Source organism: Dermochelys coriacea, chromosome 13 (assembly GCF_009764565.3).
Source record: "Dermochelys coriacea isolate rDerCor1 chromosome 13, rDerCor1.pri.v4, whole genome shotgun sequence".
Lineage (NCBI taxonomy): Eukaryota > Metazoa > Chordata > Testudines > Dermochelyidae > Dermochelys > Dermochelys coriacea.
Window position 1 is genome coordinate 20,872,895 of NC_050080.1, and position 121,896 is coordinate 20,994,790.

At 48.8% G+C, this 121,896-nt stretch overlaps 6 protein-coding genes across 13 annotated transcripts; 3 read left to right on the top strand and 3 right to left on the bottom strand.

Moving 5' to 3' along the window:
- Positions 1-18,772: 18,772 nt before the first annotated feature.
- SDC4 (syndecan 4) lies at positions 18,773-26,018 on the bottom strand. The gene is given in 7 exon segments (XM_043496133.1): positions 18,773-19,037; positions 19,503-19,692; positions 20,412-20,464; positions 21,072-21,096; positions 21,098-21,163; positions 21,165-21,218; positions 26,007-26,018. Coding segments are annotated over 7 exon segments (552 nt in total). The 3' UTR covers positions 18,773-18,885.
- A 27,250-nt stretch (positions 26,019-53,268) lies between these two features.
- On the top strand, positions 53,269-103,306 carry SYS1 (SYS1 golgi trafficking protein). Of its 4 annotated transcripts, none has more exons than XM_043495484.1 (4): positions 53,269-55,582; positions 56,676-56,919; positions 57,786-57,853; positions 103,178-103,306. In XM_043495484.1, the coding sequence occupies exons 2-4, from the start codon at positions 56,758-56,760 to the stop codon at positions 103,179-103,181; spliced, it is 234 nt and encodes a 77-aa protein (XP_043351419.1). In that variant the 5' UTR covers positions 53,269-55,582; positions 56,676-56,757; the 3' UTR covers positions 103,182-103,306. The 4 variants fall into 4 exon arrangements, with proteins under 4 accessions (XP_043351419.1, XP_043351418.1, XP_038225586.1 ...); XM_043495483.1 differs by lacking the exon at positions 103,178-103,306 and adding an exon at positions 59,697-61,368; XM_038369658.2 differs by lacking the exon at positions 103,178-103,306 and adding an exon at positions 59,697-61,368 and having other exon boundaries at positions 53,269-55,467.
- On the top strand, positions 56,884-108,957 carry DBNDD2 (dysbindin domain containing 2). 3 transcript variants are annotated; one of them, XM_038369654.2, is made up of 5 exons: positions 56,884-56,919; positions 57,786-57,853; positions 103,178-103,330; positions 103,605-103,748; positions 105,241-107,942. In XM_038369654.2, exons 2-5 carry the CDS (start codon positions 57,841-57,843, stop codon positions 105,441-105,443), a joined length of 513 nt encoding a protein of 170 aa, XP_038225582.1. In that variant the 5' UTR covers positions 56,884-56,919; positions 57,786-57,840; the 3' UTR covers positions 105,444-107,942. The 3 variants fall into 3 exon arrangements, with proteins under 3 accessions (XP_038225582.1, XP_038225581.1, XP_038225580.1); XM_038369653.2 differs by lacking the exons at positions 56,884-56,919; positions 57,786-57,853 and adding an exon at positions 77,292-77,418; XM_038369652.2 differs by lacking the exons at positions 56,884-56,919; positions 57,786-57,853 and adding an exon at positions 94,059-94,318 and having other exon boundaries at positions 105,241-108,957.
- LOC119841882 (neuritin-like) lies at positions 65,806-76,932 on the bottom strand. 2 transcript variants are annotated; one of them, XM_038369656.2, is made up of 3 exons: positions 76,556-76,932; positions 74,406-74,553; positions 65,806-67,057 (listed from the first exon to the last, which is right to left on the bottom strand). In XM_038369656.2, exons 1-3 carry the CDS (start codon positions 76,596-76,598, stop codon positions 66,832-66,834), a joined length of 417 nt encoding a protein of 138 aa, XP_038225584.1. In that variant the 5' UTR covers positions 76,599-76,932; the 3' UTR covers positions 65,806-66,831. The 2 variants fall into 2 exon arrangements, 1 of the variants encoding a protein (XP_038225584.1); XR_005288636.2 differs by lacking the exons at positions 74,406-74,553; positions 76,556-76,932 and adding exons at positions 67,269-67,367; positions 69,251-69,594 and having other exon boundaries at positions 66,915-67,057.
- TP53TG5 (TP53 target 5) lies at positions 79,202-86,860 on the bottom strand. The gene is made up of 6 exons (XM_038369655.2): positions 86,585-86,860; positions 85,916-86,125; positions 85,342-85,410; positions 84,749-84,885; positions 81,865-82,183; positions 79,202-80,484 (listed from the first exon to the last, which is right to left on the bottom strand). Exons 2-5 carry the CDS (start codon positions 85,958-85,960, stop codon positions 81,880-81,882), a joined length of 555 nt encoding a protein of 184 aa, XP_038225583.1. The 5' UTR covers positions 85,961-86,125; positions 86,585-86,860; the 3' UTR covers positions 79,202-80,484; positions 81,865-81,879.
- A 2,648-nt stretch (positions 108,958-111,605) lies between the features above and the next one.
- On the top strand, positions 111,606-119,091 carry PIGT (phosphatidylinositol glycan anchor biosynthesis class T). 2 transcript variants are annotated; one of them, XM_038369870.2, is made up of 12 exons: positions 111,606-111,850; positions 112,094-112,298; positions 113,247-113,374; positions 114,244-114,344; positions 114,612-114,698; positions 115,097-115,184; positions 115,283-115,380; positions 115,808-115,973; positions 116,386-116,586; positions 117,381-117,546; positions 117,754-117,837; positions 118,505-119,091. In XM_038369870.2, the coding sequence occupies exons 1-12, from the start codon at positions 111,655-111,657 to the stop codon at positions 118,755-118,757; spliced, it is 1,773 nt and encodes a 590-aa protein (XP_038225798.1). In that variant the 5' UTR covers positions 111,606-111,654; the 3' UTR covers positions 118,758-119,091. The 2 variants fall into 2 exon arrangements, with proteins under 2 accessions (XP_038225798.1, XP_038225799.1); XM_038369871.2 differs by having other exon boundaries at positions 112,121-112,298.
- The last annotated feature ends 2,805 nt before the right edge of the window (positions 119,092-121,896 follow it).

Genomic DNA, 121,896 nt, shown 5'->3' on the forward strand with positions numbered 1-121,896 from the left:
AAATCCCTGGCAAGGAGAAACAGGGCTATGCTGCTCAGACTCTTGAGAGCAAGATTTTCTAAGCAATAAGCAAGAGATCTCCGGTGTTTAGCCTGGTTAGCCCTAGGGACATATAGCGCTTGCTTATTATAGATGCTTCCATTACCTTTGAAATGTGAGACTGTAACTCTTTTGCATGTGCATGTTTACCTGCTTTAACCTTGTAACTACCTCTATTTCATTCATAAATCTTTAGCTAGTTTATATAGGATTGGTTACAAGTGTTGGCTTTGGTGTGAGAGCTAAACTGCAATTGCCCTAGGGTAACTGAGTGCTCCTTTTGGGAATATTGGGACCTTTTAATAGCGTTGTGATATTTGGTGTAAGGGACCTTCTATCACAAAGGCAAGCTTGCGGAGGTGACAAGATAGAAGAGTTCCCTCTGACTCCATGGTCAGGCTGTTATAGTGCCTGAGGAGTTCACACTTGATAGGTAAAATCTAAGCATGGAACTCACCGCCCATTTGGGGTTTGTGCCCTGCCTCTTTACAGTCTGCCCTGAGGCTGGTACTTATGCTCTTGAGCCACTGTAGGGCAGCTGGACTGATATGGCCATGTTTTTCTGGGTCCTTTTGCACCAGCAGCTTCCTGTGCAGAGGGGGCTGGTACTAGGGTGGCCAACACTGTATTTCAAAAATAAGGAACCATTTTCTTAGCACCCCCACCATCCCTCTTCCCAATATTATATTATTATCATCATCAGTAATAATAATAATAATAATATAAATAAGCAGTGCTCTCCTACATTCGCCAGGGATATTTCTTGCTGCTTTTTGCAGCACTTAGGAACTCCCAATCTTGTTGTAGGGAGCTCAAAAAGTAAGGGACGTCCCTTGTAATAAGGAACTGTTGGCAACCTTAGGTGGTATCTGGCTGGAACTGAGGCAGGCTGCATCTCCTGCTGTTAGCTCAGCCAGAAGTAGGTGCTCACACCGACAGCAGGCTGCAATGCAGCACCTGTCCAATAGGGGGCGCACATACACACACAGTGCAGAATGTGAAAGTCAGACCCATATCCAATAAAAGGGGTTGAAAGGTAATAAATACAGCTAATCCCTTAAGTGACCACTCCAGGGACTGACAAAAGGGTGCAGCAGAATTGTAGCCAAGGGCCAAGTGGTGTAAATAAGTGTTATAGTTTCTGACTTTGACACAGCTCCCTACAGTGACTTACACCAGCTGAGGATCTCGTCCCCTCTCTAGGGACTCTCTGGGGCACTCTGAAGATGACAGGCAGCCTTATAAAGGTGAGGAGGGAGAGAGAGAGTGCCCCGGGTGTGGGTTTTCTGCATGCCCTGACATCTCCCTGCAACACAATATTCAGAGTCGAAGAACCTGATTTTTTCCCCCTTGATTAACTATAAAAGTGCTGCAGTTGCCCAAGGGGTTCCATTCACCATTCGCTATAACCTATGGATACAACTAACCCTGCAGCACTAGCCCATACAGCAGCCATCCACTCGCCCCACACTCAGCCATCCATCCTGCACTCCATCACATCCCCGATCCCTGGCAGGAATTCCTTGGCCCCCCCATTCCAGCTCTGCCAGAAGGAAGCCAGCACTTGGCAGTGGGTTTGAAGGGCCCTTTGTTATCCTGTGTAATTTTACCTGAGTGATGGAATAGAATGTGCTGAAAACTCCTCACTGCAGGCTTTCAAAAGGAATAACACAGTTCAAACAAACAGTGAGCCCATTGTTCCCAGCAGCGCCAGGCTGTTGGGGGCTCATGCTCCCCACTCCCCATTTCATATGTTAGCCTGGGATAATCAGCCAGTGATAAAACGGGCCTTTCACTTAGCTAAAGTCAATATTGGGCAGAGAGCACCTTGAAAGTTTCTCCTTCATCCAGCAGCACTTACGCTCCTAGGAGCCAGACCCACTGGGGAATGGCTAGCCCAGGAAGGTGGAATGTAACAGCGGGTTATAACCAGTGGGAAGATGGAGGTTTGAACCAAGTTTGGGAATGAGTAAGAATTTTGGCCCTAAGGCTCGTGATCTGGGCTCTTAGCTCAGCCACTGCCCATAAACAGCCCCTGGGGAATATCCACCACAGTCATTGATTATGCGCAGTGCTCAGATACAAACATCCTGCCCATGATGAGCTCCCCATCCCATGCCTGATGCTCCTGCCACACCACTGAACAGCCTGTGCACCAGATGGAGAGGGAGGAGGGAGATGATTGGTTCATTCCCTGTGGATCTGGGTCTAAACATTCGATCCTAAAAGACTTTTTGGACTCTGGCCTTGATTTTCCGGAGAGAAAAGCTCCCACTTGGGTACCAAGCATGTGGCCAGGTTTTCAGGAGGTGTCTATGGTGGGCGCTGAGCTCTGTTGGAACTCTGGCCCCATGAAGATTTGAATTCGTGTTCATAAGTATCTAGCCTGTCCTCTCAACCCGATTGATCTGTAGGGCGGGAGAGATCCAATAGCATGGAACACACAGCACCAGCCATCCAACGGTGATGGCTACTATAGCATATTTGGCTATATATAATCAAACCAATAGGCCAGCCTAGGGCTATGTCGATCCCAAAGAACCCAGCTCAGGCAATCATAGACATATAGTCTCTCTTCTGCTAGGTCACGTGCAGAGGAATTGGAACCCTGCTATGTTTTCAGAAGGAATGACTTCATCTGTCACTGTGCCATGTGTTTCAGTGACTGTAAATACTGGGCAAATTTCAGAGTAGCAGCCGTGTTAGTCTGTATTCGCAAAAGAAAAGGAGTACTTGTGGCACCTTAGAGACTAACAAATTTATTAGAGCATAAGCTTTCGTGAGCTACAGCTCACTTCATCAGATGCACGAAAGCTTATGCTCTAATAAATTTGTTAGTCTCTAAGGTGCCACAAGTACTCCTTTTCTTACTGGGCAAATGGCTCCCTGAGCCCAGGATCAATGGCAGACCAGGGACTTTCTGCAAACTACACGGCTGGTTGGTTCCTAGGTATGAACTGGTGTTTGCCAGCATGACTATCTGGCCATGCAGCCTTTTGCTCACTGCTGGCCTCTCTCTGGTTCATTTACTGTGCTGACCAAGCCCATCCCTTAACACATACTCTAATGGGGGTGCGGCGGGGGAGGGGGCATTAAAGCAATTCCCTGAGCAAAATGTCTCTGGAGGAGGTCTTCACTTCCAAATGGAGCCAATCACCATTGTGTAAATGCAGCAGAATCTGCTGCATTGTAAAGTAAAATCAGCCCATCCATATAGCATGTCTCTCTACAAAGCATTTTGTAAACACACATCCCAGAGGCAGGAAACCTCCCAGAGATCTAGCCACTGGAGCTCTGTTTTCACACCGTGCTCCCCCTGTGGTGTCCGATACAAGGAGCACCAGTCTGCATTTCTCAGTGAGGAAATGACACGGTACTGGGGGAAGATTTAAGACAGAGCAGGATTAGGCCCTCAGTGCCCTGGGAGCCCAGTTCATGCAAAACATTGCTCTTCCCTGCTGCCGGGCTGATTTCTGGATTTCCCCCGCTTACTGAGAATTGCTGGGCTTTCCCGAAGCCTCAACAAGAGCCCGAATCTCTTTGGTGCAGAGGCAGCACATGTTGAGCCCTACAAATCCACAGATGTCCGTGGACTGATTTGCAGATTGCGGATCGGATGCAGATACAATTCTGTATCCGCGCAGGTTCAAAGCACATGGACAAATCTCGCCTGACCCTCTTCTTTCTTCTTAGCTCTTTGGCACCTTGATCAAAGTATAACCAGGAAGCAGTCATTGCAAGCTAGTATTTATGAGACTGCCACATTTCTGAGCAAGATTCCGTTCCTTCCTCTGTCTAGTTCCCTCCGCTGCTGTCTAGACCCAAAACTTCAGCGAGGTTGCAGGTAAACATTTCAAGCAGCTTTCAAAGAGCACTGACCAGTGACAGGAGAATCAGAAGAGAGGGAGAGGTGCCAGAAGCGATGGTGAAAGCACGAATGAGGGGCACAGAACAATAGGGAGGGCATGGGCAAGATGAAATGGGGAGAGAGGGATGCATGCATGTACACACACATCTTCTCCCACGGCAGGGATCTGGGCAGACTCTTCCAATCTGCCCAAGGACTGTTCAGAGTAGCAGCCGTGTAGTCTGTAGTCACAAAAAGAAAAGGAGTACTTGTGGCACCTTAGAGACTAACAAATTTATTTGAGCATAAGCTTTTTGTGAGCTACAGCTCACTTCATCGGATGCATTTGTGGAGGACTGTGGAGATCTAGGAGCCGCCAGTACGGAATTCCACCTCACTATCAGGCAGGAGGAACTCCCCTTGGAAACTGGAAACATGGGAAGGAGGTGGGACCTGTGTTCTGGGCACCTACAGTCAAAATGTTCCCCACAGTGCTCCAAAATTTTGTTTCATTTCCATGGACTGACCAGCTGTAATGACACCCTATTTCAGAAGAGTACATCCACAGGAAGGCTGAGTTTGGGAAGTATCAGGAACAACCTGCCTATCAGTAGCCAGAAGGCAGCTCTCTGAAGGTGCCCATCAGATTTTGGCCCCAGAGTCACATCAGTTAAGAACAGTGGTCTACTGAGGACTGTGGTGGAATTGCAACCTATCACTTTAAGAGTGGAGGGTATTCTGGCAGGCTAGGAGTCCCAATAGGGAAGTATGTTAGTGGCACCCAGACAGCCTGCAATAAGATGGAGTAAGTTGTGCTTCTCTGTTTTAGGGAGCAGCCTGCTTTTCTCTCTCTGTTTTGGGGTTTCTTGCGTGTTCTAAATTCTAAGTATGTATATTGCAACCTCCCAGCCAGTGTATTTAAGTTTACATCCAGTTTCTTTGTATTATGCCATGAAACATAACTGGAACAAGCTTGTGTCCAGTCAAATCAAGCTAGAACCAAGGGTGATGATGTCACGTCTGCAGGATAGGGGCAGGATAGGGAGAAGGACAGGGGAGCTGCTGCTGCACACTGTGGCTGTGGGTTTTGTTAACATCAGCATCCACATTGACCAGGACTCTGGCTGGCCCATTGCCAGGCATCTTTGCTGCTGAGCACTGGAACAGGCTGCCCGGAGGGCTCAGAGAAGCTGCTACAGAAAGGACCGGAAGAGACTTGGCTCAGGATTCTTCAGTTCAGGCTTCTCTTCTCACAGGGGAAGGCGAGTAGCTGCTGCCAGGGGTTGGATTTGGGGGAGTTTGCCAGGACAAGGGTGGCTCAGGTCACCACCATTATTTAGGCAGCACCAGGGTGGTACAGGGCACTTAATGAAATGGACCAGACTGTGTTGTGTTAATACAGAGTCCTTACCCCAGAGATCCCTCTGTTGACCTTGGGCCCAAAGAGGCAGTCATGATAGAACAGGATGAGGCTTTCTTAGACTGCTTTAAAAATCTGCTCTGCTCCATAAAACACCCTCTCACCCCCACCCCCAGGCTCACACCAGACACAGCCCTGGATCCTGTCACTGTTTAGCGTAGCCCTGACATACCCCTGCTGCTGTGTTTACCTGTGTGGGTGCAGGTCTGTGCTCCTGTCGCGTCCGATTGATTAAGTTGTGTACAAGGCGGCTCTGCAAGAAGGGCTGGCGGCAGGCTGGCTGGCTGCTGCAGGGAGTGTAGAAGGGCCTGAGAGAGAGGGGAGGGGGAAAAGCAGATGCCTGTCCTTGAGTGGACAGAGATGGGCCCTGCTGGCTTAGCAGGACGAAGGGAAGGAGGCAAGAGAGACCAGTCCTATTTGTGTGGGGACAGGTCCCTCCCAATTTGGCAGAAGGTGAAAAGGGGCCAGCTTGAGAGTGCCGTAGGCTAAAGCTCAGTTTAATCAACAGAGCAGGGACAACAGAGAATGGCAGACCAGCCTCTGCCAGATCACTCAGCCCCGCCTGCCAAGGCAAGACCCTTCAATCCTTCCCCCAGCAGAACCCGTCAGCAATGAGTTTCACTTGGTTCCAGTTGTGGTGGCAAGTTGTTTTTGAGACGTGTCCACCTGGAACTGGACTGAGACCCACCAGCTCATCCCACATATGGAGACTAATTGTCACCGGGCCAATCTCCTGAGCGAAGGGGCTTTCTGGGTCCCACTGGACACGAGAGATGCTCTCATTGATTTAAACAGAGGTTCTCATGCCCTCTCCAAAGGCAGGTATTCAGTCCTTCTGGATCAGACAAAGGCCTACAGTGGGGTGGAGGGAGAACATCAGGACCCTCCAGAGCCAATGAACAATGGTGCCAGCAGGGATCTGGAGTCAGATTCGTGACACGTGTGATTCACTGGACTAGCTGCTGAATCCCTGAGCTGGGGACACAAGGTATCTCAACCAGGTGGGCTGGATGAAAGTGAGCAAGGAAATGTCCTCCTTGTTTGAATAGGAGCCCAGGAACTGGCTAGACTTACTAGCCTTAGTATAAGACAAACTGCTCTGGTTTCCTAGGTTACCCTCGGGAGGCTTCCAGAGAGCCGGCTGGTGCTAAAAGAGCCACATCACCACAGGCAGGAAATCCACAGATTGGATGCCCGACGAGGGCCTGGTGGAGGCGGAAAGGCCCAAACTAGTCCCAGGCACCTGTTTTCAGAATCTGGGCTGCCCTTTATACACGACTGGTGCCACCTTTGTAAGTAGTGTAGTTGTAGCCATGTCGGTCCCAGGATATTAGAGAGACAAGGTGGGCGAGGTAACATCTTTTATTTGACCAATTTCTGTTGGTGAGAGAGACAAGCTTTGAGCCAAACAGAACTCTCCTTCAAGGCTGGGAAAGGTGCTTCCAGTATCACAGGGAAATGTAAGGCGGAACAGCCTTCTTTAGCAAACAAACATTTTCTCCAGTTCACACCACTGAGCCCAGGAGTAGCCCTGCAATAAACTGCCTCCAAGAGCGTGGGATCTTCAGGGCAGAGTCAGGCTTTGTTCGTGTCTCCTACTGCACCAAGAACATGCTCAGTGCTTGTCATCAGTAACAAGCCAGAGCATGCACACAGCACAGAGCTCACAAATGGCTCCACGCTTGAGAGCAACCCTATAATAAGAAAGCAGGGTGCAGCCCCAGTACTCAGGATTGATCTTCAGTGACAAACCAGTGTGTGTCGCCCAGGGCTCAGCAGTAACCCTACAATAACATATTAGGGAATATATGCACAGTCTAGGGAAATCTATTGCTGCACAAAGTCACATTGCAGTACCACGCTCTTATAAAGAGTGAATTGTTTTTTGGGAGTTGTTTGAAACTTTTTTTATTGATCATCATTATATCCATGGACTTTCCATACAAGTAGTAACAATCTTCTTCATAACCTGTACATTTATCTGTAAAAGACACATTTGTCTGTGGTCATCCACTTCTCATTATTTGTGCACTGATTTTGGTAACCATATATTATGAAACCGACCTGTTTCTGGTATAAGTCTGTCATCTTTGCCCATTTGAACACTTCCCGTACTCTATTTCTCCATGTCACTAATGTCTAACTCTCCCAGTTAATATTTCAGTGCACAAAGCATCAAATCATAGAAATATAGGGCTGGAATGGACTTTGAGCAGTCCTCCGGTCCATCCCCCTGTGCAGAGGCAGAAGCATGCTAACCTTCAAATGCTCTGTCATTTCAAGAGCTGCTCAGCAGCAGCAGATCCTCACGGAAGGTCTTTTCAAAGTGATTTCTCAATGCACAAAGTGACTTTTATAAAATGTTGATTACTTTTTGTTCAACTAATACCCAGTCGCCCAATCAGATACAGATTAACTTCTTCAGGCATGGGCCTAATTGGCATTAGCCAATTAGATGCTTCCTTTCATAAGACCTCCGTAATGGCTTTTGCAAACACATGGCACCTCACGGTACTATTGTGCCACATTTGGTTCCATAGCAACAATTGGAATGCTCCATTTTGAAAGGGACGTTGTGAGGACAAATCACGTGGTTTTAAAATGTAGTTTCCTCCCCCGAGTTACTGCCACCAGAGGTTACTAGAACCGAGAGATTTTTTGAAAATCAAATGTGGGCTTCTTTCTACTTCTGCTGTTTGTTTTTCTTTTTGCTTTTCACTCCAGCCAAGGAGGAGGAAAAAGACCAGCCATGCCCCTTGTGGTCTCAGATATTAGCACAACATTGGAAGGTGTGGTTGCACTCAGGGCAGGATATGTTTGAATTCAGGAAAAATACTCCTCGATCAAGTAGGCGTCCTACTTAGGTTGATGATTCGTAAACTCCCTGGCATTGACCTTTAAGGTCAAACTGGGAGGGACAGCCCTTTCCATTTCAATTTCTCCATCATCTCATTCACGCGTGAGACTGTAAGCTCTTCAGGGCACGGCCCTTGGAAATGCCCAATGTGTTTTTTGTGTGCTGTAAAAGTCATAAGATCATAATTTGGGAGCGATGTAAGTGGGGAAGGAGCTGTGAGGGGGGTGGGGGCAAGGTGGGATGGCTTGGAGTAGGTGTGGGAGGCGCAGAGGGAGTGGGAAAGGGCCAGAGGCGACATATAGGGCGGTCACATGCCCCACCACCCCCAAACCTTTAATTGCAGCCCCCCACCATCAGCATTGAGAGTTATGGGTCGTCTCTGCACCACCTGTGCTGTTGCATCTAAGTACTGAGGCTCTTTAAAATTCCATTTGCCAGCTGGTCATTGATTATTGGCACTACTTACCTACAAATAGTTAGACTGCCAAGTCTTGGTAACACCACGACTCTACTGCTCTCTGCTGATTCAGTGGAAGCCACATTGAATGAGATGAGATTATCACCAGCTGCTGGTACTCAGGGCTTTACTGAGAATATACACTAGAAGGAATAACGTGCTCTGTGACATATAATGCCGCTAATCCCAAGAATGGCCCTTGGTCCTGCCCTAAGTGCCCACGTCTGGGACAGTCTCCAGCACCCATCCTTGTTCAGGCAAGGTGATGTGGCCTACCATGATCTGTGCAGACAAAAGCTTGCCACGACTGGGCATTTGCTCTGACTCCCACCATCAGAACAGCTGCACCCATGTAAACCCATAGTGTAGCCAGGCAAAGCCCCTCATTTGCATTGGCAGAGCTTACCCTGGTTTCAAAGATGCCACCAATGGCTGCAATGAGGGCAAATCCTTGCCTAGACAAGGCCTCTGGTTCCCTTACAGCACTGCAGATTTTGATAAAGAGGTGGTAGCAGAAGCAATTAGGGGGTGCCCTGGGCTCAGCACATGAATAGCTGGGATCAAGTGAAAACAGTGAGATGGGAGGAGAGGAGAGAGACAGAGTGGCTGGGAGGGATTGAGGTGGGTGTCTGTTCAGCAGCTGATTCTATTGCCATCCAGTGAACTGGTCACTGTCTAGAGGAGTAGCCCCTTTGCCAAGCTGAGCTGGTGGACTGCAGGTGTGTCCATGTGGAAACTATTCTCCTTCCGTCTGCTCTTTTCCATTTCACCCCGGGTGGAAAATCAGCACCATTGACTTGCAAGGCATGCAGAAGAGAGCATCTGAATGTGGCGGCAGGCCATAAGACACCGAGTGCTTATCTCGCCCCATCACGCACGCTCCAGGGTCAAATGAATGTGCCCGGGTCCACAGCTGGAAAAAGCTCCCTGCTGATTTCCCTTATCATGTGACATCATGGCACAGAACAAACTGTTCCCAGAGCAGCTTGGGGCACTTGGTGGCTTGAGGGCCCCGGGACGCAGGGAGAGGGTTAGCCCAGCAGATGGCAGTAGACTACAAAACGAGTGTGAGTTATTTATGTACTGGGGATTTTAAATATTATCCTTGGTTCAGGGGTTTAGCTAGGTGCATGCAGCAATTCATCAGTCCACATTTACTGACATTTCACCGGTGTTAACGTGCTGCAACTGGAGCCATTGCTTGTCCCTCCCTCAGGAGAATGGCCAGTCCCTCTGCCCTCTTTTTCACTCCGGATTTGTAAACTCATTACATTCCCAGCCTTTCCGAGCTCACTCATCTTTTCTTCTGACTGGGTCTCTTCACCTTTCCTCTTAGGTCCCCTCTTATAAGGGAACTTTAGACAGGCCCAAGCTGGAAAACCAGATCCAAATCCCAGACTTTAGGATCCAGGTCCAAACTTCATGGCTCAGGCCCAGCTTTAACAAGAACAGAAACATCACTGCTTTCAAATGTCCATCTGATGTCAGACAGGAACCTGTACAGAGATTTAAACCTCCATAATGCACTTATTTGTGCAACACTCACATAGCATGGGGGAAGGCGTTATTCTTACCAACACCCCGCCCCCACTGCTGATCAACTACTGACCTAAAGCAGGTTTCAGAGTAGCAGCCGTGCTAGTCTGTATTCGCAAAAAGAAAGGAGTACTTGTGGCACTTTAGAGACTAACAAATTTTATTTCTTGAGAGTGTGTTAGTCTCTAAAGTGCCACAAGTACTCCTTTTCTTTTGACCTAAAGCAGGAAACTCTAGAGCCCTTATGCCAGTGAGTCACTGCAGATGTGATTTAGACATAATAAGAGCTGCTCCCTAAATCCTATTCATCTACGTGTTTAAATATATTTTATCATGCAACAGTGAGTTCTGCAGGTTAATTATGGTTCTACTAACAGCATTATCTTTCTCTTGGTGTCTTGGACTCTGTTTTAAATTTGGTGCAATTAATAGCCCTGAATGACAATGTGTCTATAAAGGTCCCAAACCTTCTCTCCTTTTGGTCCCTCTTCTTTGAATGCTCCGGTTTGTCTCTGGCTTTTTATTTTCAATGTGCGGCCCCAAACAGCGCAATGAGTGACACCACCCCTGTGCCAAGTAGAGCAGAATAACTACCTGGTGTGGTATACACATGATGCTCCTATTAATACAGCTCGATAGAGCATTTGCCCTTTTGGCAACAGCCTCCCATTGATTCACATTCAATTCACCATCTGCAAGGAGGCGGCAGGTATCCAGGGAGGTTCAGAGAGGCGCAACTCAAAAAGATGGGTTCCAAATGGTCAGAGGAAAGTTTTTAGACTGGATTCCAGGAAAAAAATGTTCTGATAAGAAGGGCCACGTGCACCCTGGGATGACAGAGAACACCAAGAACAAAGGCGTTTAATTGATGGTTGCCTCGTGCCCAAAGGCAACCTGCCTGATTTCCTCCCTCGGACTCTCCTAATCCCCATCATTACAGATGCCCAAGGCTCAGACTAATCACCAGCTAACAGGGATAATGAAGCCAGCCCTGCTGTGATACTGGGGAGTGGACTGCGTAGCCTAGGGCAGGCTCCCGCTGACCAAAAGCATTCTGTGGTGAATGTTCCAGATATAAACAGGCTGGCCTAATCTCCAGTTCCACTTCCTGTTAGCCAAGCTGCCCACACTCACGACCCTGTGCCTCTCCAAGTGCCCAGACCCTTCTGACGATCTACCCTGAATGTTTTGACATCTCTTATACTGGGAGGGCCCAAAATTGCATGCAGGGTTCCTGGCATGGTCTGAGCAGGACTGCTGCTGCTCATCCCAGAACTCAGCACATCGGTTATCATTTGTATTATGGTAGCACCGAGGGGCCCCAGAAGAGCTCAAGGTCCCATTGTGCTAGGTGTGGTACAAACACCGTGAGAGATGGTCCCTGTCCCAAGGAGCTTACCATCCAAATAGGCAAGACAAAGCAAAGGTGAGAAGAGAAGGGGCACAGAGAGCAGCATGTGACGTGCTCTAGGTTACCCAGCAGGCCAGTGACAGCCAGGTATCCTGAGTCCCAGGCCAGTGCCTTACCATATTGCTGTCTTCCCTTTAGGTGACTGTGGAGGTAGGGAGAGGATGCGTGAGCACCCATGGGGCATGGCCAAGGGCTCTTGATTCCCTTTGCTTGCTGCTTCCCTTAAAACTTCCCAGCCCTGCTTGCAATTGGAAAGCTAGACGCATGAGCCTCCCCTCCTGCCCAGGTCAGGGACGGGGCCCTCTGCTGTTTGTGGGGGAAGTGCTGACAGGAAATACATTGTTTCTCAATTCAGGAAAATACCATTCCCTCCAGCTGACTGTGGGGCTGCAGGACTGATGCAGTGCCCCCACAAGGCCCTATTCTGCTCCTCTCATGTCCCTGTGCCTCTCCCCACTGAGATACTATGGCCAGAGTGTAGCCAAAAGTCCTGAGACTGTGGAGGCCATTCCCCTCACACCCTATCCCCAAAGCTAGGAACTGTTGGTGTTTTTTTTGGGGGGGGGGGACATGACTCTTTTCTGCTATAGAATTACAGGCTTAGAGAGGTTTCAGAGTAGCAGCCGTGTTAGTCTGTATTCGCAAAAAGAAAAGGAGTACTGGTGGCACCTTAGAGACTAACAAATTTATTAGAGCATAAGCTTTCGTGAGCTACAGCTCTTAAGAGGGAAGAGACCAGTAGCTCAGTGCTTTGGCTGGCCGGGGTGGAGGGTTGTTTCTGTGCTGGGGAAGAGAGGAGGATGTGTACTGGTTTGGCTGGTGTGACCTTAGTTTGCAAAGCCCTGGGCTGGCACATGAGGTTAAGCACATGGGAACCATGTTGGCAGCGGTAACAGTCAGAGATCCCCAGCAGGAGCATTCAGCACAGGCCCTTCAGCTGCATAGCCAGTGCCATGGTGATGTCTAAACTAAAGCCCTGGGGGGTTAGAGCCCCTCTGGCCCAGGGGCTGTTCAGAGGTCACATATTTAGCCTCCAGCACCTCCTTCCTCTTTGCCATCTCTGAGTCCATCTACACTTACTGCAGCCTGTACAGACACTGTATGCCCAGCTAACATGGATATAACAGCAGTGTAGATAGTGAGGCGTGGCTTAGGTGTGTATATACCCACAGGGCTCTCTGCATGTTCAACCAGTGCCTCCCACATCTATGCTGTTCTCTTTAGAAGTGCAGAGGCCTGCTCCCTCCCCGCTGAAAGGAGCCTGTACCCCCTACAGTGAAAGGCTCCAGCAGTGGGAAAGATTCTGGCAGCAGGGAAACACCACTCTGCCATCTCCCTGCTGTAGGAGCTTTTCCCCATGGCCGAAGCTTTCTGATGCAATGTATAGCTAGCTACACATCGAAGTGCCAAGTGTAGACACAGCCAACCTGTCCCTGCAGCATTTAGCTATACATGTAGTGCCTAAGCGTAGACATAGCTGTTACCTTCCTTCTCTGGAGGGGAAAGCCCAGCCTTGGTTCTCTTTGGGCCCAGGGCTAACTCATTGCTCCTCTCTTTAGCACTAAGATCTCTGTTCCCAGGCAGCAGGGTCCTGGTAAATCTTCTGCCTGGAGCTGAAGTCCTCTCTGCTGTGATCAGCTGCACATCCCTGGGTCTCTGTCAGGTTTTCCTTTTGACCTAGGGCCTTGTTGTTTTCACTTGAACTTTGTTACAAAAAATCTCCTAGTGACCCTTTGGGTCTGGTCAAGCAATCTGTCCCCTCCCGCTGTGGAATGTCCCTGCAGCTCCCTGAGGGAGCCGCTCCCTCCCAGGGCCAGAGCTCACTCCCTTAAGGTAGAATGGCAGCCAGTTTCATCTGTCTCCAAGGGATGGCATTGGCTTCCCACCCCAACCTTTTCAGATTTCATCCCAGTAACACTGGCTTTTGAAAAACTGCTCAGTCCAAGAGAAGGGACTGGCAGAGTGCAGTGACTGTACTGCAGCTCATTCACTCATGGAAGCAGAAATTGGGAGCAAAAAAAAAAAAACAGTTCTGCTGCAGTCTCTCATAACTCTGCCAATATCTATTCACCTAGTGCTGTCTACACAGGGACTTAGGTCTGGTTAGCTACGCTGCTGAGGAGTGTGGATTTTTCACATTGATGAAGTTAAACTGACCTAATTTTCTGGCATTGATCAGGCCTCAAGTAGGGGCAAGTGTGCATGTGTCCCACCTCCCATTAGCTTACACAGAGCCTACCCAACCCCACATGGTCAAAAAATCATGAGTCAGACCCAACTCCCCCTGCCATCATGATTAGCATAAAAATGAGATTTTAAACAAATTTTTGGTGCCTCCCCTTTTTTTTTTGGCCTTGAAGTGGCCCATGGGCATAGCCAGTCCTGCTGCATGCAATGAGGCCTCGCATACACCAACACCATACCACTGGGAGTTAGGTGCCTACATTTAAAAAAAAAAAAAAAGTGGACCTTACCCTCAGTTTTGCCTGCTTTAGCAGTCAGGCACAATTCACCAGCAGTGTTGCAAGGATGAAAACAGCTACAATACATGTTAATGGAAGCTCAAAATGTACCTAAGACAGTCAAAATAGAATATAGATTTAACTAAATTTACATTAGCACAACTGGTGCATAGACAAGCCCTTGGATGCCAAAAGAAACATTTTTGAAAATGGGACCCCCCCGCCCCCCATGAGATATACATTCATTTCTCTTGTGTATATTTAGGGTCATCTGGGGAAGCACACTAACAGATTTTTCTTTTGATTAAAAGAAGTTACCTTTAGCTCAGAGTACAAGAGAGCTCATTAAGAGGATAAAAATAGTTATGCTGATTCCAATTGGTGGGGCAGATGGGCATGCCTCTGAACTTTGTCCTCCTTGCAGCTTTGTTTTTATGTAAGTCAGAGCTGCCTGAAGCCATGTGACTTGGCTGGACTAGAATCTGGGAGGGTTTGGGGTTAGTAGTAGCAGCTGGGTGAAGTGGGATTTTAGATTTATTTTTAAGTGCACTGTATTTATACCACCTCATGTGCCAGCAGGTGAAATGACAAACTTACATCTCATGGGTCAGAGCTGTAGTATAATCGACCTTTTTTCTAAAGTCTTATGCAGAGTCCCTGTGCTGTAAACTTGGGAGGGCAGTGAATGCTGGAACTGAACAGTTGAGCCCTAAGGAGTTCTGCTACTTTGCTCAACAAGATGTTGCAAATTCAACCCAGTGGCTGAGAAAGCCCTTTCCCCAGAAACTGGGGAAACTGAGCAGGGCTCAGGTTCCTGATGTGGGCAAAAGCCAATCATCTCCCTTAAATGAGAATGGGAAAGTTTGTTGTTTTGCAGTTTCATCTGTGGGAATATTGTGGTAGAAACTTTGGACAGCTCAGGCAATTTCCTCAGCTCAGAAGAGGAAGTCTAGGCAGAAGAGCTTATTCAGAAAAGTAAATCCACCCACCCCTCATGACTGTAGCAAGAGGCAAATGAACACTGAGAACCTAGGAATAAATCAGCCTCAGTTCCCTCTGCAAACAGCAAGTCCCAGAGGAGTAAAGGTCAGACATGATTCAGAGAAGTTGGCTGATGTATTGGTCTTAAAGAAGCAAATTGCTCAAGAGCCCAGTAGACAGGACATGAAACATTAGCAAACAATGAGGAATGAAGTAAACATTTCTACTACAACCATGTAGGAGTCTGAATGTTTGAGCCCCATCCCATTTCCCTAGACATCTGCTAATTCTGCCCACTAAGCACCTGGGGCAGGTGTTCTGCTTCTAACACCAGCTAGAAGGGAATAAGACTCTCAGAGGGGCTCTAATCCAGAGAAATACAGCACCTCATAGAAGGCTCAGCACTTTTCATAGCGAGCAGTTGTGCTGTACCCCCTTTGCCAGGCAGTTTTACAGCTTTCCCTTACCATATGGTCATGGAGTAGCTGTGTTTAAGCAGCCTCACACTACTGGAGAACAGGCAATGAGTTCTGAGAGGCTGACTTGGTGCACTGGATCCTGAAGGCAACAGTAGCTCTGAGTTCTGGTGTATCTCTGGAGTTGCACCAGTTTAATTTCTATGTGTAGACAAGCACTTAGTGCAAATTTAAAGTGAACTCATTTGGATTAAGCTAATTTGGACTAAAGTGCTCATTCTGGAATAAGAGCATCCACACATGGAGTTATTCCAGAATAACTGCTCCTGATTAACTCCTCATGTAGACAAGCTCTAGAAGTGTGGTTTTAAGCCTATTCAGTTAGCTTGTCAGATTTGCATGCATTAAACCCACATAACCAGTTTTAAACCAGTGTGCATCTCCACACAACACTTTGCATGGATTTAAACTAGTTTACTCACAAATTTGAATCAGGTAAGGCCTAAGTGCCATGTGTCGTTTATGTAAAACAAACCCAAAAAGAACATTTTTAGAAAGTACCAGTTTATTTGATAAAGTATCAGTGGGAAAAAACCCAAACAAAAAAACAAATTAACAAAAAAAGCACAATTACATGAGAGAATCTCTTCCAAACATCAAAAACAGACAACTCATGCTTCACAGGTGGCACAGTCTGTAGACAACAGTTGCAAATGGGTTATTTCCATAACAGCAGAATTTAAAAAAGAATATTAAGTTTCCACATATTAATTCATTCCAGAGCTAGGCCCTGGGACGGGCTGGTCTTTGAATTGAAAGGTACCCATTAAAAAAAAAAAAAAAAAGGGAGGTGGGGAGAGCAGGGAAGACAGGACTCCTGCTAGAGACTTTGTTGCAGGGGTTCCTAAGCTACAGGATCAAGCCTTAGCATGGAGTCCACAGAGAGGAGACCCCTTGCCCATAGCTATTGAACACAGAAGAGATCCACTTGTCCTCTTCCTTACACCAGTCTAGGATCAGGTGTAACTGCACTGTTTTCAGTTAAGTTATAACAGGTGCATAACTACAAATGGAAGAGAATCAGGTCTAAAGTCTATGAAAAGACATTCTCCAGGGCCTTCAGAACCAGTATGATTTTTATGAGCTATACTATATGCAGTTGCCCCCACTCTCCACATACACAAAAAGCCACCCCACAGTCAGCTATTCTGTAATCTGGAAAGGTAGAGACTCAGATCTAGCAAGTAAAACTGATGCAACAGGACCAGGATAAGTAGATGTTTTATATACCCATTCTGGAACTAGCCAAAGACTGCCAGAAAACCCTGTAGGACAGGAATGCATCTTCTGTTCACTCTGAGAATGTTTTGTGGAACTGGACCAACTCTGACAAAGGTAGGATCTGCTTAAATGATGCATAGAACCCCTTAAAAAAAAGTTAACAGCAAATGGCTTGAGGAAGTCAGTGTTCCCATACAGCCACCCTTAGCAAGAGACACGATCAAACAATATTCTAAATACTGAAAGCCATCCTTCTGAAGGGAAAAGGGAATAAAGGAGACTAGTTCAAAATCTCTCAAATAGCTTAGCCTATAAAACTGAACAGCAATTTTGCAAGAGAAAAGGTAAAGGTTACTTCCTTTGAACAGCGAGCTTCCAACTTTTGTTTGAAGCTCTACTGCAAATTATGTGTCACATTGAAATGAGGGGAAGGGATCTCAGCTCCACCACCTGACTGTGAAAGAGCAAGGCTGGCATTTTCAGCTGTAGCTCACGAAAGCTTATGCTCAAATAAATTTGTTAGTCTCTAAGGTGCCACAAGTACTCCTTTTCATTTTTTGCGAATACAGACTAACACGGCTGCTACTCTGAAACTTATTTTCAACACAGCAACTGTTTCTAATTCATGGAAGTTAATCTGATGGCCACTGCATTCAGGGCACACACATAGCCTAGTGACCTGGCTAGTTCAGCAACCATTAGCCTGACCCCCAGCTGTGATGAACAAAACAAGGAAAATATTACTGCACTCAACATAAACAAGACATTGCACAAAGAGCAGCATATAAACAGACCAGTACGCCCTTCCCTTACACAGCAAGGCTGCACAAGCCCAAAAACGTCTAGCCTTTTATTCTTAACATTTGTACACTTTTCTGGAAAAATATATATTATATATATATAAAATATATAGCTCTATAGGACCGATTACAATATATTACAGGCTAAAAATTCCCATCTTTCCCTATAATATACTTTAATCATGTTTTAAAAATCCAATTTTGCATACAGAGTAATTCTAGCAGAAGTTATTGCCTTCAGTTTATAATTAAAAATTCACAGAATAAAGCTTAAATAGTTTTCACAATCATAAGAGGTTCATTATATTAGTGTTTTATATAATAAAAAAGAAAATAACCAAAAAACCAAAACATGAGAAGGAACCATAAATAATCCTATAAAAATCAAATCCAAAAATTATGGAAAATCCCCATAAATATCGATTGCATACAGTAGCTGCTATATAGAAAGGGAAACCTGTAACATACTGTAGCCAATGCTGCTTCAATTCAGAATATGAATTGTATAAAACACAATATATACAACTAGAGAAATGCCCAGCCAAAGGAAACAAAAAGGATTTAAAAATTAAAAAAAACAAAAAAAAAAAAAACACTTAGGAATTTTTAAAAAGTAGATTTTTTTATTTCAGTACTATTTCTACAAACATAACATGTTAGGCTATTTTTCCTACTTAAAAAAATTATAAAATCCTACATTAAAAGGTAATTCTCCAACCTGTAAGAGGCTAGGTGCAGGGAAAGGTTAGTCTCAGAGTCAAGCAAGCCAAGAGGCTTTCCTGATTTTGCAGATTGTGACCCTACCAAGGGCCAAAAAGGAAGAGGAAACTTCTCCCTAAGAGCCATTTAGGCCACATAGTTATTTCTCCCATAGGCCCTTTATGGCATATGAGCATCCTGAGCCAAGGGCACAGCTACTCCCTGATAAGGCAATGGTACATTGTAGTGTAAGAGATTCATAGATAATTCTCTATAAAATGCTTTATATGATTGGCCTGCTGCAGGACAGGCACAATATTACAGGGGAAATAGAATAAAAACTTCTACAAAACAAGGCAGATTGGAGAGTTGCACACCAGATGCAAACATATATATACGCCCTCCCCTAAACCAAAAATAAGGAATTTGACTATTTTCACTCCCCCTTCCCACAATATAGCCATGACAATGTTCCCCCCGACAGACGCTCTGCATTTTGTTGTGCCCTTGTTAGTTTAGCAGGATGGAAGGGTTGCACAGAAAGTTTTTTTTTTTTTTTTTTTAAAAATCGCTTTGAAATTAGATCCAAGAGAACATTTGTTCGGAGCATCTTAGCTTAGGTCCAAATGCTTTAACAAATCAGTTTTTGTCCCTAGAGGGGCACAAGGTGCTGGTGGCTTTAAGCGTAGAATTCATTTGTAGGCGCTTTCTTGTAGATTGGTTTTTTGCCAAGATCATAACTGCCCTCATCCTTTTTCTTCATGCGATAGACCAACAGGAGGATCAGGAAGACAGCAAACAGCAGCCCAACTGCCCCACCTGCAATAAGAGCTGAAAGAGAATATGGAATGAATATAGCATTTAGGAGGAAACTGCTACCCTCACCAGTCATTAATCTATGAAATCTATGCCAGAGTTCCAGCATTTCAGGGCTTTCTACTGGCAGCTTCCATGTTGCTGAAAGTGACATTTTCAGTCCAAACAGCATCTAGAGGCCAGAACTCACTCACCACCCAGTTTATCCATAATTAAAAAACACCCAGAGTTTAATAAAAAATTTCTTTTGATCAACGCAGGAAAGAAGCTTCCCTAATACTCTGTGCCTCCCAGCTTACCTGAACAAAGCCAGTTGGCTCAGTTTCAAGTGACCTGTGGGTTGTGTTTTTGGTCACCATTCTTGCCCTCTAAAGTATGGGAACAATCATACGACCCCATTTTTGGCATCCCCATTTCCCCTTCCTCCCACATTTACAGCGTGGCTGATGAGTCACTAGACTTTGGGGACAGTGAAGTTACCTGCAAGGACTTCTGTTCTTTCAAAGAGGCTGCTGTTGGCTGTGCTGGCCATGGAAATCTTGTTGGATGGATCCATTTTCTCAGCGGGCAAGACTTTACGTGGAGTTATTTCATTGTCTACCATCAGGTTTTCATCCTCATCCTTTGTCCCCTTACCGGTATCTTCAGGGATATAGTTGTCACTCGAGAGCTGAATAAAGCAGAGACAAACCACACCCTGTCATGAGCAGCTACAAAATGCTTCAAAACAGGAGACAAAGGAGGGGCAGGGCAGACACCATTTAATGGCAGGAGAGTTGAGGTCATTTAAGGGTTCGGTGCATTGTGAGCACCTTATTCCAGTGGACTGGATATGGAAGCCAGCTGCTGGGGGGGTGGGGGGGAGAAGGAGGAGTGGGTTAAGGCAACAAGAGCCTTCACAGGCAGACCAGCCAGATACTACACAGAGAAGAGCTGTTGGGCTAGGTTTTTCCTGAGAGAGTGCTCAAACACCACCTCCCATAGGACTCGCTTCAGTGGTTAAGCAATGTCATCTTCAGCATCTAGAAAACATGCAAACAATACAGAATTAGTTTCCCTTTGCTTTCACGAGCGTTTCCCAAAGCTCAGGCACACGTAATAGCAGCACTAGCTGCTATTGTCTAACTAGGGCTCTGCTTTGATTAAAGTGCCCTCTTATCTTTAAGTACTTTCACCAGCTAAATATAATTTTGATTACACCTTGGCCACATGATGCAAGCTCAAGATACCTCATTCAGAGAAGAAATCTCCAGCTCCATCAAGTGGCTCTTGCTGCAGTGTACCAGGATTTGCTCAGAAAGCTAACATGATCCTTGTGCGCTATGCTGGCTTCAGGAGGGCACTCGTTTGAACACCCATCCCTAGAGGATAATTTGCTAAGGTACTAACCCACCAGATCTGCCTGAACATGCCATGTACTAATTTCAGAGCTTGTTCTTTACCTTTGAGAATACAATGTGAACGTAAAAAGGGAACAAAGAGCTGTTTAAATTAGTTTATGCTGGGAGTTTTGAAAGCCAAAAAGAGTACTCTGAAAACACTGACTTAACTAGCTTTTCACTACTACACTGGTTTTTAGGGGCAAAGCCGGGCAGATTCAGAAATATTGGGGCTGGAGGAAGATGAGATTTAACAAAACTAGTTAACTTTACAGCCCCATAGTACTGGGGGGAAGGGTTTGAGTAATGCATTGTCTACCCATTGAAGACAGCATATCATCTCATTACAGGGGTGATCTACTTGGATGCCCCTATAGAGAGGGAAGACAGAATGAGTCCCACATCATGGCATGGTGCCCTATTGCTGTTCCTATCGGTGTACTGCATCCAAGCAAGCATCCACATAGGAGGTATTTGATTAGGCTGCTCTACTGATCCTTCTGAATGACTTGCTGAGCTTAGCTTTATGGACTGTGTAGCCCATTGCAAGTTCCATTAGAGAGCCTGTGAGACTCAGGGGATTATGTAGCTTTTCCAGGTCACAGCTATGAAGATGCAATAGTTGGAGGAAGACTCCAATTTAAAGGTTATTTCTTTCTTGCCTACATACCATCATCTCCAGAACCTGAAAAACCAGTCACTCTCCTTGCTCAAGTCAGGCCTGGAGTCACTGATATCTTCATCATCTGGCAAGGCTCCAGAAGAGGAAATAGTCCTCTCCATACCTCTCTGGGTCCATGATCTCAGTTTCTCTCACCTGAGAAGGGAAAACCAGCATTAGACATTAGTGGAACCAGCACAGTAATATTTCACCATCTAACTGGTGAAGTTCAATTCAGCCCAGCTAAAAGCATCATCTTTACCTTCTTGAAAACAGCTGAATTCCCCTAATATTTGAAAGCCAGGAACACAGATCAGCCTGAGTGGGGATTTCCAGAAGGACTGTGGGTTCAGAAGGTTCCCATGAAGTGACCAGGGTCTGAATTTACTGCAAATAGCTTTCTGGGCAAGAGCTCATGGCAGAACTCCTTGAGGTAGAAGGGAGGAATAAAGTTCAGTTGTGATAGGCAGGAGAGGAGAGTAGTAGTGGGACTTATGCCTAGAGAATCTTTTCCAAGCCTGTGTCAAGAGCTAGATTGAGGTTTCAATGCTACAGTGAGAACTCAAACCCAGTATGTTTAATAGCATCATATTTCATTTACAATTCAGATACTTTCAGACAAAAGGTAAAAACAGAGATTTGTTTGCTCTCCCCCCAAATCTGTATATTCTGGGGAACAATACAGGGAGATCAAAAGCATTATAAACAGTAACTCATTTGTATCAAGTGTCCCCTCAACACACACAATTCAGAAAGCAATAGGCTCAGCATTTCCCTTCTCAAAATAAAACCAGGATACTGGGATCTGACAAACAGTCCAGAGACATGTGCATTAGCATGGCAGCAGTAGGCCCAGATAAGCCAGTCTGCAGGGGCATACAAAGGAGCCAAGCCAAAGAATTGGATGTTAAACTACCTGACAATGGTTTAAATCAGACCCATTTTTGCTTGGGCCTCTGAAGAGTAGGGGGTGAAGGGCATAAGATTTAGACCAAGTTCCCATACTATTCTGTATAACTCTAGTGATCCTTTAGGGCCAGTCCAGGATTCCATAACTCTGAGATCATGGACTGTCCACACTTCCAAACTGGCAGAATCCAGTGTTTGCTGTTCAGAGTAGCAGCCATGTTAGTCTGTATTCTGTTATTCTGTGTTTGCTGTGGAATTCCAGCAGCAATTCACAATTCCACAGCCATTAAGTCATTTGCTTTGTAAGGAATTAACCCTTTCTCTTACAGTTGGAAGTACAATGCAAACCGAATGGACAGCTGCTGCCACCACCAGTTTCACTAGCCTTGTTTGCTAATGATTCCCATTGCTATCACCCGTTCTGCTCCACTAATGATAGAAATGCTGGGAGCACTACTGTGGCTCCTGTTACAAGCATGGAGGTGCAGGGTTAAATGGAGAGGGGGAAAGTGGAGACTTAGGGGGTGAGGAGGGGAACACAAAATGTTGGTTCTCCACCAAAGCAGCTCACCCTCCCTTCCCCCAGATGGAAAGCCACCTTATCTGGTAGCTACTGGAACCATTTAACCAGTGTTAAGTGCTCTCAGTGTTTCAGGGGGTGGGGGTATTCAGAAAGCAGCCCGATTGCTGCCTTGCCCCAGGCATGGTCCCACTGCAATAGAAGACCTGTGGCATTGCCACAGCTAGCCCTGCTCAACTTGTGGGGCACAGGCTGCAGAGCTAAAAACTGCAGTACAGGTATATCCATAAAAATATTACAGTGGCAAGATACAAGTGGTCTTTTCCCCCCCTCACACCAACAATCCACTTCCATATCTGTAGATACTGCAGTTGCCCCAGCCACCAGGCTCTGCAGTCAGGATATAAGCAGCTTCTCCTCATCCTGAATTTGAGGGGCTAGAACAGTGATGCAATAGCTTTTCTGGCAGCTCTGGTTCATTCTACCCCTTCAGAGTCAAAAGGGACCAGAAAACACTCAACTGAGCATCCTGAAAAACCATGAAGAGCCTGATTTCTGCCAGACTCCTCATCTCCCATTATGCCCCAACTAAGACAGCTAGAAATACAGCCTGGAACAAATATTCCCAGCATCACTGGTCATTTATGGACAACTTTTATACACTTATAGCACCAACCTTAATTAGAAAGGAGGCATCTGAAGCTAGCCAAGACCACCAGGGCTCCCTAAAATGGTACTGCAGCATAGGCACAGCTGGAATGATGAGGCTGCTGCTCCCATCCCAGACTGCGGATGTTTATTAAGATACAAAAGGGTTTGATTTCCATTTGCTACCAGGCCACTATTCAGCAAGTCAGGGTGTGTCCCCCAGACAGTAGCTTTCATGTAGTACAAATGACAACAGGTTGAGGAGGGTTTTCCCTTGAAAGCAGACAAATATTTACAGGTGTCAGTACTACATTACATCTTTGTGCCAGCTCACCCAGACTGTACACTCATGATTGGTGAATCACAACCATCAGGCAGATACAAAGAAAACTAGGCTGGATCAGGGAGTCTGAAAGGACTGAGTAACCTGCCCTGTTCGATCAAACCAAGGATGAATAAGAATGGTAGACATTTGCTATTACTGGGTCACTTTGGATACACCAGGTTCAGATGTCACAGGGGCTTATTCATCAAAATACACACTGTCTGTGTGTATGAGTGAGGGAGGTCCAATACTAACGAAGTACTGACTCACAGCAGTAGATACGATTATATGGAGTTTTCCATGCTGTTGCTCATTTGGCCCTGGGCCAGGAGAAAGTAAGTGGGAAGTTCACTCTCATCTACAGTAACTTCCTGGAAAACATCCAGACAGCTACTGGGGGAGGTGAGCAGCAGCAGAGGGACCTACACTTCTACACATTTACCCTCAGAAGATTAATTGGGTATCCTTAGGGGCTGGGAGTTGAGACTATTTGAGGTACTGGGGTGCTGTTGGGCATCTCACTTCCTTCCTGTATGGGTAAATGTGGTGACATTCATTCCACGTTTCTCCCTACACAAACTCTAAACACACCCACGTAACAAGCAGGCACCTCCCTGGAGCTAGGTGCAAATCCCACCTTGCAGAGCACTCTGAATGGGAAGAGTTAACAATGAAGCATCTGTGCTCTGTGCAGGGTGGATCTGGAACAGTGACATTCCTCACATACACACCTGCAAAAGGCACACAGGAGTAGTTCAGAGACTCCAATGGGGTTGGTGGGCTCAGGAGAGGTTTAGTGCAATATTAGTTTCTTTAATATTGTCTAATAGGGACATTGCATTTCTAAAGCTGGAGGAAAGTCTCCCCGCTTCCCCATATATATTCTACAGACTTCCCTAGGAGGCAGTTTCCAGGTATGCAGACTCCCTCCCAAATGGGAATTTGCAGTCCATGGGGTGCAGACTCAATAACGCAGTGGTTTTCAACCTGTGGCTCACGTGACATCCTCAGGGCCATATAGGTAGTACTGGATGCAGCACACAACACATTGGTAGATAGGTTGAGAATCACTTCCCCTTTTCAAAATATCTGGCACTTGCCGACTGCCTTCTACAACCACATTCAGCCTAACGCTTTTTGCAGTCACCAGCTGGAGGCTGGCATCTGATCAAGACTGCTTGTGGCCAGTTGTTCTGCCACCTGCTATTATTGTGCTGGAACTGCCTCAGGGCTGAGTCCAGACACTCTTATGATGGGAGAAAGACTAAATGACTGTGCAGCCTCACCTACTTCTGGCAGCTGAAGTCAAGCCTTACTGCTAATATGCTTTAGCAAATAGAATCCTTTAACTACAGAAGGACGTCACTTCTGCTAAAGTCCAGTTCCAGGATTTCTTCTGGATGTTAAGCAGCTTTTACCCACAGTGACGTGAATGCCAAGTAAGATTAACAAACATCACTGGGGGAGGGGAATAGAAGGGGGGAGAAAAGCAGGGAAAGCTCCTGTCCTAGCAGGAGCAAAAAGAGAGGCTTACTTCTGAGCTGCCAGCCAGAGCGTGTGCAGGTATGTGTACTCTGCCTTTATCATCACATGCTGCTTCAGTAGGATCCATGCAGGGGAAGTGAATGTTTAGGCCTACAGGGATTCGCACACTAGACATGCCAAGATGCAGAGGTAGCAGTCTCCTGTGTATGGATCATTCACGTAGAAGCCTATGGCTCCAGGCAGAGGAGCTCGCAGGGCTGCGATACCTGATCCCCTCTCCAGCTGAGGAATCTGATTTCAGAGTGGCTTTGGCTTTATTTCAGAAACCCAGATCAGCACTAGCTGCTTCTCACAGTGAAGTCTGCTCACAATGCAGCACACAAAATTCCCATCCAACATGTGACTTTCCACAGCCACCGACTAGTTCTGAGAAGAAAAAACAGTAAACTCTAACCAAGCCTACCGCCTCCAGACCACACACCACCGTAGCTTATGTGCCCTTTCACAGCAACCGAAAACAAGTAACATTCTCTAGGGCAAGGGCATGAAATGCACACAATCAACTTTTAGTGCTGGCCATTGTCTCTGATCAAACACACCAATGTTTGAATTCACTCCATGCTTCTTTGAAGGCTGGTAGAAAGCGAGTTGGACAGGGGTTGCACATGCTGGGTCCCAGGCATCTGAAGTGCAGGGAGCTCTTTACAGGGTTTCCAACAAGCCAGATAATGGAGCCCTATAATTTGCTTCAGAGTCTCTGCTTCCCCGCACTGTGTACACAAGCCCAGGAGTAAACAGGGGTGAGGTGAAAGTCAAAAGAACAAGAACAAAAGAACATGGACCTGAGCCAAATTTGAGAGGGCGGGAAATGACAAGAGAGGCAAATCAGCACTTAGTTAACTATTTGCACCCTGCAAAGACAGAGGTATGGGGAGTTGGTCAGACAGCTCCTTTGCAGATAATCATGTTTACTGATAGTAAAAATTCTACTCTTAATTTTAAGACCTAGAAGATCAAGAACTGATTTTCATCAGAGATTCAACAGAATGCGTCTCACCTGCATATCCATTCATATGACCACTGGAAAGTGACTCAAACCCAGACAAGTCCTGCTGCAAGTTTCCCCCTCTGCACAGTGAATTTGAGAATGGTCACAGAGGATCAGACTAGGGATCCATCTAGTCCAGTATCCTGTCTGACAGAGGAAGATGTGAGAAGTTCCATACTGGAACAGTCATGGACTAGCCTGCCCAAATGGGAAGCTTCTTCCAAATCTTGTCAGCAGTTGATTTGTGCTCTGAAGTAGTCATCCTGCTCAGTACAGTTAGTTGTTCACAATATAGATATCTAATTCTTTTGAATTCTACTTTGATCTTTGGGTCTCTCTTCTAGCAAGAAGTTCCACATGGTAATGGTGCATTGTGTGAAAATATTTCCTAGTTTTGAATTTGCTACCTTTCAGTTTCATTGAATGTCCTTTTGTTCTTGTGTTATGAGACATGGGGAAGTTAGAAATTTCTGATCTACCTTCTCTATATACCATTCTATATGGACAACCATCTTGTCCCCTCACTAAACTCAGTAGTCCTGATCTTTTCAGTCTCTTAATACAGCACTGTTCCTGTAGTCATTTCCATTGCTATCCCAGAACACACACTGGTGTTCTGAGGTTTGAACACTGTACTCAAAGTGAGGGTATACCATTGATTTAAAATAATGGTATTGAATCTTTTCATTATTCTTCTTCAGCCAATTCCTTCCTGCGGGATCGGTCGATGGTACACACGGCTCATGTGGCGGCTCATGGTCTCTGACACAATCCGATGGTCCGAGGACATCTACATCGAACACATCACCGGCCACCGACAATACCAGGAGGTGTGAGCCGGTACGACATCGTGCATCAACTACGGGAAAGGGACTGAGAGGCTTTTTCCATTGGACCATATGAACTGGAACCATAAACTCACTGAAAATTAAATCCCACCAAATTAGGTTAGATCCATCCTCATCATCGTATCCGCTCATTACACTCCACAATGAACATAGCCATTATATGGACAACATACTCCCATATCTCAATGTCTGTACTTTGACCCATTAAACTTTTACTCCCAATTGGGGAGATTGCAGATTATGTATTCCTTACACCACCCGCTCCTAAACTGAATTTCGCACCCCTTGATAATCTGTACTTTATTCCCTGATAACCAGAAACTTCTATGCGTAAACTCTGTACAGTTTTCTTTGTACTTCAACATTATCTTAATAAAATTAAATTAGTTCTGCTGCATACTGAGCAGAAATTTTCCATTGAGCAGTCCACAGCAAGGCCTAGGGCTTTTAAACTGTAACCACTCAAGAAAAACTACTCTCCCTACAACTAAGTTGTGGGTGGATCGTTGGATCCCAAATTACCCACACAGGCTGGAATGGTTTCGAGAATATGCTAAAACTCATTGGCTGGACGAGTATTTGGGACTTCCTTCAAGATGCAGCTCATAGCCTAGAGACCTTCAGCAGTTTGTGCACTTGTGGATTTAGGGACTAGCACAGAATCATTATGGGCTATTGTATTAGTGGAGTATTCATGATAGAGACAAGTGCCCTTACAACATAGCCAACCTAAAACTCAATCATTTAGTGTTTGTTGTTGGTGTCACTTCAGAGGCTTCAATGGGGCACTTGGAAAGGAGTGGCATGTGTTTATCTTGATGCCAGAGCATACTCCCATCCTCACCAGGAATACACAGTTTCACATGCAGCAGAAGTCATATTACTAAAATGCACACCTAGATTTCAAGTTAAAGGATTCTCAGAATGGGGCTTACACAATACTGAAGTCAGCCCTAGGGTCTGTACTCTAAGAATGTGTTTAAAAGAAGCATGCCTATATGAAAGCCATCACAACTGACACTGATTAGCCCTCTTGCTGGATGTCTCAGCAGAGAGGCCAAGAACCAACTACTAGACCATGGTAAGTGAACTGTGTCAGCACCAGATGTAACCCCTTCAGGGCAGGGACATGAGGCATACTGGTATTAGTACATACATGTTGCTTCACTGCTGATGCTTGTGATGTGACTGACTGAAAGCTCCATGGCTGTCCTGACATTAGCACTGAATTCACTTAAATACTTCATTTCTGCCCCTTTGCCCTTAGTTCCAGGCCATCAAAGAGTTGGCATTCTTGTATCAGGAGATCCCAGAAACTAAGCTATTGCTGAAATAATCTTGGCCAAAATAGATTTGTCCTACCATGGCACATGGCTGGGATCCAGCTTGTCAAACTAAGTGTAAACCACTGGAAATCTGACGCTATAATGGAAGTGCTGAGGCCAGCAAGCTGCAGACCATGTGCTAGGAGAACTGTGAAAATAAGGTAGGCAAGAGAGCAAAAACTGATCTTAGAAACAAAGGAGCTAAGCCTGGGGCAGGAGGGAATTTCCACCCACTGCCCTTTGTTCTATCTGATTTATTTACATGGGACTCCTGTCTACTCCTAGCTGTTGGAAGGGAGTTTTAAATAAATCTGTTCTTAAAAAAAAAGCTAACAACAAGGAGTCCTTGTGGCACCTTAGAGACTAACAAATTTATTTGGGCATAAGCTTTGTTAGTCTCTAAAGTGCCACAAGGACTCCTCATTGTTTTTGCTGATACAGGCTAACATGGCTACCACTCTAACTTTGTCGTAGACAGTTACTTTAACAAGCACTCAAGAAGAGTCTTCCAGAGAACTCAGTGATCTTCAGATATGGAACCTCAGACCATTTTAGCATATTTTACAATATCCACCGGACAGCTCTCTACTGTAGATGCTTTGGAGTCACATCAGATTCAAAACACCTCCAAAACAAGAGCCACTTGTTCCCTTCCAGCTTCTCTAACACGGACGCACTGTAGCACCTTGGGGTATGCCACCATCCATCTGCCTCTTTAAAGCAGAGACAACAACATCCTCCTCTCCCATTAAGAGCTTTATTAGAAGGAAATCACTGCTTCAGAAGCAAGAGCTTCCAGAGACTTCTGTCTTATGTGACTGCTTACTACTGTGGAAAAAAGTTGGATAGTACCAAGCCAGTCACATATAAGTGAACTCTACCTCTGAGGGGTCCTGCATGCTGAGGTAGTAGAATTATCCCCCTGTTAACAAGCATTTCTGTACGTGGTGAACACAAAGGCCTGGTCTACACCCAAAATGTAGATTGACATAGTTATATCGTTCAGGGGTATGAAAAATTCATACCTCTAAGTGCTGTAGCTATGCCAATGTAGCACCTGGTGTAGATGTGGCTAGGTCAATGGAAGAATGCTTCTGTTGATGTAGCTACTGTTGCTCAGCGAAGTGGGTTATCTACAATGATGGAAAAACCACTTCTATCACTGTAGAAAGGATCTGCACTACAGCATTGTTGCTGTGCTACTGTAGTGCCCAGACAAGCCCAAATCTCACCAGCAGAAAGTGGGTTGCTTCTTTTCCTAACTCAAAAACTCCTCCTCTTTAGATGCATAAACTCCTTAGCAGAGACACTGAAGAAATTTCTATGCTTGGGAGCAGAGCAAATAACCTTCTTTCAATCCAGGTCACACCTTTTATCAGCATTCCTCTGCATAGCAAGTACTGTAACAAATCCACATTAGCTGGCTCACTGTGCCCTCTGATCATCTTTGGTGACTGCTTGCTAGTCAGCTTGCTCCAAATTATTCACAGGATAGATGGCCCCTTCTGGCTTTAGTGCCAAGGAAGAGAGTTTAATCAAGGCTTCCCTGCACGTGCATGCACTTAAATAGGCTGGAGCCTACTGAGCCAATTGTGCTAGGAGCTTTCAGAGACAAAGTGCTACTGTGCATTTCCTCCAATATACTTTAAAGTATCAAGTGATTGGTCATATTGATGAGCAGCAGCAGCTCTCACTAGGCAAAACTACCTTTACACCCGAACTATCACATAACTAACTGGCTCGGGTGTCCTCAGGTCAACACAAATTGCCAAAATAAACCCAAAACTTTAGGTTAGATCCTGAAGCCTGTGCTGAGTAGGAAGTGGCAAGAGAGAACAGCAGGCCAGGATTTCTGCAGACAGTTACTTCCAGATGTCTGGGTGGCAGTGAGACTGGAGCAAAAAGAACAAGTCTGCAGGCAGACATATTCTAGTTGTTTGAGATTGTGAGAGTCACTTTCAAATTACAGTGCAGTCCTTCTGCATTTCCACCTCAGGTTCCCTACCAAGAACCTTAGCAGGTAGATAGCGGTAAGAGTAGAATCACTTGTCATTCCTCCTATACATTCCTATTGTGATGTTTTAAATACTGTGGCAATGAGGGGCTTCCACCCACCCCTGCCATCAGACAACCCTACAGTGAAGGATAATCATAGCAATAGATTATAATGTACTAAGCAGAGAAGTCAATTTTGCCATCACCAATTCAGCAAGAAGGCTTTACTGTAGCCAGAACCCAAGGAGAGCGAGTTCCAGTATGTAACCCAGAGCAAGCTCTAGGTAACATTGTATTCAGAGTTTCATGCTCTCTGGGATCAGTTAGCTTTTGACCCATGTGCATTTGCCTAACAGAGCCCACACTTATTTAAGACTAGGTGTGTGTTTCACTTAAAAACAAAAAAAACAAAAACAAAAAACCCCTGAAGCAGATGCAAAGAGGAAGAGAAAGAATTGACTGGGAGGAATTTGTTTAAATAATCTGATAATTAGCAAACGGAGCCATAAAAGAGGTTGTACAGTTCCCATGACAGACGGGAACATGCAGGGATCTATTTACAGCAAGTGGACTCATTAACTAGTATCAAGAAAAGGAGTACTTGTGGCACCTTAGAGACCAACAGAGTACTCCTTTTCTTTTTGCGAATACAGACTAACACGCCTGCTACTCTGAAACCTACCATTAACTAGCATCATAACCTTTTCTGATGAACCAGCTATTGGTGTTTGGAATCTTAAGTATCTATTGGTTACAAAGTCTAATTTCAGCATCTTCACCACAGGGATCTACTCATGTTTTAAAGAGAGATTCAGTTAAGCAGCTCAAGGCAGGATAAATAAAGCCAGCCACTGACAGCCATAGTGTCCAAATTCAGAGTATGGGTGGGAAGAGTCCATTATACCTGTTCTCCCAGGGAGGTGAAGGCACAATGGGTTCTCAACAGGAGATGATCCTTTTATCATGGGATTTTCATTCAACATCAAAGTTTGGTATCCAAAAGACAAGAGAGTCAAAGAATACAACAATGTAATTTACCTGTTTTCCAAAATTTAATCTTTTCCTTCCCTCACCTGAGGGAGGCATATGGAGATCCTTCTTAGAGCATAACTCAATCCTACAAAATTTTGCAGAATTGCCATTTTTTTTTTGTTGTGGTGGTTTGTTTTTTAAACTTTTTACATGTGTATTACCTTACTAGCTCATGTGTCTTGCTCCTTTAAATTCCTTTGTAACAGTGTTAGCAAGATCAGACTTCAAAGAGAATAAGGCACACAGCAGAAGTTTTGGTGCCTTTCCTAGCTGGCCCAATACAGAATGGCCTGTAAAATGGCCTGACAAGCAACTAATCTAGGCTTGCTTGTACAGTTGAGATCCTGATACTGCATCTTGAAAATGTTTCAATTCCCCACAATCTATGCAAGTTTAATCATATCAAGAGACTAGAGATTTAGGTTTGATTTACACTTAGCTATGTTAGTTTAGGAAGGTTTTGCTGGCATAGATGCGATTTAAAAAATAAATGTGTAGTTAAACCAGAAAAGCCTTTAAGAGTAAATCAGAAAGGCTCCACTAACGTCTTGTCCATGCTCAGGAAGCTAATGCCCACGTCTTAACTATTTCCAGATACTCATACCTTCCCAGAATCATGCAAGTCACTTACTAAAGTTAAAAGAAAAAGAACTACTTGTGGCACCTTAGAAACTAACAAATTTATTTGAGCATAAGCTTTCGTGAGCGACAGCTCACTTCATCGGATGCATTCAGTGGTTTCCAACTGAATGCATCTGATGAAATGAGCTATAGCTGATGAAAGCTTATGCTCAAATAAATTTATTAGTTTCTAAGGTGCCACAAGTACTCCTTTTCTTTTTGCGAATACAGACTAACACGGCTGCTACTCTGAAACCTACTAAAGTTAAACATGCTTACAGCATCCCAGCATTCTAGGGCTTGGTTTTTCTTCCCTTCCTCTGACAAAGGAATATTTCAGCTTCACACACACATGCACCTTGACACCCCCCCCCCATCTGGGTGCCAGGGTGTCTTTCTAAATGCATGCTAGTAATCTAAAAGACCAGAACATTCTGTTGTTCACCCCTTCTTTGGCTTCTGGAATCCATAGACCCCACAGCACTATCAAGGCTTTTAGTTACCAGCATGCAATGACAAGGCCCATTAACAGTAGTAATGTTTATACAACAGTATTTCTGATGCTAGACCTTTGTTTAGTTAGAATTAGTGCCAAGACAGAATGTATAAACAGCCTCCTGTATAAGAGGCTTCAGAGCATGAGAGTGAATATTCTGGATCCAGTGTGCATTTCTATTTGCAATAAATATTTCTTTTCTTGGAAAAAAATCCTCTCAAATGAATTCTAGTAAATTAAGTCTCCATCTACCACCACAAATAGAAAGTCTTTTTAAATGGACTCAGAAATAAAATTGGAATCCTTACCACCTTAAGAAAAGATACCTGCTCTAATGAGACTGGGGACTCTAATCACAGTGCTAGGAGGGCTTGCTGTACTGACCAAATTCCTAATTCTATAATGTCAGACAGGGAGAAGAAATCCCATTTAAGAGTTGCAGTTTAGCCTTATCAAATTTGAACAATGGTCCATCATGCGAGATATGATTTGAGCATTGGCCTGCTAAGCCCAGGGTTGTGAGTTCAATCCTTGAAGGGGCCATTTAGGGATCGGGGCAAAAATTGGGGATTGGTCCTGCTTTGAGCAGGGGGTTGGACTAGATGACCTCCTGAGGTCCTATCCAACCCTGATATTCTATGATTCCTCCCACCACAGTACATAGGTCACTGGTCCAATAATTCAGTCTCTGGTCATCAGAAGTAGCTAGACCCTGATATTATAGACTGAAAAAAAGAACTCATAATACATCTGTCCAGCTGCGATTGTCTCAGATACAGGGTGTCTTCACTGTGCCCCCCCCCCCCAAAAAAAAGTGGGGTGGGGGGTGTTTTATTAATTAAAGAATTGCTACCCCTCCAGAAAATTGCAGAACTGCAACATCAAGGAAAGTTTGAGTCACTGATTCTCAGAAGAGAAACAAAACTATTACACAAGTCTTGACAAGAGGTTTACAGAACCACAGCAAACTTCTATCTTAGAAAAAGTAATTTTCAGACTCCAACAAGCTTCTGTTTTAGAAATGTGACTTCCACAAGTCCAAATCAGAATGTAATCTCTATATTACTATTAGTAAGAAGTTCTTGGAGAAGTTCTGAGCAGAGGCAGCTATGGCTTTAGTGATTCAACAACTCATCTGTATAACGAAAAGGCACTGGATTCTAAATATGCAACTTAAGCCATGTATCTAACATGAAGTGAAAATTCTCACCCACTCTGTCCTAACTGGAAATGGGAGTCTGAAGTATTTAATCCAATAAAAAGCCAAGGCAGCTGCATTCAAGTAGAATCTTTTATGGCCCAGCAATGCAATAACTTACCACATATTGTGTTAAATATTTAACACGCTGCCCCCATCCCATTCACTATCAAGGAACTCAGCCCTGCCTTACCACAACAGCTCCATTCTAGTGCAAATCATTTCACGTCTTAATCTAAAGGGCCTGCCTTCCACCAGGTTTCAGCAAGCAGCCACCTGCTCACTGATAGAAACAGTTTAGAGGTCAGATATACTCACAGCTGGTCTACACAATTTTTGACTGCTTTAACTATATTGCAGTTAGGGAAGAGTACAACCCCTTATTGTTTGACACAGTTCTTGCAGTAGAAGGGTGATGACAGGAATAAGGTGTACCATATAGTTTATTTCTGTCGGCACCTGTACACTGGTATAACTGTCAACCTAGGGGATTCTACTTCCCTAACTACAATCCATTGCTAAACCAAAATGGTTAAAGTGGTACCCAAAAGGAATAAAAATCTTTTTCAGATAAGCCAGGAGAGCAAGCCTCCTGTAGGGACAGGATAAAGCTAACATGAAGTCACATACATCTCTGCACTGCTGTGGTGAAGATATTTTCCAGTTTGGGGGAGTCCATTCTATGCAGAGTTATGCACCAGAGAATTGCCCAGCAGTCAGTTACTACACAAAAATTTAATTCTACTCATCTCAGTGTGAAAACAGGGGCTACCCTGACAATAGGGGTCACTTATTTTACAGATACTAGCACCCACTATACCACACTATTCCCAGAGATGCAGTTCCAGCCCAATAACACCAGGCATTTAGTGAGCACCATGTATAGAGCAAAACAAAGATTCTCCCATTTGAGGACAAACTTTTTTTTTTTTTAAAGCAATAGAGAGAATCAAACCAAGTGAGGATTCAGAGTCAGCCAAGTGATTCTAGCAGCAAGCAAGATTTCAGTAGTGTATTCAGCAGTAACAAGAGTTTGAAGTGTGGTAAAAACAGGCTGTGGGAATTCTGCAAAAGTTTTGCACTGTGAAGGCAGACAGACTCTCCTCCCCCTTGTTAGGCTAGAAGTCAAGTTAACAGATCTCAGCCTTACAGTTGAGAAATAGGGCAAAACAAGATACTAGACACTATGCAGGAACAGCAGGATAAGAGAGCAGAGTCATATCCTGAAATGGATTCAAGTCGTGCCCTTGGAAGGGCCTTGTCCCCTCTCCCCACCCAAAAAACACACAAAGAAGTCCATGGTATCCTAGCCATAAACAGTTTTCACAGCTGCTGGACTGGAGGTGGATTTCAGCAGACAGCATCTTTGCCAAGCCATTGCCAGCCACCTCAAGGGCCTGGTGCACTAGCAGTAATGTGGCAAGGGTAGAACGAGATAGAGCATTAGGATAACAAACATGTTTAACTTCTTGTCTTCTTGTATATCATGGGTTTGGGAGTCTCTAATATTAGCATTCTCTGGAAAAAGTGAAGAGTTCAGCCCTAGGCTGCCTCCACCTGTTCAGAATGCAAGAATTCTCTTGACCTCTTCTCAAATAGGGGACTCAGAAAGGTGACTTATGCAAGGGATTTGTTCCCCAGCTTCCATTGTGGAGACTATTTCATGAAACAAGTTCCTCTCAGGGACCCATCTTGCCAATCCTTAGTTTCCAAAGGATTTCATTCTCTGGGACACAAGGAAGGGCTCTGGGGATTCCTGTTTAAAAGCTACCTATGAAGATCTTGTTCTTAGTATTCAGAGTACTGAACTGAGGGGACTATACAAATATCCCTCCCACCCTATTGGGTGTAACCAATTTGCATATTAGAAACATTTCCGTGAAGTGCTAAAAACTAAAAGCAACTAACCTTTTTTCATTTGCAGACCCCCTAACAAATTTCAAATGGAGGTGCAGACCTCTTTGGAAATTCAACCTGTGGTCCAAGGACCCCCACCATAGAAGTCTTTGACTAAAAACTGACTGAACAGAATTCAACTGTAAATGCTGCACATGCTCTGCACGGCATTTGATGCCCTGTGAAAAGGGCACTAATCTGTGGGCATCTATGGTAATAACACTTCTGATGGACCACAGGTTGAAAATCACTAATTTATTCCCTCCAATACAGCTGCTAGTTTGAGAAGATGCATTAAAAAGCATTTGATTTAGTGACAAGAGCCATCATCTCCTCTTTTTCCTTCAAAACTCTGTTCCAGGTACATTAGTCTTTGTAATACATTCTGCTGCTCTATGTTGGACAGGTATTGCTCTGGCCAAGTTAAAAATCACACCCTGGCTGAACACGTCCACCCACTCCATGAGCCTGCCCAAGTCAGAAGGTGAAGCAGATGGAAAATAAAGTTATACATACAGATAACAATATCTTGATTTGATTGAGAGGGACAGATGAGAAACTGGGCAAAGAGCGGAAAGAACAGGCCTCGGGGAATGATGATAGCAGGACAAGCCAAACCGGTTTAAACATTAATAATGCAGCGTTACTTTCCAAATACCACCATGAACAATAAAACATCAGCTCAGCCGGTCAGATGCCCAGTGAGTTCTAGGAAGTGTTGACACTTTTTTGAAGCGTTAATAATAAAACAGGTAGGTGTTGCAGCAGAAAAACAGGGCCTACCTACCTGCTTCACTCAGACCCCTTCTCTCCCCTCACATCTCCCATTTAAAAGAGCTTGATTAAATATACTCTGGATGTCATAAGTGCAGGATTAGTATATGAAATGGTGCTATGATCTGGCATGCCAACCTCTAAAAGGCAGAAGCACAACACCTCAAAGATTGATTCTACATACCTAAAACCAATGGAGCTCATAGGAACGGTCTCACATTTAAATATTACATCGTGTTAACATGATCCAGGCTGTTACCTAACAAACAGAGCATAGGAATTATGCCATGGAGCTTTCAGGAATATTTTCAGCCCTTTTACATGTGGTAAGGCTGCCTCAGTCAGAGAAAACCTGGCTGCAGTGAGAGCCACATGGGGCATCACATGCCACTTGAAAGACGTAGAGCTTGCTCCAAAGAATTTCTGGCTCTTGCATTGTACAGGCTCTGTGGGAACATCACCATACAGGATCATGTAGCCCTCAAGGCCCTGCCCTTACACAAACACAAAATAGACTCCATGTCCTGTGGAGTTCCAACAATATGTCTGCACCCTCTCCATATCTTGGGTGTACAAAAATTACAAGCCACATGCTGTGTAATCCAGCATGTTGTACCAACACTACAAAAAGCGACCCACTCCTCCCACACTAACCTAGATGCTGCATCACAAGAGACCACTCCTCAGTGGGGGTTAGGCCCATTACCAGCACTTCTACTAAAGTAAACTTGGTGGTGTAAATCAATTCAATATTGCAACACTAGAATACAGCCACACTAATTAAGCACAGGGCAATATGTTGTATTGAGTGTTCTGTAAACTCAGCATGTGGGGTTATAGATACAGCTACGCAGAAATGTTGTTTTTGGAGTCATCTGAATTCTTTAGGACACAGCCTACCAAATCCACAGCCCATTATATTCCCCAAGCACACTAGGTTGCAATGTTAATTTCATACCAGATGTGGTCAGAGAGCATCCAAAAACTGTACTGACCCAAGACATCTTTGCCCAGACACTTCATGCATTCTGGCCTGAGAGATTTCTTGCTAAACCACCAGCATCTTGGATTGGAGCTTCAGGACAGAAATTGAACAAAAAGTAATAAGTTTGGTGATCTACCTACAGAGCCTCAGGCTGCAAGTGAAACAATGTGGACGATTAAACCTAGTTTGGGGATACTCTAATCTCTTGCAATTGTCCCAGTCCCAATGCAATCCCTACTAACCAGTACCAAAGCAGGAGTCAGAGCTGGATGCCTTCTGATTTGAGCATAGACACTTGCTAAAATTAAAAGTTAAAAGCCAGAAACCCCTCTGAGTGACATACATGCCTGGTGTTTGTACAGGGTCCAAGATCATTTTGAAAGGTAGAGAGGGTCTAATGCCCATAAAAATGAGAGATCCCAGTAGAACTTCATTTAGAGATGTTTGTAAAACTTCAGGATTACATTTTACAGCACTCACTGTATCTGAGCACCTTACAAGTTTAAAAAATCCCTCAGCATCATCATATTTTGAATTCCTTTCCATCCTCCTCAAACTTTTGATCTCCATACACCTTTGCTCCCCCATCCCAATCTAGATCCTTGTTATGCAAATTCTACTTCCCCTCTTTCTTAAACTCTACAATTGCACCTCAAGCCTAACCTGCAGCATCCCTGTTGCCCACTCCTGAGCCTCTTTGAGAGCTACTGGGGTACAGACAAGCAAGAAGAGCAGGGCCCATCCAAGGGCACAGTAGTCACAGAGGCAGAATCAGAAGGGGAGAGCACTGGCGTAAAGAAGCACAAAAGAAAGAGCATGTATTGTGGTAGATTAGTTGTAGAGTGAGAGGAAGGCTGTAAGGCATGGGACAAATGCTGATAAAACAGAGCCCGCAGGGCAGGCGGGTGGGTGGGTAGGTTGGTTGGTAAGAAAGTCAGGCCAACATCAGAAGAGGTATGACCCGATGGGAGGAGAAAAGAGGAATATTTGTGAATAATCAGAAGGAGGTGGAGAAGAGAAAGAGGAGATGGAGGATGGGGAACCCATGGTGGCACAGAGAAGGGAGAGGAAAGGAGTCTCTGACCCAGAAGAGGAAAAGAATGTGATAAGGATTGAGAAGAGAACAAGGATTGGTGTAGAGACAGGCAAGTGGGGAGCAAGATAGGAGTTGAGCGGGGGGGGGGGGGGGAAGAGAGTCAGACAGGAAAATGATATTTGGAAGCATAGCAGTGCACAGGCAAGCAGCAGATCAATTTGAATGGCAAGCCAAGTAAGCGTTAGTCAGTTAAAAGATAGAAATCCATCATCAATACATAAATAACGGTGAGTAGTTCAGTACCCATCAAGCCACAGGGTCCTATCACCAGCATATTTTCAGATGAAACAAGCTACTCTTCTCCCTCATCCCACTCCATTCAATACACAAGCTGCCAAAACTAGGGATAGTTTAAAACCACAAGACAGGGACAGCCTTAGATAGCTCTGCCCCTTTCACCTACCCAAAGTTTATGGAAGTGGGGAAAATCGTGGCCATATTTACTTCAAAGCCTGCTACCAAGTAGCATATTCCCTCCCTGGATAATAGATACAAATTACTACAGGAGCAGGCACAAAATCATCTGGAAAGAAAGGCCGTTCCGTTCTCCCTCAGAAAAACCTGCTTCCCTCCTGATGGGAAAAAGCCAGGCTTCTGCCACCAGCACATATAATATTAAGTCAGGTAAGGACAAAGACACACAGAATATTTGGGGGAGCTCAACCTGGAGTCCTGGCTCCACAGCTTCAAACATTCAGAAAGATGGGGGGGGAGGGGGTAGAGAGAGGAATAGGGTGACCAGATGTCCAGAGTTTATAGAGACAGTCCCGATTTTTGGGTCTCTCTTATACAGGCTCCTATTACCCCCCCCCCCCACTACCCGATTTTTCCCACTTGCTGTCTGGTCACCCTGGGGAGGAATGGGGGTGTTGGAGCGCTGGTAAAGTCTGCCTAACATTTCTCTTCTCCTCCATTAACAAGGCTGGTTATAATCCATTAGTGCCCCCGACGGGCAGTTCGAGATCATGGGGCGAGGATGGAATTGGAGCAACGCCGCTCTTACCCCAGCTGGAGTGTGGGTGCGGGAGGCCTCGGGGGAGCGAAACTCAGCCGCTTACCTGGGTTTCCCCTCCGCAGCCCGGTATTCTCAGCCCGGGGAAATCGGGGGTTGTTGGCACACGGTAAAGGAAAAACTCCGCTGCGGGCCGTGCCGTAGGAGGGGGATTTCAACAGGTCCCTGTGACCGGAGGCGATTGCCGCAGAGGCGGGCTTTGGGGCAGCCTTACTCATGCCCCAGCTAGGAGGGCTGGGCGCTATGGGCGCCATGTGCTGATGCTGGAGCCCGGGGGCGGCCGCAGGAGCGGGGGCGGCACGAAGCAGCGTCCGGCCGAGGGCTGTCGCTGTCCACCCCCGGGACGGGGCGGCCCTGTGCCCTACTGACCCACCCGCCAGCGAGGGACGGAGACCCCTAGGAGAGCTGTCCCGCTTGGGGCCGGCCCGAGTGCGGCCGCTCCCCAGCCCTTCCCTGGCGCCGGGCACCAGCTGGGACACAGCGAGTCTCAGGAGGCCGAGCCGGCCCCGGCGGCCTGCACAGAGCGGAGCCCGCCCCCTGCCCGGAGCCCGGACACCCCCCGGCGCGGGCGGGCACTCACCGACTCGGCAGCGCTGGCGGCCACCAGGAGAAGCAGAGCGGCGCAGAGCGCCCCGGGGTGCCTCGCTGACAGCGGCTGCATGGTGCTGGGCGGCGGCAGGACGATCAAGCGGCGGGAACGGACCCCCCGGCCGCACATTTTATAAGCGGCCCGGCCCCGCCTCCGCAGGCCCGGCCCCGGAGGCGGAGCCGCAGGCCCAAAGCGGGAGGGGAATGTCCGGAGCTGCCGGGACGTGCCGCTCTCCCAGTCCTGTCAGCAAGGCAGGGGCTTTCCCGGGCTCTGGGTGACTGCCCGGCCGCCCGCCCTCCTCCCAGCCCTGCCCCACCTCCGCTTCTGCTCCCGTACAATCCCCTTCCCAGCCCCTGGGGCCTGACACCCCCCGTCCCCCCCCCACACCTAACCGCCCCCTTCCCAGCCCCTGGGGCCTGACACCCCCGTCCCCCCCCCCACAGCTAACCGCCCCCTTCCCAGCCCCTGGGGCCTGACGCCCCCGTCCCCCCCCCACAGCTAACCGCCCCCTTCCCAGCCCCTGGGGCCTGACACCCCCCGTCCCCCCCCCCCCACACCTAACCGCCCCCTTCCCAGCCCCTGGGGCCTGACACCCCCCGTCCCCCCCCCCACAGCTAACCGCCCCCTTCCCAGCCCCTGGGGCCTGACCCCCCCGTCCCCCCCCCACACCTAACCGCCCCCTTCCCAGCCCCTGGGGCCTGACACCCCCATCCCCCCCCCACAGCTAACCGCCCCCTTCCCAGCCCCTGGGCCTGACACCCCCGTCCCCCCCCCACACCTAACCGCCCCCTTCCCAGCCCCTGGGCCTGACACCCCCCGTCCCCCCCCCCACAGCTAACCGCCCCCTTCCCAGCCCCTGGGGCCTGACACACCCCCTCCCCCCCCACAGCTAACCGCCCCCTTCCCAGCCCCTGGGGCCTGACACCCCCGTCCCCCCCCCCCACAGCTAACCGCCCCCTTCCCAGCCCCTGGGGCCTGACACCCCCCGTCCCCCCCCCACAGCTAACCGCCCCCTTCCCAGCCCCTGGGGCCTGACACCCCCGTCCCCCCCCCACAGCTAACCGCCCCCTTCCCAGCCCCTGGGGCCTGACACCCCCGTCCCCCCCCCACAGCTAACCGCCCCCTTCCCAGCCCCTGGGCCTGACGCCCCCCTCCCCCCCCCACAGCTAACCGCCCCCTTCCCAGCCCCTGGGGCCTGACACCCCCGTCCCCCCCCACACAGCTAACCGCCCCCTTCCCAGCCCCTGGGGCCTGACACCCCCATCCCCCCCCACACCTAACCGCCCCCTTCCCAGCCCCTGGGGCCTGACACCCCCCGCCCCCCCCCCCACACACCTAACCGCCCCCTTCCCAGCCCCTGGGGCCTGACACCCCCATCCCCCCCCCACAGCTAACCGCCCCCTTCCCAGCCCCTGGGGCCTGACACCCCCCGTCCCCCCCCACACACCTAACCGCCCCCTTCCCAGCCCCTGGGGGGTAACCGCCCCCTTCCCAGCCCCTGGGGCCTGACGCCCCCCGCCCCCCCCACAGCTAACCGCCCCCTTCCCAGCCCCTGGGGCCTGACACCCCCGTTCCCCCCCCCCACAGCTAACCGCCCCCTTCCCAGCCCCAGGGGCCTGACACCCCCCCCCCCCCCCCACACACCTAACCGCCCCCTTCCCAGCCCCTGGGGCCTGACGCCCCCTCCCCCCCCCCACAGCTAACCGCCCCCTTCCCAGCCCCTGGGGCCTGACACCCCCCGTCCCCCCCCCCACCTAACCGCCCCCTTCCCAGCCCCTGGGGCCTGACACCCCCCGTCCCCCCCCCACACCTAACCGCCCCCTTCCCAGCCCCTGGGGCCTGACGCCCCCGTCCCCCCCCCACAGCTAACCGCCCCCTTCCCAGCCCCTGGGGCCTGACACCCCCGTCCCCCCCCCCACAGCTAACCGCCCCCTTCCCAGCCCCTGGGGCCTGACACCCCCCATCCCCCCCCCACACCTAACCGCCCCCTTCCCAGCCCCTGGGGCCTGACACCCCCGTCCCCCCCCCCACAGCTAACCGCCCCCTTCCCAGCCCCTGGGGCCTGACGCCCCCCGTCCCCCCCCACAGCTAACCGCCCCCTTCCCAGCCCCTGGGGCCTGACACCCCCGTCCCCCCCCACACAGCTAACCGCCCCCTTCCCAGCCCCTGGGGCCTGACGCCCCCCGTCCCCCCCCACACCTAACCGCCCCCTTCCCAGCCCCTGGGGCCTGACACCCCCCGTCCCCCCCCCCCACAGCTAACCGCCCCCTTCCCAGCCCCTGGGGCCTGACACCCCCGTCCCCCCCCCCCACACCTAACCGCCCCCTTCCCAGCCCCTGGGGCCTGACACCCCCCGTCCCCCCCCCCACACCTAACCGCCCCCCTTCCCAGCCCCTGGGGCCTGACACCCCCCGTCCCCCCCCACACACCTAACCGCCCCCTTCCCAGCCCCTGGGGCCTGACACCCCCCGTCCCCCCCACACACCTAACCGCCCCCTTCCCCGCCCCTGGGGCCTGACACCCCCCGTCCCCCCCCACACACCTAACCGCCCCCTTCCCAGCCCCTGGGGCCTGACACCCCCCGTCCCCCCCCCACACAGCTAACCGCCCCCTTCCCAGCCCCTGGGGCCTGACACCCCCATCCCCCCCCACAGCTAACCGCCCCCTTCCCAGCCCCTGGGGCCTGACGCCCCCCGTCCCCCCCCACAGCTAACCGCCCCCTTCCCAGCCCCTGGGGCCTGACACCCCCCCCCCCCCCCCACACACCTAACCGCCCCCTTCCCAGCCCCTGGGGCCTGACACCCCCATCCCCCCCCACACACCTAACTGCCCACTTCCCAGCCCCTGGGGCCTGACACCCCCCTCCCCCCCCCACAGCTAACCGCCCCCCTTCCCAGCCCCTGGGGCCTGACACCCCCCGTCCCCCCCCACACCTAACCGCCCCCTTCCCAGCCCCTGGGGCCTGACGCCCCCCGTCCCCCCCCCCCTCAGCTAACCGCCCCCTTCCCAGCCCCTGGGGCCTGACACCCCCATCCCCCCCCACACACCTAACCGCCCCCTTCCCAGCCCCTGGGGCCTGACACCCCCCGTCCCCCCCCACACACCTAACCGCCCCCTTCCCAGCCCCTGGGGCCTGACACCCCCATCCCCCCCCCACACACCTAACCGCCCCCTTCCCAGCCCCTGGGGCCTGACACCCCCATCCCCCCCCCCACAGCTAACCGCCCCCTTCCCAGCCCCTGGGGCCTGACGCCCCCATCCCCCCCCCCAGCTAACCGCCCCCTTCCCAGCCCCTGGGGCCTGACACCCCCGTCCCCCCCCACAGCTAACCGCCCCCTTCCCAGCCCCTGGGGCCTGACACCACCATCCCCCCCCCCACAGCTAACCGCCCCCTTCCCAGCCCCTGGGGCCTGACACCCCCGTCCCCCCCCCACAGCTAACCGCCCCCTTCCCCGCCCCCGGGGCCTGACACCCCCCGTCCCCCCCCCACACACCTAACCGCCCCCTTCCCCGCCCCTGGGGCCTGACACCCCCATCCCCCCCCCCACACACCTAACCGCCCCCTTCCCAGCCCCTGGGGCCTGACACCCCCATCCCCCCCCCACAGCTAACCGCCCCTTCCCAGCCCCTGGGGCCTGACACCCCCCGTCCCCCCCCCACACCTAACCGCCCCCTTCCCAGCCCCTGGGGCCTGACACCCCCATCCCCCCCCACACACCTAACCGCCCCCTTCCCAGCCCCTGGGGCCTGACACCCCCATCCCCCCCCCACAGCTAACCGCCCCCCTTCCCAGCCCCTGGGGCCTGACACCCCCCGTCCCCCCCCCACACACCTAACCGCCCCCTTCCCAGCCCCTGGGGCCTGACACCCCCATCCCCCCCCACACACCTAACCGCCCCCTTCCCAGCCCCTGGGGGCCTGACACCCCCATCCCCCCCCACAGCTAACCGCCCCCTTCCCAGCCCCTGGGGCCTGACCCCCCCGTCCCCCCCACAGCTAACAGCCCCCTTCCCAGCCCCTGGGGCCTGACACCCCCCGTCCCCCCCCCACACCTAACCGCCCCCTTCCCAGCCCCTGGGGCCTGACACCCCCCTCCCCCCCCCCACACCTAACCGCCCCCTTCCCAGCCCCTGGGGCCTGACACCCCCCCGTCCCCCCCCCACACCTAACCCCCCCCTTCCCAGCCCCTGGGGCCTGACAACCCCCCGTCCCCCCCCACACACCTACCGCCCCTTCCCAGCCCCTGGGCCTGACCCCCCCTCCCCCCCCCACACACCCTACCCCCCCTCCCCAGCCCCTGGGGCCTGACACCCCCCTCCCCCCCCACACACCTAACCGCCCCCTTCCCAGCCCCTGGGGCCTGACGCCCCCCGTCCCCCCCCCACACACCTAACCGCCCCCTTCCCAGCCCCTGGGGCCTGACGCCCCCCGTCCCCCCCCACACACCTAACCGCCCCCTGGGGCCTGACGCCCCCCGTCCCCCCCACACACCTAACCGCCCCTTCCCAGCCCCTGGGGCCTGACACCCCCCGTCCCCCCCCACACCTAACCGCCCCCTTCCCACCCCTGGGGCCTGACACCCCCCGTCCCCCCCACACACCTAACCGCCCCCTTCCAGCCCCTGGGCCTGACACCCCATCCCCCCACACACCTAACCGCCCCCTTCCCAGCCCCTGGGCCTGAACGCCCCCATCCCCCCCCCACACCTAACCGCCCCCTTCCCAGCCCCTGCCTGACGCCCCCATCCCCCCCACAGCTAACCGCCCCCTTCCCAGCCCCTGGGGCCTGACGCCCCCATCCCCCCCCCACAGCTAACCGCCCCTTCCCAGCCCCTGGGCCTCACACCCCATCCCCCCCCACAGCTAACCGCCCCCTTCCCAGCCCCTGGGCCTGACGCCCCCCTGTCCCCCCCACACCTAACCAACCCCCTTCCCAGCCCCTGGGCCTGACACCCCCCTCCCCCCCACAGCTAACCGCCCCCTTCCCAGCCCCTGGGGCCTGACGCCCCCCTGTCTCCCCCCCCACACCTAACCGCCCCCTTCCCAGTCCCTGGGGCCTGACACCCCCCCGTCCCCCCCACAGCTAACCGCCCCCTTCCCAGCCCCTGGGGCCTGACACCCCCCGTCCCCCCCACACCTAACCGCCCCCTTCCCAGCCCCTGGGACCTGATGCCCCCCGTCCCCCCCACACCTAACCGCCCCCTTCCCAGCCCCAGGGGCCTGACGCCCCCCCCCCCCCCCCCCCCCCCCCCCCCCCCTGTCCCCCCGTCCCCCCCACAGCTAACCGCCCCCTTCCCAGCCCTGGGGCCTGACACCCCCCGTCCCCCCCACACCTAACCGCCCCCTTCCCAGCCCCTGGGGCCTGACACCCCCCGTCCCCCCCACACCTAACCGCCCCCTTCCCAGCCCCTGGGCCTGACACCCCCGTCCCCCCACACTAACCGCCCCCTTCCCAGCCCCTGGGCCTGACACCCCCGCCCCCCCACACCTAACCGCCCCCTTCCCAGCCCCTGGGGCCTGACGCCCCCCGCCCCCCCCACACCTAACCGCCCCCTTCCCAGCCCCTGGGGCCTGACGCCCCCCTGTCCCCCCCCCACACACCTAACCGCCCCCTTCCCAGCCCCTGGGGCCTGACCCCCCCCCCCCCCCCCACCTAACCGCCCCCTTCCCAGCCCCTGGGGCCTGACCCCCCCGTCCCCCCCACCACACAACCGCCCTTCCCAGCCCCTGGGCCTGACGCCCCCCTTCCCCCCACACCTAACAGCCCCCTTCCCAGCCCCTGGGGCCTGACGCCCCCATTCCCCCCACACCTAACAGCCCCCTCCCCAAGCTACTGGGGCCTGACACCACACTGTCTCCTCCTCCTAACAGCCCCCTCCCCAATCTCCTGGGGCACAACACCATCCTGTCCCCCTCCCAACAACCCGCTCCCCAAGATCCTGGGTCTGGCACCACTCTGTTCTCCCCCTCCACCTAACTGTGCCCTCCCCAGTCTTCTGGGGTGTGACATCACCCTGTTCCTCCTTCCCAGCTCCTTCCCTGGTCCCCTATATTCCACCCCCTCACCACTCCCTACATTTTACCACCACTTTACAGCCCCCTTACATCACTTTCCCAAATGTCCTCATGTGCAATTCTGACAATCACCTTCACCCTTGAAGGCCCTGCCACCCCCTTACACTCTGCTTCCTGAACTCCCCTCACATTCCCACCATCCCCCTTCCACCCCCAACCCAGTCCTATACCACCTTCCCATACACCTCCACCCTCTTACACCAATAAGAACTTTATGAACACATAGGAAGAGAGGGAAATGGTAAGTCAAATTTTGTGCCATGTTACCTCGACTGTCTCTTAAAAATCAAGGTATGAGAGAAACCAGCATATGAAAATACCATTCTAAATATGATTTTATATATATATTAATAGCTATAGGATTTTTTTTTTTAAATCCTCCTGTTGTCCTCCCCTCCAGATTTGCCATTTCTGCCCATCTTCTCTGGGTCTCTCCTGTGGATTATAAATCCTTCTAGGTAAGGCCTGGCTGTACGTCTGGGTGTTATAAAATTTTTATCCTACTATTGGCTGTTAACAAATAATAGATTATTGCAAAAGGGGTCAATGGGAATTAGTATTAACAAAAGTGCACCATGAAATTAACAAAGACTGGTCACTTTAGTTTTCTGGAAAAAAAGAAATTTTAAAATAAAATTAAAAAGGTTGTATTTTAAGGGTACCAAAAATATTCTATTGGACATTCTACTGAAACAAGCAGGGCACGTGTTTTATGACAGGAACGAGGCCCTGATCCTGTAATCTGATTCATGCACTTGGACCCCTATGCCTGTGAGGAGCCCTGTTGATTTCAATACGACACCACTCCAGCATAAGGGTTTGCCACAAGGATTTAATTACAGGATTCAGGCCAATATCTGAATCCAGAACAACATTACAATCAACACAGACCATGATGACAATGTTCTCTCCAACTTTTAAGACTAAGCTGTGAAGGCTGGTAATGTTTCCAGGGCAAGTTTTCATAATCAGGCAATCTTTATGCAAAATAACTTCCAGGAAAATCTATTTTGCCCCCGAATACTGACTGCAACTACAACCGACTTTTTAACACTGTGCTTAGATACTATGGTGCCTAGATACAATATCTTTGATAAACATGGAAATAATCTGTTACTCATGTATGATAGGAGCAAACAGATATTTTAATTTTTTTTCTGGAAGCTTCACAGTAAGGCATTTAAAATCTGTATCTGTTTTTGATTAATGCAATAGAATTTTAAGGAATATTTCCAGCCTTCATGTCAGATATTTAAAAACAACAAAAGTGTTTCAATGTTGTTAATATCTGGGACAGGCAGCAATTTGATCCCGATCATTCTCTGAATCTCAGGCAAGTGTAGGGCTCTGCTTGCATGGAGCTCATTGCAGGATTGGGGTTTTAGGTAGCTTTTGTTTTTAACATTTTAAGCTGCAACAAATATTACCATAAATAAGTGGAATCCATAAAAGAACATTAATAGGTAATGTAGGTCCAAAAGATAGGTTTTGTAACTTTACATGAATACAAATGCTTGTTATATTTGATGAAAAAATGAAAATAGTTTTCTGTTTACATTTAAAACTGCCACTGCTGTTTTTGGAAACTGGGACATTACATCACTGTGTTCCTGAATGAGACCCTGAAAGCAAAACTGCTTGCTCTGTTTTCTGTATCTAAGCAGAGGCAAGTGCACAGACCAAATAGCCATCACAGATGGTAAAAAGAAAGACTTTTAAATATTTCAATTTTAATCAACTCAAGGTATTCATAACACAAATAAGGGAATTTGTTTATGCTTTTTAACCTGACAAGGTCCCTTTAAACAAGAACCTCAGCTCTTTGTAACCAAACTGATAAAATCTTTGGCTCAGGCTCAGTCATAAATATAGTGGGAAATGAGACTTGCCTAATGTGTTCTCCAACATTTAGAGTAAATTTGCATAAATCCAGTAATGACAGACTTCCTGAGTACATTTTGTAGATTATCTTTCTTCTTTTTGAAATGTAAGTTTTCTCTCTACTGTCACAAAAAGAAACTGCATGGTAGGAAATACAACCCTAAAAATTTAACACTATGCTGTGAATTCATTTTGCCCTTCAAATGTCCCCTTTCAAAACGTTTATATTTTACTCTCACTAGAACAATGCAAGAGAAATCCTATGTACATGACACTCACTGAGAGCGACAGGATAAAATGGGCAGAGAGAGAATTAGTAACTGAAATTTTTTCTGCTGAAATCCACTATCATCAAGTGGCATAAAAAGTCACATCTCAATGTTGTGATTTGAACAGACTTTTGAATTATGACATTTTAGGTATACATCAGCCCTTGTACAATACAAGATTACAGCTTTCAAAGAAACTGCACAAAAGTCAGTTTGGCTCAGCCTCTGCTGTTCCAGTCCCATTACTTAATAATAATGCACTGTTCATTAAATCTTAAAATCAAACCATAACTGGGTAAAAAAAAAAAATCTTGAAAAGTTAATTAACTTGTAATTGTGAATCTGTGACAAAAACATCCAGGAGGAGGAACTATGATTCCAGATAGATTTTAGTTCTAAAACCACATTTTTCTTTTGTCATAAAGCACAGACTTTGTTATCTTCAGGAGACCATGCATAAAGCCAACAAAGACTAACTTCTAGTCAAATCCATCATAGTTCCTACTGGACTGGCCAGGGAAAGACAACTTCCAGCCAAGACTTGCTTAGCACAATTTCTAGGGTCAGATTTTTAAAAAAGAGCACAGGCCTGGATTTTGAAGTAGTCAGAACCCATTACTGAGTATTTTCAAAAAACCTCACACCTAACATGCATCCAGCATGCTGAGCTCTTTTCAAAATCTGACCACTTGCTTTGGTGCCTAAATGGGAGCTGAGCTCTTCTTAAAGTCTGGCCTCAGTTGTGGATACTAAGCTTTTTGAAAATCTACTCTTTACTTTCTCCCTGCCAAGATTACCTTAGTGGTCTATTACTTCCTGCTTGTCCAGGGGGTGGTGAATCCCAGCAGTGACCAGTTCAGCTAGTGAGGCTTCCATCACCTGGTAAAACATGCCTAGTGTATGTGTAGGCTAATAGATCAGAGTATTAGGACTTGTCTACACTGGCAATTTACAGCGCTGCAACTTTCTTGCTCAGTGGTGTGAAAAAACACCCCCCTGAGCGCAGCGCTGTAAAGTTTCAGCGCTGTAAAGCGCCAGTGCTGGTAGCTGTGCCCCTCGTGGAGATGGGTTTTTTAGAATGCTGGGAGAGCTCTCTCCAAGCACTGCACCGCAACCACACAAGCCACATTAAAACACTGTCGTGGCAGCACTTTAGTATTGCCAGTGTAGACTAGCCCATAGATAGTGAGCCATTACTAGGGACTGAATTGGCCTGGTCAACACTGGTTCTCCATTTGTAATTCCCTTCTGTTCATATGTCAGTATATTTATGCCTGCATCTGTAATTTTCACTCCGTACACCTGAAGTGGGGTTTTTTTTACCCATGAAAGCTTATGCCCAAATAAATCTGTTATTCTTTAAGGTGCCACCCAACTCCTCATTGTTTTTGTGGATACAAACTAACATGGCCACCCCTCTGATACTTATTACTAGAGAAACAATATTATCTCATATAACCATTTCTTATAAAAAAAAATCATTAGCTAACTAGGAAATTCTTAGTCCACACCAGTGATAGAGAAATGACTCTGAGAAGTGCAGGTGACCCTGGGTAATCTCCACTGAAACACATTCTCAGGGCATCCAATGTGTCCTGGGCACATTGCAATTTCTTCTCACATCTGCTGCTCTTCATGAGCCAGAGGTATAACCATAAAACTGGCAGCTGTTTAGGAAAATAAAGGATTTTGATTCAGGCGAAAATAGCTGTTCTATTAAAAGGGTGAAAATAACTGTCTCCCATCAGAAAGTGGCATTGTTTCTATGTGACCTTACCTCCCAACCCACATTCCCTGAAAGCTGCCTCCTCCTTTAGCTGGGGCTAAGAGAAAGAATTTAAAATGTATTGTTAAATTTCCCCCCAAATTTCTGCTTTTGAAGCTCACATTAGTCCTCTCTGTGGACTTGTTCTCCTCATCCTTCCTTAAAATCCTGGGGGCAAATTAGGTGCACATTTTCCGTTCTGTTCCCTGACGTTTTCTCCAAATATGTGGAGAGAATGTAACAGTGAGTTATCCTCCTAACACAGAGTGGGAGCAAGTGTCTGGAGTCTGCCAGACTATCAGAGGCTCGTTCACATCACCTGCACATCTACCAATTTTCAGAGTAGCAGCCGTGTTAGTCTGTATTCGCAAAAAGAAAAGGAGTACTTGTGGCACCTTAGAGACTAACAAATTTATTAGAGCATAAGCTTTCATGAGCTACAGCTCACTTCATCGATGAAGTGAGCTGTAGCTCACGAAAGCTTATGCTCTAATAAATTTGTTAGTCTCTAAGGTGCCACAAGTACTCCTTTTCTTTTTACATCTACCAATGTGATATATGCCATCATGTGCCAGCAATGCCCCTCTGCCATGTACATTGGTCAAACTGGACAGTCTCTATGTAAAAGAATAAATGGACACAAATCAGATGTCAAGAATTATAACATTCAAAAACCAGTCAGAGAACACTTCAGTCTCTCTGGTCACTCGATTACAGACCTAAGAGTGGCTATTCTTCAACAAAAACAACTTCAAAAACAACTCCAACGAGAGACTGCTGAATTGGAATTAATTTGCAAACTGGATACAACTAATTGAGGCTTGAATAGAGACTGGGAGCGGATGGGTCATTACACAAAGTAAAACTATTTCCCCACGTTATCTCCCCCACCACCCTTCCTCAGACGTTCTTGTCAACTACTGGAAATGGTCCACCTTGATTATCATCACAAAAGGTTTTCTTCCTCCCTCCCCCCCCCCTCCTGCTGGTAATAGCTCATCTTAAGTGATCACTCTCCTTACAGTGCAAGGCACTGAATTTAGCCGTATAGAGTGGAAATCTATCAAAATTTGTTAGTCTCTAAGGTGCCACAAGTACTCCTTTTCTTTTTACTCTCCTTACAGTGTGTATGATAACACCCATTGTTTCATGTTCTCTGTGTATACAAATCATCTCCCCACTGTATTTTCCACTGAATGCATCCGATGAAGTGAGCTGTAGCTCATGAAAGCTTATGCTCCAATAAATTTGTTAGTCTCTAAGGTGCCACAAGTACTCCTTTTCTTTTTGCGAATACATACTAACACAGTGGCAACTCTGAAATCTCAGACAGTATCACATAGTTTTATGTCACAAGTTGAGTCAGAGAGCTGGTTGCTAAGAGTTCTAGCTGGGTTTTCTATAGTGAATTGATGGGAGATGATTATTATACAAGCATTTCTAAAGTCACCACTATCATAGTATTTGAGTGCTTCATTTTGTACTTAAAAACTGCATAATTAAAGGGAAAGTCAGTCTGTAAAGACTGAAAACGAAACTAGGAAGTGGAAGTTAAAGTCTAGCCGTTGGCTTTCAGTTCCCACTGCAGAGCCAGAAACTGAAAACTAATGTATACAAAGTATTAAAAAAGGTAGTGCTGTGGCTTGCAATTCTTTGTGATATGCAGGTGGCAGAGAAACTATGTGACCCTCCATGCCAGAATCTGGGACTTTCCCACACTCATTTTGTAAGGTCTAGAAATTACATCAGAATCAAGCTATACTGAGGGCACTGAGCCAGGTTTTTGAAAATTATGCAGTCATAAAGAGCTTCCTCTTCCTTGCACAAGCCCTTCTGAGGGAAAAGGGAAGCAGCTGAGGGCAGAAACTTGTCAAGAACTGAGCTTGCATCATTGCAGTGACGTTACCCAGAGTGGTGAAGGAAAGGCAAGCATCAAGACTACACAAGGAACTTCCCAGCTGGGTCAATGGGAAAAACCAAGCGTCACGGAAGAATCTGCCAGAGAGAATGAAACTTAATTTCTTATTACCAGGAACATTCCCCCCGCTCTCCAATACCTTCTCACACCCAAAGACCTGGCCTTCTTCATCCTCCTCCATCTCACATGGACCTAGAATTCCTCTGTTACCTCCTACATGCCGCAAAGACCTAGGATTCTTCCCCTCCCCTGTCCCACAGAGAACTTGAGGTGTCTCCACCATTTCACTGTTGGGCATTAGCTAATGAACTAAGTACTCATGGTCCACAGGAAATGAGCAAATAGTGACGGGTAGGATAACTGAACTATTAAATTATTTTTATGTACAGCATCCAGGTTTCCTTTTGGCCTGACAGCTCAATACATTATTTAAATAAATATCACACTGTTCAGGAAGAGGACAAATAAAAAACCATGGAAAAACTAGGTCACTCACCTGACCAGAGAAAAACAAACTTAATTGGGGAATTTCCCATTGGGAGTAAATCACCTTCCCTAGGAAAATCCAGTATTCTATATTGCCTTGAATGCTTGGTACACCCTCTCTCATGAGGCTCCTTGTATTTAAGTCCTTGTTGAAGACCTATTTCTGCTGCGATGCCTATGGGGAAATCTAATGGATGTATACTATCTACTCCTAGGTGCAGTCAAGCACTAACTGGACCTACATATATGTTGTACCCCTTTCTTCTAATCTCTGTCTGTTCTTTTGTCATACTTTAGAGTAGCAGGTACTTGAGCAGGAATTGTGATTTATTTCTGTTTAGAAAGGTCCTATTGGAATTCCCCGCTGGTAGTGCCCACTTCTTGGGCACTACCAGCAATAAATAATGAAAAGCCAAGAAGCTTCAAGTAACTGCTATATCTCTCCATTTAACATTTCACAGTAAACCCAGTATAAATTCTTAAAGGCCATATTTACCCAAATACTGAGGATAGCGAGGGTAGTGGGAGGAAGCTGCCAGGTCCCCTCAATCATCATATGCAGGGCAGTGACTACCCAGGTCTGATCACAGCTTCCAAATGAACTTTTGGAATGTGGAAGATGATCAAAACAAGCCTTAAGAATCAAACCCCAGAATGGAGAGGGTGAGACTAGGATCTTAACTATAATGGGGACAATATTCTAAACCAAAATATAGCATTTACCTTCCCACATAGATTGGCTCAGCAGGATTACCGGGCGGATGGGATGCCATCAGTAGAGAGCATGATGGAATACTATGTCATCCAAGACAGCTCTGAGTATTGTAGATTACAAATCCAGCACAAAATCAAGATTTGACATTAAAATGTGTGCAGTACCCCTCCTCAGTTTGGTTATTTTGGGCCATTCAGATCAGAATGGAATTCTACATCTATAGTCCCTCAAGATATCCAAATCATTAGATTATATAGATATATATGTACACACACACAGTATTTGTCAGTCACCTTTAAGGAAAACTTGCTTTATTGAAACCAAACCACCAAATACATAACAAAAGATGACTGCCACCTAGTGACTACATGGCAGTAGTGCACCAAGACAAATAGCTCCATAGCTCTCTGGTCAGAAATTCAGCCCCAAGTATAAGCAAACATTTCTGGAAAACTGAATTGTTTAAAGTGTCCAAAGTGAGGAAAATTCCCGCATTTCCTTGGGAAACTGTTCCACAGTCTGATACATCTCACTGACAGAAGATTTCCCTGAAATTCAACCTCAATTTTCCCTTTCATAATTCCATGTTATTAATCTTAGTTATAACCCAGTGTAAGACATGGAACAGTTTCTCTCTTCATTGTTTTTCCCTTCAGATCTTGCAGACAGTTATTTTGTCACCATGCCCATCTGTCTCCTGTTAGCCCTCCAGCTCCCTTATCATTTTTGTAACGGTTCTTCAAACAACCTCCAGTTTGTCTATATCTCTGGTAACAAGGTGACCAGAACTGAATCAATAGTCCAGGTCTGGTCTCCCATTAGTAAGGGGAGGGGCTGCTTGTCCACTTTGCCTTGTAACAGAATGCCTCTGTGAATGCATACAGAAATTGTAGTGGTCTTTTAAACTTGTATTTATATCTAACTTGCTGTCCATTATCACCCTGGTACAGTACCACTTTTTGATTAAAAACCTAGAACAATACAAAATTAATATGGCACACATTAAATGGATTAAAAACTGGCTAAATGATAGGTCTCAAATTGTAATTGTAAATGGGGAAATCATCAAGTAGCTGTGTTTCTAGTGTGGTCCCCCAGGGATCAGTTTGTGCCTGTATGCTATTTAACATTTTTATCACTGACCTAGAAGAAAACATAAAATCATCTCTGAAAAAGTTGGCAGATGACACAAAAATTGGGGGAGTAGCAAATAATGAAGAGAACAGGTTGCTGATACAGAACAATCTGGATCACTTGGCACAAACAAACAATGTGTGTCTTAATATGGATGAATATAAATGTATACATCTAGGAACACAGATGTATCTGGGAAGCAGCGATTCTGAAAAAAGATTTGGGGGTTGTGGTGGATAATCAACTGAACATGAGATCCCAGTAGTCGAAAAGATTAATATGATCCTTGAATGCATAAATAGGGAAATCTCAAGTAGGCACAGAGAGTTTATTTTACCTCTGCATTTGGCACAGGTACAACCACTGCTGGAATACTGGGTCCAGTTCTGGTGTCCACAATTCAAGAATGCTGTTGATAAACTGGAGAGGGTTCAGAAAAAAGCCTTGAGAATGATTAAAAGATTAGAAAATGTGCCCAACAGCGATAGATTCAAGGAGCTCAGTCTAGTTAGTTTAACAGAGATGGTCAAGGGGTGACTTGAGCACAGCCTGTAAGTATCTACACGGGGAACAAATATTTAATAATGCATTCTTCAGTCTGGCAGAAAAAGGTATAACGAAACGTAATACCTAGAAGTTGAAGCTAGACAAAACAAGACAGTGAGAGTAATTAACCAGTGGGACAACTTACTGAGCATCGTGGTGGATTCTCCATCACTGACAATTTTTAAATCAAGATTGGAAGTTTTTTCTCAAAGGTATTGCTCTAGGAATTATTTTGGGGAAGTTCTATGGTCTGTGTTATACAGGAGGTCAAAGATGATCACAGTGAGCCCTTCTGGCCTTGGACTCTATGAAGCCGTTGGTCTACCAAGGCTGCTAACTTGTAGGTCCTCATTTGTTTGACCCTAATCATGTCACCAGCGAGGTCTTGGCCCATTGATTCTACCCCTCAGTTCCACATTCTGATCCTGCGGAGCCTTCACTGGGTCAAGGGTCAGGACATCACTATGATACCCCCTGTCCCTTATGTTAGCAGCACCTGGGCTAGGCCGGTGAGGTCAAAGGCCATCCTCCTCCTGCAGAGCGTCCAAGTGAGCCCAGGCCTGATAGGCGGCCGGGGTCAGAGCTCACACCACCGTGCCCCGCGGAGCCGCACCGGAGCCAAAGTCCACAAGGTCACGCCTCATTCTGTGCACAGCCCTGACGGGGTCAGAGGTCACCGAGCGCTGTACGCTGCTGCCTCTGCGGCGAGGCGGCCGGATCGGAGAGGCCTGGCTAGGCCCGAGCGCCGTCTCCGTGCTATTTCCGGAAATCCGGTCCCGGGGATGCTGCTCTAGGCATCGGGCGCCTTTTCTATGGTAACTGGCCGAGGTGTGGGCGCCGCTCTAGGCGAGCGTTGCGGCCTCTGTGGTCCGTGCTGTTAAGCCGAGCCCGGCCTGGCTGCGAGGTGGCCTGTGCTGTCTCGTCCCGGCAGCCTCGCGCGGGGCCGAGCCGGGGGCCTTTTCCCGGGTGGGGTTGGGTCGGGAATCGGAGGCTGCGGCTCGTGAGTGTGATGGGAGATTGGAGGGGGGAGGGGTTCATGGGCTGAGGGAGATGCGGGGGGGCGGGAGGAGTGGATGAGGAAGATGCTTGGGGGGGTTGGAGGAGGAGATGCTGGGGCGGGGGGGGTTGGAGGGAGGGGAGGAGACGTTCTGGGCTGGTTGGAGGGGGGAGGGGTTCGTGAGCTGAGGGAGATGCGGGGGGGCGGGAGGAGTGGATGAGGAAGATGCTTGGGGGGGTTGGAGGAGGAGATGCTGGGGCGGGGGGGGTTGGAGGGAGGGGAGGAGACGTTCTGGGCTGGTTGGAGGGGGGAGGGGTTCATGGGCTGAGGGAAATGTGGGGGGGCGGGAGGAGTGGATGAGGAAGATGCTTGGGGGGGTTGGAGGAGGAGATGCTGGGGCGGGGGGGGTTGGAGGGAGGGGAGGAGACGTTCTGGGCTGGTTGGAGGGGGGAGGGGTTCGTGAGCTGAGGGAGATGCGGGGGGGCGGGAGGAGTGGATGAGGAAGATGCTTGGGGGGTTGGAGGAGGAGATGCTGGGGCGGGGGGGGTTGGAGGGAGGGGAGGAGACGTTCTGGGCTGGTTGGAGGGGGGAGGGGTTCGTGAGCTGAGGGAGATGTGGGGGGGCGGGAGGAGTGGATGAGGAAGATGCTTGGGGGGGTTGGAGGAGGAGATGCTGGGGCGGGGGGGGTTGGAGGGAGGGGAGGAGACGTTCTGGGCTGGTTGGAGGGGGGAAGGGTTAGTGAGCTGAGGGAGATGTGGGGGGGCGGGAGGAGTGGATGAGGAAGATGCTTGGGGGGGTTGGAGGAGGAGATGCTGGGGCGGGGGGGGTTGGAGGGAGGGGAGGAGACGTTCTGGGCTGGTTGGAGGGGGAGGGTTTGTGAGATGAGGAAGATGCTGGGGGAGGGGGGCTGACTTCGTGTCATAGCGGAGACCCCTTGGGGCTGGGCTCAGATGGGTGCCTGTATGGCTGGGCCAAGGGGATGAGCTGGACGCTGCTGTTGGCATTACCCCTGCCCTTCTCTTCCAGGTGCTGAGGAAATCACCCAGTGTCTCCTTTTGCGGCAGATGTGCTTCGGCTTTCCCCTGGTTGTGTGCGAGCTGCCGTGGGAATGGCAGGACAGTTCCGTAGCTATGTCTGGGACCCTGTCCTCATTCTGACGCAGATTGTCCTCATGCAGGCAGTCTATTACAGCTCCTTGGGGCTCTGGCTAGCTCTGGTCGACAGCCTGGTGCAGAATAGTCCTTCTCTTGACCAAATTTTCAATTATGAGGTAAGATTTTTTTTCCTTAGCTCGAGCATGGAGAAGGTCTCACAAATTCAGAGACTAAAACACTGCAGTCTTACTTGGAAATGCGGAGTCCTCAGACCACTTTGGATCTTGAGTCTCCAACACCCCTGAGCGCAGAATTAGGGTAATTCCACAGAGGAAATCTGGGTTCAGTCTAACAAAAAATTCATGCATGAAAATATTTAGTTGCTGATTGTGGCTTCAGACCTAATTTTCTGGCAGTAACGTTTCTAGAAAGAGGACCACAGCAATCCATACAGCATTTCTGTTTGCAGTGCGCACGCTGACAATGCTTTCACAACTCAAACGTCCCATGCTCTGAGTGCTCCAGAAGAGTCAGTATCTCAGAGAGCAACTGCAATTTTACATTTAGTTACCACATGCAACAACCATGGGAATTCTCATACGAGAGATCCCTGCTCTGAAACCTAAAGAGAACTTTGTTGCAGAGATGGGATCTAGTCTTATCATTGTTGTTCTCCAGACCCTCCTTAGACCTACAGGGCTAAACTCAGCCCTGGAGTAAGTTTACTGAAGTCAGTGCAGTTCCATCCAGGGTGAATTTCTCCCTTGTGTGTGTTGACATACAAGCTCTAAAATTCCCAGATGACCAGGTAGAGTTAACCTTATAAATACAAATCCACAGCTTAGCAACAACAAAAACATTTTATTTTCCTATCTTTGGCTTTTTTGTTGTTTTTTAAAATCTAGAAATATTAGTTTGTCAGCTTTGTAGGGAGCAAATAAAATGGAACTGGGCCACTGGGAAGAGCCTGAGTTGAGTAGAGTCCTAGCTAAAGCAATTTCGAATTTATTTGGGTGTCTGTCTTATTTATCACCCTATATAGATCTTGGGATTCTCTACCCCACCTGGAAGACTTTCCATGATTGCTTTCATCCTCAATGCACTCACCTGGTAAGTCAGCTCTCCAATGATCAGTTGTGAGATTTTGATCTTCTGTTTATCCATACTGGGACTGGACATCTTCTATCTGGAATTAGCCATCATTGCCTTAAAATTAGAATTTAAAGCTGTGATGTTAGCATGTGCTAGCTAACACCTTGAAAAAGGCTACTGATTGTATATAAGATGTACTGCCTTTAACACAGCAGGGAATCTAGGCTTTAACTCAACAAGTTTAGCACATGTTAAAGTCTACCCTGCTGCCTTGTCTATGCTAGACTTTTCAAATGTATTAGTACACATTAGCTAACATGCTAACAACACAGCTTGTTACCCTACTCTTGATGAGGCTCATGCTGTGCTGATTGTAGGAATGTGGACTGGGTTCAGAACTAGCCAAAGCCTTTTACTCCGCCTAAAATGTGATATCTGAGTCTGGTAAACCATGCAAACTCTGTGGGAAATTATGTGTCTTGCAGTGGGAAGGGAAATGATGTAAGTGCCTCTGTTGTATAGCCACAGTGTGAGGCTGGGGCTTTGTAAGTTAAATTTGTCCCAGTGAGAGAGTCTCTCTTTATTATTTATTTGTTATAGCACTTGCAGTGTGCTAGGTATCCTACACTTACAAAGCATACAGAGCCACAAGTCCCCTGCTGGAAGAGCTTTCAATGGTAGACATGATGCAACGAGTGAAAGCTACAAACAATAGGTTGTGAAATAGGAGGATGGGCTAAAAATGAAAACCGTAAAAACCAGATCACACATTTATGTGCATATTGTATCCCCAATTCCCTCCATCCCAATCTACTAAAATGCTCTTCTAGGGGGAAGTGCCCCCTTAGGACAGACATCTTCTCCTGAGCCTTCCCTGCCATCCAGCCACTCTCTGTTCTTTCTTCATATGTCAGTCCCAGGCACATCATCCTGTGAAGAGTTTTACATCTCTCTGGAACAATTGCCCTCTTTCCTCAGCACAAGTTTCCTATCACTCTGCAATGGTCCTGCTCTCAAAAGCTGTTCCTATTCCCTGCCCCTTTGCCAAGCTGTCCAAGCAGACAGCTGGTATTGTGTCTGATTATGTCTTGTGTGCTAGAATTAGCTCACAATAGCAAGGATCTTGCCCCATAAGGTGCCAGCCAGGAGGTCATTTGGGCCTGGTGATTTGAGTGTCTCCTTGATCGTTCTTTTAGGTAGAGGTGTGTGCATTAAGGTCACTTGAACTATGTTGTTGCATAACAAATGTATCTTGTTCTTGTTGGCTGAGTTCTGAGAATTCCTTCCGTTTATCAGTAATGACTCCTGAATGGGACAGTTGGCAATTAGGAGGTCTAAGCACAGGACTGGGAATGCGGAACTCCTGAGTTCTAGTCCTGACTCTGATGCTTAGTCTTCTGAACCCTCAACAAGTCATTTAACCTCACTGCCTCAGTTTCCCCATCTTTTAGCTGGGGATAAAATCTGCACCTGAGGTATTTTGGGAAAATTAATTAATATTTGTAAATAATTTGGTTTCTCTATAAGGTGCTAAAAAGGTGCAAAGTATTTAGTCTCAGCCAGTGGCCAAAGAGTGTAGATACAAGGTAGAGAGCCAGCCAGGAATTTTTAAACTAAAAGCTCATTCCTTTGCCATCACATAATTAAAATGCTGCAAGCTGCTTAAGTTTTACTGCAGTAACATTGAGCAAGGTCAGAATAGTCCTGACTTCAGAACAGTTAAGATTTATTTTTAATGGATAAATAATCAGTACAGATAATTCCTGGTGGCTGCTGCTAGATCCCTACCTCTTTGGCCACTGCAGTTTAAGGCAGTTTACATATAGTTACAGTTACATCTGTCTCTCCTTTCTTCTTGCAGTGCTTTGGGCTTGTTGTACTTTATCCGGCGAGGAAAGCAGTGTTTGGATTTCACAGTCACAGTTCATTTTTTCCATTTGCTGGGTTGCTGGATTTATAATGCACACTTTCCCACAGCTCTAACATGGTGGCTAGTGCATGTTGTATGTACGGCGCTCATGGCTGTGATTGGGGAGTATCTCTGTATGAGAACAGAACTCAAAGAAATCCCATTGAATTCAGTCCCCAAGTCCAGCGTATGAACTTGTTCTAGGGATGCGTTGCATCAGGCCATAGTTTCCAGCACCTTGGCAGTTACACAAGTCAATGCCAGAAAACTTCATTAAATAAGCACAGCAGGTCTGTTTGGACTTTTTTAGATCTTGGTGGCTGCATGAGTGTGACGATCTCTGCTGTTGCCAGAAGACAGTGAACAAAGCAGAAGTTTTATTTTAATAACACAAGGCGTTTAACATGACTATTCTATGTGAGCCCTTTCACTATTCATTCGAGTGATACGGACCAGGAAAAAGTCAGGCAACAAAACCTAGAGCATGAGAAGCAACTGGAATTTAACCCATGTGCAAGGTCTTTAGAGTGCATGTTGGACCTGGGATGATCACACCTTCTGGGAGAAACGCACGGGGATTGACTAGGAGCTGCTTCTTACATCTTCTAACGCATTTTTCCTTTGGTTGATTTTTGTTTTAAAATCAAGGAGCTAAACTGATGTAGTATTAAAAATAATTATCTTTGTCTCAGTCACCAGTTGTGAACCTATAAGGCCTGTACGCTTATATGGGCTTGGTTATTGTTCCTGTGTTTAGTTCCTAGAGTAGATGTAAGGCAACATATGTTGCTGGATTGAAGACACTTTTTTAACAAAAATAGGAAAAATGGTATTAAGTTACCTTCAGTGTGTTACGAGCCTTCTGGTGAGCTGAGCACTTTTTGAGCTACACAATGAATATCCACATCACAGCAATGGAGTATGGTCTGGCCAGAAAGGAACACCAATGGTCACTTTCTAGGGTTTGTAAAACTTCCCACAATGAATGTTAAACACCACAATCCAGGAGCCAGTGAAAATGAATCAGTTTATTCTCATCTTGCATGGAGGGTTGGCCATAACATTCACCAAATGTTGAATCTTGCATTGAGTTGGTTGAGGGGAGCTTTCTGCTGTGTGTTACAAGCACCATTTCATCATTCCCACTCTGTAGTAACCTGCGTCTTCCTACCAGTCATCAGGTTCCAGTACTTACTCCTGCTTGAAGGCTGCCACCAAAGACTGTTTTCCAAAATTGGTAGGTGTTTCTTGCTGCAGGACGCCATACTTGGGACTGTTATTTGTCTCTTATTCTATTAACGAGATGGTGCCTTTGATTGATAGGCAATTTAAATAGAACCTCCCTTCTCATAAGGCACCGACCCCAGTATTTCCAATGAAAGGAGTAGGCCAAATGGTTTCCTAGGGTCCTGCATTCCAAGCGGTCAGACTTACCTCTAGTTGTGTAGTTTCCTCTAAGGGATATTAAATCTGTGCTGTCTGTGTGTCATTCAAATTTAGGGGTAAACTATGATTTTAATGTTGAAATTCCCTTTTTCCTGTGTGGCTTGCTGCTGCCAACCTCTTTCCTTTGTACATTAATATTGGTGAACATTATTAGTTTGAGTAAATTATATTTGCTAAATTAATGTGCAGTTTGTAAAGAACTGGAATTGCTGGGATGCTTTGACACAGAATTTGATAAACTCTCTCTAAAATGGGTCTCTTGATTTTGTTATTGTGTTAATTTCAAAGCCAAATTTCAACTGTTCATCTCATATATTCGTATATAGTGTTTTCATCCACGGTAAAATATTTGTTTGAAACTCTCCTGAGGTATTACGGAGCAGAGAGAATCTCTCTGTACTATCACTGAACAGAATGCTGCTGTTTTCATGAGCAGAGCACCATGGCATTCTGAGGGCTGGTGTCTCTTGATTTTCATCTGTCCTGTGTGAGTAGGGACAATGTGAGACTTGAGCCTATCCTATTGGACCTTGATTGAGTGCTGTCTGGAGAACACAAACTGTTTCTGTTTAAGCACAATTCTGCTAATTTGTATTTTTCTCCTTACTACTTTGGGGGCATAGGGAGGGGAAGCATTTGTACAATGACAGGGTCCTGGTTTACTCAGAGTTCAGTTGCTCCCTGCTGCTCCAGTAAAGTCAGAATCTTCTATTTGCATTACAAGCCTTTCCAAATAACTCCATTCTGATTTAGGAAACCAAGAATCTGTTTCCATTAAATGATCCTAGGAAAGAAAGGAGGAAGGGAATATGCAAAACAATTGTGATACAGCAGTCTTTCCCCAGGAAATAGTTTAGGCAGTTTTTCCTAAATAGAGCAAAGAGCTCTTTAGAAGGCCTTTTCCTGCTGTTTACAGTGCAACACTGCAGTAGCCAACCAGCCTTAATCTCCCTTGTCCTGTTTTACCTAGGCCAAAATTCTACTCCTTCCAGGTCTGTTTAGGGATGTGTCTGTTCCTTTAGGCGTGTTCAATCCTGGGTGTGAATTACCATTTCTTCCAGGAGGTGGCACTGTTTCCTCTCCTAGAAAGGAATTAAGTGCCCAGATGCAGATTGGAACAGACAATGCTGTAGCCTTGGGTTGTCAAACTTTTTAGTGTAGATAATTTCTCTTCATATGTTATCTCCCAGCCACCACCCTTCTCATTCACAGTAGGATGAATTTCCCCTCTGAATATGATATCATAATACTGTACTCGCTTACAGGGAAAACTAATATCAGTACGATATGTAATAGCTAAAAATATTTCCTATTGCAGTTTAGCAGTTGAAAATAAGAAATGCTAGTACTATGTGACCATATGCTCTGAAGACCACCAGCAACTGCTGAACGGATCACAGTTTGGGAATCTTTGCTGTAGCCTTATTAAACACCATCACTGCAGGCTCAGCTGACCTGGCATATGTTCAGAACAATTCTAATCCCATTCGTAGTGGTTTCAAGGGTGAAGCACGTAACCAGAATGATCTGTTACAATTTCTTCCAGTGTACGTTATCCCATACAGTTTGTGAAGAGCCTGCTGCATATATGTGACCCCAACTTCAGTAGTAATCTCATTAAATCATAGTTATTAGTTTATTCATCCTAGATCTGAACTATCTTTCTACTCTTATAATAATAGTAATTTGGGATAGTCCACATCCAAGTGAGCCTCTAGATGAAAGGCTGTTTGTGATATTCAATCTTAATGTCTCCTTTCTGTCAGTACTAGTATGAGAGAAGGCTGAGTCCCATATGCACAAACAACTGCAGGATCTTGTAGGTTTGATTAGTGGGTCAGTAATATGCTGCCAGGAGAGTGACTTCACAATGGCTCTCAATCACATTTTTAAGTCGATCTTCTTGAGGAAAATATCAGAGCCTCCTTGACTACAGTAGATATAAGGGAGAAGCAATGGAGGGCTGCAGTAGTCCCACTCATTAAAAAGGAAAGAACTGCTGGCTACAGATACATATTTGTGAGACCACCTGATCTAAGTGTTACCGTTATGTTTCCCATTCTTATCTGGAAACAGTACCACTTATCTCTTAATGGACTAGACCAGCAATTCTCAAATTGTGGGTTGGGACTCCAAAGTGGTCCGGGAACCCATTTTAATAGGATTACCAGGGCCAGCGTTAGACTTGCTGGGGCCCGGGACTAAAGCTGAACCCCGGGCCCCAGAAGCCAAAACTTGAGGGCTTCAGCTCAGGGCAGTGGGGCTTCGGCTTTGCCTTCCTCTTCCCCCCGGGTGGGTGTCATGTAGTAATTTTTGTTGTCAGAAGGGGGTTGCAGTGCAATGAAGTTTGAGAACTGCTGGACTAGACCATGCTGCATTGATATGAAATGCTGTAAAGTGGGATTTGAAATATGTTTGTTGACAGGTCTGGATTCTTTGCCTCTGAGCACTTGAATTTATACTATACGTCAGTGCCTTTTATAGGAAAATTCAATGCATATCTGTCCTTGGTTGAGGGGAGCAGAGTCTTTTTAAATCAAAAATTGAGTTGGAAACGCTGAGACACTCCACTCCCATGTCATAAAGCCAAATTTTCACTTACACATAGTTGATGAATTCTCAGCAGTTCTTTGGCTTTGGAACTTTTACAACTCCATACCAGAGCAATGGCAGATGGTCTATTTCTTAATGAACCTTTTCTTTAGTACATTGGAGCTGACGGGTTTTGCTCCCAGGGAGATTTTCTCCAACACCTGCTCCTTTTCTGGGGGTTGCAGTAGTGTCAGCAAACTGGATATTTTCATCCAGGTTCTGTAAGGTTTGGCAGGAAGGAGGCTTTGCAGAGGGTACTTATCATTAAGACATCATTCTGTCTTCTAGAACTGTCTAAAAGCTTGAAAGTTTAACACTTGGGAAGATACCGATCTGTTAAAGCAGCTAAGAAGAGAAAGCCTGTTAAAGCATTAGATAATTGTCTACTCTAAACCATACTATTGCTTCCTTTAAAGCAGAATTAAATAGGTGTGGCCACAAAGCAGTCTCTGCCTTGGCCGTTGGCAGTGTCCAGCTACTGCAGCTTTCCCCCACAGGAGAATGTGTAGGGAATGGGCAGGGACACTGATAGTGGGGAGAGGAGAGAATGGAATGAAGCCACAGCCTGTACTGCATTTTGTATCAGAGCAGAAAGTAGAACCAAGTTGAATATAGTGTTGAGATTAGTTAATCTAAATCCTACAATGATCCTTGTTAACCGCTTCACCCTCCAGCTACCATTGTGCCCAATGCCAGAGATGTTTGTCTCCCTGAAATCCATATGCCACCGTTAAGAGCGTGTTATTAATGTCTTCCTCATGAGCAAAATCTCTGGATGCCCCACTTGGAAGTGGAGTTTAAATACCTGCTTCTCCTCCCCTGAGCTGTTTAAGATTTCTTGGGAGCTGCCACTTCATTAATTTTGTAGAGGACTCCCTCCCTGCTGACAATGAAAGCAGGGTTGCTTAGCTGTGCTGTGGTGAGCAGGATGGTAAATAGTAACTCGGGCAGCAGGCAGAGTGCAAGAAGTTACACAGGAAGGAACTTGACTTGTCAAGGGTGGCGCTAATGGACCTCTTGTCTGCAATATCAGCAGAAAGACCAAAGATGTTCCTTGCTGAAGTAGAAGCTTGCGTACATGCCTGTAATATACTTGGCTAAATCCCAAGGGCCAGCAGTGCCTCACTTACTGGCCCACTAAAGTCATCGTTCATACTCTAAAACATGTTCCCAGATTTGCAAACGTTGTTAGAAGCTTTATACCTATTGTTTTTAATTCATACTTACTGGTTTGAACCAATCTGTGGATGTGAGAGAGACTAACTATAAACAAGCTCCGCATTTGGGATAACTAACAATTTCTTCCCTACTGTGGTAATGGAAATCCTCAGAGCTGTGCAACTCATCCATACTGTATGATGCAAGCTGCTACTTCCCTCTATTCAAAATGGAATGAGTGCTCTGCTCAATGGGTCATGAGTGTCATAATAAAAGTATATACAATTAACGCTACAGCGAAAGTAGAGCAGGAGCTTCTGTTCTCCCTGTCTCGTAATGCAAAAACAAGGGAACCTTCAATACCATTAAATGATGCAAAATTAAAAACTGATCAAAGGAAAGACCTTTTCACCCAGCGCATAATTAAACTGTGGAACTCATTGCCACAGGAAGTTGGTGAGACCAAGTAAATCACAAGATTCAGAAACAGATTGGAGTAATATCAATTACAAGAGCATCCCTAGTTGTTATACTTAAAGCTAACAAACATTTTGGAAAGGATATAAAACAACATGTTCAGGCCTTGAGCCAACCTCCAACTATTAGGGATCAAGATGAGACCTTCAATGAGCACAGATTATCCCACATCTGCCTACTGCAGATTTCTTGTACCTTCCTCTCAAGCATTTGGTACTGTCAAGGGATAGGTTACCGGACTAGATGGACCTTGGGTTTGATTCATTCTGGAAATTCCTGTTCTCTTTGAAGTGGTGTAATAGATGTGGAAGTGCAGGCCTGCATTGATGTCTTTGACCCCCTTGTTTGCCCAGATAGGGCCTCTAGGGCCTAGGAGATAGTTCTTAGTGCCCTGCTTTCAACTGCCAAATAATACAGTTGAGTTTTTCAACATATCCTGAAATCACTTGCAAGAGTCTCCTGGTATTGCAAATATATTTAATGGCGGTGTTGAAGCCGTGACATGAACAACTGTCTGGGCTGTGCAGGAAGAGACAGGGAGTGACTGTGCTATAGACCAAAAAAGCAGGACGAATGGTTTCCAATTTGACAGGTTTAGGTTATACAACAGATATTATTTGATATTCTTGATTTACACAGTCACAGTGCTGCTCACAGTGCCTCCTGGGATACTTTTAAAGCAAAAGAGTTATTCGAAGTCTTTACTTTGCCACTAGCCCAACCCTGCCCCTTTTCCTCATTATGTTTTTCTCTCATTTCCTCATGAAAGGGATTTACACATAATGCAAGAGTCACTCAGGTAGCCAGGTGCATCTCACAAGAAACAGACACATCTGAGATTGTTCTGCAAGGGTAGGCTTCTACTAGCAACATGACAAGGAATCCTTCCTGTCTTTGACGGGCTCAGTACATTCTTCCTGCATTTCAAAAACACCACCAACAATTGCTTCCTCCCGTCCATCCCCACTGAAAAAACGTCGAGAATTTGTCTGGCAGAACCAGGCAGCTGAATAAACAGATTCACTTCCAGTGACTATAGATAGAAAAGATTGCAAAAGAACCTAGTGTTTAGCACTAATCCTAATTTCTCCACAGTCCTTTGGCCCTCAGACTACAGCCTCCGGCATTCTGCACCATCATTTGGAGCTGTGGGTGCACTTGCAGTTGGACAATGTCAAGTTATAGCAAGTGCTGAGTTTATGATTAATCATGTAAGTTACTTAGAGACAGTGCAACCAAGGCGATGCTGCCAAACTCTTCTGAAGCTCACAGATCTGGAATAATAAAATCAAGTGTTCATCAAGCACCATACACAGTAGTTCTCAAAGGTTTGGAAATACTACATTTCTGATCATAACTACACTTATGACACTGATAATACCTCTTCATTCCAATACTTTCAGAGCTGCTCCATTTACAAATTAAGCCAAGTGACCATCAGAGAGATGCTTAAGACAACAAAATTTGAAACATTTGTCAAGCTGAAGCTCTGGGAGCTATTGGGACTACAGCGATCAAACAAGCTGCCTTGGAATTTGATTTTTCTAGATTCCTTTTTCAAAGTCTCCCAGATACTGGCTGCTTCCTTCTGGCATTCCCAAAGAGCAGTCATGGTGCACAAGTGAAATTCATCCCAATACCTGTAGCCGAGGGAAGAATGGAGGCTGTTAGTTCGTTTAAAACACTACAGAGCAGAAAGACCCAAGACAAAACCTTTCTCCCCACTAGAAACTCTCAATTCAATTGGCCCCAACATTTACATTTGGTGCACTTGTTTGGAATGTGATGGCTATGTGTTCAGCATTGTATAATGCCTCAAGATACAGAAAGTCTTAGTCCTGAATTGCTTACCGTCTAAGGCCCCAATCCTGCAATGAGCTCCTCCCATGAAAACTCCTACACCTCCTTGAGTTCAGTTGGATTCTGCACAGGCTTATGGCTCTACCTGAACTGAGAGAATAGCAAGATCAAAGCCTTAAAGAGAGGCAGAAGCCAGATGCACTGGTAAATCTGAGGGAGACTGACCCAGTGGTCATTTTTGTTAGTGGAATCATAGGTTAGAAGGGACCGCAAGGGTGATCTAGTCCAACCCCCTGCCAAAATGCAGGATTAGTTGGATTTGAACCCTCCAAGACAGATGGTGATCCAGTCTCCGTTTGAAAACCTCCAATGAAGGAGCTTCCACAACCTTAGGCAGCCCTAAGTAGGCATTGTTCTACTCTTCTTACGGAAAGTTTAGTTTTCTACCTTCCTGCTCTGGCATCATTAATCCCCCTTTGTGCGTCTCTCAGACCTCATTTGCTAAAAACTAAAACCACAAACTTGAAGTGTTTCTACAATTTTTTTGAAAGACAATAAAATCCATTGTTTTTCTTAAACTGATGTCCCCCTTTAGTGCTTGGAATTCCAACTCTGAGTCCCTGAAAGTGAAACAGATTAAGAGCAAATGTTTGACTGACTTCATTGCTCTTTGTCCAAGCTGAATGATGGGCACAATGTAATCACAGACTGGGGGTAAGGACACTGTCTCCTGAAAACTTTCAGTTCTCTAATCCGGTGTCTATACAGAATGAAGGAAGAGTATATTATTTTTTTATGTGCCTCGGTTTATTTGCTTGATATCGTGCCTGAGTGAAAGGAGTTAAATCAAAGGAGGCTGTTAATGAGGTGTGGGGTGAGGGGAAGAAACAGGAAAGTAAACAATGACAAAAATAAGATACGCCAGAGAGAATACCAAGGGTCCTGGATAAAACTATGGCGAATGTATTGGAGAATGCCTCTGTCTGGCTCCAACTAGACCAGCAAGGTTTATTCTTCCTATGCTGGAACCTAGACTCAAAGGGGGTTTTAAAGCCTTAAAGAGCCTGGCCTAGGGAGGAAGGAGGGGTGAGCAGGCAGCAGTGGCTGGGGAGGAATCTCTGACAGGGAGAGACAGAAGATGCTCAGGGGCTGTTTGTCACTCCCAGTGCTTGAGTAGAGAGGTCTGGGCTGAGTGAAACTTACCCAACACTGGCAAGGAAAGAGGGAAGGTTAGTTAAGACCCATATGGGCCTTCTTTCTGCATACTGTGTGCCTTTGGTGAATGCATAATGCTGTTTTGAAGAAGCTGGTTTTGAGTCACTTTAATTGGCTGCTGTTACTGGCCTCTGGAGAAAAAGGGTTTACAGGGCCCAGATATAACTGACATGTCAATACAGTTGGGAAACTGGGGGCTCCCACCAGGAGATCCAACCCAAGAATGGTTGGACTGTGGGGTTCCACCCTTTGAGAGAGGTGCAGGAATCCAAGCCTGTCATCTGAAGGGTGCCCTGAGGAGGAACTGAAAGGGGTCCAAAGTGCATCTCAGCCTGTAACTGTGACAGTGTCATTTGTAGATAGGGTTGCCAGCTGTCTAATCACACAAACCCAAACACCCTTGCCCTGCCCTGCCCTGCCCAAATGCCCCGCCCCTGCCCCACCCCTTCTACAAGGCCCAGCCCCCACTCACTCCAGCCCCACTCCCTCCATCGCTCGCTTTCCCTCACCCAGTTGCACTGGGCTGGGGCAGGGAGTTGGGATGCGGGAGGGGGTGAGGGATGCTGGCTCTGGGAGAGAGTTTGGGTGCGGGAGGGCGCTCAAGGCTGGGGCAGGCGGTTGGGGTGTGGGCAGAGGTGCGGGCTCTAGGAAGGAGTTTGGGGGCAGAAGGTTGGGGTGTGGGAGGAGGTGTGGGCTCTAGGAGGGAGTTTGGGGGCAGGGGGTTAGGGTGCGGGAGGGGGTTCAGGGTGCGGGCTGGGGCAGGGGGTTGGGGTGCAGGAGGGGGTTTGGGGTGCAGGTTCCAGCCAGGTGGTGCTTACCTTGGGTGGCTCCCGGAAGTGGCAGCATGTCCAGCAGCAGTTCCTAGACTCAGGGGCAGGCAGGCAGCTCTGAGCGGTGCACGCTGCCCCTGCCTGCAGGCACTGTCCCCACAGCTCCCATTGGCCACAGTCCCCATTCATGGCCAATGGGAGCTGCAGAGTCAGCGCTTGGGGTGGATGCAGCGCATGGAGACCCTCTGGCCACGCCTCCACCTAGGAGCTACTTCCAAACATGCTGGCCATTTCTGGGAGTGGCCCAGAGCCAGGGCAGGTAGGGAGCCTGCCTTTGCCCTACTGCACTGCTGGACTTTTATCAGCCTAAACTCTCCCAGATTGGCTTCAGTAGCCTCCGGGAGATCAAGCCCAATTCCGGGAGACACCCAACCAAACCTGGAGGGTTGGCAACCCTATCTGTAGAAGAGGTGAAGAGAATTTTTCATAACACATGGGGCCCAATTCTCAGTTATTCAGTTACGTTATGGCTCCTTTATGCCTCTTGGACAACATAAAGGAGTAGGGGAATGCCCCCCTCAGAAAACCTTCTGTGCAGAGAGCCTCACTGGCCAGTACAGGGGATCTATTCTGCCCTGCATCAGGTCACTGAAGGTAAATAGGTACATCCACAGTCTCTTGAGCTATTAGACTGATGATGAATTTTACTCTGTCATCTTACTGTGTTTGCTGGCCATATTCTTCAAGGAGGTATTTGATGTACACATCTAGATGTCCCATGTCAATCTGGGAGATTGAGCAGACCACCTGGCTGGGGTCAGCACCCCAAGCATGGGAAGACATCTTTTTACTTTTGTCCAAACCCTTCCTTTCCTGGAGATGACACTATTTCTTCTTGAAGTATGGACATTAGTGCTTTTCTTTTTTAATAGGATTTATGTCAGAACACCAGCTGCATAGAGTTCATTAAATAGAGCCAATGTGGCAGAATAAATGTCCTGAGATCATAACCAGAAACATTGGTGCCAACCAAGGTAAGCCCTTGTGTTCATTAGAGAGCTGCACTCAGTACCCTGCAGCAGCTGAACAGAGAAACACAGCTTGGTCAGGTAGGGGTTAAAAATGATCTATCTCTTCAGGCAAAAGATTAAGTGGGGGCAGGGGAGAGAGAATGTCAACTTTTAGTGGTGGTTTACTTTCAGCTGGGTGATCACAATTCCCACAATGCTTCACTCTTCACAGCCTCCATCTGTTCAGCCAGACAGGCTATGATCAAATGACTTGTCAGCGTTGGACTCTGGGGAAATACTGCACAAGCAGAAATGAAAAACAAATGCTGCTGATTTCATACTAGGCTGCCTTCCAAGGCATCAATTATTCTGATCTCCATATCTGTCACTGACCTGTGTACCTTACTCTTGGAGAGAACATGGCACAGGAGGGGCTTGAGAAAACCATCCTCCATCAGCTGAATTGTAGATGGCATAGGGTGAGTTAAGGATTTAAGGGCAATAACTGCCCAGGATATTCCTTGGCAGGAAAGGGGATCATTACTTTTTTCCTTCAATCACAATAGCACCAGTTGTCTTGCAGGGTTGGCCATTCACCAGGACCTACGCAAGAACCCCTTGTAGTGTGTTCAGGATTCCGGTGCTACATAGCACTGTCTGCAGTTCCAGTGTTTTACTGATTTTCTGTATTTGTTTTCAGCCCTGTGCCCTGTAACTTCCTAGAAAATCAGGCTTTATGGCAAATCGGAGCAGAAATCAGTTTTCTTTAGAAATGAAACAAACAAACTTTGTTTTTTAAAAACACTGAAAAGCTGCTCAGTAAAACAGTCAAATACATTGTTTGCATCCACAAAAAGGTCAGTGGTATGATATGAGCTCCCCTGGCCGCCCCTACCCCTAGAAGCTGCAAGGACATGTGCAGCCAGATAGGGAGCCTGTAAGCCCCACGAACCCTCCCCTCCCAGCACCAGCAGAGGTTCTGGGCCGCGCGCTGCTGCCCATCACCCCCCAGCACCAGCAGGGGTCCCGGCCACCCCCTGATTACATGTGGCATGCCCGGAATGCCCCCCCAGAGCACTGTGGCCTCACAGCCCAAGTTTTAGTTAGGGGTATATAGTATAAGTCATGGAGAGGTCATGGGCTGTGAATTTATGTTTACTGACCATGACCTGTCCATGACTTTTATTAAAAATACCTGTGACTAAAACGTAGCCTCACCCACGATGCACCAGTTCAAGACAAAAGCAAGTGTGAAAATATTGGAATTTTCCATGGCATGGAAATTCTGATTTGTGACCAGCTTTACTGGCTTGGGCCTGATATTTCTCCTCCTCAGAGCAGGTCTACATTAGAAAAGATGCACTGGTTCAACTAGATTGATTTAAAATAAGTCTAGTAAAACTGGCACAAACCTCAAATGTTCACACACTTGAAACAGTTTAACCCTTGCCTAAATTGGTATAGCTTAATTCCACACAAGCGAAAACCCACTTAGATTAAACTGATCAGCATGTGTCTACATTAAAGCTCTGCACTAGTTTAAGTAGATCAATTTAAAATTAATGTAGCTAAACCCATGCAGTGCTACTAATGTGTGAATTTCAGATTTGGTTCATGCTACAGACCTGGGAAAGTTCATGTGTGCAATGGTGATGGGGAAGATACATCAGAAAATAAGAGCAGATAGGTCAGGTTTACATTACAGCATACACCTGAGAGTGGGGGAGTGTTTACTTCACACCTGGTGGCTGGATCAGGTTATATTATTGTGTACAGCTGGGGATGGAGGAAGAGTTACTCCAAAGATCCCCTAGGAAAACAGAAAGGCAGCTTTTCCTCCAGGGTACCTACTCTCTGGAACTCCAATCTGTTCCCTGAACCAACCCAGTAAAGTAAGAGTGTTTAACAAAGGTCTTTCCTCCTTTCTAATCCATTGGGAGGCCCAATGTTAGATTTCAGGACATTCCAATGAAGTGGTTAAAGCCAATAGAAACAGGATGGCACAGCTCTCACTGACTAGCCAAAGAGGATGGGGTTTGTGGGGGAGCACTGCTCACTCAATCCAGGGACAAGTGGGGGAGCTCCCCTCTACTTTTAGCCTTGAGGAAGCTGTGTTCACCGGAATCCACCCCCCTGCACAGCTTCCACCTCCCCTTCCCTGTTACTATGTCCATTGTTACGTTGGTTATAAGGCAGCAGCCCTATCCCAAAAAAAGACCTTGTGAACTCAATGGTGTCAGCTAAACAGAGACCTCACCCCCTATGAAGCTGGAGATACATACATAAATATCGGCTCCTGGATTGCATTACTTCTCTTAGGGCTAGCTTAAATGATCCATAACCCCATATACTTAAATTCGACGCTGACTTGCCTTGTGGCCTGGGCCATATCACCTCCCTCCTCTGTGCTTTGGGTACACCTTCTGTAAACTGGGGATAGGGACTCTTCTCTGCATGGGTGAATGGAGTGGAGTGTGAGGCTAAAAGGTCAATGTTTGGGAAGCACTCAGATCCCTGGGTAGAAGGTGACAGGAAGAAGAGAGAAGCAATCTGTACCCCTTTGTAAGAAATGCTCCCCTTTGCTCCACACAGCAATAGTGAGGTTGGCTTCTCTCCACCTGGGGCAAATGGATCCTGCACTCAGTGTCAGGGATCCTGCAGAGTGCTGGCAAGAATCTCCACTGGTGCTGGAATTCTGTCGTGTTCTCCTTTCCAATCACTTGGGCTGGTGGGCTTCTCAGCTCAGTCCCGGTATCTTTCTTCCCTGGCAAATGGTTGCCTGTTGCATCTCGTTCCTGTTCCCGTGTAAGGCTAGGAATTCATTTCCATTTTCAGCAGCCCCATCAATCCCACTGCTTGTCTCTTTCAATAACCCCTAACCCTGAGGTGTAAGAGAAATGCCTTCATTCGGATCCTGCCTGTCATTTCCACCCCTCCCCCTTCCCTTTGATTCCTTATTTGTTCAGATGCTCTTACTCCTCTAATCTTCTCAGCACTCCTCCTTGGGTACTGGAAGGTTTACAACTCCCCAGTGCATCTGTCTTTCCCTTGATTGCTTTCTGCATCTCGTTATCCCCCTCCCCCCCCCCCGTGGCCTTTTCACTCCTGTGGATTCATTGCTGGGGATGCTCAGAACCCTCAGCCACCTTCATTTATCTCTGCCAACTTTTCATTTCCTCCCTGTGTCTCCCTTCCCTCACTTGCTTTAGCTCATTCTCTTTTAATCAGACCTTTCCCCTAACACGCTCTGTGGTGAACTCCAGCAACTTTACTATTTTACCCCCTTCCTTGCTTTCCCCTTGGTCCTGATTAGGTTATCATCCCTGGTAACTGAATGGCTCCTCCACCTTTCGAACTTGGCTGTGAAGCTCACCTGCTCGTTGCGGGGCCTGAAATCAATGGACTTTCACCAGGAACGAACGGGGCCCTGAGCCTGCAGCAAGGACCCTTGAGTTCAGCTTGCTTTTAGGCTGCTGATACCTGATTAAATGCAGTTTGCAGTCTGGCTCCAACTGCAATTGTGTGTTTAGTCCTCAGCATGGTCTAACCTGGCAGGATTTGCTTGACACCTTTCTTGCTGTGGGTAAGAGAATTTGCCTCATGCAGCCCTAAAGGCTAGAGCCATGCTTAGCGGGGGCAGTTATCTCCATCTCCACCTACAGTGGCTGGGTGCAGGAGTCTTCTTCTCTACTGATCTCCTGAGTACAGGGAAAGAGTCATGATCAGGGATTGGCAAACTGTAGCCTCTGTCCCAGCTCCTGCCTGAGGAGAGCCGGGCTTCTATTTGAAAGAAACCCTTTTTTTTTTTTTTTTTGTCAGAAAGAGCAGCCAGAGGCAAGTGGGGGCCTGGGAGGCTGAGTAGAAGGGGAGGTTAGAGCACAGTAACCCAGAGGGATGGATTACCTAAATCCTCAGGACCCCCACTCTGTTGCTAAAAATGCACAATAATAATAATACCCCAAACTACTCCCCATGGGTTGCGTCCTCAGCTTTGATCGTGAGTCCTTGGAGGGTTCGCTGGCTCTTTGTTCTGCAGTCTCAGTGGTGCCCTGCTGTCTCAGCCTACGTGACACTGGGTGTGTGTGCCTGGGTGTGTGTTCTGCATCTCAGGAGGTTGGGGTGAGTACAGCAGTGTGTGCATTTGCCATGTGTTTCTAGGGAAGAAGGGCCTGAACTGGGGGGTTGCTACTCACCCGCAAACAGTGTGCCACCCCTGCACCTCATCCCTGTTGTCCTCCTTGTAGCTGGCCATGTTTTCCCCCAGTTTTAAGACGCAGTCGGAGAAGCCTTGGTAAATGTTTTCACATTTAGTTTCTGCGGCCAGTGACCTGACCAAATACCCTATAAACCAAAAAGGGGATTTATGTAACAGTGTAGCAACCCAGCTCTGAGTCAGCCCAGTAAGGTCACCTCCCATAGACTTCCCCACAATTGCTAGCATGGGCTGTGGGAAAGGAGGCCATGTTCTCTGAAGGGCTACATACATGGAAACACCTGCATAAACCAATGGACAAACTGGGCGAGCTCATGGCAGCTATTTCATGGGCGCTGCCATCTTGTGCTTCACAGTCTCAGCATAAAACAAGCCTCTCGAGTCCTCATCAATGCAAAGAAACTTGTGTCAACACATGAACCAAGTGTAAACAATGCAGTGACGTGTCTGAGTTTGCAGGCAGCCTGCAGTAGTAGCTCTGAAAAGTTTGCAGATGACACAATAACTGGGAGTGTAGTAAATAATAAAGAGGACAGCTCACTAATACAGAGCAATCTAGATCGCTTGGTAAAATGGATGCAAGCAAACACTATGCATGTGAATATGGCTAAATGTAAAGGTATTCATCTAGGAACAAAGAATGTAAGTCATACTAACAGGATGAGGGAATCTTTGCCGGGAAGTCACGACTGAAAAATATTTGGGGGTTGTGGTGGATAATCAGCTGAACATGAGCTCCCAGTTTGACACCGTGATCAAAAGGACTAATGCAATCCTTGGATGCATAAGAGTACAGAGGTTATTTTACCGTTCTTTTTGTTAACTTAACAAATTGAAGATTAAGGGGTGACTTAATTAGTCTAGTTTATAAGTACCAATATGAGAAACAAATATTTAATAATGGGCTCTTCTGTCTAGAAGAGAAAGGTCTAACAGGATTCAATGGCTGGAAGTTGTAGCTAGACCAATGCAGACAGGAAATAAGGCACATTTTTAACAGTGAGAGTAATTAACCATTGGGACCATTTACCAAGGTATGTGGTGGATTCTCCGTCCCTGACCATTTTTTAATTGATTGGATGTTTTCCTAAAAGCTCTGCTCTGGGAACTCTTTAGGGGAAGTTCTCTGGTCTGTGCTATACAGGAGGTCAGATGATGATCCCAATGGTCCCTTCTTCTGGCCTTGGAATCTAGGATTCATGGGAGCGAAGAGGCTGCTCTGGTGACAGATGCTTAGTTTATTGTAAAAAGAAAAGGAGGACTTGTGGCACCTTAAAGACTAACAAATTTATTAGAGCATAAGCTTTCGTGAGCTACAGCTCACTTCATAAGCTTATGCTCTAATAAATTTGTTAGTCTCTAAGGTGCCACAAGTCCTCCTTTTTCTTTTTGCGAATACAGACTAACACGGCTGCTACTCTGAAACCTTAGTTTATTGTGTCTCTATTGTGTGCCCGTCCCTCTGTGACCCGTGAGAGGAGATCCTATTCCTGGCTAACCAATCAGCCGGGCTCAGAGCCAATTGCAGTGCATGCAGAGGGGAATGGCATCCTCCGTGCCCACTCCCATGGAAAGGGGACTTCTGTGCCCTCGCTCAGCGCGGCGGACATGCGGCCACCTCCGCATTCCTCGGCCATTGCAACCCACTCACTCCCGCAGCAGGAAGGGCCCGGGGGAGGTTCCCGCCCCCTCTGCTCCCCTGCCCAGGATGGGCTCGGGGTTAAGATGGGAAGGGCCATCGGCTGCCCCCGGAGGCTGGGCGCGTCACATCCAAGGATGAGCTCGGGAAAGCTGCAGCCAGGGTCTGGGTGATGGATGTAACTCGCGGTGCCCAGGGCGGGCCACACGCCCCCCTAGCCCCCGCCCAGGCGGAAGCCGAGAGAAAAGCCGCCCCCGAGGGCAGCCCGGGCTGCGGACGCCTGCAGGCTCCGGGCTCGCGGCGCGCCGGGGCAGCCCCGCAGCCCAGCGCCAGGGGGCGCCACCGTCGGCTGCGCTGGCGCGACCCCGCCGGGGCGGTGCTGGCCCCTGGCTCGGCTGCCCCCCAGCGGGACCCTGCCCTCGTGCTGGGGGGCCGGTCCCTGCCTGGCTCCCCCCGTGTCTCCTGGGCGACCCGGGCTGCCCGTTCCTTACCTAGCGTGAGGAGCAGCAGCACCGTGCCCAGCCTCTGGCCCATCGCCTCCTCCGGCGGCCTCGCTCCTCAGGGGCTCCGGCGCGGCTCCGTGCCCGCGATCTGCGGCAGCCCCCCGCTGCCAGGGCAGTTCATGGTCCTGGAGCCTCCGCGATCGCTCTTCCCGCTTCCCCGCGCAGCGCCCGGCTCCAGCGGCCTCTCAAGCCCTTTGCATTTCCCCGGGGGTTCCCCCTGGCCACTCGGTCCCTGCAGTGTGATGCCCCCGCCCCCCAGGGCAGCTTCCAGGGGGTTGGGGAACCCCGCGGGGAGTCCCCTTAACACCTAGCCACGGGAAGCCCCCTTCTTCCTGGTCCTGCAGCGCTGGGCGGCTCAGGCATCTGGAGAGTTCAGCTCCTTCCCCATCCCCTTCTCCTCCCCCAGCTCCCTGCCCCTCCCATAGCCCCGCCATCCCCACACCTGTCTCCGGATGGAGAGGAATAGCCAGAGCCCGTGTGAGCGCTGAGCTCAAGGGACGGGGCGGGGGTGTAGGAAATACTGGGGGGGTATTAATAGTCTCACGCACATACGCCCCCCCAAAATCGATCCCGGGTGAAGCGCAAGTGGAACTGGCTTGTTGCAGGCTCTGTAGAGAGGGACTTGGCATCAGAAGACCCTGGAAAGTGCATTGGCAGGTGGATTAGTTCCCAGTTTTGGGCGTTCTTAACAATCCTCCTCCTCCTTTATTCTGCCCCTGCCTAGACTGATGCGGCCCCTCCTGGCATCTCCAGCGGGTGGCATGTTGGGCTCTGGCTTCCAGAGGATGGGCAGCAGGAAACTTCTCTCAAGATCAGCACTGGGAGCCACCTAAGAATGGTCCAGGAGAAAGGTATTGAATATAGGGGTCTTCTGTGGTCATGCTACCTGGCACTCAGGAATACACCGTTACAAACCTGGTGTAAGGTGTAACCTGGTGTACAAACACCTGGTGGCACACAGAAACACCCCCCATGTACACACACGCTGACATTCCCTTACAAACATACAGATCCCATCGCTCTTGCTCTCTCTCTCTCTCTCTCTCTCACACACACACACACACACATACACACTCCCTTACAAACATACAGATCCCTTCACACACACACTCCCAAACACACACACACACAAACACACCCTCATGTACACACACTCACAATCCCTTACAAACATACAGATCCCATCATGCACACACACTCCCAAACACACGCCCGCACACACAGAAACACCCCAGTCACCCACACCCACCCTACTTCTCCCTCCCATGCACCCTCCCTCTCATGTTCACAGGTGGGCACATGGGGCTTCATGCAGACTGTGGAAGGAATTTTTCTAGCCACCAACTGTTGTATGAAAGGAGAAGAGGCGCTCCCTGTAAACATGTGCAAAACCACTTCTGTCCTCCTTCAGATTCTTCCTTAAAACTCTCATTTGCCCTATGCATACAACATATTTGACAAAACTTAAGTTGCTGGTGTGCCAAGACCACTGCCTGCCATGCTGACCGGTATTGTAGGTCTCATTGTCCGTACTGCCCTGTCTGTCTGTATCCATCTGATGGCTCTCATTTTAGTCTTATATTGTAAGCTCTTTGGGGCAGGGACTTTTTGTACTGTGCTTGTACAGCACCAAGCACAATGGGATTCTGGCCCATGTTTGCAGCTCCTAGGTTGTACTGCAATACAAATAAACAGAAACAGTAATAATTATGAACCAAAGAAATCCGAACACTCAGCAGCAGCAGGGAACTGCCATGTGAGGTTCTCAGTTAAGTATACAGGGCAGCAAAGCCAGAGGCAGGAAAGGGAGCTAGAGGGAGCAGCAGTGATTGAAGCATGAAGATGGCAAGGGGTATAGAAGACTAAGGGCATGATCCAAAGGGAGTCTACTGACTTCAACACACTTCCAGGTCAGACCCTAATAGAAAAACCATCTGGGCTAATAACCTGCCACCTGATCTAGAATGACCAGTGGACACAAGGATCAAACTCCAAACACACTGTGTGATCCAGCCTGTGCGGGTGGTGCCCACTCCAACCTCCACCTGAGGTGGCTTGTCTTTTTTCCTTAGGCTTGGCCACGCTTGGGTAATTTACCACGCCAATTGAACTGAATTGCAATGTAAAATCCTAGCGCCACCTGCTGGCCTTTTCTCATATGTTTAATGTTGAAAGGGATTAGAAAGTTGAGGAAATTCAAGTGCCCCTTTTCTATGGAGATTGTCGCTGTTCTAAAAGCCTCTGCAAATGTTTATGTAAAACAAAAACAATGGAAGTGGGTCTGCACTCATAAGCAACCTACAGTAACAAACCTCTGCTTTTCCTTGATGCCAATAGCATGGGCTAGGCAGCAGTGACCACTGTTTATCACGCTGACCAGTACTGTTGCATTGTTTCCTTGGGCTCACTCTGTTTATCACATCCACCTGTTGTCTCTTGTCTTAAACTTAGATTCTAAACTCTTTGGGCAGGGACCACCTCTTTGTACAGCGCCTAGCACAATGGGGCCCTGATCCATGGCTGGGGTCCCCAGGAGCTAACTTAATACAAACTAACAAAGAAACAAATAATAATTAATAATAAACCAGTGTGTGCAGCCCAGCCCTTATAAGCAACTCTACAATAACAAATTGTTTATGTATTTATTTGTTAAGAATGATTCTGTAGAACCACAAGTTTTATACACAATCATTCATAATGATTCATAATTCATATATTCATAATGCAATGATCTCTCAGGGTCTAGGTGATTTTTCCTGGAGACCTGTAGGTTAGGTCCCAATCCCGAAAAAACTTATGCACATGCTTAACTTTATGCTCTGTAAGTAGTTCCATTAACTTAATTGAAGTAAATGAGGTTAAGCACATGTGCTTAAAGTCTTTGCAGGATCAAGGCCTTAGATGTTATCACAGAAATAAATCTTCCTGTGCTAAACCTGCCCACAGTTATTTCCATCACCCTAACCTGTGTGTTGGGGGATTACACACCATTTTACATATCTAGGGCCTGCTTCTGCATCTGCTCTTGCTTACATTAGGTTCCACTGATGTGAGTGGGGGTCACTTTCCAGTTACACTGGTGGAAATGAGAGCAGAAGCCCAGACGAGCTCTTTCCTGCCCACTTTGATGACATCACTTCATGGTCTGGGAGTGTAACAGGTCAGCCTCTGTGACATCACATTGCTGCATGTTTCACTTGTTACTATAACCACATTAACCCTTCCTGTGACCAGTGTCAAGGCCTCCTGGAAGTGGAAGATGGGCACAGGATTGTGTCATTTTCTATTCTCTCCTGGATCTGTGGATTAGGGAAAATGAAAGCTCTTCGTGCCAAGGATGTCCCAGGAAATGCCCTTCCTCCTGACCCAGAGAAAAGAACCCTCCATGGTTGGAGATCATAAAAATGACCTTCTGCTAGGACTGTTCGTTTAGGAGAAGGAACTCATTTGCTGGTAAACTATTGAGCTCCTCTTTGGGTTTCATTTAAAGGTAGCGTAATGAGCTAAATCCATCCCTGAAATAATGCCGTTGACTTTAGTGGAGTTACAAAGTTACAACGGGGATTAAAGTGACCTATTATAGTGAGTAGACATTCAAGTGATTGTACAAAAGAGGCAAAATCAAATTCCTTGTCCACATGCAAGTATCCTCAACAACCAGAGTGTCCATTCCAGCCCACTCTTCAGAGATCTGCATTGCTGTGAATGCAAGGGAGATGGAAACTACAGCTTTGGCCACCTTTGGCAAACTCAATCCAATCGGCTCCAACTTTGACATATGCCAGAGACACATTTTGTGTCTGAAGGATGCAGATTATTCCCTTTATTTGTAGAATTATGGATCAGTGCATCACTCAGCTGATCTTTCTCTTGAAACCTCATCTCAGTCTCTGCCCAGCTCAGAACATCTGCAAGCCCTGAAAGGAAAACAAACATCAGTGCTGTTTCTCTAGAGAGAAGTATCATCGAGTGCAGTGATTGGGGCTTCTCTAGGCTGAAACACCAACCCACAGCAGGGAGGTAGCTGTTTATCTGCCTTGGAATCTGCGTGCTTCATGCTGGGACTGAGCTAATGTGGATGATAATTATATACATCATAATCCTATTAGCGTCAATGAGAATGATGGGACTTCACCAAAGGGGGGAAGGTCCTGTTAATGAGTGGTGACCTCCTCCCTGGGGAGGGAATGTATTATGTTAGGTGCGATGTGTTACCCACAATCATGGAGAACAGACTTCGAATGTGAGCCCTTCATGGCAGGGATTGTCTTTACTAGACTGGCAAAGTGCCCTGTGTATGTATGGTTCATAGAATCATAGAATATCAGGGTTGGAAGGGACCTCAGGAGGTCATCTAGTCCAACCCCCTGCTCAAAGCAGGACCAATCCCCAACTAAATCATCCCAGCCAGGGCTTTGTCAAGCCTGACCTTAAAAACCTCTAGGGAAGGAGATTCTACCACCTCCCTAGGTAACGCATTCCAGTGCTTCACCACCCTCCTAGTGAAAAAGTTTTTCCTAATATCCAACCTAAACCTCCCCCACTGCAACTTGAGACCATTACTCTTTGTTTTGTCATCTGGTACCAATGAGAACAGCCTAGATCCATCCTCTCTGGAACCCCCTTTCAGGTAGTTGAAAGCAGCTATCAAAAAGTTGAAAGCAGTTATCATATATAATGAATACTCAGTTAAGAATAGGCCCAACTGGTGACCTGGATCAGGCATTGCTGTTATTGGGAATAACCTCATCAAAGAATTCATGGAGACACCTACAAGCTCTGCACTGGATTAACCCAATTGCCCTGCCCCGTCTGTGCTGAGTGGCTGAGACAAGAGTGTCTAGCTGTGGAAGGAAAACAGGAAAGTATTAAAAGTGGATTTGGGGCACAGGCTCTTGCTTGTATGGCTGGGTTCAAATCCCTCTGGCACCATGGCTGGGGGAGTGAAAATTCTAGGTGCTTCAATACTGTGTTGAGGAGTGAGGTATAAGAACCTACAGAAGAGGGGGCCCTGCATGCTAGTCCAACTGCCACTTGTTTTGCTGCTACATAGATGTTTCCAGGTTAGGTCCCTCATTCAATCTCCAGCTTCCCAGGGCCAGCAAGGACTAGGAATTGTGGCAGTGCCCAGGCAGCAAGCTGTGGGTGGGAAGCACCTGTGGCCATTGACAGGATTTAGAAGGATCCAGCCTGGCTAGGGGAGAGAAAGTCGCAGTGTCTCAATTTCTAGGAGAGAAAATTACAGGGGGATGCCAGAGATTTTCTCTTCAGTTGACAGCCAGCGCCAGGAAGCTTACAGGGAGCAGACACTGTCACTCCTGGTACTGGATGGTGAGAGTGTGCTCCAGAGTCTTGCCACAGGACCGAGTGCAGCAGGGTTTAATCCATCGCTGGGTCGCTGGTCTACAGAGCACTTTGGGAGCTGGTATGTGGAGCCGCTTGGGCAGGCCTTCGAACCAGCACTTCTGATGCAGATCAGGAGGCTGGGTTTTCAAGGGCAGCTCAAGGTCACTCTGCACAGCTGCAGCATCTGTATCCATGTCCTCAGGATCGGTGACAGGATTAGCACCAGCATCTGCTTGAGGCTTATCTGGGTCCTTGGAGGAGACACTTATCCTAAAACAAAATCCAAAACGAAACATGATTGTTTTCCATTCCAGCCATCTGCAGATTCCAAAACAGCTTGTAAAACAGTCCTCTTAACCCAGCTCTCCTGAAACTGGCCACAGAGACAATCCTTTTACTGAGCATGCAGCCTGCAGGGAATGGTAATAATCATTCTGGCAATTAGGTGCAGGAGTGAGAGAAGCCAAAAGGAAACATGCAGGGGCCATTCACAGAAGACAAACCCCTCCCCAATACAAAAAGGAGGAGGAGGAGGAACAGTCTGAGTGGCTCAGAGACAGAGGGCAGGGTGCAAGCATTGAAAAGGAGCTACTGCAAAGAAAGAAGGATGTGGTCCTGCTAGGTGGCTGGAGTGAGGGACCTGGCTACTTTGGTAGGTTGCCTCTCAAGTGTCCGGACAAAGGGTTGAGGTGGGAACAATGACGTGAGTGAAAGGAAAACAATGTTTTAGAGATTATCATGGTGATACGGGCTGTGATTGCCCTCACGTACCTCCGTTATTTCAAATATGTGGCATTTTCATCATGCTTTCTCTGTTCAGAGCAATGCACAGAAATTAATTAATTCATCTGGCTCACAGCACCCCATGAGTCCAGGAGAGAACTCATATTATCTTCCTTTGACAGACAGGGATACTGAGACAGAGAGCTGAAATGACTAGAAAATTGAATTGTAGGACTGGAAGGGACATCGAAAGGTCATCTAGTCCAGTACCCTGCACTCGTGGCAGGACTAAGTTTTATCTAGACCAGAGGTTCTCAACCTTTTTCTTTCTGAGGCCCGCTCAGCATGCTATAAAACCTCCATGGACTATCTGTTGCACAACTACTGATTTCCTGCATATAAAAGCCAGGGCCAGCGTTAGGGAGCAGCAAACAGGGAAATTGCTTGTGGCCCCATACCACAGGTAGCCCCATGAAGCTAAGCTGCTCAGGCTTTGGCTTCAGCCCCAGGTGGTGGGGCTCAGGGCCTCAGGCTTTACCCCATGCAGTAGGGCTTCCACTTTCTGCCCTGGGCCCCAGTGGCCCTGCTTGACAGACCCCCTGAAGCCTGCTCGCAGCCCCCCAGGGGACCCCAGATCCCTGGTTGAAAACCACTGATTTAGACCATCCCTGACAGGTGTTTGTCAAATCTGCTCTTATAAATCTCCAATGATGGAGATTCCACAACCTCTCTAGGCAATTTATTCCAGTGTTTAACCACCCTGACAGTTAGGAAGTGTTTCCTAATGTCCAACCTAAACCACCCTTGCTGCAATTTAAGCCCATTGCTTCTTGCCCTATCCTCGGAGGTTAAGGAAAACAATTTTTCTCCCTCCTTCTTGTAACAATCTTTTATATACTTGAAAACTGTTATCATGTCCCCTCTCAGTATTCTCTTTTCCAGACTAAACAAACCCAATTTTTTCAATCTTCCCTCAGAGGTCATGTTTTCTATACCTTTAATCCTTTTTGATGCTCTTCTCTGGATTTTCTCCAGTTTGTCCACATCTTTCCTGACATGTGGCACCCAGAACTGGACACAATACTCCAGCTGAGGCTTAACCAGCGTGAAGTAGAGCAGAAGAATTACTTTTTGGGTCTTGCTTACAACACCGGCTAATACATCCCAGAATGAAATTTGTTTTTTTTTAAACATAGTTACACTGTTGACCCATATTTAGCTTGGGATCCACTATGATCCCCAGATCCCATTCCACAGTACTCCTTCCTAGGCAGTCATTTCCCATTTTGTATACTGATTGTTCCTTCCTAAGTGGAGTACTTTGCATTTGTCCCTATTGAATTTCATCCTATTTACTTCAGACCATTTCTCCAGTTTGTCCAGATCATTCTGTTTCGGACTGCCTGATTTAGAAGGGGAAATACCCCACGGCCACCCCCTGAGTCAGTGGCAGAGCCAAGATTAGAACTTGGGACAGTCTGACTCCCAGTCTCTTCCCGACTGTCATCTCATCCTGCTTCAACAATTGTACCTCCCTTCTCCACCACCCAGCTCTCCAGACTCCAGCCTGTGCAGGATGGGCTGCTGTTGCTGCTGCCCTTGCCAAGCATACAAAGTACAAGGTGCATCTCTCCCACCTCCAGGCAGCTTTCTTGCCCCAGGGTCATTACAGGATGTAGCTCAAAATTGCCTTCTTTGATTTGAAATTCCTCTATTCCACTTACTGTAGGTCATATCTCCTCTAGTACCTTCCCTGATTGCTCCAGCCCTCTGGCACTAGCCTCTTGGAGAAATCTGGGCATGACACCACTTCCCCCTTTTTAAATCAGGCATTTGGAAGCAGAAATCAGACTGTCTGTGGCTGAGCCATGGAATCATGGCTGAGAGGTGGCCTAAAATATTCTGAATGAGCTAATTTCACCATCTGCCACCTTTCACTTCCCCCATGCCCCCAGTCACACTTCCTGGCCCAGCCTGCAAAGACTCCCCATCCCACAATGTACTCTCACAAAGCTCACCATCATGTAACCATCCTCAGGTTCATGTATCATGCCCATTAGACAGAGTCACAGGGAAACAAAAACCCTGGGATTCCGTTATACAGTGACTCACCCAGTGGGGACAGCAGTGAGGTTGGGAGGCTCCTTGAAAGCCAGTGACTTCCAGTAGCTGACAGCTAATGCACGTAGCCGGAGGATCCTGTGATCAGCGTTCTTCAGCAGCTTCAGCAGTGACAGCTTCTTGAGTATCTGCCAGATTGGGTACAATGGGAATGAAAGGCTGAAATACTTTATTGCCTTCCCTGATCTCATGAGGTTGTCACAGCCAGAGAAGGAAGCAGAAGCTACAGGCCAGTCACATCCTTTCCAGCCCCTTGGGCCAGCGTGTCAGACAGATCCCCAGTTGTGCATCCCTTCTGGGCCCTTGGCCCATAGAAGAAAGAGACACTGAGATGTTGACATGCACACCATTGCCCTCCCTTTAAATTCCAGCCAAGAACAGGGAGAGTTTGAGACGAACAAACACACAACTACTGGAAGAGTCCATGTGCTACAGCTCAGCCTGCAGAGGGGTAGGGAACAAGGTGTCTGACATGCACACACCCCACACTACTGTCCAGTTTTACAGTGTCCACTGCCTCATAGTGAGGGTGACACCTATCTACCAGGGGCTGGTACATGTAAAAAAACAGGGTGGCTTCTTACTGTCTTTAGATGGTTCTTCTCTTGTTCTATGTCGCTCAGCTGACATGCTCCAGTGTCCCCATCTTCAGTCTGTGAAAGGGAAAGACCAGGCACACTTGAGGCAATAGATTTAAAACTAGAGTGGACAAAGCACTAGCAAATGCATTGTAGGGGACAATCCTGCCCTGTCCTCTGGGGGACGAGGGTCTAGATGGGACCTGATAGTTCTTTTTTTTATCTCTAATGTCTCTGAGCCTATGAGTCAGTGCCACATTTAAAAGGCCACTGCTGGATAACCCTAGTATGTGTTCAGCATCGCTTTCGATTTCTTCAAATCCATGGCCTTGCTGGGACTTTCCCCACTGGATGTGTTTGTTATTGCTTTAGTGGTTGTGCCCCACCAAGGTGCTCTGCATTATACAGAACATGTAGGAAAACCAGGTCCCAGCTCCAAAGGCCTCACAGTCTATATCATTCTAGTCTAAGGGCAAATTCTCTCTCCCCCCCACCAATTCAATCCCTTTGCCAGTTTCAGAGGTTCAGGGAGGAGGATCACTACAACTCGTCACAGGGACTAATGAAGGACTGACTGTACCTGGTGAATGAGGGCTTTCTTCTTCCCTGGGGCCTTCATTGTCATTCAGGGATCGTTCTGTAAGGGCTTTGATGGGAGTTTCTGTGGCAGACAGGCAAGATAGCTGAGAGGTACCTGGGAGCTCCCTCTCTCTGAAATGCCACTGGTCCTCCCTAGGGTCTGAGGTCTTGGGGTGATGTCAATTCAGACAGAGGCTGTGACCTCATTTATCTGTGACACCAGAAACCACATGTCAATATTGAGGGTGACAGGGTCTGCTGGGGAGTTGCAGATGGGGTGGGGGGTAATGCACACTGTGGGAGGAATAAAGAGAAGGGTGTAACATCAATAGTGTGGGATTCTATCTCCCCGAGATAGGAGAGTTTCCAGTTTAACATCGGAAACCAAGAAGTGGAACAGCATAGCAAACGTTCAGGGCAGGGGACTGGCAGTCAGGACGCCTGGGGTCCACTCCCAATCTACCATCAGCTTACTGTGAGATCTTAAGAAAGTCAGTCTGTGCTTTCATTTCCTCACCCATAAAATGAGAATAGTTCTGAGGCTTTGTTAATTAATGTTTATAAAGCTGCTGAGATCCTGAGATGAAAGGGACTGTAGGAGTGCAAATTTAATTATTATTAATAATAAATAAATAAATATCAGGAGCTCTCATGATTCCTGGCACAATACCTGGGTCTCTGGGTATTGATGTAGGGCTGGAGAGCTGTCCTTCTCATGGTGAGAAAAGGTGGGGAAATGTGAAAAGAACCGGCTTTGGATTTATTACATACAGAATGTTTCTGGTAACCTCTCTCCTGTGCCAGTATTTCTGATACTAATAATTCATAATAAAGATGAATAGCTTTGAGGGAAGGGAAGTAAAAGTGTGTATAACAGGGCAATCTGTCCTTTTAATAGTCTAGAGGGGAAGGGAAAAAAGATTACAAACCCTGTCCCAGAGAGAAGACCAGCAGGCAGGTGCTGGGAAGTAGTTGACACAGCTGATCAGCATCTCATGATTGGGCCACACGCTCAGTGGAACAACATAAAGGAGAACTCAACGCATGAAGAAGGGGGTGGCTAGGACTGATGTTTTCTTTAGTAACCAGAGCTGGCTGGTTGGCCCTGAGGAGTCTGCAGGGGTTGGAAAGGATGCTCCATGGTAGCTACTGAAGCTCAGAGGACCCCAGTCTGAATGCTGACTAGGCTGATGTTTGTGTTATTTTTTTGCACACCTTTCCCCTTCCTTTCTTTGTGAAGATGATATAAACAGGGCTCTGAAGAAAGCAGCAGCAAATTAACCTGGGTGTATGATTGTTTCTCGTCAGTGCGTGACTAGGACCACAGTCTAGAGTGGGTCTAAAGTGAGAGTCAAGTTCACAGACTTGAGCGTTGTGACTTGTAGGCCTACTCCTAGCAGACTGGGGCATTCTGAGCTTCCAGAACTCCTGACCTGATTTCTTTACATCTATAGAGCAGTGATACTCACACCTCAGTTGTTCAGGAGCCAAATTATCCAAAAGAGCCACAGTAGTGTGGATTCATTGCTTCATTTACTATAGTTCTATTCGTATTAAACAATATGATGGGAAATTGTGTGTGTGTGTGTGTGTGTGTGTATATATATATATATATATATATATATTCAACACAGCAAATAAGCTAATAACTTAGTGCAAGTTGATAACTTAATTGGTTAATAACATAGTAGAAGCATCCTGACTGGTTAATAACAGAGTGTTTTAATATCATGTGCTGCAAAGAGCCACAGGAGACTCATTAAAGAGCCACTTGCTCTTGTGAGCCGCAGTCTGAGTATCACTCATCTAGAGTGTAGATGACTCCAGCTGTGATGTTGCGTCAGCATATTAGTAGCATGTCTCTGTGTGTAAAACACTGCTGTATTCAAAAGTGCTTTACCAGTGTGTGTATGTACCCCATGTGTGTATGTTTGTGTGTGTATGTGCAGGCACCTGTACCTGTGTATGCATCTAGCAATGCTGCTCTGTTTGAAACTGCAGCTGGCATTTTCCTGTTTGAAGCTCTCCCTCTTTTCTCCCAACTCCCTCTGCCTCCTCTCCCCTTTCAGTAGGGTCACAGTGTATGATTCATCAGTGAGGCGTAGAAGAGACTGGCGCTGCAGCACAAAGGCTGAATTCTGCAAGTTTGGGGTGGAGGGGGACCTGGGTCTGCTTTAGATATGTCCTTTCAAGATAAACAGATCAGCAGCTCTGATCTCATCTGTGAAAGCTGCCCTGCTAACATGCTGCGTAAAGCTCGGAGCTGTTGGCACTGGGTCCCTGCACCTCAGGCCATGGGGCACTGTCCTGTTAGGTAGATGGGCAGTCAAGAAGGGATCGAAGTTCCTGCTTTGTTTGCGGGATCTCTGGATCAACCACTTTGGGAATTTGTGGAGCATTTTCTGATGCTTTTAACTATAGCTGGGGCAAAGGAGGGACAAACTGCTCGCAGTGCAGACTCCACAGCTGAGTGGAACTAGCTGATGAGGAGGGTTAAGAAGGAATCAAGGTGTCCCTCACCATCCATGACATCTGGGAATCTGGCTCTGAGTTTCCTCTCCTTAGTGATTATGATAGTGTCCAAGGGACCATGTCTGGTGTCTGACTGTTCTTGAAAGTGGTGTGGGCAGAGCACTGTAAAGCAGGTATGTACAAAAAGAAAAGGAGTACTTGTGGTACTTAGAGACTAACAAATTTATTTGAGCATAAGCTTTCGTGAGCTACAGCTCACTTCATCGGATGCATAATCATAATGAATCCGATGAAGTGAGCTGTAGCTCACGAAAGCTTATGCTCAGACAAATTTGTTAGTCTCTAAGGTGCCACAAGTACTCCTTTTCTTTTTGAGAATACAGACTAACACGGCTGCTACTCTGAAACCTGTCAGGTATGTACAAAGGCACAGTGGTGATGAACTCTCATGCTTCATAGTGTAGAGGGATTGGTTGGCAAGGGATAGGGAGAAATCCCTATCAGTCCTGATATGCAGCATTGCGGAGTTGATCAGGGACATCAAGTGTACAGGCAGGATAGTGGACTAAATAGACCACCAGTGGCTGTGCTCACAGACCGTCCTCTCTGCGTTTCAGCTCTTTGAATGTTTAAAATGAAGGGACTAGTGTACCAAGGGCAAGGACTGTCTTTTTGTTCTGTGTTTGTACAGCACCTGGAACAATGGGCTCTTGGTCCATGACAAAGATCTCTAGGTGCTATAGTAATAATGTGTTTAACTGAGATGAACTAGGTGGCTCAGGGATTGAGGAAGGCAGCAAGAGCCCTTTTTGTATAGACCATCAGGTCCTCGCTAGCCCTGAGAAGTCACTGCCATCTGGTGGTTGATGATGGCCCCTGAGTGAAAGGACTTGGTGGCTCTGGGCAGCTGCCTACATCACGAAATCCATCCTCCCCTATGGCATAGGCTGGTGCTCTCAGCAGAGGAGAGCCTAAGGTGTGAAGGGGCCATGGACACTGATCTCATTTCTTACCCCTGTGGGCCATTCACGCAGAACAAAGATTGCAGCCATCCTGGGGCAGCTGGTGCTGAATGCACATTTTAAAAATGTGGACTGAATGTTCATGCTGATGTGAAAACGGGGGAAATAAAAGCTCCTGAATGTCAGGGCTCTGGCTAGTCATTAGCCTTGATTTATTTGTTTAACACCAACAGTGGGCTTAGCACTGTACCAACACCCTAATATAAAGACAGTCCCTGCCCCAAGCCTAAAAGACACACACAAGATTGGAAATCTAGCAGTAAGGAAGACTTATCATTGGGGGTGGGGGGCATTTTCAAATATATGCAAGTGACTTAGGAGTACAGTTAGACCAGACAGAATGGCCTCTGGTTTGAGGGATGTGAGCTATGGCCAGATGATGGTGGGGAAAACCTGACAAGTAGAGTAGGTCAGAAGAACCTGGCTGGAACAGTTTTCCAGCTGAAAATGCAATTCCATCAAAAATGAAATGCTTCATGAAATTGTATTGATTTTGCTGAAATTTAATTTAGGAAAATAAAATGGGGGGGGGGGAGGAGAGGGAAATAGTTCAGATAGTGTTGAAACACCCCACTTCAACATTTTCAGAATGAAACATTTTGATTTTTCTTTTTGAAATAACCTTTCCTTTTTATTTTTTTAATTTGTTTTATATTCTATATTAGAACTATTGTCATACTATAAAATAAAGTCAAAATGAAACATTTTGATCTGAAATGAAACTGTTTTGGAATTCTCTTTTGCAGAGGATTTCAGATTTTGTTCAGAAAAAAAAAATTAGAAATCTCAACATCCTCCATGAAATGGAATTTCTGTTCTCTGCAGAGCTCTACTGACAAGTCAAAGTGTCCTTTGCTCTGGTGGCCGTATTCCTTATTGTTTGGACCCCAAATAAAGCAGCTGGTCAGAGTCATAGAAAACAAGGTTCTCACAAGGGTAAAAACATTTCCCTTTCTCCACTTCACACCCACCAGGGGGCAGATGTTAACTGTGGAGTGTGAGGTGGCTCCTTGGAGGAGATGCACTGGACAGCATTTCAGGGGCAGTTGAGATGCCTAGTTCAACAACTTTCTGTTAGCTGAGCCTCAGGTCCCAAAACGTCTATGCTTTAGGCACATTTTGCTGCCAGCAGAAGAGCGCGCGGGGGGGGGGGGGAGACAATAAAGATGCTACTTCCTCCTATGAGCCTCCTCCTCAGTTCTTGCAAACTCTAACTAGGCCAGTGATGTATTTGTGCAGTGATCATCACCTGCCCCAAGACAAGAACTACCTGCTCTGAAACTTTAGCAGGTGACTTGCATTGGGGTTTGAACAGGTCAGGGTGCTGCATCCATCTAATGAAGCAGCATAAATGGGAGACAGCCTAATTTACCCCATTGTATAACCTCCCATCACATCACTGACATTGCCTCAGAAGCTGCATTAATGGACCTGGAATTATCCACCATCTCCAGCCCTGCCATTGTCTCTGTGCTTCTCCTCCAAGCTTCCTAGCTCCATGTGAGACATGTTCACTTCACAGCAGCCATATTCTTTCAATAAATGGGAGGTATCCTGGACCAAAATCACCCTTTTAAGGGAACTGCAAGATTGAAGGGATCAGAGATGGCATTTCAGCCTGGATAGGCTGCACTCTGGCTCAGCTGTAATTTGTTAGGAAAGAAACCCTGCACTGTCCGTGGCAAAAAGCCAATTTCCATCTTTACTCCTGCAACTTACTGAACAAATCAAGCCACATCTCATGTACAGCCTCTTACGCATGGTGCTTGCAAAGAATAAGATCTATTTTCACTGCTTTATGATTCAGTGCCTGGCTGGGGCTTGTTCACCTTTCACTTGGCAGCTGATTTATTCCATAATCCTCCCACCCTGTCCCAATGGTCAGGGACCTGAGTAACCTCCTGTTTTCTGCAAACCTATAATAGAAGAAAGAAACCCGAGCAGGAAATGCAGGAGGAACAAGTCACGTTGCATTTTATTCTGACGATCAGAGTGCTCAGATTACCAGCTTGCCTCAGGAGCTCTGGCAGGAACTGAACTTTGTGCCATGGTGATGGAAGAGCCATTTTCCCCCTAGCTTTGCAATGAGGGCTTGCAGCTGACCTGTGATTATGATGTCATCTTAGTAATTTTGGGCACTAGTTACTGTGATGATCTGGAGAGAGACAGTTCAATTCAAGGAGATTTGATTGGCCCCATGAGTGATGCTGGTGTAAAGAAAAGAGTCAGGCCCTTCAGGTACCTGTCAGAGAGAAGTAAGATTCCACCTGAGGAGGGCTACATGCTGTTGGCCCCTTGTGTCCATTCCTGATGGATTGCTGTGTAGCACGATTCCATCTCTGCCTCTCTCCTTTCTCCCCAGGCCAGGCATTCATGGCCAAGAGCAGAGGGGACCAAACTGGAACTTGCAGGGCTGGTTTACATTAACTTAATTTGAGTAAAACTGATACTCAACAGGCAGTGGGGCCCTATGATAAAATGCCAGGATGCTTCAATGTATTCTACCTGCAGGGGGCGATGTTGCTTAATTCTAAGAATTAAGATACTCTTTGCCATGGAAACAGTAAAGAGTGAGACAGCAGAGGGGTGCATGTTTGTTGTGTTGTTATTTATTATTTGCCAGATTATGCCTCTCGTATTCCCACTGAGTAGTATCTTAGTCTTCAGTTAGGTCTAATGAAAATCAATGGGACTACTCAGACTAAGGGACTACTCACTGTGAATAAGGGTGGCAGAATCTGACCTTAAATCTTACGTTAGTGACCGGTGCCAATTTAAAGAAGAGATGTACTATAGCAGAGATCTGGGCTGAGGCCCTGGCCCTGGCCCTGGCCTCTAGCTACCATAGCTGAGAGTGTATATCAGGGAGATCAGAAAGGAAGGTGTGGGACAGGAATTTGAGGAAGTGATACTACTGGCTAAAACCCCTCATAATACTGATAGGGGCAGTGCAAGAGGTTTTTGTACATTACCAGTGTACCTCAATCCAGATCTGCAGTGACCCTGTTATTCTAACCTTGAGCCCCTCACAAATACTCTGCTGGGACCCCATAATATTGACCTGCAGTCCCTCTGCTCTTCCAGTCCTGTGCCCCTACCAGTGCTCTTTAATCCTGACCCCAGGCTATGGACAGAAACAGTTATGTGGAACTCTGGGGTGGGTTTTGGATGTGGATAAATAATCGTGTGGGCTAAACTGAAACCTCAGAATTAATTTAACTAGCATCAGATGGAACCAGTGGCATCGGATCTGGACAAATAAACCTTCGTGCATGAGCTGTGAATCATCTCCCTCCCTCAAACCAGCCTCCTAACATAGCAGGTTAACTACCATTGGTGGCAAAGGGTTTCTGTTACAACCACCATGTCAAGGGGCCAAAGTCAGGAGGGCAGCAAAGCAACAATGTCCAAGTCAGGAACAGCCAGCGCAAACAAGTCCAACCCCTTCACTTGTCTGATAATGTGGTGATGCAAACCCTCTGAGGCAGTGGGCTGGGTGGGACTGACGGTGGTTGTGGGAAACTCCCTTTCATGCAGAGGAAGGGGAGCAAATCATGCTCTGAGGAGTTGTGAATCCTGGCTGTGATCAGATCCTGTCTGTCCAGAGCAGGGACTGGCACTGCGGAGGGACTGAGTCACTCTGTGGAGACAGAGGAAGGAAATAGAGGCCCTGCTCCTGAGACCTCTGCCATTGACTCCACTAGGAGCAGAATCAAGCCCAGCATGTTTCAGTGATAGCCAAGGAGCTAATGAGGAAAACATGCTGGATATGAGGCTGACAGAGGCCTCTAAGGAAATCTGTGTACTGGAGACGCAGAGAATCAGTTATGATAAGAATGGAGTCTGTAGCCCATTGCCTGCTCGATGATCATATGTGCAGTGCATATAGAGAAGCATAAGACATTAATTATTTAACATTAGCACCAAGTAGGTAGGGGGAGGCAGTTTTCCAGATGTGCCAGTTCTTGCGCTCTGTATATCTGAGCTCTCTTGACAGCAATTGCAGCCTGTTGCACTGGGATGGAGGGAAGTTGATATCCCCCCCACACACACCCCACTTCTGCCATAAGTGCACCAAGGATGCTGGCTTTTCTGAGCTGGTGTCATTTCTTTGGCTCCCTTTGCTGGCAGGCCTCAGGCTGCAGTGCTGAGTGCAGCCCCAGCTCCGTGCTGCGGCCCAAGGAAGGGTGAGAAAAGGGCCCTGACTTGCTTCCCCTGGGTCTCCCAGGCAGGTCACCTCTCCTCCCCCACTCCCGGTGCCATGATTCACGGTGTCCCCTTACTGCAGGGTCCCCCAGTGCCTACCAGAGCCATTCAGCTCAGGGTGACACTGTGTCCCTGGCCAGAACCCATCCTGTGCAAACAGGGCCAGCCTGCCAGCGCTGCAGTGCCTGGAAGGAGGCAGAGGGGTTGCAGGGTCAGAGCTGAGAAGCTCGCCATAGACACCCCCCTTCCAGCCCGCTGCAGGGTGCAGGCTGCTGTCTTGGGTCCCGCCTGCACCTGCTTCCCAGCCGCCCTAACGGGGACCTCAGCATCTCCCGCTCCCTCGCCTGCTCCGCTGCCCCTGCAGCCACAGGCGATTGCCCGCGCGCTCCCTCGCAGGCAGCCCCCGCCCCAGGCCCCAGCGCTCCCACCCCCTTTGCGGATCACGCAGTTGGTACAGTCTGCCGAGCCCCAGCCAGCCCGGCCCGGGAGGCAGCCCCAGTTGCACTGTCGGCCCGGCCAGCCCCGCTGGAGCGCTGCCTGCCCTGCCTGGAGGGATGAGCAGCGTGCACCGGGCTGCAGCGCCCCCTGCACCCGCCCAGCCCTGAGCGCGCCCTGGGCTGCCTGCAGCAGACAGCGCCCGCCTGCCCGTCCGCTGCTGGCCATGTCCGGACCCGGAGCTCACAGCCAGAGCAGGAGGCTGCCCTGTAAGTCCCGTCTCGGGAAGGCTGGTGCGGGGGTGGGTTATTTGTCCGGTGGCTTCCCAGCGAGGGTCCCCCCTGGCTCGGTGGGTGGGATCACCCAGCCGCTGACTGTCCGGGAGCAGGCATGGAGGGACATGTGCAGGACCGGGCAGGAGGCGCCCTCTCCCCCTCCCGTGCAATGACTGCTCCAGGGCTCTAATGCTCCTCACCGCAGGGACCCTCCCTGGCCCGGACAGCGCCCCGGTGTTGAGACCCATGTGAGGCTGAGGGCACGCTCCTGATGCCCGCTGCACTGAGCGGGGCTTGGACCAGCCCCCTGTATCCCAGCTGCACCCCGGGCACAGTCACCACCGCCAGCCAGAGGCCGGTGCCCGCTCACCCACACGCACAGACAGCAGCTGCCTCCTGCCTGGGCAGCCTCTCGCAGGAGGGGGGCACACTGCTGCCATTGCAGCTCTTTCGTGGGCCCAGCTCAGGGGGACTTAAAGTGGGCAGGGTCGCCATGGGTCACAGTTCTGGCAAAAAAAGAATTAAAACTGAGTCGGATCACTAAGGGGTGCAAGCGCTGCCCTACCAGTGCATGAACATTTATTGCAGCTGGGATTGTCAAAAACACCCCCCACCCCTGGGCTTTTTGCAGGCCACTTAAAACAAGGAGTTTAGGGATTCACAATTATCTTGCAGTGGTCAACAGCCCAGAACAATCCTGACTATTGTACAGAAAACGGCTGATTCACCCCTGTCCCCAAAGTGTCATATATCATGAGCACTGGCACTGGCCGTCACCTATGACTCACACACACTTCCCGTCTGTTTCACACAACTTTCACCTACGCCCACTTGCTCCTTCTCTCACAACTTATACTGCATACCCACTCAGCCACACCTGGATCAGCCTTGCACTGTGTGCATCTCTCTCAGCCAAATGTTTGCTCTGTACATTTACAGTCAAACATGAGCAATTTCTGCTCAGCCACATACCCATGTAGTCTAGCCGCCTCCCTGCGTTCTGTCAGTCAGTCCCCACTGTGTGTGCCTGTGTGTGCCCATGTACAGGAAGGTACTGACTGAGAGGGTAAGAGAGTGAGCTGTGTGTCTCGGGCCGACGGGGGGAGTTGGGCTTCTGTCCATGTGGAAGTGCTAGCCCGGTGGGGCTGTGCTGCCCCATGCCTTGCCCCCAGCACACGACTCTCTGAACCCTTTCCTTTTTTAGTGAATTCTTTAGCTCTGGCCCCGGCTATAGCAGCATAGACTCCACAGGCAGCAGCCGCAAAACATGCTCTCAACAGGCACCAGGCAGAGCACCACCCACCAGTGGTCCATGGACACTACAGCCCTCTCCTCCCACGGGCATAGCCTTTCTCTCTCCTTCCCCAGACAATTCAGCCCATACTCCAGTGCCCTCCCACATCCCTCCATACATCCCATAGGGCCCTTCCGCCAGCGCCTTCCCACATCCCTCCACTAACCCCACGCTCTTCTACCAGCACCCTCCCACGGCCCTCCATACACCCTAAACAAACTGCCCACGAGCTCCTCTCCGTCCCCTCCCCACGCAGTGCACAATCCCTATTTCCTGGCTGCTCACCTCTGCACAGCCACCAACCCCCTACCTCCATCTTGCAGTCCCCATGCACCAGCCTCCCCTGAAGTCTCTCTGCCCTTACGCCCCATGGTGATTGGCGCCTCCATCCTTTTCATCCTTCCATCCATTGTAATATCATTAGTAGTTCTACATGCTGAGATCCAGGCAGTCACATCTCAAGCTGCTGGGTGGCAGGAAGGGCTTGCCCTATCCTGGCATGGATAGCTCTGTGCCCTCAGCTGGGGGCATTTCTTTTGGTGGGGGTGCAGGCTGCTTTCCTGTGAAGCAGCAGGCACTGACCTTTCCCAGAAGCTGGGCCCAGGGCTGGCTGGGTCGTTGTCTGATCCGGAACGGCAAATCTCTTCTTGTCACCTGTGGAACCTAAGGACAGGAGCAAACCCCTGAAGCAGCAAGTGTTCCGGATAGAGAAGCTCCATGGAGCCGAGCAGACAGCGGGTCAGTGAAGGTCTCTGCACAGCCAGGCCAGCTCCAGGCCAAGCTGGGGAGGAGAGATGGGGTGGTATCCCAGCTCCTTTAACGAGTCTCTCTGCAGGACTTGGAAGAGCTCCAGTGTGTGGGGCAGAACATGATGCCCAGGCTGCCTGCCTATGCAGCCCGCAGCAGAGAGCCTCCCAGCCTGGGTCGACAGACGCAGAATAGCAGGGCTCACCTTAGCACTCTAAAAATAGCTGTGTGGGCAGCGCTTTGAAGTTGTGGCTTGGGCTGGAGCTCAGGCTGTGAAGCCCACGCCCATCCTTAGGCTTCAGAGCCCGAGCTCCAACTTCACAGTGCTGTCTACATCCCTATTGTTAGAGCACTAGCACAAGCTCCTGTAGCCTGAGTTTGTCAACCTGGGTGGGGAGGTTTGCTGCCATGGGCTATGGAGACATCCACTGTGTGGCTTATGAGGCTCCCCACCTCCTCTCATTCTCCCTAATGCTCTCCTGGCTTTATCCTGCTCAGGGTTCTATGTCAAGTGAATCAGGCCCTGTAAATAGCAGGGTCTTGTGACGCGGACTCTCCTAGGGAGAGAGCTCTGGGCTGTGGGGATATTTTTAGTGTGGAGTCACAGAGGAATTGAGGATTGGCTGGAATACCGTTCACGAAGAATCCATGTCAGAAACCAGGATCACAAGGTGCCACCTCCTCACCCTACTGACACTCTTGCTCTCCGCCCTCCTGTTTTTTCCTGCTCTGTCTCTGCTAAAACCATTTCCCTCCTTCTCCCCCCCCCTCCTGTGCACTCCCTCTCACCCAGCGGATTTGGGTTTAAGTTTTTCCTTTTGCTGCAATCGGAATCTGAGAGGTAGGCTGTGCAGAGACTTTGTACAGGAGCATTCAGCAGGTTCCAGGCATCCAGTTTATGGTCAGCTCATTGCCATGAATGCATCTGATGAAGTGAGCTGTAGCTCACGAAAGCTTATGCTCAAATAAATTTGTTAGTCTCTAAGGTGCCACAAGTACTCCTTTTCTTTTTGAGACTACAGACTAACATGGCTGCTATTCTGAAACCTTTAATCTCTTGTGGAGTTTTCAAGGGATTTAAAGAGACATCAATTAAAGAAAACCCTCTTTCCATCTCCTCTTGGATTGTGCCTCCTTTAACAAGCCAGCCAGGTCCCCTTCCCCCCCCCCCCCCCCCGTCATTCATACTGCCTGGTGCACAGAGTGGGGTTTGTACTAGAATCCAGCAGGACAATGGAAAATGACAAACGTGTTTACTCCCAACGGAAACACGGCCAGACAAGCGCCATGTGCTCAGCGCTGAGCCTAAGAAATCAATGAAAAGATCTCACTGTGTCCCAAAGAATCCATTCAGCCATATCACCCCCAGGGCTCATGTCAGCCTCAGTCGCTGGGAGCTATCCACAGCCAGTGCTCGGCACCATTCCCTGCTGGTGTGGAATAGTTGGGAGCTCCTTGCAGCTGGAACTCCTGGCCGTTCACTGTTATGCTTCCTGCAGGAAGATGGGGAATAGAGGAGCTATGAGCACCTTCCATGTCTGGCCTTCCTGCAGTCACCCTACAGGGTCTCATGCTGAGAGACAGAGAATCCCAACTGTGCAACCCAGCCAGCAAATCTGCCTTGTTTCTTTTAGTACCTCTTGCTAAGGCAGGGTGGCACTGGAGTCTCTGGAGCCAGAACACCTCCTCTGGCTTCTTACATTGTTCCTGCTGCTGGGAGAGGCTGGGACCGAAGAAGCTGAGCAATGGCAGTAGAAGGAAATCCCCATATATGTTTCCTTCTCACGGGCCTGTGGTAGGCTGGCTCCTCTTCCTTCAGTCCCCACACTTGCATTCAGGTCCAGTTCTTCTGTAGGCTTTGGTGCCTAATGAGCAGCAAGAGCCGGAAGGATTTGAAGGCAGCAGGGAGCCTGGTGCCATTTCACACTCTTGGGAAGTGACAGGCTGATGTGTTGGGGGGTCAGCAATCCAGGGAAGGCAGTGCTGTGTCCCAGCTGCGAATGTGCATAAGCCTCAGCTCATTGGTTGAGTGCCTTGTAAAAAAGACCACCAGCAGGTATTTAAACCTCAGAATGAATTCCCTGCAGCGCACAGGGGCTGCATTGTGTGAGCGTGCATGTCACTTGCTGGGAACATGCCATCCCGATGAGACAATCACAGCAACTGACAGCAAGGAGAATGTGACCATCAGTCACATGGCGAAGGGCAGAGACAGGGAATGTTACTCTCTTTTATTTCCTCCATGGCAGTTATTTAGCTGTAAATACATGAGCAGAGCTCTTGACTTCCTAGAGTGCCTGAGATACAGGAACAGAGTGAGGGGGAGGGGAGAGAGGGAGCTAAGATGAGAGAGTGGGAAGAAGGCTCCATCTCGATTTCTCACTGCAGTCACCAGTCAATCACCCCGCTGCATATCTTGCTTGATGCCTGCCTTAGTTACATAATGGTATTTCAGTGCCGGCTGCCTAGCTGGCTAAGAAAAGTTTGCCAAGGAATTTACAGACAAGTTTGCTAATACATCCAGGCACATCTTCCCAATTGAGGCTCTAGCACAACTCGTGAGTGAGAGTAACGCACCAGCACCAACTGTTAGTGTACCAGGCCATGCCACCTCCCTGCATCTCTTCCTGGGGGCCTGGAACATCCCATGGTTGTAATTGTCATGTCTTGGGAGAGAAATGAATGATGTGTGTGTTAACAGTGTAGAAAATTGCAAACTCTTAGGATGGCCTTATCCTTTATCCTGCAATGTTCTTGGAGGGAGGGGCTGAGACTGGAACAGCTGCACGTTCCCCACCCTATACAGACAGTGCCTCCTTCTGGCAGAGTTTGGAAGCTCACCTCTACAGACAGGGTTCAAATCAAAGGGAACCCAGGGCACTGTGCTTTCCTCCAACACTAGAGTGACTGGGGTCAGCCTGTCCCTGTTTCCACTGTGTCCCCTGTTCCACTGGAATAGGTGCACAGAGTAGATCACATGGTGCTTGTTGCTCTACTGGAAAGTGAAGTTGTAACACATCGGCTCTTGGGCCAAACGGCAGTGTTATTGATCTGTTAGATTCGTATTGATGGTGCAATAGTATCTAGGGACCTTGACTGAGGACAGGCCCTGCTGTGCTAGGCACTATACAAACACATAGTAAGAGTCATGCTGTGGTTTTGGAACTCGCAGCACAAAGCGATGAAATAGAAGCCAGCCTGTGGTTGTGGACGTTGTTGATGCCAAGGATATAGGGAATGAGGGACCTTGGGATGAAGTGTGATGTGCAAGAACTTCCGGATCACCTTCTCCAAAGTGTCCCCAACTCTCAGGGGTTTCACTAAAGCTGCTTAACGCCCCCAGTACCTGAACCTTGGCTTCTCCGCACCATATTGTTGGTACTTGAATTTGCTGGCCACTTTCCCTGGGAAAATTGTGACAAGCCACTGGATGGTCCAGCCTGTTAGCCATGGATTCCAACAATGCTATAGCTGCAGCTTTCCTGGAGCAGTGGGAAGCTGGTGACTCTGCCCTGGTGGGAAAGCACAATAGGGCAGGCTCCATGCAGCTGGGCTGTGTCATTAGTAAGGCTAAGATTTGATCATGGTTATTTTTTTAGTAAAAGTCACGGACAGGTCACAGGCAATAAACAAAAATTCACAGAGCCGGTGACCTGTCCGTGACTTTACTAAAAATAACCTGGGGGCAGGGCTAGGTAGGGGGGAAGACTGGAGTCCCATGGGGGGGGACTGATAGGCTGATCCCCCCGCAAGCTGGTCACAGCTCTGGGACAGGGGTGCGTGGCCCTGGCTGCAGCTCCCACCAAGCCTCAGCTGCATCCGGGGGTGGCGCATGGCCCTGGGAAGCTGTGTGGGGGACGCACTGCCCCTGGCTGCAGTCCCTGCCAAGCCCAGAACACCACAGGGTTTGGGCGCGTGGCCCCACCTGCAGCCCCCGCCAAGTCCACAGAGCTGGGGCACGCATCTCTGGCTGCAGCCTCCCGTGGGAAGCTGCGGGGCTGGGGCTGCAGGATCCTGGTTCCAGCCAGCCCCAGTTTTAGGGCCGGGGCGCTCAGTCCCGCTTCCTGAAGCCCTAGACATCATGGAAGTCCAGGAAAGTCACGGAATCCATGACTGCCGTGGCCTCCATGACTAAATCGTAGCCTTAGTCATTAACTACCCTGCAGGGGCTGCCAAAGGGGCCCAGAGTTACCTCAATGCTAATTGAGTGAGACACAAGCCTCCAGGGTTAACCTGTTCTTTGTGCAGCCCAGAGCTTTGTAATTAGACCACCCCAGTCTCCTCCCTGCCTCTGTGCCATAGCTGTTCCCCCAGCCCTTCTCTGCCTCGCAGACTTTCTCTGACACAGCTCTGGAGTTGCCAATGGATTAGCGAGTATGTGGGGGGCGAACAGGTGGAGGGTGGGGGCTTGGATTCTGTGTGGCCCTGCACCAGGATAAGGAGGAGAATGAGCTCCTGGCCAGTGCAGCAGCAGAGGGTGAGACCAGTAAGGAAAGTAAAATGGGCTTAATCTCGACATGTTGTTAAGGCGCTTTCAACATGGGGTTTAGTCTTTTGGCAAAGTGTGTGAGATCCTGGCTGCATGGGCACCTTGCCAGCCCAGCCCTTGGCAATGGACAAGGAGACAGACAGCAGCAGGGGCTTGCACTGAGCTGTCTGGCTGCAGTAAGTGGGGAGGCCTAGATCTGGGCTGGGCAACTTGGAACCAGAACTTATGTCAGGCAGGTTGGAACCTGGAAATGGGCCCAGCAGTTGGAAATGGGACAAGCAGAACCAGAAATGAATACAGAATCTCAGGGGAAATGTGCAGGTCACCAGGAGCCATAAGTCACACAGCATTGGCAGCTGGTTCCTGTTTGGTTTATTTCAGATGGAGTTTAGTCCTGCTGGGTTTCCTTGGGGCAGGTATCTGGGCAGGGAGTTTAGCCCTGAGGGGTTTCCCTGGGGCAGGTGTTGTGGGGTGGGAGGGGAAGGAAGAAGAAGTTTGTTTCCTTTGGGGTCCTATGTTATAGCATTCTGGTCCTGATACAGACATGGCCCCTGCCAGCCAGGGTGGGGATCCCAGGCAATTGCTGCCCTTTGCTGGGATCTCCCCGCACCCTCTTCCAGCAGCAGGATGTGGGTTTGGTCAGTGTTAGGATGTCAGGGGACAGGCTAGGATGTTTGTTTGGTTTCCTTTGTTTCTGCCCTGCCCGGCTGGGTTGTCACATTTTCCTTGCCTGGTCAAGAGCAGCAGAGATGGACCCTGGAATGAGACTCCAGTCTGGAAGCATCCAGGCAGCTGCTGGGATAAACCAGCAAGGCCCAGTTCCTCAAAGGTATTTAGGCTCCTAAATTCCATTGAACTCAAACACTTTAGTGGTTCTGGGCCCAGGAAACCAATTGGCCAAGCTAGAAGGGCTGCTGGTTCTTTGCTCCTCTGGGTTCCTAAAGCACTAGAGACAGAGACAGGCCCTGCTATGTTTAGGAGGAACAGACCCTCCCTCACCTTGTTCCCTGTGGAGGGCTCAGCCTTCTTCCCTCAGTGGCTTCTCATTGCTCTTGGGAGCAGAGTTAAATCATGGGAGGGATGAAAGAAATGCAAATGCAAAGATCCAGGCTGCCTGTGTGTGAAGGGGAGTGGGGCGAATGGAGGAGCCTATTTGTGTGTGTGTGTGTGGTAAGGGGGGCAGGGACTGGGATTATAGACTGGTGTGTGGAGGGGAGTGTTTGCAGGTGGAGGTGGGGGTGTTAATGCCATTTTATTACTGTCACATTTCTCAGTCCAGTATCCCTGGCACCTAGGGTCTGTTCCTGTTCCTGGGAGAGTTTCTCTGTGTTAATATTCAAGGCAACTCTCTGGTTAAGCCTTTGTTAGGCAGCAGGAAAACCAGTCTGTGAAAGGCTGGAGCTGAGACTACCCCATATCACGCACACCTGAGCTCTCTGGTTACACAGTCCTGAATGTTCAACATCTGGGATGCCATGTTTCTTCTCTGCCAAGAAAGGCAGGAGTGTCATCTAGTGCAGTGGTTCTTAAACTTCATTGTACTGCGACCCCTTTCTGACAACAAAATTACTACATGACCCCGGGGGTGGAGGGCCGGAGCCTGAGCCCTGCTGCCCCAGGTAGGGGAAGAGAGGGGGCTGGAGCCTGAGCCCCACTGCCCTGGGTGGCGAGGACAGTGGGCTGGAGCTCAAACCCTGGGACTCAGCAAGTCTAATGCTGGCCCTGGTGACCCCATTAAAATGGGGTTGCGACCCACTTTGGGGTCCCAACCCACAGTTTGAGAACCACAGAATAGTGGTTAGAGCAGAGGTCTATGAGTCAGGAGGACCTGGTTCTATTCCTGGCTCTGATACTGGGCAACCCTGGGTAAGTCACATCTGCTTTCTGTGCCTCAGTTTCCCTCTCTGGAAAATGGGGATAACAGAACACTAAGCCCCTCTTACAGAGGGGATGAGCATTAAAGTTTGTAGAATGCTTTGAGAACCGTGGGAGAAAGGTGGTGAAGCCCAAAGTATGGGACGATCATTGCAGCTGTGGACACCAGGCTGGGCTGTATCACAGGAGAAGAGTCAGTAGCAGTGGTCCTCAGCACAGATTGCACTGGTGGAGCAAGCTCCATGGCTTGTAATACCTCTTCCATTGCTACCAAATCACAATGCACCCCCATAGGTAAAGTAGAGCAAGAGAGAAATACCTACCCTGCATGACACTGACAGAAGGAATAGCGCGGACTTATGCAGCCCTTCTTGGTCTTGGCCGATCTCCCATGCCCCATGTGACTGCATTTAGCCTGTGCCTGATCTTCCATCTTGTTCCTCTACAGCTGACATGGAGCATGGGCAGCGGGGACTGGAGCCAGAGCAGATGCAGCAGCAGCTTAAATTACGTGACAGGCAGAAGTTCTTTGAGGAGGTTTTCCAGCATGATGTGGATTTCTTCTTCCCCATGTCCCACCTTCAGATAGAGCACAGAAGACGTAAGTGCTAGGGGCTAGGGGGAGACGTTTGTCACACACAGAAGGGGATGGAAGGCAGTATGGAGGGAATGACCTATTATTTAATGAGCCCTGAACAGGCCATAAAGATAAGGTCCCTGAAGAGCTCACACTATAAACAAGCCAGTAGGCTAGTCCCACATGCTGGCTTCCCCTGGCATCGCCTTCTCAGTGCTGCTGGTCCAGAGCTAATAGGTTCTCATCTGGCTGGCATTAGTGATGGCCCTCCCTGGTTTTCTGGCCCGTGTCTCTGCAGCTCCGCTGGGCAGCATTTCCTCCATGGAGGTGAATGTGGACATGCTAGAGCAGATGGACATGCTGGACCTTTCTGACCAGGACACCGTAGACGTGTTTCTCAGCTGTGGGACAGAGGATAACAATGTTGCCGGTCTCCTGCCAGGTACGTATGCAACCCTCCCTGTTCGCTCCCTGCTGTCCCCGCAACCTTCACGCCAGCTGGTCAGTTCTTTGATCCAGTCCAAGCCCTGCTGTGAATCTCTCCAGTCCTAAAGGGCAACAAACTTGGGGCTTGGTCTGTGGGGTTGGAAAAGTTCACACCAGCTCAGCTCTGCTAGTGCAGCTTTATCGGCGATATGGGCAATGGAGGCTGCCGCGCAGAAAGGGCACAGGCATTTTCCGCATCATGACATCTAATCTTAGGGAAGGATACTGCTGTACAAACACCTGTCCCCTGTCTACACTACAGCCACCATTGCTGGGAGCAGAGAATTATGGATCCACGTTTTCCAGGGCTGATGTGCAGTCTGAGCTTTTTAGGGTTTGTAGGACTGAATTCTTGTCCCCCGAAACTGCTCTAAAGCAGCCACTGCCCTGCCACACTCCTCACCACACTCACTTTCCCCTGAGTCCTGATTGCCCATGCTGAGCTCTCTGCACAAAGTGTGGGGGGTGCCAAGACCCTGACTGTCTTGCATTGAGCTCCCTGTTGGGGGCGGTGTCAGCACCATGGTGGCCCTAGGCTGGGCTCCCCACATGGGGAGTGGGGATCCAGGCAGACCCGTTACCCTGTGTTGAGCTCATTGCCTGGGGAGGGGAACCCCAATGGGGGAGGAGGAGTCATCAGGAGCCTGATCACCCCATACTGCACTCCTTGCAGTGACTCTGAGAATGAGTCACTCTGAGAATGAGTCAAGCCATTTAGCGGCAGATTCTTCTCTGTTCCAGTTAAACAGCCTCACACATGAAGGCCCCAAGCTGGAATTTTACAAGTGAGACAGAAAAGGCTCCACTGCCAAAAATGGAGAAGGAATGTGAGGCACATGCCCTGCTGCCAAAGTCGGGGACTGGGGAAGGAGGCCGGGCTCCAGCAGTAGCCTGGGTCGTGCTGGGTATCAAAGTCGGACTAAGGGACCGGTAGCTCAGCTTGTGCTGGAGGTCAGTGGGTCTGCAGCTCAGTCCTGCTTACGGCCAGCTCATGTCTCTCTGCTCATGGACAATAAGAATGTTGAGCCCAGATTCTCTCCTGACAGGGGTAGTTCCAGCCCATTGCTTCATCTCCTTTCCTCCTAGGAAAGGGCCTAGAAACTTTGTGTACCAGATTTCAGAGTAGCAACCGTGTTAGTCTGTATTCGCAAAAAGAAAAGGAGTACTTGCATCTGATGAAGTGAGCTGTAGCTCACGAAAGCTTATGCTCAAATAAATTTGTTAGTCTCTAAGGTGCCACAAGTACTCCTTTTCTTTTTGTGTACCAGAGTCGCTGGCTCTGCTGAAATGGCGCCCTGCACATATGTAACCCTGCAATGGGCTGGGAAAGGGATGAAGGCACAGCTTGCCTGAAGAGGGGTACGGTGGAGGTGAAGGGGGTGGGCAAAAGGCCAGCAAAGATGCTAGCATGTTGTTTTTTTCTGATAATCTTCTTTCTCCTTGGGCAGAGCCCAGCCACTACCAGGAGGAAATCACCTTGCAAGTGCCCAGTGCGTCCGAGATCAAATCCCGGATCTCGTCCACATCCTCTGTCTCCACAGACCTGAACAGCCTGGACACCAGCGAGGAGGGGGTCGAGACGCCCGTGGTGCAGTCCGATGAGGAGGAGCCCCAGGAGGACAGCCCTGAAGCGCAGGTGGCCAGAAGCTAGCAGCAGGTTCCCTGCTCTCTCCTCATCCACCCTCCGCATGGACCTGCCAGCATGAGAGGAAGGAAGGCTGCTGGTTGTTTGACTCCTGCTCAGTACACCCCGAGCCATGCCAAGGAGCGGAGAGACGGCTTCCCCCAGCACGTTCTTCAGTCAGCCACAGGAGAAGTAGAGTGGGGCAGAAACAGAGGGGTAGTGTAGTGCTTCAGACATTAACTCTTCAGGCTTTGCTACTAACTCTCCTGCTTCACTCACCCGAACTGCTACCCGAGCCATGGCCTCAGCTGTGCCCATTCCGCAGGATTTCAGCCCCCCAGTCCCAGTGGAACCCCCAAAGGCAAACGTGTAACAAGAGCCTACAGAGAAATTACACTCCTGTCAAATAAGCCGTCAGGGTGGTGTGTGTTATTGGAGAACCACGAAAGCCCAGTGCTTGGTGGGGATGAGAGGCTGGCTAGGAAAGGGCTGCAGAAGGAGGAAGAGGAGAGCCTTAGGGAGGGGAGACAGGCTTAAGGCAGGGGATGAAGCAATTACAGCCACACTACCAAGGACAAGACCTCAGTGGTAGATGAGCCAAAGTTTCTCAGTCGCCGGAGAACAAGGGTCTTAACGTCATTCCCAGACCAGGCGCCAGCCCAATCCAGTGGCCATTCCTCTGCCCAACATAAATACAAGTGGCATAGTCCTCATTACCCACCCCTGAAGAGAACTATGGGGGTTAATGGGGCAAATCACCAACCCATCCCAATAATAATACTGAGCACTTCTATGGTGCTTTGCTTTTTCAAAGGGCTTTGATTGCATTTGTGCTTACAGAGGAGACAGCCTGAGACGGCAGTGAGAATGTACTGATTCCCACACTAAACCCGCAGGGCTGGTGGGCGTGGGAGCACTGTGATCTGTAACATGACCCTGTGAGTGTGTTAATGCAATTCCCCATGAATTGTACGATCCTTCTAGCACCGCAGACTAGCCCCCTAAGCATAGCAGAATACCCAGCATGGCTGTTGGAGCTCTGGCTAGCTGCATTACAAGGACAGGTTGTCACTTTGACTCTTCCTTGCTGGCTATTTGTCTTGCCCTCTTCCTACTCCCAGGAATGAGCATAGCCGTAGCCACACACAGATCCAGCACAGATCACCATTTTAGGGAGGCGTGCAACTGCCACCAACTGCTCAATACGGGAAAGCTTGGCCACCAGGAGACTATGTAACAGGGAAAACAAAGTCACTGACATGATGAAAGTGGAGAAGTCTCAAGGAGAGGAGTCTGGTACATAAATAACAGAGGCCGGGTATTGCTCTAGAGCCTGGCCATTTCCCAGGGGCACTCAGAGGGGCATAATAGCTAGACACATACTAGTAGACGCTGTTGGACCCTGGCTGCAGCATTTACATCCCAAGTACCATCAAATGACAAGCCAGGTGCAGATGAGTTCTGTCCACAATACTGCCTCATACAGCATTCTCCAGAGAAAGAGGTTAAAGGGAAAAGAAAGGTCTGAAAAGAGGAAGTGACTCAGCAGATTGGCAACTCCCGAGAGATGGGGGCAACACAAATATAGTCCTAGCAATCAGCTAAACCCATGGAAAAATCCAAGAAGTGAATGACCACTGCTGAGCAAGGACTGCCCCCAGGACCGCGATTTCAGAGCCGGTTTGCAGCAGTCTGTGGACAGAGTGGAGCAGGGAGTCCCCTAAGCCCAGAGAATTTGTGTCCAGTGCCTCTGGCTATCCTGGGTCATGCATAGCTGAAGCATTCCAGCACTGCAAGTCTCCACTCCTGTGCTGAGAAGCTTGGCATGTTCATTACAGGAGTGCTCTTCCAGGCCTCAGCTGTTTGGGGATAGGGCTGGGCATACATTGTGAGTTTTGGGGTATTGCTTGGGGCTGCATTGAGTTCTTGTTTGTGGCTTTGCAAGTCAGAATGGTGGCAGGTGTTCTCCAGCTGTTGGGTTTGGTTCAAAACATTCTCGAGCAAGACCTTCTATTGTGCAGCATCTGCAGCTCCCATCCAATCTCCTAGGCCTGGAGTCCCTCACGTTCTCTTACAAAGTCCTGGCACGACGCTCATGTGTCTAGATTCCATATGGGCTTCTGAGCAAGCAGTTGTTCCTGCAAGGTGTGGAGCATTCTGGCCCTGATGTAGAGAAGCATAAACATTTAAGCAGGTGGCTAGTCAACTGAAGTTAATGGGCTTATTCACAAGCATGTGTTTAACCTTAAACATAAGTGTTTCACTAGATCAGAGCCAGCATGCTCTGCATGTTGCAGTATCAAGCGGAACTTCTCCTGCACTCCCATCAGTACTTAGGGAGCACTTCCAACATAGGAGACTTGTCTCTGAATATTTTGTGTGGATCATAGTATTCATTATTTAGGCTACGTTTTAGTCATGGGTATTTTTAGTAAAAGTCATGGACAGCTCCCGGGCAGTAAACAAAAATTCACGGCCTATGACCTGTCCATGACTTTTACTATATTCCCCTAACTAAAACTTGGGTGGGGGGCCGCTGGTGCTTGGGGTGGGGGTGGTCCAGGGGCACCGTGGGTGTTGGGGGTGGGCAGCGATGCACAGCCTGGGACCCCCCTGCCGGTGCTGGGGGTGTGGGGGTTGGGCTGGCAGGATCTACCCAGCTCCGCAAGTCCCTGCAGCTCCTAGGCGGCAGAGGGGCCAGGGAGCTCCGCACGCTGCTCCCGGCACAAGCGCTGGCTGCGCTGCTCCCATTGGCCAGGAACCGTAGCCAATGGGAGCTGCGGGGGCAGGACCTGCGGGTGAGGGCAGCACGCAGAGCCCCCTGGCTCTTCCATCGCCTAGGAGCTGCAGGACCATGCCAGTGGGAGCCGGGGAGCCCTCACACCCCAAGGTAAGACCCCCCCCACTCCTCCCTACACCTGTCTCTAGCCCTGAGCCCCCTCCCACACACCCAAACTGCTGCTGCTGGCCCAGGGTCTGCCCGGCTCAGGAAGCCCCTGAGCCAGCACCAGCTGCTGCAGAAGTCACAGAGGTCACAGAAAGTCATGGAATCCATGACTGCTGTGACAGACTTGCAGCCTTATTCATTATCTTTGTACATCTGGGAACTCTGGAATTCAGCATACGCCCCAGACATTGGAAATGGCAGAAATGATACAAGTTTGGACTGTGGTATTTTAGGAATGATTTTTTGCATACACATCTACTGGGAAAAACAGCAACACTTTGTCTTTGTTGCTTGTCTGGCTGAGAGACTGAGCTACAAACTGATGTGCGTAGTTTTTATATATAGTTAAGGATAACCAGGGCAGGATTAGGGTCTCTTGCACGGCTAGCTCTTTGCACTGTGTCTACCCTATAATGTAAGATCCTGCTCTTTGGCATATGTTAAAGCTTTGTTGAAAGGCTGCACTGTGCTCCAGTAGGCAGGTCAGACTATTCTTACTGAGATGCTAAACCTGCCCTGTGTGGTATAATCCATTAACTCTGAGGAGATTGCAGTGTAGTCCTGGGGTTAACGGGTCAATAAAATTTCAGGTTCAAATGTGTGTCGTGTCTGCCCTCTAGTGGGGAATGTAATTAGACATTAGAAATGAGTGCAGGAATTAGACATGATTGCCTGCACAGCTCCTGTAGAAAATAGGAACTTGTTCTCGCAGAGTAGGCCTGGTGAAATGTTCTTTCACACTGGCACAGAGAGCAAAAACAACTGCCAGCACTTGTACAGTGCAACAAACTCAACATCCTAGCTCCACAAGAAATTACATAACTGCTAACACGCCTTTTAACCAAGCCCTTCAAACGAGAAAATTTGCCAGGGTCAGAATCTGCTTTATCACTCCATCTGTACAGTGTTGAGGGAAGTGATCAGGCCTGCTGTCATCCATACTGACAGCTCCAGGATCAGATTTCAACAGACCTCAAAACCCAGGAACATGGTGCCCGGAGGATATTCATTAAACAAGTAATCCCAGTGCTAAACCACAGATATATTGGCCACAGCAGCAAGCAGTAGAATGTTAGAGACAGCAAGTGACAAAGGCCCTAAAACCCAAACACACTCCTAGAACTGGAATTTTCGTGCCATCAGGTTCATGTAGAAGAATTTTATAAGAAAGCAAGGCAAAGTGGAGAGATCAGTACACCCTGCTCCCACTGATGGACTCTGGCATCTGTACTCAGTTACCGACACAGCTTTCAGAGGTGCTTGGCTGGATGTATATCCAGATTAATATTAAGGTAAACATGTCTATATAATATAAATCTTCCTGTTTCACAGCATACACCATGATTAGCTTTCAGTATTAGGAAGAAAATTCCTCTTTGGGCAAATTATTACATAACTGTCTATTGTGTGTTTTTAGCAACTTCTGCTAAAGTATTTATTACAGCGGAGGTGGGCAAACTACGGCCCATTGGCCACATCTGGCCCGCAGGACCGTCCTGCCTGGCCCTTGAGCTTCTGTACCCCCCTTCCCCGCAGCCACACCACCAACACTCTGGGCGGTGGGGCTGCGAGCTCCTGCAGGGCAGCGCGTCTGGCTCTGGCCGGGTGGCATGGCGTGGCTGCCGGACATGCTGCTCTGAGCGGCATGGTAAGGAGGCCAGGGCCAGGGCATTGGATAAGGGGCAGGGGGTCCCCAGGGGCAGTCAAGGGACAGGGAGCGGTTGGATGGGGTGGAGGTTCTGGGGGGGTGGTCAGGTGGGAACGGGGGGGTTGGATAAGTGTGGGAGTCCTGGGAACTGGTCAGGGGGTGGGAGTGTGGACAGGGGTTGGGGCAGGCAGGGAGCAGGGGGGGTTGGATAGGGGGTGGGATCCTGGGGGACAGTTAGGGGCTGGTGGTTCCAGGAGGGGGCGGTCAAGGGACAAGGATCAGGGGGGTTGGATGGGTCAGAGGTTCTGAGGGGGACAGTCAGGGGGCGGGAAGTGGGAGGGATCAGATAGAAGGCAGGGGCCAAGCTGTTTGGGGAGGCACAGCCTGTAGTGAGAGACTGCGGGGAGCAGAGTGAGCGGCACACCTGCAGCGTGAGGCCAGGAGGTCGTGTGCCCAGTCAGGCCGTACCACCCAGCGCCCCCACAGCCCTGCACCCAGCCTCAGCCCACCATTCATCCCGCCCCGCGGCTCCCTGGCGCGGCGCGGTGCAGCCCCAGCCCCAGCCCCAGCCCAGGGCACTGAGGCAGGACGGTAACGGATCAGCCCCACCCCCGCTCTCCATACAGTTTTGCAACCCTGATGTGGCCCTCCGGCCAAAGTGTTTGCCCACCCCTGTACTACAGACCAACGTAAGAGACAAGCCACTGGTTTAGATGGACCCCAGTTGGATCTGATATGATAATTCCTCCGTCCACAGAAAATACTCATTTTCCCAGGATAATCCATGTTCTATCACCTTGAAAAACAGATGTTGATTTATATCGCCCGCCCCCGCCCCCCAAAAACCCCATAGCTAAGAAGGGTGACAACTCCCCAGGCCAGAGAATTTGTCTTTGCAGTTAGACAATGGGGTACAGAGGACTTCACCTCTTGGGTACAAGTTCCAGTGTGACCCTAGGTTAGGGCCACTAGGTAGCTTGGGCAGGGGGCAGGCCCGAGGGACTAGGATAAGGAGCATTCTGCACCTAAGGCACTGACTGCATCCGATCCAGTCCAGTCCCAGAGCAGGTTGGAAGTGACCAAAAAAGGCCCCCCTCCGCCGCTGCCCCCTGGCCGGCGTGAGGCCAGTTGGTGGGTCGCGGTCCTGTCAGTTCTCGGTGGGCACATGTCCCCGTGCAAGCAGCACTAACCCGGCCCAAGGGCTGATCAGGCCAGAGCGGGGACTCCCCGCTGCGGACAGCGGCGTGGGGCAGACCAGAGCTCCCGGCGACCCCCCCGTGTTGGTGTGTATGGGGGCGGGGGGGGGCTGCGAAAGGGACGAGCCACGCGGGTCCAAGCCCCTGAGCGAGAGGCCAAGCCCAGGGGTGGCGGCGGCCCGCGCCCCGCGACGGGCACGTGCGTCGCCCGTGTTCCCCGCCCTGCCGGCCGCGCCGGACCCCGCCACGCGCGGGGCGGAACTCAGGGTCACCGCGGCAACGGGGACGCTGCTGGGGCGGGGCCGAACTAAGGCCCCGCCCCGTCTCTGCTTGACGTCCCTGATCACGCCCCTCCACCCGCCCCCGCCCTTCCCGGCAGGCTCTCGCGGGTCGGTGCCGGAAGTGCCTCCCCATTGGGCGAGCGGGCCGGAAGCGGAAGCGCGGAGGATGGCGGGGGCTGCTGCCGTTGGGGCGCTGGGGCTCTTGCTGCTGCTGGGGGCTCCGGGCGGCTGTGGGGGCTCGGCGGCGCCCCCCCGGGACAGCCTGCGCGAAGAGCTGCTGCTCAGCCCGCTCCCTTCCGGGGACCTCGCCGCCACCTTCCAGTTCCGGGCGCGCTGGGACTCGGAGCTGCACCGGGAGGGAGGTGAGAGCGGGGCCTGCGGGGCGGGTCCGGAGTCTGGTGAGCGAGGCCCCGGGGCGGGGGTGGGGCTGATCCGTTACCGTCCTGCCTCAGTGCCCGGGGCTGGGGCTGGGGCTGCGCCGGGCCGCGCCGCGCCAGGGAGCCGCGGGGCGGGATGAATGGTGGGCTGAGGCTGGGTGCAGGGCTGTGGGGGCGCTGGGTGGTACGGGCTGATTGGGCACACGACTTCCTGGCCTCACCCTGCAGGTGTGCCGCTCACTCTGCTCCCCGCAGTCTCTCACTACAGGCTCTTCCCCAAGGCTCTGGGTCAGCTCCTCTCCAAGTCCTTGGTGCGAGAGCTGCACCTGTCCCTCACCCAGGGCTTCTGGCGAACACCGACCTGGGGACAACCCTACTTGCAAGCTCCAGCCGGGGCTGAGCTCTGGGTCTGGTTCCAGGACTCTGTCACTGAGTAAGTGTCTCGGGTGGTACCACAATAACCATTCTAAAAGAAAGTATTACAGCTGGGGGAAATGCCCAAGCTTCACTGCACCAATGGTGTGGCATTGGCCTCTTCCCAGCAGCCCAAGGGCCACACCTAACTGGCACCCAATGGACTATATTGCAGTTACTCACATTTTTAATACTGATCGGTAGCCTCTAAACATTGTGGGGTGATTCATCTGCTGGCATAAATGGGCATGCTTGGATATTATGGCAGTGAGGGCATAGAAATACCAATAAATAACTGTATTGCATCTATTTATCTTATTGGTGAATTTGGCCCTATAGGTCCCAACATATAGTTCTCCATCATATGCTGTCACCTATAGTCTGGCTGTTAGCTGCACTGTAGATTGGGCTGCAGTGTGGTCTCCCTTGGGTTAGAGAACTGCACTCACAAGGAAGAATTTGCAATGTTATGGATGTCTAGAAGAAAGTGTGGAATAAGTTGCTATTCATTCTAAGAGTGCCAGGATCTGGCCCTGTGTTTGCAATGTATTGTGCACATCTGTGATGTTCTGTAAACAATATTTGTGTTCACTATTGGAGCAAGTGTAATTATTTTGTGGGCTGTACGTTGACAAGATTCCATTTCTCCTCTTTCCACCCCAATCGTGATACCCTTGTAATCTGTGTGCTGTGAAATACAATCTCTAGCTTACTTTCATGGACGTCCTTCCAATGTCAGTGCTCAATAACCTAATTTCTGTCTGGCTGTCTCCCATGCCCTTGTTTTATTGTTGTCTGGTTAAGGCTCTGGTAGTGATATTTACACATTTATTAACAGTCTTCTCTTTGCAATGATCTATTCATTTATCAAATACACTTTACAAACTTTTAATTTCAAACAGACCCCTATAGATTTGGGGAAGAGAGACAGTTGTGTAATTTGTTGCCTCTTATATTTCTCATTCAGTGTTGATAAAGCCTGGAAAGAACTTAGTAACATCCTCTCAGGGATATTCTGTGCCTCTCTGAACTTCATAGATTCCACCAACACCGTCACTCCAACAGCATCATTCAAGCCTCTGGGTTTGACCAATGGTGAGACAGGACCTGTATGGAAGGGCTGGCTTTGCTCTGTGGGGGAACGCTTATTGATTGTTGATGGTTCACTTCACTGTTGCTGTGGTATTGAGGGCAGGGTTTGGATGCAGGTCCTGGGAGAACTCTTGGGTTATGCTAACACCCTAAGTATAGGTCTTCTAAATGAATTTGGAAGTGGTGAGGTATCAGACAGCTCTAGAAACTGAAACCACCTATGTTCACAGGACATACACCGCATTGGCAGCAGCCATGCTAGATTCACCCCCACCGGGGTCTCATTCCTCACCTGAAGGGACCACTTTTAGGGGAAAGGGGGGGAATTTAGGTGCTCTGGCTCATTCAGTCCTCTTCTCTGAGACAAGAGGGTCAGTTAGTGCCAGTTGTGGTGATTATTGTGATGCGGATACTTGCACACTAGGAACTGGACTGAAATTTCAAACTAACTTCATATGGGCCACTGGCCGTATGAAGCATCTTCTAGTCCCCACCAAACTCAGCTCGATTTGAACCAGTGACCTAAAGGCCCTCTGATAAGAACCTGAATAGAATAGCTTCCATACCTCAAGTTATTCAGGCACTTCTGTGTAAAGAACTGTAGAAAATAATGAGGACTGGAAGCTTGCAGGCTGTTCTTCCAGAAACTAGACCAGAGGGTTTTTTCCTATATGTTGGAGATACACATAGCTGTCCCCTCAGATCCACTGTTTGATGAAGTGGCTGCACAGTGGTCTCCTCCCTTTTCCACAGAGCTCATGGGATTCTAGACCCCTTCAGAGACTGATCAGCTTGGGGGAGTGAGGAGTGTTGCTTTGGTGCATGTGGTCAGACTAACACCCGGTTCCTAACCCTCCACTCCCCCATCCCAGTTACAGATCACCATCTCCTGAGATATGCCGTCTTGCCCCGGGAAGTTGTCTGTACTGAGAACCTCACGCCTTGGAAAAAGCTTCTGCCATGCAGTTCAAAGGTGAGGGCAATCCCAGGCCTTCCACTGCCTGATCAGGTCATAGCCAGAGTCTTTGGAGTGGGGTTCCCAAAGAACAAATGTTACTACATCGCTATAGCTCCCATTGGAGTCCTGCTCCGATCTCAGTAGGAGCAGGTGGAGTTGGGTTACTTGGTGAGCGGTGAAGCCTCTGCTGGGCTCTTTGAAAGTTTGAGGCTCCTAATAGCTTGTTGGTTGATGCGTATGTGGCTGGTGATTCAATCATGTTTTCTCCTTCACTGTCTGCAGGCTGGTCTTGCTGTTTTGCTGAAGGCTGAACGTTTGTTCCACAGCAGTTACCACTCCCAGGCAGTGCATATCCGCCCCATCTGCAGGGTGAGTACCATCACTAGTATCCAAAATCTGGGAGCAGGGTGGCATTTCTGGACAAGTTGATAAGACCCTTCATGGGTCTTGTAATGAATGAACATGTAGACTGAACACTAAGAAGCATTTCCTCATCATTTGGGTTGTTAAACTGTATCAGACAAAGCCCTGGAGAATACACTGTAGGGAACAGCTCTGCCCTGGCCCTTGTGAAATAGGCTGGCTGGGACCTAATCCACACACATTTAACTCATATGTTGTCCTTCTCCACTCTTATGAGTCCCATCTGGGCCTTGCAGTGTGTCTCATGACCCTTTTTAGCCCCATCTCCCTCTTGTGATGAGTCTTACCCTTCTGGAAGGTGGGTTTGTGTTGAACACAGTCTCTGATTTGTCTTGTCCTCCCAGGATGCTTCGTGTCTGAGTGTCTCTTGGGAGCTTAGACAGACCCTCACTGTGGTCTTTGACACCTTCTCCATTGGTCAAGGAAAGAGAGGTAACTGGAATAACCTGCAGTATGTTGTGTTCTGTGGGCGTACTGAGCCTCATTCACTCACATCCTGGCTGATCTCTCTTTGTGTCTGTCTTCTCCAGATTGGTCTCTTTTTAAGATGTTCTCACGCACTGTCACTGAAGCTTGTCCTCTTGCATCCGAGAGCAAAATCTATGTTGATATTTCCAGTAAGAGCCAGGTAACACTTTCTGTTCATTGTCCTGCCTAGTACCCTGACATAGCATCCTCTTAGAAGGAATTTGGATTCCCTGCAGCATTGTCTGCTGTCTCCAATCGCACCAGAGTGCAGAGATGGAACTGCCCTGGCATGCCGTCACCCAGAGCTCTCTGCAGCGATGGGATTCTTGATGAAAGGATTCCTATTGTGAGTTGGGTGGATGTGTCTGTTTATTGAAAGAGTAAAAGTACTATAGTACTGTCCAGAAATGGAGATGCTGCAGTAGTGTTATGGAAGGTCCTGAGCTGGCCCTGTGCCAGGGCGAGCGTTCCTAGACAGAGTACAGGCCAGTCACTTCCATGCGGGGGAATGCTAAGGACTGCCTTTCTGTCTACTGGTTAATGCAGGAGTTGCCTTTTCCTCCTATGTGCTCTGCTTACATTCGCAGGAGAACGAACTGCTGGAGGTAACCCCACCTCCACTGTCTGTGTATGAAGCATCTGTCCAAGGAGACAGAAGAACCTATGCAGTCTATGACTTACTGAGCCCCTTCCTCTTTAATACGTCTCGCAGCCTCAATGTGCAGCTGAAATGGAAACGGCCCCAGGACAGCTGTGAGTGACTAGTGGCTTCATTTTACCTGCACAGTGCATGACTCCAGCTCCTCCCCGCCCAAACAGTTCTTAATGTGCCAACCTGGAATGTGGATTCTCAGACTCCTGCTGCTGTTAGTCACTGTGTGGGCCTTGAGAAGGAGGAGAGATGCTTGCTTCTTGCTGGGGAGAGACATATAGCAGCAACATTCAGGAGACCCTTCCTGCATCCCACTCTGTGCCAGGGTGTGAGGCAGAAACTGCCCCCTGCCCCCTCTTCTGCTCCATGTGAGGTGGGAGGCAGTAGGAACCATGTGAAAGGGGAGTGCTCCTGGCCTCTCAGTTCCTTGCTGGGTGGATAGCACTATTCTTGTGTTCAGAGTTACAGCTGGGCTTTGGTGTTACTAGCTCCTGTTTGATTTCCCTGTTGCAGTGGATCTGTCAATACCTGTGCTCCATGCTCAGCGCTATGTGAGTGGATATGGCCTGCAGACAGGAGAAATCAGCACCCTGATTTATAACACCCACCCATACCGGGCTTTCCCTGTGATACTACTGGAGACCGTGCCCTGGTACCTGAGACTCTACGTTCACACTTTGGTCATCACCACCAAGGGAAAGGAAAACAAACCAAGTAAGGAATACACACTGTGCAGACTCCTCTGGCCCCAGGGTCTCATTCCAGGGACTGGTCAGTCCCTGCCCAGGTCCCCAGGGATTCAGTTTGAGCTCCTTATACACTGTGCTATTGTGGAAAGCTAACTTCAGAAACACACCCTCAAGTTTAGCACTAACAGCAGCGTCTGTTCAGGAGAGTCCCGGGGCTGGAATAGCTGCAAACCAGCATTGGGGTGTCTGAGCAGAGTTGTGTGTTCAGGAAACTTGCACATATCAGTTCAGTTACAGCCTTGCTCTTATGAGCATTACACTTTAAGAGTAAAGGGGTTGGGTTGATAATGGACACACACAGAACAGTCTGTCTGTGGGTGTTCCATTATCCTCCATGGTGATGCGTAGCAGGGTGGATGAGAACTTCTTCCCTTACAGTGGTATCTGAGTAGATGGGGAGTGGCATCTTGGGTATTCATCACAGAGCCTCTCTGACATGAGAATCATGTTGATCTTTGTATGTCGTTTTGGGTTAGTGAGAATTGGTCAACTTGAGCATCTTTTGCTTTTTAATGTTGTCCCTGTGAATTACATGCTGAACCCTGACTGTCCAGAACAGAGCATAGCACAGTCCCTGCCCTGAGGAGCTCATGCTCTAGGTGGGGAGAGCAGAAGCCATATGGGAAGGGTTGTGTGAGGTGTGTGTAATCCTGTGCCCTCTCTTGTAGGGGAGGGTGGAGGCAACAGTATCTATCAGTGCTGTCTGTGTTACTGGGGAAGGTTCCCAGCAGGGTGACAAGTGACTGTCTTTGGTGTTAGGTTATATCCATTACCAGCCGGCTCAGGACCGAAGGCGGCCCCATCTGCTGGAGATGCTGATCCAGCTCCCAGCAAATTCTGTCACCAAGATCACCATCCAGTTCGAGAGAGCCTTACTGAAGTGGACAGAGTATACCCCTGACCCCAACCACGGCTTTTATGTGAGGTAAAGCCATGTGCCCCTGCTTTGGGGTAACTTACATACTGTGGGCCAGGCTTCTACAGGGCTTTCACTTTCTAGAGCCGTCACGGGTTCTGGGCCCAATGCCACACCTAACGCTGGGCTCCTGGTGTGTGTGGTGTTTGCCATTTGTTTTCTAGCATGACTGAAGACTGCATCTTTCAGACTCTCTTGTTGCTTTTGTCTCCTTAGTCCATCTGTCCTGAGTGCCCTGGTGCCAAGTGTCATAGCAATGAAGGCAGAGGATGCAGAGCAGAGTCCTCTCTTCACTTCGCTGTAAGTGCATCTTTTCTCTGGCTATGGGGGAAAGGGAGGGGTTGCTTGTTTTGGGCTGCAATTCCTAGGCACTTGCTGCACACGGGTCTCACATGTGGTAGGTGCTAATCTACCTGTGCCAGCACTCCGTTCCCTGTAGAGTTACTCAGTAGTCTTCTCAGTGACATGCTCAGAATCTGAGCCACATACTCCACTCCTTGGGAGCCCATGTGAGGGGAATGGCCAGTACCTGGAGTGGGAGGAGTGAGAAGGCCACGTACCGTCATCTCTGGGTGCTTGTTCTCCTGCAGGGCAGCCACAGTTTCAATGTGAACCTGCAGAGTTTGTAGAGTGGCTTCTCCTGTAAGCCCTCCACTTGGTCTGGGATAGTCCTGTGCCCAAATGAACTTTTCCTCCTGTGTGTGCTTTTCCCTCGGGTGCTGTCAGTTTCTCCCAAGGGGGCTCAAGTTCATGATGTGTCTTCAGAGATGACCAGGCAGGGGTGTCTAATGCTGGCTGGAGAGAGGGGCCCAGGTTCTGAGCGGGATGTAACAAGTGCACCTTTGGGGTGACTGTCAGAACAGGTGGGCAGCATTGCTCACCATCGCACTAGGAAGGATCCTGCTGGAATGTTTTGCATGGGATGATGTGTCCGTTCCCCCCCCCCCCGCCCCGCTTCCATCTCCAGATTTCCTTCTTTCGATGGCTCCAGCTACTTTGTGCGTCTCTACACCGAGCCGCTGCTGGTGAACTTGCCAACGCCTGACTTCAGCATGCCATATAACGTCATCTGCCTGACCTGCACTGTGGTGGCTGTGTGCTACGGCTCCTTCTACAACCTGCTGACCAGAACCTTCCATGTGGAAGAGCCAAGCAGGGGAGGCATGGCCAAGCGACTGGCCAACATCATCCGCAAAGTCAGAGGGGTTCCACCCCTCTGAGAGAATCCAATGCAGCCAGTGCAGTGGCCATGTAATGTGGGCTTCAGTGGGAGGGCTATAGCCAGGGCTTGCAGGGAGACTGAGAGAGGACAGGAAAACATTGCTGCCTTATCTCCTGCTGCCTCATGTACCTCTGTCACTTGGAGCCCCTGAAGCCAAGAGGGCCGGGATAACTTCCCCCAGTTAAGACGCTGCTGGGAATTGTAGTCCCAAAGCTCTGTGATCACAGGGAAGTGCAGACCCAAGTGATCAGGAAAGAGGTGTGATAGTTCTGTTCTGGGGAGGGGTAATTTATGTTCCATAAAAAGATACCAGAAATCTGAGCTGTTTTGTAGGCCTGTGCTGTTCTTTCCAGCTTCTTCTGTCCCCTGGTTTAGCCTCCCACGTCAGCCCTACCCCTGTACGGACACTCATTCACACTCCTAGCTCCTTTCCTGGGCCAGCTGTGTTGCTGGGCATCTCAGTTAACTACTCTCTTACCCCCTTGCTTGGAAATGTTCCACTTGAATGGCAGATCTGTTTTTGTTGCCCTGGCAACCACCATAAGTGAACAGTTGCCCACCCTTCTTGATAGTGACACTGGGAATAGGTCAGCATAAAAGTTGCAGGGGCTGGAGTAAGCAGGGAACTCACAAAGTCCAGCTGGAGAGTGAACATGGAGTGTGGAGACAAAATTGAAGGATTGCACAGAATTGAGCGGAGCACTGATCCTATCTACTCCAGTATCTCACTGCCTGCCATTTTGAACCAGGCCATGAGTATGCCCTGCATGCAGCAGTGGTCGGTGCCCGTCGGTGAGACTTCAGGAGAAGCTAACAATTCCCCATTGTGTCCCTTGCTGATGGGGCAATGCTGCACATAGATATTAAAGTCTTGCCTGACCCCTGCTTGGATCAGTTTATGTTCTGAAGTATGAGATTTAATTATATTTCACTCAACATGGAGAACTGCAGTGAGGTGGGGAGAGGGGTGTCTGTTCTCCAGAGGCTGAAAGATTTGGCAGAAGGGCACCTCTCCCAGAGCATGAGGACCAAATGGGTGCAAAGGTACAATGATCTGATTTGTGCACAGACAGCTCATGCAGATGTGTGCATCTTTCAGTTTTGGCATTTGTTATCCATGGCAAGGTACTGAAAAAAACTTCCCCAAATACTACTTTGGAGTTTTCCATATGTTTTCTTGGAGGTTGGATGCACTCGTTTGGTGTTCGCTTGCCAGGAGTATGATAACTGATCTGGAGTGTTGCTAAAACTGAATTTTAATGGAATCTTAGAGAATATTTGTGGAAAGAAAATGTAAATGTAATTGTGATGATTTACTCTCCTGATTCCAAGAGTTGCTCTCGTCCAGTTGGAACAGAAATGTATCACTTGATGTGTAACTCATCAAAAGATCTCGAATTTCCACAGTGATACTCAGGGAACCAGCTACAGACCAAAATTTATTCATAGAAAGAGAGGCCAAAGTTATGAATGATTCATTTAGCTCTACATGGGAAGCAGGTTCTGATTGGCCATGTAGGGTTGGGTTTTTTTGGGGGGAGGTCGTTGGGTTACATTCAGCACCTGCATTGGTCTGGAAACTTTCCTCTAGCAGGATGAAGCTGTTACTGTTACCTTTGTAGCTCTCGTATAATCATCAGAGGACTTGAACGTAGAATTATAGAAATCTCTTGGGAACACTGCCCTACAGGGGCCAACTCTGGGGTTGAGCTGGCAAAGTTCTGAAGACAGAACAAAAAAGGGGGTTAAAGAGAGAAGCAACAGTCACAGCCCCACATGGCCACAAGTCCTACACTCTGGTGCTCTGGTCTGGGGTTTGTGGCACCCATCTTCTCCCCATGCAGCAACAGGCATAGCAGTGGTGGGGCTGAAGCCTTGGCCTTACTTTGAGGTTTAGCCAGAAACAGTTTACAGCCTCTTCTCCTTGGGAATATTCTCTCCTGCAGCTGCTGTAGTGATGCTAAACAGACATTGAGGAGAGGAATCCTGCTCTAGTTGGAGCCAGGGCCATGAAAGTGCACAGCCCCTAAGTGGCAGAGCAAATAAGAGCTGGGAGTGGTGGATGGGTGGCATCATTGTACATGGAAGAGAACCAAACTTGGAGGCTGATGATTTCTTCCTGCCCACAGTGACACAAAGGGACCTGGCGGGGCCCACATCCACGTTTCCCTTTTCACCATAAATCCAGTCTAGTAACATTGAGGAAAATTATCAGGATTTCAGAGTGCTGAGCAGTCATCTGGAGCAAGAGCCATCTCCACAATGTCATTGCTACACTCCAGGATGCTAGGCTGGCCTCATCTATTATATTAACATCACACTATAAATGCATCTAGAGAGGATCTGCATCTCCCCAGCCCAGATCTGGGATCAGTGTCATTAGCAGGGCTCCCATAAGCCTTTCTCGGTTCCTCAGGGGCTACTCCCTATGTCTCAGTCACTGCCAGGAATGTTTATCTGTTAAAAGATAGTATGTCCTTGCTAACTTGTTGAAAACTGGCCATTTATCCCTACTCTGTTCTCTATTACTTAGTTTTTAATCCATGACCATACTTTGCCTGTCATCCCATGACTACTTTACTTCCTTAATAGGCTTTTGTGAGGGACTGTCAAAGGCTCCTTGAGTGCCCAAATAAACTATTCCAACCTATTCTTCTTTATCCACTATTGTGTGATTATGCTTAAAAGATTACAGCAGATTGGAGAGGCACAGGTGTTTCTGGCAGTAGCAGTGCTGAACAAACGTGTGTGCAATTAAAGGCACACAAGCCATGTGGCTCACCTTTTGTTCCAGATATGCAGCATCCCATCAGCCTCTCTTTTTCTCGTTTTTAAAAAGTAATATCTGGCCCTAGGGAGAGTAATTAGTAGCAAATAGTACATTTGTTTTGAAACCTGTCTGCTATATAGTGGCAGGTTTGAGGCCAGGCAGGGGCTCTTTAACGCCACTCACTACACTGTGGGCAGCATCTCTCTGGGTTGTGTACATCTACCCTAAATAACAGATTGTTTGCATTTCCCCTAAATTCAGCCTCCTGTCTCAGTGGCTTCCCCCATTTCTACAGAACCACAGCAAACACAGGTGAGAGAACATTTCCAAGATTTCTTCACTGCTTCCGTCCCGATGAAACCCCAGC

Excerpts from the sequence above, each read along its gene's own strand:
- PIGT (XM_038369870.2), top strand. The coding sequence starts at position 111,655 with ATGGCGGGGGCTGCTGCCGTTGGGGCGCTGGGGCTCTTGCTGCTGCTG. Across the intron at positions 112,299-113,246 it reads TTCCAGGACTCTGTCACTGA|TGTTGATAAAGCCTGGAAAG; the intron begins GTAAGTGTCTCG and ends TTTCTCATTCAG. Across the intron at positions 114,699-115,096 it reads ATATCCGCCCCATCTGCAGG|GATGCTTCGTGTCTGAGTGT; the intron begins GTGAGTACCATC and ends TTGTCCTCCCAG.
- SYS1 (XM_043495483.1), top strand. The coding sequence starts at position 56,758 with ATGGCAGGACAGTTCCGTAGCTATGTCTGGGACCCTGTCCTCATTCTG. Across the intron at positions 56,920-57,785 it reads ACCAAATTTTCAATTATGAG|ATCTTGGGATTCTCTACCCC; the intron begins GTAAGATTTTTT and ends CACCCTATATAG. Across the intron at positions 57,854-59,696 it reads ATCCTCAATGCACTCACCTG|TGCTTTGGGCTTGTTGTACT; the intron begins GTAAGTCAGCTC and ends TTCTTCTTGCAG.
- LOC119841882 (XM_038369656.2), bottom strand. The coding sequence starts at position 76,598 with ATGGGCCAGAGGCTGGGCACGGTGCTGCTGCTCCTCACGCTAG. Across the intron at positions 74,554-76,555 it reads GCTGCTGCTCCTCACGCTAG|GGTATTTGGTCAGGTCACTG; the intron begins GTAAGGAACGGG and ends TTTGGTTTATAG. Across the intron at positions 67,058-74,405 it reads GGGTGGCACACTGTTTGCGG|GTATTGGGATGAATTTCACT; the intron begins GTGAGTAGCAAC and ends CCTCGGCTACAG.
- DBNDD2 (XM_038369652.2), top strand. The coding sequence starts at position 94,276 with ATGTCCGGACCCGGAGCTCACAGCCAGAGCAGGAGGCTGCCCT. Across the intron at positions 103,331-103,604 it reads TCAGATAGAGCACAGAAGAC|CTCCGCTGGGCAGCATTTCC; the intron begins GTAAGTGCTAGG and ends GTGTCTCTGCAG. Across the intron at positions 103,749-105,240 it reads TGTTGCCGGTCTCCTGCCAG|AGCCCAGCCACTACCAGGAG; the intron begins GTACGTATGCAA and ends CTCCTTGGGCAG.
- TP53TG5 (XM_038369655.2), bottom strand. The coding sequence starts at position 85,960 with ATGACAATGAAGGCCCCAGGGAAGAAGAAAGCCCTCATTCACCAG. Across the intron at positions 84,886-85,341 it reads AGAAGAACCATCTAAAGACA|ATACTCAAGAAGCTGTCACT; the intron begins GTAAGAAGCCAC and ends CCAATCTGGCAG. Across the intron at positions 82,184-84,748 it reads CTCACTGCTGTCCCCACTGG|GATAAGTGTCTCCTCCAAGG; the intron begins GTGAGTCACTGT and ends ATTTTGTTTTAG.